Genomic DNA, 129,029 nt, shown 5'->3' on the forward strand with positions numbered 1-129,029 from the left:
AACCTAAGCATGTTTTCCTGAGGCATTGCCTAACTACATAGCAAACACCGCTATCATATGCAGTTCAGTGTAATACCATGTTTCTTGTGGTTTTGACATTTCAGCACTTGTTCATTAGGAAATTCAAACCCCACTGCCATTAGATGCTACAAGATAGAAGAATGCAGTTTAGTTACACTGTGAGTGACAGACAATTTTTGATGTCTTGATTCTCTGTTACTAATCTCTCAAATGAAGCATAACGTAGAACTCCACAGTACATCACGGTACTTCAGTGATTTCATTTATCATAAAAACCCCGTTCATTGTTTTAAAACACATTCTATACATAGCTTTTTAGCAAACCTGTGGTTTGAAACATGACATTATGAGAAAAGAAAAAGCTAATTAGACTTCATGTTAAAGTAAGCATCTTTAATGAAGCCAGTTTAAAAGTTTTCCCTTGTGTGGATGTTGTGATCTGGTTCTATCTCAGTCAGCTCATAAGGTAGAAGAGAGAAATCATAATTTATTATGCCAAATTACAGAAAAAGGCATAGCTTGGTCCTAAAAGTCCCACATATGAATAGTAAAGGTCACAAGTTTAATTCTTTTAATGAAAAAAATTAAAATTACGATAAAAGGAATAAAGATCATGCTAGACTGACAAGAAACTTTCAACCTCCAGAGATTTTTGAATGTTTTAAAATTTTCACTTCCACATAACCAAACAATGTGACCTCTTTGCCTCTCATCTCAGGAGCTACACAACCATCATTAAACACACCCTAACTCATTGCAGGGGACACTACTTCCACCTGAAGGGACAGAGTGCTTTTATACAAGTGGTTCTGTTAAGGAAACACAAATCAGCATTCTCAGAAACTCCAACTACCCTTGCAGTCTGCATCCTGTGAAAGTGCTACCTGGAGTGTCATGTACCTCCAACAGTGCTGTGCAGAAACAGCACTCCAGGAAACCTCAGTGTTGTACCAGCTGCCTCGTGGCTTCCTGCTAGCAGATATCCAACAGATTCTTTCTAGCATCAGCAGGCATAGGATTCATGGGAAGAAAAGCAGAGAAAGGTGTATTTCCATAAACCTGTTTCTCCTGCATACTCTTTTTATGCATTCATAAAGAAGTCAGATCATGCACAGAAACGACCACAGAATTCGGAGAAGAGGGTGGAATACATGAAAATAAAGATGCTTTACTATGTCTAATATTGCTTTCCTTTTCATTGAAGGCTTATAAATACTGTCCCATCTACTCCAATAATACTCAGACTATTAATATATTCAACATACATTTCATTATGCAGAGATGATATATTCTAAATTAGTATTTCTGAGAAGCCAAAACAATTGTGACTGTGCATAGTTGGACTTCGTAGCTTGGCTCCATGAGGACTGAATGGCTAAGTGGTTTTGTTCCATCCTTATCAGGGACAAGATTCATTACACCATCTCTGCTCCTACTGAGGTTTCAAGTAGGAAGTACAGAAGCCATCCATGACAACAGCTAACTGCTTTCCAGAGCAACGAGAAATTTTATTTGCAATGAAACACCGCAATTCACAAGAGATAGCCTGATATTTAGGGATCATAGCGAATACTATGCTGGATCAGGCAAGGTCCCACATGTGATCAAGTGGATTACTGCAAAAGCTTCCCCAAATGCTCCAGCATATTCAGTCTGGGCCTGCACTTTGGCCTCCCTCCATGACTCTTCTTTACACATACATCATCTTTTCTCTAGGCACGTACACTCGCATTTCATGCAGCTTTGCTGGACGTTTAGCTGTTTGACTACATTTTACATAGCACTTTAAAGGATTTCTCCATCATAATATAAAAAGATGACATCTGGAATAAAATATATAAGTCTCAAGTGGAAGTACTGACTGTAACGGAAACCGTCTAAATATTAGCAAGTTTCCTATTTATTTTATTAGCTTTCCCCATATTTAACAAATAGAAAGTTGACTTCCTTGAGCAAGAGAAACAGATGATACCATCTTTTATAATCAGGCAACCTTCTGATTTCTAGAGTTCTCTGTAAACACAAGAACATTAAATTATCTATGGATCAAATTAAACTAATGACATCCAAGAGGTCTCTGAAGTTTTTCTTGCCCAACAGACATGTATTCATTTACACTTCAACATTCAGTTTTAGAATTTCCTACACTATGACAAATTATCCTCATTGTTTACCTTCAGATATTACCCACTACAGAAGATGAAATCCATTAACCAAACACTGAAACTTCATGAAGACTACTGACTTCGTTGCATACTGTGTAGCTACAGAAATCCATCTGCTTGCAGACTTCCAAATGCAGCTCTGAAACTTGCATGACAACGTGTATTTATTTCTTCTATACTATCTAAACAATTCCAAACATGCACACATAAAAATTACGTGCAGAAAGAAACCAGTGAACACACAAAAGATTCCCCAATTAATTCAATGGGCCAAAGGTTTCATTGTACTTCTTCAATAGACTTGTCCACTAATTAAGAAGCACAATAAAAAGACAGAAGACAAGGAAAGGGAATGGAGGGGAGGAGAGGAGGAGGAGGAGGAGGAGGAAAAGAAAAAAGGAAGAAGAAAGAGAAAAAAAGCACGAAAACCCTCAACAACAAGGTACACAGCGCATGGGGTGAAAGGCTGGATGAACGGCTCAAGGAGTTAGTAGTGCACGGGGCAATACCTGACTGGTGACCAGTCCCCAGCGGTGTTTCTCGGGGCTCAGTTCTGGGGCCAGTTCTCTTCAATAGTTGTGTCAGTGACGTGGATGCAGGATTTGCAGAGCGCTCTGGATAGACGGGGGCAATGGGCAACCATCAGTGGCATGACATATAACAAGACCAAATGCCGGATCCTGCACCTGGGAGGGAGTAAAGCCGGCCACAAGTACAGCTTGGGAGAGGAGAGGTGGGAGAGCAGCCCTGCGGGAAGGGCTCTGGGGGTGCTGGCTGACAGGAGGCTCAGCAGCAGTCAGCAGTGTGCCCGGGCAGCCACGGGGGCAAACCCCACCTGGGGTGCACCAAGCACAGCGTCACCGGCCCGTCCAAAGGGTGATCATCCCGCTGCGTTTAGTGCTGGGGCGGCCTCACCTTGAGCATTGTGTGCAGGGCCCCCCCATTTAGGAAGGCTGTTAAGGTCCTTGGTTGTGCCCAAAGTAGGGCTCGAAGGCATGTCCCACATCCTTTGTGGAGTGGCTGAGGGCTCTGTGTTTGTCTAGTTTGGAGAGAAGGCAGCTGTGGGGTGACCTCGGTGATCTCTACGGCTGCCCGAGGAAGGGACGTGGAGAAGGAGGTGCTGAGCTGTTCCCCCCGGTGCCCAGTGCCAGGATGCCTGGGAATGGCTCAAAGCTACGTTGACAACACAAAGAGGGTGGTTAAACCCTTGAACAGGCTTCCTGGCCAAGTGGACATTACCCCATTCCTTTCAGTGATTAGGAGATATTTGGATAATGCCCATTAATATATAATACCATTATATAACACCGTGCTTTGCTTTTACTCATCCCTGAAGTCATCAGGCAGTTCAAGGAGATGGCTGTTGTAGGTACCCTGCAACACAACTAGTCTACTCCCATTCCATTCCATTCCTTGTTCTCACCGTGAGTTCAGTAACAACGAGACTGTTAGTTCCCTAAAATGCCAGGGGTTTCTTGGCTCCGTAAACACTTTCAAGGACAAAAATCAGAAAGGTTACAAGTAGAAGCAGGTCTTTTTTCTTTTGAAGCTGCTTTGAAGCACGTGTTCACAAGCATGAAGACAACGCACATGTGTAGCCAGGAGCAGGCTGGTGCATCGCTCGGTTCAGCTGGAAAAGCCATCCCTTGCAGCCTGGCACAGGAAAGGCACAGAGCCACGGAGAGGAGCAGCAGGGACACAGGCCAAGAGGGATGCCAAAGATGGAATTCGGTTTTAGAAGCTCTTTTAATATGCACCCAGTACTTCTTCTATGCTCTAATTGTGTATGATAGCATTTGATGGTATACAAATCCTTAATGGTACTGAACAAAGACTGGGTTATAAGTGGAAACACACAACACATTTTCATGGATGGGAAATGAGTTCATTGTGATAGGAGCAATTAAAATGCATTTCAGATGAAACTAATGGCTGGGTGCTTACAGTCTTGTATTTTAAACTGCTTTCCCTCATGGATTTATTTTGGTATATTTTCTTATGGTGCTATAGATAAGGATTCATTTGGCATGCATGTGCACCTTATCCCTATTTCCATAAGCATTCCGTTAGTTAATAGATACTGTAATGCTTGTTACGCCTCTCCCTCCTCCCTGCTGTTTGTGGGCTATTTCTAACGCATGGTTTGTCTCTGTTGCTATTATTTTGCTTAATTTAGCGTAGCACAGAGACTCTGCAAGTGGAAAATGATTTCTTCTTTCTTGGGCCTTAACATATAGGATCCTGAATCACGTTAATAAACTAGAAGTATTGTGATTAGATTCTGCGGATGGATACAAGCTCCCCTCCTGCATATGTTTCAAAAAAGTAGTATATGGATGTATCTTTGGCAGGTGTTTAGAAGTTGAATTCACCTGGGGACAGAGCTGGAGATGATTTTCACAGAAAGCTGGTCGTTTGCACGGAGTACAGGGTTAGATTCTAGATTCTCCTCTAAATGTATAAGACTATTATTTCAGGACCAAATTGTACTTGTTAGTATGTATTTATATTATAATAAAAGAAATATATACTGTAATTGCAGGTGTTTGTCCTAGCTTCTAGATTTAAAAGACCAATTAAGCAGCACACAAAATAATAACTTACTGAAGATTTCTTTAAGGAATAGTCAGTTCCAGATATTTGCATTTTTAAGCTTCTTAGAATTGGTTGGGTGTATTTTGCAGATACCTTTCCACATTTTCACCTTTTATATGGAAAGATAAATTGTCTTAGAAACTCCTTCTAAGCCAGCTTTTTGGGCTGGAAAGTAGGTTTCTGGAGACATTCTGAGATGGGTTGTTTGTGGGGGGTTTTTTTTGGTTTTTTTTTTTTTTTCTTTAAGTGAGAGAAAGAAACAACAAAGCATTTTAAGTTAGACAGTAACAAAAAATTGCACCGCAGTGTTTGCGTAACACCTGTAATAGTTTGTACATATAGTACAGCAATGACTTGTGTGTTCACAGGGAAGAGGCCAATACATTTTCTTTCTAAGCTACGTATTCTTGGTTTCAGTCTATAGCTTCTAAGCTAAGGAACTAATTTTTCATACCTGTTTCTTTTTTTTTTTTTTTTTTTTCCCCCACCCCGGAGGATTGCCTTATTTGCTAAATATGACACCTTATTCATCTCACAGCACCCTCCAAGTGCTCATATGGCTTCTTCCACCACAGAGCTTTCTATATAAATTTTTCCATTATGGTGCCCACACAAGCAAATGAAAAAAAAAAAAAATATCTACATTTTTGTATTCCTCAGGAAGCAGAATCCTGGTTGGATTGAAGCCAGTGGTAAAACCTCTATAGATTTCCTGGGGTCAGGATAGCATTTGTGGCCTTGACCACTGGTGCTTTTCTAGGTTGAACCATTTCTGTTACAACTTTCAGATGTTCAACCAACCACTTAGAATAGACTAGCCCTTTTGTATAAAATTGCATCAGAGAGAACAGAAAATTCAGAAAATAGTGCAGCAACTCAACTTTTTGCACCTTTTTGTCTCTTGGGGATCATAGCATTTTGCAAAATCATTCCTGCTCAGGGATAAATTGATCAATTAACATATTCAAACAAATCAGAATCAAAGCTGTTTATGGATCTATTCATAGCAAGTAATTAAGTAGCCATCTGAACTATAGCTTTTGCTGCTTTTAGTTATGCATTTCCTGATAAGGTAAAGTCATATACAATTGCACTAATATATGTTCTGCTGCTAATAATAGCTTAAATCACTTTTTTGTATACAGTGTAAACTGCATCAAAATGCAGTGTTTGAGGGAAGTCTGCATATTAATAAACCTGTTTTGTTGTGGGGGTTTTTTGGCTTCGGGCACAGTGGTTAAAGAATTCTCATTGCCATATCCTTTGAGAACCACACTTGAAGATTAGTCTGTACAGGCTAAGAATTCTCATTCTTCTATTATGAGTTTTAGACTTTGAGTCTTTATTCCTCCAGGTCCATGTCTTTTTTTTTTTTTTTTCCTAATCATGGGCTTTCATCCAAGAAAAAGAAGATGTACATCCCAGAGAACTGATTAAAATCATTTCCAACAATACATTGAGAGTGATTTTACAGGTCACAAAGCCATTGACTTTCCACTCAGTCTGAAGGAAGCCAGTAATAAGATATTCCATGTAAATTAAATCATAAGGGACTTCTGAAAACATACCCAAACCCAAGAATCTTGTAAGACTATAGGGTAATTCAGGTCTGAAGGAACTGCAGTAGGCCATCTACTCCACTATTCTGCTCAAAGCTGGATGAACAGTCCTTGTCTAGTAGTAAGTAAAGACTATCTGAAATTCAATTTTCCTTCCTTGCAGTTTTGGGGTTTTTTGGGGGGGTTTGGTTGCTTGGGGTTTTTTTTATTACGATTATTTTGAACTTGCAGCCCAATATATTTAAATTATGTTTGGAGCTAGGGATCTGTTTACAAGCCGTAACAAAGGATGATTAGAAAAACAAAATTAGTCGAAATAGTTTGGAGACTTTCTTAAGAAAGTGCAAAACCAGACACCTCTGTGAAAATACACTATGTTATCACAATAAACAATAAAGATCAGATCCCAGCCCCTATATGATACCTTTTTTTCATAGTGAGTTCATCAGATAAACCTCCAAAACACAGCAGAACGCATATGAACTTGAGAATGCATATGTAATTACTAACGTATGTGTGGCTGTTTGAGGTATGAAAGTCCAAAATGCATCTTCTTCCAGGAGTATGTTTGAGTGTGTTTTTTTAGTGTGCTTTTTATGTGTGTATGCTTGATGTTATTTATCAAAGCAGACTGTTAAAATATTTCTCTGAATTGTCTCTGAAACAGAGTGCCTGAAATAGCTTCCCCTTTTCACCCTGTGAATAATTCTGCATGTTTCCCCTACTTCTCCACATTTTCTGCATAGTATAGCCCATTCTTTCCTTGAATCCCCTTCAATAATTTCATACTCTGCCTGCATACGTTTGCTAATGTTAAACTATGTCACTTAGAGCAGCCAACATTGCCTAAGCGTGTACGAGGATGGAGTTTTACAAAAAGTTAGAGTATGCAGGAAGTATAACATATTGAGAATCAGGTTCGCTACCATCATTGCTATTATAATCTGGGGGAGTGCCTTGTCCCCTTGAACTTTTGTGCCTATATGTGCTTGTGATATAAGCCGTGTGTACCTGTAGATTTCTTTGCGGAAATATATATGTGTGTGTGTGTAATATATATGTATATATTCCACATATATATATATGTGGAAATCTATATAGGTATTTCTATAAAGGGGGTGGCCTCCAGGTAATGATCACTTCCTCCTGGAAGGGATTACTTCAACAAGATCCTTTTCCAATGTACCTCTTTAAATATTTCATGTGAGATTTGCTCAATGTGAGAAGATGAAAAAGATTCATTTCCTGTGTTCTGTAAGGTAGACATATTTTACTGCAAACGCATATGGACAGTAACTTCTGTTGTCAAGGAATGTGTGTTGCCAGCATAAATTATTCATGATCACTTCCTTAAATTGTTGGAATAAGGAGTGGGAAAAATATTTCACTTGATTGATAGGATTAGGAATAAAAAATCAAGAACCATATTTTCTGGAAAAATGGATCTGCAGATTTAAAAAAGAAAAAGAAAGGATGCTTCCCGTACCTGCTAGTGGAGATTTAACTTTGTATCTGGGCATTTGTTGGCCTGTACCACGATGAAGATGGAGCTGCTAACAAGGTGCAAAAGACTGAAATGCAGTTCAGCATTTCAGAAGCAGCAGCTAAAGATTTGGAATCAGTTACCAACGTAGCTGTTAAACTCTAATGAGTTTCAGAAAGTGGCGGCTGATTAGCACACGCCGCTCTCTCTGTTACCCTAGAAAATACCCATTAGGCTGGTTTCTGTTGGAAGCGTACCCCAACACTGCTTTGCAGAAATAGCTGGGATGTTTGGGTAGTCAGCATGGACTCTGTAAAGCAAACACAAACTCCACAACTCATCCCGGGGTTTCACCTGCAGCTCGTTAAGGTCCTGTGCATTGCCCCAACAGCAATGATGAGGCTTGGTTTAAACTACGGGTATGCAATTAGGTACACGTGACTTATAGGACAGATCCTACTAACTCATAGGTTCAAGATATATTTGATATCTATCAAGCTTTTTTTTAAAATTACGTGGCTCACAAAGCACTTACATAGATGAACAAATAGCTCTAATGAATCTATTTTACCGAGTTTAACTTGTAGCCACAAAAATATTTCTATTTTGGAACATGCTGTACTACTAAACAGAATCTTTTCTCCCACCACCTTAAGAACTACTAATCTGCTTTGTGCTAACATTAGTCTATCTCAAAAGTTCTTTTTACATGTATCAATTTCCCTTTTTCTCATTGCTCTTTGATGCTTTATTGTGTCTCTACCTCTGATATTTGTAGCATATTCTGATTTCATATACACTTTTGTAACATCTTAGTAGTATTTACAGTGGTATTACTCTTGAATGACACAGAAGTAACAGATCAAAGCTTCTTTTCTTTTTAATCATCTGCCCCCTATGGCATAGACTGTGTTTTCATCATTCTTTGCAAAGCACTGTGTCAAGTAGCAAGAATGTTTGGAAGAGATACTGAACCAATTTCCTTTCTGGAAAATCTGAAATTGCAAGCAGACCAAAAAAAAAATAAAAAATAAATCAGACATATAAGATAACTCATCTGTGATGACGCTCTGCGCCACTGTGCCAATTTTTCACCCACAGATCTAAAAATATCTTAACACAATCTCCAAACGTTAGGGAGTTGGAAGTGATGAAAGTTTTGTTTTGTTTGGATTGGAGGGTTTGGGTTTGTTTGTTTGAAGATTCCTGCACAAAGTCTGTTTGAATGTAGCGGTCCTGAGGAATTGAGAGGATTGCTGACCACAACTTGATGATCGATGCAGATCAACATTTACCATGCTAAGCAAAGAGCAAGCTTAATCTGACTGAACCAACATCAACTTGACTCTTGCTCTCATTAGTACTGCCTATTGATCTGTGGCCTGATGGCCAACTCTTGCTCACAATCGTGTTCAAGTGCCAAAAATCTGTAACATCAGCAAGGCTTTGGGAACACAGGAAAAAACAAAGGATGAGTGGTAACTAAAAGTCTGCCAAATTAGGTCCCTCCTCTGGTAAATTTAAGGTTTTATCTGGAGAAATTCTTCCTGACATCGACTTAGCTCATTATTGAAGTGGAACAATTGAATATGCAGCATCCCAACACCAATGTCTGCTGTTCTTTGGACTCACATGCAAATTTTGTATTGTACAGTAACACCTGGACAAAGACAGCTAAAGCAGTTACTCATTATGTCAAATCACTTGGCATCCTCTGTGGTCTGACTGTTAGTGTTTTGTATTATATATGGATTCCAGTGAGCACAAGAAAAATAATAAGCATTTCCAGTGTTTATAGTATTACTATTGTCAAGATTCATTTTTATTCAAAGTACTGCAACTATATGAACTAATGCTTAGAGAAAGAGAAAAGAGTTTGATTGTTTTTTGAATGTGATGCTAACTTTAGTAATCCTTTTATTATATGCCTTTTCATCAGGCCTTCACTGTATATCTATATTTTAAGAGAAAACATAAAAAAAAAATCCTGTCAATTCAGTCTATTAAAGGATTTTTTCTCTCCCGAACTTTGTAATCCTTGCTTGGAGTTCTGACGGAGGAATGGTAATAGGAGAGCTCCGCTTTGTCAAGGACTGAAAAACAGCAATGCTTGCTTGCTGACAAAATCTTGAATAAATAAGCTGAGCACAATCAAAACAAATTTTAAAATAATTTCTCTCCTACTGCAGGGTATTATTTGAGATTTCTCTCAAATTCTCTCAGATTAATTGCAGTGCAACACTGTTGGCAGTAGCATGGAACTTACTGAAGTCCTATCTCCTGTATTAAGAGAAATGTTGATACCGTGAAAACTTACTATGTGACACCCTTGCCCTCACGAAAGAGGAGGCAGAGACTCGCCGGGCCGACCCTGTCTGTGATGTGGTGGATGTCTCTGTCCTGCAGGGCAATGGGTGGGAGTGAGCCATCACCCCCCATCCCCCCTGGGCAGCAGGCAGGGAGCAGCAGGAGCAAAGGCATCTGGAGGGGCAGGAGAGGAGCAGCAGCGAACTGCTCTCCCTGCCTGAAATCCTGAGGCTGCAGAGCAGGCAGAGAGGCTCTGCAGGAGAGTTTTACTGCAGGTCGATGTTTGAGCGCATTCAGGTGAGAGAGTGGCTGGGGAAATGGTAGGTGAAGAACTAACTGCTTAGTGAAAAGGCTGCTTATTCCGTCTGACGTGCGGAATTAAACTGCGTAACTCGGGGTAAGTTATAAAGCGGGGTGTTTATTGAGGTGCCGGCTGCAAGGGGGGTCGCTCCTCCTGACTTGCACACGTAGTTTCACTCACAATACATGTTTACACAGTGAAGTTGGTTAGTTCCGCCCAAAGCCTACACCTACGAGCTAACTATTGGTTAGTTGCCTTCTCGCTGCAGTTTAAAGGTAGAGTTCATTTTAAATTTACTCCCCGTGCTCCCCGGGCGGGGGGATTCACCCTCTTCGGGGGGCCCATTTGAGTAGGAGGTCGGGATCTCCCCCACCACAGTGATTGTACCCCGGTGTCCTTGAGCCTTACCCCTTCAGCAGCCCGTTTCTTCCAGCGGCTCGCAGGCCCCTGCAGCAGGCTCCGTATTCCCACGCCGGTGGGCTCAGCTCCCCCTGCCCTGGCTGCCCCCCGAGGCGCTGAGCGGGCCGAGCCCCAGCCCTTCTCTGCAGGCAGGGAGGCTCCTGCCCGCCTGCCGACGGCTGCTGGCCCCGGGGCGGCTCCTGCCTGCAGCCCGGCTTTCGGGGGGCACCGCGCGGTCTGGGGTCGGGGGGGCACAGCCCTGAGCGCGACAGCTTGCCTGCCGGAAGGCAGAGCCGCTCGGCGTTAAGGCCAGCGTCGGTTTTGTGTGTGTTTGGTCGTGATTTGGCTTCCGGAGAATGATGCTTTTGAGGTGTGATGGCATGAAATCATGACTGAAACAGAGTAGGTGTTTGCAGGAGAAATACCAGCTTGGGTGTAAGTCGGTGAGCTGTTTTGCCTCTCCCCAGCATTACCTTTAATGTTCGTTGTTGGAGGGAAATCGGTCGTGCCAGAGGTGTTGTTAGAGTTCACCTGTCCAATGAAATGACAGAGACTGGCCAATTAGAAAATGTGATTTATTAAAGCAAGCGGCAAGTAAGCAAAACAGCGCTGGGCGGCCGGGGAGTCTCCTGCTCCACCAGCGGCGTGCAAATTCAAGCAAGCTGAGCAGCTCTTTTTCTCTTCCCCGAGGTCGCTTCTGACACCTTCAGTAGCCCCTCTGCTGCTTCTGTTATCCTGGTTTCTCGTCAGACAGGACGTTCCCATGCTTGGTGCAGCAAGATAACATGGTGGAAACGTCTCTTCTTGTTAAACAGGACGTTCTTAAGGCCACCACGATGGGCTCCTTCCTCTTGCTTACCTTGGTCGGTCAGCAAATTACCTTTAGTTACTTATTACAGTACCAGCCCAGGAGAGAGGGGAGGCTGCTGCAGCCCCCCCCGGCTGCGGCCAAGGAAGTGTGTTCCAGTGGGCACACGCGTGCCGAGCGGGCATGCCCGCCACACACACGTGTGCATGCAGGTAGGGTCAGCGCTGGGTTATGCGGTGTACACACCCGCACAGGCAGGCAGAGGCAGCCCCCAGCCCCTGGTGCCTGTAAGCCCGCCGCAGGGGGCTGCGCTTTTCCAGCGCCGGGTGGGCACCGGGGCCCGGGGGGCAGCGATCTCGCTCGGGCTCTCGGCAGCGGAGCTCGGCAGCAGCCCGGGCTGCGAGAGGGGGGCGGCTCGGGGGGCGCGGGGCCACCCGGGGCGGGGGGACACCCCTCCCGGCCGGCGGGCGCTCCGGCACCGGTGCCGCGGGCTGGAGCGACCCCGCCCGCCCCTCCGTCGGGGCCAGCCGGCGGCTGGAAGCCGGTGGCCGCCCCCCGCCCCCCCGCGCCGCGGTGCGCTCGCTGCGGGGTGCGCCGGCGGGGCCGCTGTGCCCGGGCCGCAGAGCCCGCACGGCAGCCGGGGAGGGCTCCGCCGTCCCCCCCCGCCCTGCCCGGGGGCGGCTGCGGGAGCGGCGCGGGCGAGCCGGGGGAGCTGCGGGTGACGGGCGCCCCCCGAGCGGCTGCGGAGGACGGGCACGACCGCGGCAGAGGCCGCGAGTGCGGCGTGAAGGTGCCGGTCAGCCGGAGCCGCCTCCCGCGGGGGGCCCGGGCTCGCTGCCGGGTCTCCGCGCGGTCGGGGCTGTCGCTGCCGAGGTTCGAGACGTTTCGCCGCCGCCCCTCGGCCCGACACGCTCCTGCGACGGCGGCGCTGGCCGTGCCCGGCTCGGGGCAGGCGTTGGCCAGCCGGAGAGCGGACCCCTTCTCCGGGAGAGGCCGGAGCGAGGCGGCGAGCGCCGGGGAGCGCGCAGGGAAGGGAGCGGGCAGCCCTGCGCAGGGGGCGAACCCGGGGGCTGCGCCGCGGCTCCGCACTCGCGGCTCCGCCTCAGCCGCCGGCAGCCCCCGCAGAGCCGCCCCCGGCCCCGCACCGCGCCGCGCCGCAGGCAGCCCCCGGCGCCCCGGGAAGCGTTGCGGACCGACGGCTTGCACGTAGGTGGTCAGCAGAAGGCAGCTCTGCGCCTTAAGTGGCAGCGTAGAGGAAAGATGTGTCTGCAGCGAAGCAGCGGAGCGGGTCCGGGGGACAGCGCGTGTCGCAGGCGCTTGGCAGCACACGGCCTCGGGAGGGGGAACAGACGCCATGGGGCAAGCTGGGGCACAAGGGAAGCTCAAGGAGAACCAGTTGGTTAATGGGACCAAACAGAAATCACTTGAACTGTGCATGAACACTTGAGTGAAAGTAAAGACCGCTGTGCCTTTAAATGGGGACGAGGCTCGTAAGACCCAGTGAGGATTAAGTGTGACTAAAGGTCATCGTAAACGGTTTTTCCGGGTGTATAAAGTATTTTCCTGTCGCGAAGAGCTGTGCTAGCTTTGTGGGTTTGCCCCCCAGCTCCCGTCCCCGCAGACACGCGTAGCTGGTCCCTCGGCCGTGCGGGTGCTCGATCCGTTGCGCGGCGGGCGATGGGATCCGGCCGTTGGACGGCAGCATCAGGTCCCGAGGAGACGGTCGCTGCCAGCCCCGGCCGGGCTCGGCGCTCGGAGGGGCTGCGCGACGTCCCGGTGCGGCAGCGGCCCTTCCCGGGGCTCGCCCCCCGTCTGGGTGCGAGGGGGGTGGCGGCGCGGCGGGTGGCGGGCCTGCCGGGGTGGGAGATGCGGCTCCAGGTGCTTTGCCCGCCGGCCCGGACGGTGCTTTCGCCTCTCGTTACGCGTTCGGGGGAGGCAGGAGGGTCGCCGTTACCGTCAGCGAGCCCGTGCTGCCGCCGCTGCCCGGCGCCGGGGCTGTGTGGCATCCCGGGGTGGCGGGGAGCGGAGCGATGCGCCTCGTCCTTGCAGGGTGCTGAGCTGCCCTTCCCCGGGGCCAGGGCTCGCTGCCGCTTCCAGCTGCACAGGGTTTGGTCCCGCAGCCTCAGGGTGAGGGCTGGATTTTCGCGAAACGAGGAGGAGCTGCTGGCACCTTCTGTACTGACGGGCGGCTTGATTTCTTGCTGTGCTTTTCATAGATTTTTAATAGCCCGGTGGAGTACAAATTGTAAAGGAAACTCGATACGCAGAGTTTTAGAGTTTGAAGAGAGATTATTCACCCTCCAGCTGTCGTGAGGTTTCACCTCTCCTTCCTGGCAGGACTGATCTTCCAGTTAGAAGTGAAACAAGGTCAAACGGTTAAGAAAAAAGGTTTCCTTCTGTCAGGGCGAATCTAAATCAATCAAATTCCCGGGCACCAAAGTGTGCTGTGTAACAAATGTGAGTGCAAAGGTAAGCACGTAGCTACAGGTAGCAGAAGAGCATGTGCGAGAGAAGTTGTGGGTCTTCTCTCTAACACCTTGCTCTTTGCGCTGTTCTGCAAATTTGCCTGGATTTTAAGTATGGACAGAAGAGGGAGAGACCGAACATATGCATTTGATTTACTTAATAGAAACTATCTTGGCAGAAACACATGCTTGTGCTGTGTATTCTGTTAGAGTTTGGCTTTTTAAAATACTCATATGTTCTGTCTAATGAAAAGCTGGTAGTATCTCCCATTCACCTAAGAATATATGTTCAAACATAGCTTGAGGTATGCTGCTAATCACGTTAAGAAAAATGTATAGCTTAATATCAAACTAGCTAAAGTGCAGTCTCTGGGGAATATCTCGGTGCTTGTAAACTTTAATTTAAAGAGTGCTATGAGGCTGGATTACCCGATAACCAGAACAGTCGAAACAGCAGTATAAACCCTCTTTTTTGAAGGAAGACTGCAGGTCACTTTGAACAGCATAGAATCATAGAATCATTTAGGTTGGAAAAGTCCTTTAAGATCATTGAGTCCAACCATTAACCCAACACTGCCAAGTCCATCACTAAACTGTGTCCCTGAGCACCACATCTACACCTCTTCGAAATGCCTCCAGGGGTGGTGAGGCCACCCTGAAACTTCCCTGGGCAGCTGGTTCCAGGCCTTGACAACCCTTTCAGTGAAGAATTTTTTCCTAATGTCCACTCTAAACCTCCCCTGGGGCAGCCTGAGGCCGTTTCCTCTTGTCCTATCCCTTGTATCCTTGTTGGATCTGGTAGAAATGATCCCCAAATGGCAGTGTGTAAAGGATTAATTTAAATTCCAGATTCTGGTTGCCTGGCATTAGCAAAAATAAAGCTTTTGTGTTATTTCTCTTAACAGTTAAAAATTAGATGCAGGAAAAATAAAGAGAAACACTAAGTACTGCATTTCCACCACCACCACCCCCCCCCCCCCCCCTTTACCTTTTGGTAAGACAGAACTAATTTGCTCTCCTATCTGCTGTGCATCCTGGTGCTGAGCTAATCTTTTCTATGCCCTAGATTGTTATTAGCCTTGCTTGCTTATTACTGAAAGATTTACTTTCTAGGACTCCTTTTAATTCCATTTGCTCCTACACTGCCTTTTGTCTTAAATGTTATTTTTTTGTAGTGTCCTTTGAAAGATTCTTGGCCTTTTCTAACCTGGGACAAATTTATAGTAGCCTGGTCGAGTTTTCTAATCGTTAATGATCTTCCCAGCAGGATATGTTCTTTGTCTTCTTCCTGACTTGATTCAGGACACATTCTGTTTTGAAGTGCCCTTACCCTTGTTATAAACTGAGACCACAATAGATCATAATCCAATTAAAATTTTTATTAATTATAGCAAGTAGAATATGAGCAAAAACAGCGCTGGACGACAGGGGAGTCTGCGCTCCGCCAACTGCCGTCCTGAGCAGTTCAAACAGTCCCTTTTTATACCTTTTTTTACTTTCGTGTTCATGAAGTAGTGGAGGTGTTGACCCTTCATTCATATGCACAAGCGGCATCCTGGACACCTGGTGGTGATCTTATCTTTCACAAGCGGCATCCTGGACACCTGGCGGTGATCTTATCTTTTGTTGCCTAATCTTTACATTGGGCTTAACATAAATCTTAATAAACAATACCCTAGTCCATAGTTTCTTACAATTCCCCCTTTTTCTTTTTATCCTATTATTGTTTATTAGACGCTGCTTTCATTCTTGGCACTGTGAACAAACCTTTTTCCACAATCCCAACATTTATCATAACACTCACAAGGTAATACCTCACAATTACAATAGGCATAGTTCTCACGTGGCATAACGCATTCACAACAATCTTCATCCTCATTAATAGATACCCTCTTATATTTTGCCCTAGACCTCGTAGTTAAAATAAGCAATTTAGCTATGTCAAACCGTTCTCTAATAAAGTGTAGCGTAATATACAAGGCCCAAATATAAGTCCCAGAATCGACATAATAAGTGGTCCTGCTAAAGCAGACAGCAAAGTGGTTAGCCAAGGTGAGATATTAAACCAGTTTTCGTACCATGACCTGCCCGCCTCACGATCTTTCTTACGTTGATCTAACCTTTTCCGGAGTTCAGACATGGTGTCCTGGACTACTCCAGTCCTGGGGAAGTTCGGCCATTGTTGCTTTAGTGTCCCATTGTTCTGGTTCTTTTCTCCACAGTTTGTTCCTCCTCTGCCTTGCCCGTCGACTCGGTTGCTTCGAGCCATGGGGTGTACCATCTTCTCGGCAGCAAGGGAATTCTTCAGGAGAACGGCTGCTTCGGGCTTTCTGCCTGTTTACATAGGCTTCCCACTTTGCAGCTTTAATTGCCACCCACATTGTTCCCATTTGTCCGAGTAAATTTGAGTTTCAGTTCTTTTTTATCTGGGGTTACTTTCCACGAAGTTGCAGGGGCTTTCTTAATCCGGGTATGGTGAATCCAAGAATTCTGTCCCTCAACCTTGATTGCAGTGTAGGTGGTGAGTAGGACTTGAAAAGGTCCGGTCCACTGTGGTTCCAGGGTTTTATCTGCAAAGCACTTAACGTATACATAGTCTCCTGGTTGTATATCGTGAACAGGTCCATCCAGACCCCTACTGCGTGTTCCCATCACATGCTTCTCAATTCTTATTAATTGTTTGTTTAGTGCCACCATATAGGAAGTCATTGTTTCTTCACCAATTTGTGAAGACATCCCCTTTTGTACCCCATAGGGTCGTCCATATAAAATTTCAAATGGGCTAAGCCCCTCTTTTGCTCTTGGTCTAGTTTGAATTCGTGTAAGAGCTAATGGCAAAGATTGGGGCCAAGTTAGATTTGTTTCTTGGCCTAACTTGACAATCTGTTGTTTGATTAGATGATTCATCTTTTCCACCTGGCCACTCGATTGTGGTCGGTATGGGGTATGTAATTGCCAATCTATTCCTAGATGGTGGCTGATCTGTTGCACTATTCTGGACACAAAATGTGGTCCTCTATCCAAGGGCATTACCGCTGGGACTCCAAACCTAGGTATTATCTCTTGGAGTAGTATTTTGGTCACTTCCCGGGCTTTAGCAGTTCTGCACGGGAAGGCTTCTGGCCAACCTGAAAAGGTATCTGCTAGTACCAACAAATATTGATACCCCCCTTTTCGAGGAAGTTCCGAGAAATCGATCTGCCAATGTTGCCCTAGAACATTCCCTCTGCTAATGTTCCCTAGTTTTATTTTATTTGCTGTATTGGGATTATTGCGTAAACACATTTCACATTGCTGAGTCACCTGTTTTATTACAGTATACAAGTTTCGCCCTTTCAATTTCTGATTTAGACTTTTATATAAAGTATCAGCTCCCCAATGCGTCTTATTAATAATAGGGCTGTGGTCCATATTAAATTGGATGGTACCACTATACAACCATCCCTTAAATAAGTCCATTTACTTTATTTTATTTTATAATTCATGTCCTGAATTACCTTTAAGTTTTCTTTAGAATAGTTTGGTTCCTGATCTGTACTTACAGTTTGGATTTTATCGTCTGGTATTAAGGATAATTCCTCCTTTCCTACCTCCTCTGTTACTCGTCTGGCCTCATGGTCAGCCAGGCGGTTTCCAATCTCCAAATCAGTGCCTCAATGGGCCACCTTATGTTCTTCCTTCCTGGATGACCCTCTTATAACAGAGGGGGCCATTCCTCACATCAGGGTCTGGCATGGCACGTGTTCCCACCGCTCAACGCCTACTGGGTTGCAGGCAACAGCGGAGCTCAAGATTCTTCTTGGTGGCAAACACAGAGGCCAACCCAGTCTTGCCCTTGACTATGGTAGGAGGCACCTGACCAACCTTATTCCTTGTACTTCGTTGTCAATGCAGAGTTTCATCTGCACATCCCATAACAAGTCACTGTCATGGCAAAACACACAGATTTACATTAGCAGAACTACTACAGAGTGTATTTTATTTCACTTCACTTTTTCTGCCAATATCCCCACAGCCTTGCTGACCAAGGGATATTGTTTTTATCTGAACTGGGCAAGCCTCCCCCTTATCATTTTTACTGTAACAGGTAAAGCATTTTTCACCTTTCCTGGAATTTATTTTCAGATACACCTGGTTAAAAATTTCTTTTACTTCAGGGAGGTCCTCTTTTCCTCTTTTCTGTTGAATTAAAGATAAGCTCAATATTTCAATTACTTGATCGTATTTAACTTTTAATTTCATTTCCCCTTCTTTAAACGTCTAGATGTTCTAATAAATCTCATGCCAACAAAGATTTTAGTGAATTTGGCATTCTTATTTGGTTTTTTTGTTTTGTTTTGTTTTGTTTTGTTTTGTTTTTTTGTTTTTTTTTACTTTGTACTTTAAAGGTTTCAGGATGTTTTCCTGGTGGCCAGCAGCTCCCACAACTGTAACAAATTTATTTATTTATTTATTTTTTACTGAAGTTTAACAAGTAAGTTGGTTTTGTATTCACTGAAATTCCACCTCATACCCATTCCCTGCCCTAGAGGGGCCGTTACCGGTCCTGTTGTGCTGCAAATGCTGCAGCAATCGGGGTGACATTGTCAGGTCCTTCTGCTCAATTGTCAGCAAGAGCAACCCCCTCCTCCCCACCATCAGAGGGGTTCGGGGCAGGAGATGCTCTTCCTGCTCTGCAGGTTACACAAGCCTGCCTCTGCTGCAGCACTTCTGTTTTAACTCTTTCTGACCCTGAATGCAAATCTGCTCCTTGTTGCTTTAAGTCTGCGTTCTTACATACCATGCCTTCGCAGGCAAACAGCAAACACCCTGCCATGCGTCCCGCAGGGCTCAGCCGCACCTTCGAGGGGCGACGGGGCTTTGTACAAACTCACCCCAACACTTACACACACACACACACACGCCTCAGGTTTTACATACATCAGTACAAGTTTTTATATCTTACAACGTGTTTCATTCTGGTTGCTCCACAGAAGGAACCGCAACCTGAACTTTTTAACACAAAAATTTCAACAAGAATATCTTTCTAGTTTAGGTCTCAGTTTTTTCCTATCCTTTTCTAGAGCCACAATCAAAGATCAGGTGATGTTAATCCCGCACTCTTTCTAGTGCTAGTACCATAGGATCCCGAGGGGGTACTAATCCACAGTCCTTTTGCCACTCAGGTTTGTCCTGGAGGACAAAGAACATGTCTGCATATGATACTTCATCCCATCTTCCCTCTGTCCTCAGAAACAACATTAATTGCAGGAGAGTGTTATAATCTAACGTTCCTCCCTCCTGAGGCCATTTCGCATCGCTCTCCAATTTATACAAAGGCCACCACTGATTACAATATGTAACCAATTTCCTTCTATTTTCGGTACCACCATGTCCTAAAATATCACTCCAATGTTTTAATATACAACCCAAGGGCGATTTTTCACAGGGCTTACTCCTTCCATTTCCCATTTTGCAATTTTAATTACTTTGGGTTTTTTTGGGTTTTTTTGGTTTTTTTTTTCCGGCCGCCTTAGCCACCCAAGGTCAGAAACGCAGATAGAGCTTCTTACTCGCTTTGCACTCAAACGCCTGTCTCAAGCACTCTTGCACTCACACTCAGTCAAAATAATTAAGCTATACACGGAAAATCAAAATGCGCATCTCAATCACACCATTCACACTCTCCGGGCAGCCCGCAGTCACACAAGCAGTATGTTATATGGTACCCTGCACTTATGTACAAACTCCTAGGAACACTAACAGTTCACAAAGTATGCATTTCAATGAACAATTGTCAAAAACCAAACAATAAACAAAAACCAATTTTTCCTGGTCTTAAGCAGAGTGTTAAGTTTTCCGCTATTTGCCACAAATTACCAGAATGTTAATATTTTTCAACATACATTTCATAACTCCGAGTTTTGAACATATAACAAGACAACACATAGAACAAACAAGACACAGAGCGCTATTTCAGTTGTTACATTCCAGGAACTCCCCAATTCTTAAAACAACCTAAAGGAAGTTTTTAGCTTCCTCTTTTTTTTTTTTTGTATGTTAATTAGCTTATCAGTCCTTTGCCTGGAATGTGGTGGTCTTGCAGGTTTGTAGGTGATTCATGTCCTTGTGACCATCCGATCTTCTCCAGCAAGGAGACTTAGCACTCCCTCCCTCTAGATAGCATTGGAATATCTCTCATCCTTTTCTCATTCTCTTTTAAATAGCCCCTTTGATAGAGGAAGAGGGGCAGGCGTCTCCTCAAAACTGTAGTTGTCTCCTCAGAGCTGTGTGCCTATGTGACCAGACATCGCACCCATGACCAGTCACCATACCCACATTCCTTGAGCAGACACATACAATCACCATCGATGTCCATTGTCGCCATTTCACACTATTTCTCCATATCACTGTTAGCTCTTGATTTTTTATTTTAATTTCTAATTGCAATTCAACAATTAAATCTCGTCCTAACAGATTAAATTCTACTTCAGGGACGAGCAAGAGTTCACCCATTCCAAATTTATTTTCAGTTTCGAATACCACATTTTTGATTTTGCTTACTTTAAAGGGTTCTCCTTTTGCCCCAATTACTTGTACTTTTTCAGGGGAAACTTTACATCCCTCAGGTATTTGCTTAATAGTTGATTTTTCAGCCCCAGTGTCTACTAAAAAGGTGAACTCTTGTTTATGGGGACCTATTTTTAATTTTATCAAGGGCTCATGATGACTCCGGTCCCCTAAGATATAGAGCCCCTGACTCTCCTATTCTGTTTTCAGTATTTCCTCATCCCTGATCCTTTCTCTGCAATTCTTCTTTATATGTCCCTTCTCTCCACAATAAAAACAACATCTCTGTTCCTTCTTTACTACTACGTTCCCTTGTTTCGTTCCAGCAGATCTGTGTTCACCAGTTTGCCCTTTGCGATCCTCTCTGACCGCTGCTACCATCATTTTTACTTGTCACTTGCTGCTCTCTTCTTCCCGCCTTACGTAGACTTTCTGAGCTTCCCTCAATAATTCATCCAACCCTCTATTCTGCCAGTCTTCTAACTTTTCAATCTTCTTTCTGATATCTTCCCATGATTTTGCCACAAACTGAGTTTTGAGGAGCGCTTGCCCTAAAGGGTCGTCTGGATTTACCCCAGAGTACAGCTGAAGGGCTTTCCTCAGTCGTTCCAGCCACTCAGTAGGGCTTTCATCTTTCTTTTGCATTTCATTAAATGCTTTATTGATATTCTGGCCACAGGGTACTGCTTCCCTAATCCCCTGGATTACTATAGTTCTCAGGTCCTGCATATGAGTTCTATGCACTGGATCCTGATTACCCCAATTAGGTCTTTGGAGTGGCCATTTAATATCTGCTTGGGGTCCCTGGGCATGCTGAGCATCCCACAGTCTCATTCCTGCTCGTCTAATCATATCTCTTTCCTCGGTAGTAAATAATTGACCAAGGATAGATTACATCTAATCCCAAGTATAAAGGTTTGGTCCAAAAAAATTGATTTAATCTTTCTGCCACTCCGAGTGGGTCCTCAATTAAGTTTCCCATCTCGGTTCTTTTAAAATCTCGTAGGTCAGCCGAGTTTAGGGGTACGGAAATATATCCGATCACAGGTTGAGGTCCCCCCATGGGTATTTCCCTTAGGGGGTACATCTGAGCTGCCCCTTTCTGACTTCTAGTTATGCGTCTAGGAAGAGGGGGAGACCCTTGTTCCGACTCTGGTGGGGGAGTGGGCGCTCTGGGGACCTCTGCGGGAGCAGGAGGAGGAATGTAAGGAGGGGGGGTTAGAAGGGTTTCGTCCAACTCTTCCTGCTTTTTCTTTTGTTTAGTTTTCATTTCATTCAGTGGGTAAAGTCTAGCTCCCGGTCTTTCTAGCCACACTTGCGCATATCGACTCTCCTCCGGGTTAAGGGGTTTTTTATTATTAACCCAGAGGTTTAATTGCTGTCTTACCCCATCTTCTTCTGACCCATAGACTGGCCAAAAGACATTTTTAGAAATCTTCTTCCCTCCCCATATCTTAGTACAATATTCTATCATCTTCTGCTTATCTTTCCCTAGGGTTCCAGGGAAATATCTCCAATTGTCTAAGATATATGCCAGAGGGGTATTCTTAGGTACAGTGGGTACCCTTCCCATGGGAGTCGAAGGCTTGCTGCCCTTCGCCCCCATCTTCTGGAATATCCACAAACATACACTCACTCGCTCCCCTTGTTCCTGGCCCAGTCCCTCACGGGAGATGGGAAACGCAGTACTTAAGAGTCCGCACTCGCTTGGTTCAGTATATCGAACCTCTCACTCGTTATATCCCAGGAAACCCAATCCCGCCCGAACGGCAAACCCGCGAACAAATTCGCAATATACTTACGCGTCCTGCGTCTTCGTCCGGACTCCCGTGCAGAGAATTTTTATGGGATTTTACCGGTTTCTCCTTTGCTCATTATTCTAGAATTTAGGTTCGTCGGTAAGGTTGGAGTAAGCTGTTGGTCGCGGGGCCGCGAAATGTCGCGGGGCGCCTCCCCGGAGGACCAAAGCCCACCGTTCCTTATCCGAGTCACGGCACCAGAAATTGTTATAAATTGAGACCACAATAGATCATAATCCAATTAAAATTTTTATTAATTATAGCAAGTAGAATATGAGCAAAAACAGCGCTGGACGACAGGGGAGTCTGCGCTCCGCCAACTGCCGTCCTGAGCAGTTCAAACAGTCCCTTTTTATACCTTTTTTTACTTTCGTGTTCATGAAGTAGTGGAGGTGTTGACCCTTCATTCATATGCACAAGCGGCATCCTGGACACCTGGTGGTGATCTTATCTTTCACAAGCGGCATCCTGGACACCTGGCAGTGATCTTATCTTTTGTTGCCTAATCTTTACATTGGGCTTAACATAAATCTTAATAAACAATACCCTAGTCCATAGTTTCTTACACCCTTGAGCCATTGTGCTGGGATTTAGTGTATTGACCCAAACTCTAGTAGGTTTTTCTTGAGGCTTTTCTGTGTCACTTTGCACAGCACTGGTAAGATACCTGCTGTCAAAGTGCCTGCATTTTAGTAATAACACCTTGGCATTGTTAAAGTAAGTATGTTTAAATTTTCCTTTGGCCGACTCATCTGTTTTAATTCCTTAAGTATTCAGATTTGTTCTGAGACAGGTCGAGGAAAGGAGCACTTGTTCTTTACAGAGGATGAAATAGCAGAAATAAATGTGTAAATAGGCATGACCATTAGGCCGTTAGGGGTGTTTCTATGGGTATGCCTGCTATGCCCAGAATGGTGTAAGAACAGTAATCCGCTTTGCAGATTTGGCTGTATGACCATATCACTATGTTTAGAGGTGCAGGCATCAATAGATGCAAGTGTTTTCACAGAATTAAGAAAATCATCTTGGCCATGCAGTCCAGCCATAAATGATGCAGAGAACAACAAATAATAGAAAAAAAAATGTCTTTTCAGAGGCATATGAGTAAATAGAGTAGTCTGTGCTGTCCTGTACACGCATGTGTGTACATGTATTCGTAGCCAGTGAGTTGTGGCTCCTAAGCCTGATTTAAAAACTGAATGAGTTCATTATAATCCCCTTCCCTGCCTTCCCACCCCCCAAAAAAAAAATCTCTGAGGAATCAATCTAATCTGCTTTGCTAAATGAACATGTGAAAGTGCTTACCAGGGATAAACCTGGGGACTCTACATATTTCTCTCTTTTTCCTCCAACAGAATGAAAACACCTTTGAGACAATAAAGGAGTTGGAAGAGGAGCCAGTGTGTCCCATTCAGTATTCTCTGTGTATCTGCGTGCACCGCTTCCCCTGTTTGGTTTCTGATCGAGACGGGAAGGACAGGGAGGGTGTGAGGACATTGCAACTCTCAGAGAGAAGATAGGCTTTTGTGCTGGCTTCAGCCAGTTCTGAGCTCTTTGGGGCTTAAATCTCCCCAGGATGGGTGTGATGTTGAGTTGTCTACTCCAGGGCAAATGGAGAGGAGGAGGGGCGCCTGGAGGGAGGACCCCTGGCGCAGGGGACACCCTGAGCATCAGAAGGTGTTGGAACCAGTGATGACTAGAGCTGTGACAAGGGGGGACCTCTCAGATTTCTCTGCATGTGGTACCCCAGTTGCTGGGACATACATGAAGCAGAGGTTGTGCGGTGTGGTGGGAGGGTGACTTGGTTTGCAAAGGGGGAGCTCAGGCCAAGCCCCTGCAAGGCAGGTAGAACTGCAGATCCTCCCTGTGCTTCGTGTTCACCTTGCCTGTGACAACGTGCCGCAGAGAAGCTGAGCACAGCCCTTTGCTGACGCCCAGCAGCTTGTGCTCCCTGCTGTGCCCCTCTGAAATATTTTGGTTGATCGTCATTTCATGGAGAGCTCTGTTGTCCCCACAGCCAGGGCTACTGCAGCAGTAGCAAACCAGGGCTTCTAGTTCCTCCCCGACGCCTGCCTTCCTGCCCCTCTGCATCTCCCCAGCTCTCACAGAGGAGGGGTTGCCAGTGGTGCCTTCTCCAGGCAGGGCACATCTGCAGCTTCCATTGAATACCCTCCTTCCCTTTGAAAGCCCTGCCTCTTTCTGGTGCGTGGGGTTTGCTCATTTCCGTGAGCACTTTTGCAGGTGGTGGTGACACGGGAAGGAAAGGGACATACAGTGCTGGAGGTAAAGAGCCGCTGTGCGTCTGTTTACACCGTGTTTGTACAGCTGAGGTGGGTACAAATCGGGGGTGGCTTTGCTGGAGAACTTTGCCAGGGCTATAACTGACCGCCTGTTTGGGAGTCCCAGAGCAGCACGTTCGGTAACAGGAGATCGCTGCGCTGCCTGCCCTTGCCGTTGCTGTTGCGCATGCGGCAGTAAACACCTCCTCTGCACAAAACTGAGTCCGGGTAGAGTCCACGGAGACAGTGTTGGTAAGAATCCCAGGTGCTGCAGAAAAGCAGTCTGAGGTCTCAGCTGAGCTGTACTGCTTCAGAAGGGAGATTAGCCATAGATAGGTACGTGCTTTCTTTCTCAGAGAGGGGAAAGATGGTGTGGGATAGTCCTTTGCTCGGTGGTCCTGTGGGCATGTGCACTGGAGAGGAGCCATCACAGGCCACCTCTTCCTGAGCAAGCCGCCACTGTGGGAGGCACCGAGATGCTCAGCAGAGGCAGTTTAGGAGCGACAGGGGTGATCTGTCCCGCTGCTTGGAGGTAATCCCCTCCATACAACCCTGAGATGCAACGTACCCAGCTAGAAGGAATCCCAGTAGAGGTGGACAAAAAGATGAACACGTGCAGGTATTGCTCCCCAGCAGCATGCGGAAAAATTCATCAGCCGTACATATCCTGGCATGTATCCGTTCATATGGAAGGTGAAGATTTATGGTTTTTAGTGTAAGTCACAAGTTGTTGGACAGTCTGTTTTGCCTTGGAACGAAACCATACAATTAAATTTCGCGAAGCAACCTGTGTTTCACATCCGTGGACAAGGTGAAATGCCATGTGCATGAGAGCGTTTCTCATCAGTGCGGATCTTTGCTGTCTCTAAAGCAGTGCAGGCTGGGGCTGTGGGTGCTACTGGAGATATGCAGCCCGCCTGCACTGCAGGAAGGTCATTCTGGTCTGACTGTCAGATGGAGCTGTATGTTGTACAATATTGTACGTGTTGTGCCAAGCTTTCTGCAGGTAAAGAAAGCAGCAGTCATGTATTTGACAACAGCAATCATAGGTGATGCCGTGAAGAAATTCAGGGAAAATCTGCGGCGCATGTGATTTTGACTACAACCGAGCTGTAGTTCTGACTTGTCTTGGTCACTTTAATTAGTAATGTGTCATTAATTTAAAAATAACCGGTGCGGTTAAAGAGCATGGGTGTTGGTCAGAAAGGCCTGGTTTCTCATGTGTAAATTCAGCAAGTCAGAGGCACTGATGGAAGTGCCTGGATGAATCGGTAAAACAGGGCTGGGCTAGCCAGGGCTGGCACGGGCAGCGTGCGCAGCATGTAGTGGTTTAGGCAATAGCTCTAACTCAGAGTTATGGTGGAGGTGCTGGATGTGCTTGGGTTTGAAAGCACACGGTCTTCGTTAGCTTCAACGGAAACTGCAGGATTCTGCTGTGCAAATCAACGAAACTGTGAGATACAATCCGCTGTTCAGGAAAGTCAGAACATGTTTTTAAGGAAGTCTCTGTTGGGAGGTAAAACCGCTGCTGAAGCGATAGCAGCGATGGAGCGTGTGTAAAAGAGCCTGGGGAGACCCGCAGCCTTCTGGAGCCAGGCAGAGTATTTCCTGTTCACTTGAGCTATTGGTCACGACGGGAAGATGCTTCCTACAAATTGGGGTTTGTTCTAATGGAAATAGGTGACTTGTGAATAAAGAGGGCAGTGGAGAGTTGTCTTTTTTCCCCATTTTTGGAAACCGGAATGCATTATTGTTCCAGTTTAACAATAGGTGGCACTTGGTTCCAGTGCAAGTAGTTATCTCTTCATTGCCATAAAAAGAAATCCATACAATTATATCAGTTCTGATTCTGAATCAAAGAATGAAAATAGCTTCTGGACAGGGTCCTGACTACTAATTCATGTGCTGTGCTATCTGCGTGGTGTGTCTTCATTGCCTTTCACTAAAATTCCTCTTTCCTGTGAAACCAGTTGTGTTTCTGGGTTTGGGATCTTTTTTTCTTTCCTCTCCTTGTTCGCAGATCCACTTGATTTTTTTCTGGTGGTGTTACAACTAACATTGTGCAGTCCTCCTAACGCTTTGTCCATCAGTAATGTTTTCACTTTTTTCTTGTTCCTGTTTTAAGAGACACTATTGTTTTCTTTCTAAGGGCTGTATTTTTGTTATCTCTTGCATGATGAGTGAATTCAAAGTACTTTCAATGGCATAATACACTTTGTAGTGTAATTTTGTGAAAATGCTTCTCTATGAATTAAAAAAAAGATCATTTTATATTAATTCAGGGGTAAACCCTGAATTAATCAATCTTGGATGTGGTGTTTCTGTCTTCTAGAAATACGTGAAGCTTAACTTTGTTTTTATAGGTTAAGAAGGAAAAAGCAAACAAAGATGTTCAAAAGTGCAGGCGGTGGCAAAACAGGAATGTGTGGATAAATTAATTAACATCACTAATCGGCAAATGAAACAAAAGATTACTGTAAGGAAGAATGAGTGAAAATGGAGAATGAAAACACGATAGAAGAAAAAGACAAAAAGAGTTTTTCATCTGGGGAGAGCTCAAAATTATTAAAATGCCAATGAAAGGGTAAGTTAAGGAAATAATCTCTAATTCTTAGTTGTAGTACTATGTAAGTGTCTTAGGTTTTCTGATACTGTGGTAGTTGAAGTAGTTTCCTCAGTGGTGAAAGCCATAGTGAGTAGTCCACTGCTTTTCAAAAAGTGAAGAAAAATTCTTCTTAGAAAACACTAAGCTCATGATGGAGGTTCAAATTTATTGCCTGCTCTAAAAAAAAGAAAAGGAAAAAAAAAAAAACCAAAAACCCCATCCAAATTCCTGTGATTTCCTTGTCAGTACTGAGGCAAAATGCATCTTCAAAACCAGAAAGAAAAGCAGACTGGGAAAAGCAGTTATTTTTGTAGGAAATGGCCACCTAGAAAAGTAGGAACTTGGGGTTTGCTGCTACTCCCTTTTCTAGGTGATTTTAGTGATCTCTGTGCAGTTGGTGTTTTCCTTTTCATTAAGTTAATATGCCCTTTGTCAGGAGAGGGTGATTTGAAGAATCAGTCAGCAATACGCAGGCGAGCGGAGGTTATCTTTATTCGGCAGCGCTGGGTGCATGGGGGATCGCGCCACCAAAGTCATGCACCCCGAGGTGACTTTTCAGTCCCCCCTTTATACAAGCTACTCAGACCTATTCATTAGTTTTCCAAGAAATGGTTTACATATTCATTACAATTCTGAGAATTCATTTACATATCTCATGCCTGCACAATGTCCTTGAGGAGTTGTCTCTGCGCAGACTCTATTCCTCAGGGGCCATGTTTAAAGTCTTTGTCTTCGCCACGTTGCATGTACAACAGGAATCTAAGACAGAATGTCCCTTCTGAAGATAACCAACCCAAGGCCTTAGCAGTCTGTGCATCCGTCATGTGGCAGTAAGGGTCCTCGGACATCTCCCGACTTTTAACTAAACGTAGGTGCGTCATCCTTTAGATAAGTGGTACAGCATTCGCTATTCAGAGTTCCCGTTGTTTGTCAGGCAGCACCAGTCCCGCTGTGTCACCACATTTCCTTCTCAACCTGGACTTGGGACAGAGACCAGTCCTGCAGACACCTCGGCAAGGAGGAGCCCTTGATGAGGACGACGACGAGCCGCTTTTGGGTGAGCTCAGCGCTGACTGAAACACAAGCGAAAAGCCCCAGCTCAAACCAGGCCGCTTTGCTTTTCTTGGAAGTCACAAAGCTTCGCTCTGGTGGGTCTCTTTGCATCAGAAACCCTTGTGCTCCCAACGCTGTGACCTGTGTGGGTGCCAAGTCAGAGCAGTCCGTCGCCGCCTGCCTTTGAATTCAAGGTTTGAACCGCGCAGTGTGGCCAGAGCGGGCACATGCTGCGAGAGGTCACGGACCACCATTTCCCTGGCCCTGCGGCTGAGCCAGCGCAGCCCGCTGCTGTGCCGGGAGCGGTGGGGACAGTGCCGCTCTGTCCCCACACAGCTGCCCAGAGCTCAGGGGAGGGGGCGGCCTGGAAGCGCCTGGGCTCCAGCGGCCGGCCAGAGAAAGCCCCCCCAGTTCTCACGGGGGAAGTGACTGACATGTGCAGGGTTTCTCCTGCTCGGACTGCAACAAGTTTCCCAGGAAGCTCCCCAAGGCGTGGGCGTTTGGGTCTGAAGCCCCCCGGGCCGAGAGCAGGCGCTGCCAGGGAGCTAGAGCCCGCGGCAGGCTGGCCGTCACTCAGCAGGCAGGTGAACCTGCTTCCCCGCGCCCCACTCCATCCACCTCCGCCAGCTCTTACTTCCAGCCTGCTCCCCCCGCCCCGTACCCCCATCCTTTCCCCCCGTGCGGCAGCTGCAGCAGGCGCGTACCAGCCTCCCGAGCCCCCGGCTGACGCGGGGCACTGGCACGCTCAGCCGGCAGCGCTGGCCCCGCTGCAGGAGGGCTAGTCCGCAGGCTGCAGAGGAGTCACTCGCTGACCCAGGGGAGGGAAAGCCCATTTATTTAGGCTGTTTGAATTTGGCACGCACAGAACATATCCCAGTAACGCACGGGAGGCTAAGGGGTTTGTTTTGTTTTTTTCTTTCTTCTTCTTCTCTACAGACATACAGGAAAACTATGCAACTCCCATGTACACACTGCACAAAGGAAACAGCTTTAAGCAACCACCGGTGAAACGTGGAAGCCTTTTAAGATCTCTGGAGCTGGCACAGGAATGCTCTCCACCCCCCATACAAAAGGCATTTCAGTTTCAGGTCAGACTGTCTAGGTGGTATTTCCATGCATTTCTACAGAATTAAAGAAGCTAACAGACAAAAAGCCCAGATCAAGCCATATTAGTCAGGCCGATTGGTTCTACCAAGTTAGATCAATAGTGATTATGAACAAACGGACCAAGTGACCAAAGACTGGGGCTGAGAATACCACTTTTTGAGATGTGGTTTCTTTTCACTGTACTACCCATAGAACTGGAGCGCTCTGATAGAAGTATCGGCATTAGTAGAAGCCTCAGAAGCATCTGACCCGCTAGTAAGTGTGTATTAGAGAAACGAAGGTAGTTCTAAATTAAACTATGTCAACAGAAAAGTAGTTGATAGAATCCCTCAGGCCGAAGGAGAACTCAAGGCACTTCATAACAAGAACATTGAACCTCTAGAACAAGTGAACCTTTAAATATTATTACTGCACCGTGAGTTTACAAGAGTGGATTAGGACTATTTCTCCAGAAAAATGTGTCTGTTTTATGTCTGTTTCACTTCAGGATTGGCCTTTATTAGTACTGCTCTGCAACTGCTAGCACTAAGAATGTAACCCAGTTTTTGTGCCAACAGGTTGTTTTAGCCTAACTTTCACTACAGGTTTTCAGTTCTGTATAAAGTGGTTACAGGGGAAACTGTTTCTGAGTTTGGCCATTTGACCAGCAGCCTCAAAAAGACTGACTGAATTTTGCTTTTTACAACTCGGAAAATTAAGAACAGGAACCAGTTTGTTCTCACACCCCCACCCCCCTTTCATCCCATGATACATTGACACTTTGCAGCGTTGGACCAACATTTTTGGAGACCTTTAGCGTTAATCCATTGGGGACAGTATTGGGCTGCTGGACAACCAATGCAGATATTAATAAACCAAGAGAAATCCTTAGATTTGATTTGTTGAGGGTCATTTGTACGTACGAGCTACATCTCCAAAATGTGCTTTATCCTACCAGACAGCTTCCCTGCAGTTAGTGAAACCCTTGCCTAGAGTGGTTGCTTTACATAACTGATCTGTTAAAACATGGGATGCCTGTAGAGTTGCGGCACTGCATGACATCTACACGGGACTTGCTTCAAAAGCTACGACCAGGGAGCCTCCTGGCTTCTCAGCAATGCAAGCTCGGGGCAGGTCCTCTGGCCCATTTGCTTGGCATTCATGCTTGATGCCTAAAAAAAGAGGCAAAACACTCAATGCGGTATTCCAGCATGCTAGTAATCGATCAAATGTACTTGGTAGTAACATTAGAAGAGGCAATCGGGTCACCAAGCAGGTAAGCCCTGCCTTAGCTTAGGCATTTGGATGGTTTTCTCTGACGTGTGTCAGAGCAGACATCTGGCTACACGCCAAATAGCAATGCAGAAATACCGGGGAGAACGTTTTCACTCCATCCGTGCTCAGACTGTTCCCCTTTTCGCTGCAGGCTCTCTCAGGAGCGCATCTCTCCTTTCTAGGGCTACCCTGGGTATGGCGGGTGAGGAAGCTACACGCAGGCAGGCTCCAATGGCTGACTCGGCTCCCGCTGGCTCTGGAGAGGTGGGTGAAAGAATCAGAGTGAGCATCTGGGCTGTAGAGACCAGAAAGGCTTTGCTGCTCCAAGGAATCAACAATGGATTCTTTTTTTGGAGATCAGGGAGCCCAACCCAAGCCGTCTGATGTGGAGGAAAGCTGAATTTCTTCAGGATTTCTTTTTTTTTTTTTTTTTTTTTAACTTCCACCTGTGCAGCACAGCCTCCCTGGCTAGTTCCAGTCCACTGGCCAGCTGTCGTGTGAAGGCTGGCACTGCTGCACAACGACCCTGTCTGTCTTGCAGGCTGCAAGATTTTGGCCCAGTGCAGCAGGAGGAACTGAAGGAGGTCGGCGCTCTCTGGCTACAAGCCAGGCCGACTGAGCATGAAATCTCTGAATGCTGCAGCAAGATGTTTACTCCTTGGTTAACGGTGTCTGACAGGCTGAACAGAACTTTGCTTCTCCACGTGGAGATGCAATGCCTTTTGAAATGAGTAATCACAACCACATCTCTAGATCAAGCGCATTGTTAATTCCTGCTGTTGCACAGGGTGTTTGAGATCGTGTCTTTCAACAGACACAGGCTTGAACGTCCTCTGCCACAGCAGCAGCTCTAGAAGGAATCTAATGGTTTCTAGCCTGTACGGTGCAGATGTGCTGCTCTGCATGGCACAGCTGTGGTGTCACAGACACTGCCAAACCTGCTCTTGTCCTGCGCACAGTTCTAGTGCCTCTAAAATTCAGTCAGACAGTGTAAGTTTTAGCCAGAGCTCATCTGAGCTGCATCACAGGGCATTTCACTTGTGAAGTTCTCATCTCTCACTAGTATCTCAAAAACCCCAGCCATCCACAACCAAAAACCAAAGGCCAATCCAGCATCCAGCTGCTTTGGGAGGTGGCGGGAGCAGCTGACGGGGCTGGAGAGCATTTGCCAGCAGTCAGTGATGCCCTTGCCCTAAGCTGGAGTGGCGAATTTTGATCTAAGTCTGACGCGGTGGCAGTGTGAGGTCAGCAGCTCTGTTGGTACCAGCGCATTGTTGGGGTTGCCAGGTGAGGAATGCAGGGCGCTCAGCTCCGCCCCGGTCAGCTCCGGGGCACATTGGTCTGGCCCTAAAGCCAGCAGAAGGACGTGGGTACATGTTCTCTGGACCCTCGTTTCTGTTTGCTGCCAGGAAGAGGAAATCCATCCCTTTTCACCCTGCAGGTTAGGAATAATCCCTCTGTCCCGATGGGGACCATCCCAAAGTGATGCTGCGTTGTCAGGAGGGAGGGGGCTGGCACCAGCTGTGCTGGGATGGAGCCGGCTGAGGCCGCTGAAATCCCAAATGACTGGGACGGACCGGGATAGCGATGCCTGTAGTATCAGCTGGGATCTCGCGCGGTGCCCTGGTGTAGAAAGTTGGTCCTGCCGGGGGGAGGCTGGTTCCAGCTGGCGTTGGCAGCCTGCCCGCCTGCGGGCTCTCTGCTGCTTTGTCTGGGATGCTTGGCGAGGCGGGCAGGGAGAGCTGGGCTGCTGGTTGAAACAGCCCTCAACAACCCCCCTGGGGGTTGGAGGCGACGTTTTCATTGCCCTGTCACCCCCTCGCTGCACCAGTGCGGATTCGGCTGGGGGTGAGTTCGCCGCTGTCGGCTGTGAGAAAGGGAAAGGCTCTGAGGTCTCTCCCTGTGAGCACTGAGGTTTTGAAAAGATGCTGATCTCCTTAGTTTTATTCTTATTTTTGCCTCCTCCCTTTCCAGCCACTCCCTCCGTCCCCAGCCCACAACCTCTTAAAGAGGAAATTCAATGATGTTGACAGTTCAGCGCGGGGATGGGAACTCCTGATAGCCGAGGGCTTGATGCATTGATCACGAGAAAGCGAGAAAGCGCAGCCTGGCACCTCCTGGGGAGTGCCCCTGCGCAGATGAACTGCCTGACTGCAGCATCGGGGGGGTTGTGAGCCACGTGGAGGTGATGCCCATGGGGGAAACGCACGAGTGGGACAGCGGGGAAGAGCCTGGCTTCCAGACTCGGGACGAGGTTCAGTTAGCGATTAAGAAGAGTGGAGGCAGCAGCATCTTCCTCCGCGCGGGGCTGCACCCTGCCTGCCAGGTCTCAGACCAGGCAGTACAGTCTCCCTGCGGCTCCGTGTGTTATGGGTGGAGAACCTGAGCGTGGAGAGGAGGGTGGGAACGGATGCCCGCCAGTTAACAGCAGAGGTGGAAAGAGAAGCACCACATCCAGTGCTCCCTTTGCAAGTCTCCTTTCTTCCTGTGGGCATCTGCTGGGGAGATGAGATGGTTAATGACCATGCTTTTGCGCTTTGTTGGCTTGAACTTAGGCCTTTTCCTGGTGTTTGCGTTGCAAGGAGATGGTAGCGTCTTGGTTCTCTGTGTGGCGTCTGTAGCATCATTGCTGGGGTGGTTCTCGTCACTGGAGGCTGGGAGCAGCGACCCAGTGGGATGTGGTCACTGCGTGTCCTCCCTGCCAGGCTGGGCAGAGGCCAGCAGTGCCGCAGGGTGCGGCTGGCAAAGGGAGGCGGCCAGGGCTGCTGCAAAGCTGGGGAAAGCTCTCCCGTGCATGCTTTCCCCTTCCAGGGGGGTGTTCTGTTCCAGAGCTGAGACCCTGGATGCACTTCCACCTGCGCCTGGGTGCAGAGATAAGGCCAGGTGGCCCAGGGAGAGCCCAGGTCTTGGCCAAACTGCACCAGGCAGTCTGGAAACGGGCCCTCTTACTGCCGCAGGGCTGCAGGGATTGCCCAGGGTCGTGCAAAAGCGTCCCATTGGACATGGCATGGGCACTTTGCTCGTGGCTGTCTCTGATTGCATCCCTGGTTTTTTCTTCCCCCTCTTTGGTTCTTCTGGAGCTTGCTGCAGCCAGCGCAAGCAGCCCCTGCGGTGTGGCTGGAGCACCGTGCGCAGGCAGCGCAGCGGAGGAGCGCAAACCTGGGAGGGGGCGGGGGGTGTCATCAGGTTGCCCACACAACACAGATGGACATGGGAAACTCGCTGCTCACAGAGAGGCCGTTGCGCCTCTTTGTTTTCCCCACTAACTGTTGTTGTGGTGTCTTGCAGGCACAGAAGAATAAGGCAGGATGGATGTCTATGACCCTCAGATGCTGAATGTTGCGCTCTTTGGAGGTTTGATGGTGGTATCGGCCATCGGGATCTTCCTGGTGTTCACCTTCACGGAGAAGGTCCTCCGTCCTTCTGAGGAAGCCTTGGCCAAGCAAGGCAAAGGGCTTAAGAAGACTCAGCAGAAGGAAAAAGAGAAAAAGAAGAAAGAGGAAGCTGTTGAGAAAAAAGGAAAAGGAAAGAAAAATCAAGAGAAACCTAATGGACAGGTCCCAGAGGCGCACCAAAGTGCTCCAGTGGTCAGCTCTGTCACCCTAAAGAAAAGCAATGTTCTTCCAGCCCATGAGGAGCAGAAGCATAATGGACCTGTCAAGAAGGTGGCTGCATCCAAGAAGAAGAGCGAGCCAGGTAAGGCCAAGTTCCTCTGCATATATCCCCGTCGGGTAAGCCGGCAGAGGGATCGGAGAAGGGCTGGAGTCATCTCGTTCCCTTAGCAAAGAGCTGGAACGAACCTGCCTGGTGAAAGGCAGGAGATGACCTTGCTGCTCTGCATCACTGGCACCGCTGCGTGGAGCGACAGTCCCCCAGCGAGGCTGTGTCACAATGGAGTCCAGCTTCTGATGCCCACCACGTCTCTGCTCCCTGGCTTTAGCAAAGCGTGCCCAGCTCCGTCTGGAATCGATCAGTGTGATGGAGGGCGGTGGCAGGGCGGCGGGAGCAGTAGCAGAGCCAGGCAGAGGTGGCAGCTGGCTCAGGGAACGCTTGTCTGTGGTGAGCGCCGTCCCCAGCGCTCGTCACGTTGCTTTCAGTTAGAGAGGTATCAAACTTGGCTGTGGACATCTGGGCGGTTGCTGGCGTGAAATGGCAGTTATGGGGTTGAAGTCAACTGAGGCGATGCTACTCAGCCCTGCCGTTGGCTCGAGCGCTCCCAACCCCTCCTCTCTCCTCCCCAGCACCTGTGGACTCGGATGGGCCCCTCCACCTGCCCTACAAGATGCTCGTGTCCACGGTCAGCAGCACGGTGTTCGGCGAGGGGGAGGCCCAGCGTCTCATCGAGATCCTGACGGAGAAAGCGGGCATCGTCCAGGACACCTGGCACGCGGTAGGGCTGCCAGCAGCGCCGTGTCCACCAGGGCTGGGCCAAGCCTCCGGGGGTGCGGAGGGGTGAAGGCAGCCCGTTTTCGGGCAGGCTGTCCCCCGAGGGGCAGCCTTAGAGACAGGAGCTGAATTTTCCCTGGGGCAGAGGGCAGGACCCTGTGCGTGTGGGGTGGAGGGGTTGGATGCGGAGGTGGTGGTCCCCGCTGATGTGCCACCCTGCGCCGGCAGGCCAAGCAGAAGGGTGACCCTGTCACTGTCCTGAAACGCCAGCTGGAGGAGAAGGAGAAGCAGCTCGCCACCAAGCAGGAGGCTGCAGCCGCTGCCAGAAACAAGGTGGAGGAGCTGAGTCAGGTAAGTGCCGCGCAGCCCTCCCGGCACCCCTGGCACGGGCTCTGCGCCTCACGGCTCGCCGTGTGCCTCCCTCTCCCCGCGTCTTACCCGCCCTTGGAGGTGAAGCCCAGGGGTTCTCTGGGCCCTTCATCCATTTGCTGTTTTCTCCCCAAAAAGGGGAGGAGATGCCCACCTGAGCTCCTCTCCTGGGCCTGATCCAGCCCGGGGAGGCACGTGCCCTGTTGGCAGCCGCAGCTGGAGAGGGCTAAAGCCGTGCCCGTAAGAGACTGCAGCTTTCTGCTGCTTTACGGAGGACAGTAAAGCGCCCTTCTCATCTCTTGGCAGAGCCCCTGAGCTGAGAAGGTGTTGATCAGTCCCTTTTTAAGGAGCCTGGTGCTATTTACAGCCCCCTTGCCTGACTCAGCCCCTTGCCTCCACCTCTCGTTGGGTGTTGAAGTCAGAAGGGACCCCCGGCGCGTCGTGCTCAGCACCTCCTGCCCCACAGCCGCCAGGACCCTGCTGCAGCAGGTCCATCTGCCTGCAGGCAGGAGAGGAGAGGGCGAAGCCACCCTGTGCACTGAGTGCTGTGCTAAGCCCCGGCCTGTGCAGGCAGCCCCGGGCAGCGGCACGGCATCACCCAGCCGGCCAAGAGAGCACCCCTGCCTTGGCAGGGGGTGGAGGGGGGGTGTGTTTGGTTTGTGGGGGTGTTTTCATTTTTTTGTTTTCCTGCTTTGCCCCAGACTTGATGTGATGATATTGATCCTGGGGCCGGGGAGGGCAATAAAATTCCAGGCTGTCACGCCTGTCTCTTAGCTGGCCCAGTGTGGAACAACAGTGGCATCCAGTGGCCACTGAGCCCAAAGCTTAATGCAGGAGGAAATGTAAGTGCGGAAGGGTGTAGCTGGGCCTGGGGGCAGCGCCGAAAGGGTTACACTTCTTAGAGTCTTCTGAGCCAGGAGGCCACTTGTTTCGAGTCCCCTTAAAGCAGGGAGGTTCCTGCGCTGAAACTGACCGGGTGGCTTCTCTCCTCGAAGGAGCTGGCGGCCGAGCGGGCCAAGGCGACGGCCGTGGAGGGCAAGCTGAAGGAGCAGCTGCTGGCCCGCGAGCAGGAGATGGCAGCGGTGCAGGCACGCGTGCAGGCCAGCTACCAGGACCATGTCAGCGAAACGCAGCAGCTGCAGGGCAAGGTGAGCCCCACGCGGTGCTCTGCAGCTTCCTCCGCTGGCTGCCGGCTGGCCCTCGGTGGCAGCTGCCTGGTCTTTTGGAGAAGACCGAGGTGGACGAGGGGGCCAGAGCCTCGGGGAGGGGCGAGAGCCCCGCAGTGCTCCTGAGCCGTGGTGCTCACGCTAGAAGAGGGATGTGGGAGCATCCTCACGGGATGCAGCAGCCACAGGGGCTGTCAGCATCAGCAGACACCTCGCTGTGGCTTCCTTGCCCGTCCCTCTTGCCCATGGAGTGGGCTCCTCAGGGGAGAGCCGAGGGGCTGGCAGCAGCGGCATCAACCCCTGTTGGTCTCTCCCTAGATCCGCACCCTGCAGGAGCAGCTGGAGAATGGCCCCGACACGCAGCTGGCTCGCCTGCAGCAGGAGAACTCCATCCTGAGCGATGCCTTCTGCCAGATCAGAAGTCAGATGGAGAGCAAGTAAGACTAGGGGTGGGGGTGGGGGGCAGAGCCTGGGGCCGCCCTCTGGCAAGCTCTGGGGGGGGCTGTCCATCAGGCTTGGCCACCCCCTTTCTGGAGGGTGCTTCTACAGACGCCCCAGCTAGCTGGAGGTAGAGGAGGGAGTGAGGAAGAGATTGCCAAATGGCTTCTGTGGGCCTGGCAGGGGAAACAAGGATGCTTTTCCCAAGTGGAAGGGCAGGGGAAGCCCTCTCTGCTTTGGAGTCACCTGTGCTGATGCTAGCGGAGGGGGCAGAGGGGACCAGAAGGCGCTGCAGCATTTCTCCACACTTCGGAGAGCTTGCGCTCACCAACTTCAGAAGAAATGTCGCTGGCTCTTTGATGGGAGCGGTGCTGCAGAGAAGCGAGACCTGCCTGGTGCATACAGAACAACCAGGAGCTAGGGAGAAGAATTTGGCGCTCCTTTTTTTAGAAAGTCTGAAATGGCTGGTGATTAACAGTGGTCAATTAATTACAGAGCAGACTCCAGCTGCTTAGAGTGCTTTCTCCTGTGTCTGGGAACACAGATCCTTGCGTCTTCTACTTCATGAGAAAGAAATGTCTCCTGTGATGGAAAAGGAGCTTTTGAAATTGATGTATCGGCTCCTTCCACCCCATCCCTGAAGGACCAGGCGTGTCCGAGGAGCAGGCCAACACAACCGTTGAGATGTTTCAAGCCCTGTTATCAGACCCACAGGAGGTTGTGTTCCCCCTGGGTAACGCCAGGGATGCTTGACTGGCCTGCGGGCTGGAATAACGCTGCTTCTGTTGGTGCAGGCAAAACGCTGAGGTGGCCAGGTTACAGGAGTGGTGCGGCAAGCTGATGAACGAGCTGTCTGAGAAGTCAGAGGTGCTGCGGCAAGAGGAGCAGCTGAGGAAGAGCCGGAAGATGAAAGTGGCGGCCTTGGAGAGGCAGATGGAGCAGCTGCAGGTCAGGCAAGCGCCTGCAAACCTGCTCCCGCCGGGTGTGAGGGTGGGGGGGGAAGCCTAGGTGGTGCACCGTGCTGGGTGGTAGCCTCAGGTGAGAGAGGAAACCCAGTGGCCCCTGCCAGCGGGTGCTCACGAGGACGTGGGTGCTCCCTCTCGACTCTGAAGCCCTTGGTGCAGGAGGTAGAGCTTGTGGCTTTGTTATTGTCACCGGGGTGTGGCTGGATTTGGGGGGTTTAGGGGTGTTTAAAGGACACCTCCCAGGTAGAGCCTCTGAGCACGCTGCTGGAGCAGTGGCGCATCGCTGGCTTGTGGCCACCGAGGCAGCTCAGTGGAGACCTGAGGTGACCCCAGATGTTTTGGAGGGGGGAGTCGCCAGATGGCCAAGGGAGACTCAGGCAGACGCCTTCTTTTGACTCCCATGTAGGAAAAACTAGGAAAAAAAAAAAAGAAAGAACCGGGGCCAGGCAGCAAGCAAACTACAGGAGCGACTGAAGGTTACCCAGGACCAACTGGCCAAAGGGAGACTGAAGAAGTGTAAAGAACAGCTTCAGGAAACGGTACTTGTGGTGGCTGCAGCCATCCCTCCCCTTGGTGCTGGTGGAGGGCAGGGGGAAGCGCGTGTCAGGCGGTGGTTGAAAACCGGAGACAAGGTGGCACTTGCTGCCAGAAACCATCTGGGTGGCTTTTGGGAAGCTCTGGGAGCACAGGAGATGGTGGCCATGGTTCTCCCTTCTCAAAAGGCAGGACCTGGCCCATCTGTGAAACGCTTTGATGCTTGAGCTGCCACGAGAATAAGGTTGAGACCCAGTTGAGTAACCCACCTCTCTTTTCCTTCTCCAGAGGGAAGAGGACAGCGTGAAGGAAGGGACTTCAGTCTGACCAGTCTGTGACCTAGACCTTACCGTCACCTTACCAAAATGCCTTACACATTCCTAAAACGAAAACTAAAAATATATGCCTGATTTACTGTAGAAAAAAGTTGCAAGCCATTCGTGACCTAAAACCTAGTTTTGAAACTTAAAAAAACCCCCAGACACAAAAACCCAACCAGTAAACACTGCAGGCATATGTTTGTAAGGAAATCGTCATACTGTTTTGTACAACTACCGTTTGTTCCCAAGGGCACCGCACCGACCACATCGGGGCAGGCAGAACCCACAAATCTGTGAAAAGGGAAGACTCTGTTTGTACATCAACTGGTGAAATTTTTTTTTCTTTCTTTTTTTACTTTTTTTGGTTTGTTTTGGGTTTTTTTGTTTGTTGGAGTGCAAGAAGTGTGAAAGTGAGACCCAGCATGGAAGGAAGCCTCTCTTTGATGGGTGGCTCTTGGCGCGTATCCTTTTGTGTATTTCTGGGTGTCGACGCACTTACAATGATGTAGTGAAAAGAGCTTATTCTTGCTTCATTTTCCGGGTTATTATTTACTAATTTTTTATTAAGTTTGCAAGCCAGCCAGGTGTTTGGAGTCACTGAAGAAGGACCCTGCTGTGGCCGGGAGCAGATCCTTTACTCCCCGCCTTGCTTGCTGTGCTGCAAACAGCCACCCCCTCTGTTTTTTCTCCAAGATACGCAAAGGAGAGAAGCCTTCCCTTCCAGCCACGAGTGTTCTCACACTGGCGGTGCACCCCGAGGTCCCCTGCCACGGGGTCAGGCTGAGCGTGGGGACAGGGCAGAGCAGCACAGCCTCGCCAGCCCAGCGCAGGCTGCTCCTGCTCTCTTAAGCCTCAGCGCACCCCTGAAATTCTGTCCCTGCGGGTGCTGCGTGGTGGTGGTCCTTGGGCACTGCCAGGCTCTTCAGCCTTCTCTCTCCCCTTCTTGTGGCTTTCCTGTTGAAACTCCACACAAACCCACCCTTTTTCCCCCGAGTTTTCTTCTTTTTAAATAATTTTTCTTTTTTTATTTCAAGTTGGTTTATTGGGAAATGGCAGAGACCACGTCACAGCTTGGTGCCTGCCTCCTCACAATAAAGCTGCTGAGCCCGGCGCTGACATCAGTGGGATCTGAGGAGCTGGTGGGGGGAAAAGGCCCCCAGAGTACTTGGTACCTCTGGGGTGTGTGAAGAACCAAGGCCAGGAAGGGGGATGAAGGCCAGACCCGCCTCCATTTTGTTCCCAGAGAAGTCTGCGTGTGCTCAGCCTCTATATTAGACACACCAGAGATTCCACGCAGGCAGGACTGGGTAGACACGTGTCCTGTCCCCCCAGCACTGCAGCTTTGGGGGTCACGATGGAGAAGGGATGTGCAAATCACACTTGGGCTCTGGGGTATGTGCGTGACCTGTCTCTGATCAGGCAAGAAAAAGGGGTCCTGCTGAATTCTGGCTGAGGGAATGGCAAGCTGAGAGCCCACCACCCACACCCACCCCCACTGCCTGGTGATTAACAGTGGTCAATTAATTACAGAGCAGACTCCAGCTGCTTAGAGTGCTTTCTGCTGTGTCTGGGAACACAGATCCTTGCGTCTTCTACTTCATGAGAAAGGAATGCCTCCTGTGTCTTTGGCTGTACCCTGTTTCATAATAATGCCAATGAAAGTGCCTGAGGGCCACTTTAGACTGGTTTCTTGACAAATTTTGCTTATTTGTCGTTTCAAAGTTTGATTCATCCTCTCCACTTTTCCACTAAATTGTGGTCTCCAAGACGCATGCAAATCCCAATTAATACCCAATACTTTGCTAACACTTTGGACTACTTCAGCAACAAAGTGTGGACCTCTGTCAGAGAAAATTCCAATAGGAACTCCAGATCTCGGAATTATTTCTTGTAATAACCACTTTACAACCTCTTTTTGCTTGTGTGGTGCGACAGGGAAGGGCTTCTGGCCATCCTGTAAAAGTATCAACCCTTACCAGGATGTACTGGTACCCATTTTGTCTAGGTAACTCTGAAAAATCTACTTGCCAATAATCTCCAGGTTCTACACCAGATTTCAGTCTACCCATTTGAACCTCAATCACTGGATTATTTTTCAAACATACTTCACACTTTGCAGTTACCATATTAGCTATTCCCAACATCTTAACTGATATTACTTGCTTTCATAAAGATGTTACTAAGGCTTCTGCTCCCCAGTGACACTCTTGATGTCTCGTTTGAATTATCTCTCTCATCACAGGAGGTGGAATTACTACCTGTCCATTAGGAGTTATCCACCATCCAGCTAAGTTTTTCTTAGCATTTAATAACTGACCCAATTTGTCATCTTCCTCTGAATATCTCGGTTTCTCCCTGGGAAGGGTTACTGTTTTAGAAGGAATTATTGCCATTTGCAATGCTTGTTTCTTTGCTACCCTTTTTGCTGTTCTATCAGCTAAATTATTCCCAGCTATTATTTTTGCATTCCCAATCTGGTGTGCCTTACAGTGCATGATTGCTACTTGATCTGGCTTTTGAACTGCTTGCAATCATCGTAAAATCTCTGTTTGATGCTTAATGTTTGATCCTTGAGAGGACAATAACCCCCTCTCTTTCCACAAAGCTCCATGGACATGCACTACCCCAAAGGCATATTTTGAATCAGTCCAGATATTTACTCTCTTGTCTTTGCTTAGTTCTAAGGCTCGAATTAAAGCGATGAGTTCCACCTTATGGGCTGATGTGGTACTCGCCAATGCTCCTGCTTCTATGACTGTAGTCTCTGTTGTTACCGCATATCCGGCGTATCGGACTCCTTGTTCCATAAAGCTGCTTCCATCAGTATACAGTTCCCAGTCTGGTCTCTCCAGTGGCACATCCTTCAGATCTTCACGACCGGAATAAACATACTCGATGGTAGCCAAGCAATCATGTTCCAGTCGTCCTTCTTCCTGTATGGAACTTAAAAACACTGCAGGATTTACCAGGTTAGTTGTCTTTAGAATCACATCATCCTGTTCAGTCAATACCACCTGGTACTTCATCATTCGGCTGGGGGACAGCCAATGTCCCCCCTTCTGTTCTAGGACAGTTATCACCATGTGTGGGACATAGACTGTTACTGTTCTTCCCAAAGTCAATTTCCGAGCTTCTTGCATGAGCATCACTGTTGCAGCCACTGCTCGAAGGCAGTCTGGCCACCCTTTACTCACTGTGTCCAGTTGTTTAGAGAAATATCCGACTGGTCGTTTCCAGCTTCCTATCCTCTGGGTTAACACGCCCGGTGCAAGGTGTTGTCTTTCATGTACAAACAGCTGGAAATCTTTGGTTAGATCCGGCAGTCCCAAGGCAGGTGCAGACGTTAGGGCACGTTTCAACTCTGCAAAAGACTTTTGCTGTTGTGGGCCCCATACAAAGGGAGAGTTCTTTTGGGCCTCGTACAGCGGTTTAGCTATTAGCCCATAGTTCATGATCCAAAGGCGACACATTCCCAAAAATGCTCTGAGTTCATGAATATTTCTCGGCTCAGGTATACTACAAATAGCTTCTTTGCGATTTTTTCCTAATTGTCGTTGTCCTTTTGAAATCTCAAAGCCCAGATATATCCCAGTCTGGCAGGCTACCTGGGCTTTCTTCCTGGATACCTTATACCCATTTAGTCCCAGGAAATTCAAAAGGTCAATAGTCACAGGTAGGTCTTTCTTCTGTAGCTATCAATATGTCATCCACATATTGTAGGAGTAAATGCCCAGGCTTGATTTATCCTGTTTCCAGATTTCAACTTCCTTTGCTAAATGATTTCCAAAAATATTTGGACTGTTTTTAAATCCTTGGGGTAATCTAGTCCATGTCAGCTGCATCTTTTGCCCGGTTTGAGGATTTTCCCATTCAAAAGCAAACAGTTTTCTGCTTTCCTTTTCCAAAGGTATACAAAAGAAAGCATCTTTTAAATCAAGCACTGTAAACCACTGATAATTCTCCCTCAATGCTGTTAACAGTGTATAAGGGTTGGCTACCACAGGATAAATATCCTTAACTATTTGATTTACTGCTCTCAAGTCTCGTACCAGTCTATATTCACCCGAACGTTTTCTGACTGGTAAAATAGGAGTGTTATACTCAGATTCACATTCTTCCAAAATTTTATACTCCAAAAATGTATCAATTTCTTCAATTCCTGTCTCACTTCCGGTTTGATTGGATACTGTTTAATTCTCACTGTTCCTGCGCCTTCCTTCAAATCTATTTTAACCGGTTCTGCTAGTTTCGATTTGCCAGGAATATCTGTCTCCCATACAGTAGGGATCACTGCCAAATCCACCTCCGGTGGAATTTCTGGTTCCTTTACCTTTTCTTGTATCATCAAAACTTCTCCCGTTTTTGACTCGGGTATCTTCAAAAAGAGTTCTCCTTCATCAAAAACAATTTGTGCATTTAATTTAGATAACAAATCTCTTCCTAACAAGGGTACCGGACATACTGGTACATACAAGAATTCATGTGTAATTATCTTATTTCCAAATTTCAAATCCAGGCGTTGCAGGAATGGCCTGGTTTTGTTCCAATTTTTCCTTTACAGGTATTTAATAAAAAAATGACGCTTCTGTATCCACTCCCAACCTCACAATTTAAACAACATTTTTTTCCACTTTCTTATTATCAGAAGTTATAGCCATTACCAAATTATCTCTAATAGTTAGCTTACATTCGTCCTGCCAATCCTTTCTTTGTCTTAAGTAAAAAAACCAAATCCACATCTGGCATTTTATTCCATTTCCCTTCTCTTTTACAATACAGCATTCACTGCAGAATAGTGTTATAATTCAGTGTCCCATTCGTGGGCCACTTTTCCTGATCATCCAATATATATAAAGGCCACCAATTATTACAATACTCAAATTATTACAAACTCAATCATCTGGCTCTTTTGCAGATCATCCTGTAAATTTCCCCAATGTGCCAATAAACATCCCAACAAAGAATTTTTCGGGATTTTGTCATCTACAGCAAGATTACCCATGCTTTTACTTTTAAACAACCGAGTTAACTTAGTTGCCATGGTGTAATTACTCACAGTACAATACACAATTATTCAACTCTGTCACTCCGATCCGCGGATCCACACTCCCACTCGCTTTTGTTCTCAATTATACGTCTCACCCTTACAACCACACTCACACTTTCCCACAGTTACTTTAAACAAACATATAACACAATATTATACCTCTTAATTTTCTTCTTAATACACAAACTCACAAAACAACAAAGAAAACAAACATATAACACAATATTATACCTCTTAATTTTCTTCTTAATACACAAACTCACAAAACAACAAAGAAAACAAACATATAGCACAATATTATACCTCTTAATTTTCTTCTTAATACACAAACTCACAAAACAACAAAGAACACCAAAAACTTCTAACTTCTTGTTAGAGGCACTACCTTAGAGAACACTATAGCATATAGTTTCTCTTGTTTCCACTTTTGTCCAACCCTGCAATAGCTTTCGCTTATGTCTTACGGGCAGACGCCTAGGCTTCCACTTCCACAAGGATCCTTTTAGTCCAACCCTGCAAGAGCTTTCACTTATGTCTTACGGGCAGACTCCTAGTCCTACCCTGCGCAGCTCTTTCTCCGCGTCTGACAGGCAGACTTACTCAGTGGGACTCCAACCCACTGGTGGGACTCCATCCCACTCTTTCCCATACAATTATTATAGTGGGACTCCTACCCACTTCCTCTAGTGCACTTACTACAATTAAAAAAAGAAGTGTCTTACCCAAAAATCCAGGGAACGTCGCGAAGAGCCTTACGGATCGGGGATCGATGGGTGTCCCCGAGAAATCCTCGGTGCCGGCCGGAACCGATCAGGTCCCCGACTCCTCCGGTCTCCTTCAGCAAGGTCCCATCTGGGTCGCCAAAACTGTTACCGAAATCTCGGAATGAAGAACTTATCGACACCAATGTGATGTAGATAAGCAGACACTTCTTTATTGACGGCCGGGTGCGTGAGCGAGTCCTCTCACGATCAACGCACGCCAGGTCCCAAAATCAGATTCCATATATAGAACTTATTCATACATATTCATTAAATATTCATGCATAATCATAACATTTCCTGTAAATCATTAACATATTCTCCTCCCATATCCGATTCTGCGCAGTAGAGCTTAGAAAGGTCTAGAAATGGGTCTGGGGTACGATTTGGGTAGGTGGTGTATGAGTCGGTGGTCGCGATCTCCCCCTGCCGGAATTACCTTTTACTGAAGTTCACGGTTTCTTGGCAGGTAACTACAAGCTGTTCCAGTCGACTCTCCCCAGTTCCCATTCATCTCATATTCTGACATTTCAGTACACCTCTGCATACAGAAGACTGGTTAAATACAAAGAAACCTTTCAAACCCTAAAGTCATTACCTAAGTTTTAACAATGGTTCCAGCCCCTTCTTCTAGCCTTGGTACAGGACGTACGGAAGATCTCATAACAACTTTTACTGTGCAGCTATAAGTTTCTTACAAGATTTTTTTTCTTATCCTTCTATATTTTAATTTTATTAAATGATTTTATAAAATCAATTAATCAATCAAATCAATCAATCTTATTAACAAATCGATAACAATCTTGTCTGGGCTGACGAGCAGGGCTGAGGAATGGATTTGGCCCTCTCCATCTCCCTGGGAGGGCGGAAAGGTTTGGGCTGGAAAACCAGAGGAGTTCAATGGCAGGGACGCAGCTGAGTGTGGGAGCAGGGTGCTTGGGTTTGAGAGCAGGCTGAGATGCCAGCATTGGATGCTGCGGTGCTTGCAGGCTTTGCACAGGTTCCATGTGGCTTCTGCCATGCAGCTCCATGAAGGCACTTTGCAGCTAGTGGTTTCCCTTGCTAAGCACCTGTGGCTGCTTTGTCAAGTCCTCTGAGTGTGAAGCCTGGCTCCAGCTGTGCTGCTTGCCTGCAGCAGGCAGGAGTCACTTCTGTGCCGAGCCGGGGAGGCTCTGGCATTGCTTCTGAGGTGGGGGAGCGGTGGGCAGGAGCACGTGGTGGCAGCCCGGTGAGTGCATCTGAGGCCAAGCATGAGAGCCCTGATGGGTCTCACCTTGACGTCTGTCTTGGAGTTCTGCCTTCTGAGGCAGGAAGCATCACCCAGCGTCCGGTTCCCTTTCTTTAGAGCGCTTCTGTCTTGGAGCCTGGAGCACACCGGGGTGTCATATCTGAGCTCTGCAGTTCCTGCTCAGATTTGTGGCTGGACACCATGTGGGAGACGTGTTGGAGTGAGTTGCCACAAGCTAGCTGGCTGGAGAGCCAGCTTTTATCTTCCCTGACCGGACTGTAAAGCCCCAGATAATGTATGCTGGTTTTCCAGCGGAGGGTTCCTGGTTCCCTGCCGAGCAGATGTGCTGATTTGGTTTGCTTGTGGCCGCGAGTCTCATGGGAAGCGTTTGTTTATGCCGTATGCTGCGCTGAAAATGCGTGAAGCTCCCTGGCAGCCGAGATGGCCTTGTAAGTTGGATGTCCTCAGCTGGCGTGTGTGTAGATGTGTGCACGGTTAATTGGAACAAGCTCATTAGGTGGCTACTCACCAGGTGCAACAACAGAGGACACCCCAAAGGCATTGTTGGAGCTGTGGCAACACAGTGATTTGCCTGTTCTCTTTTGCGTTGATGTGCTTGGGGTCCTCCCCAGGCAAGCAAAATAGGAATTAAGTTCTTGCTTTGTAAGTCAGCGTGGAGGTTTTTCTGTACTCCTTAAAGAAATGAGTAGCTTGTCTGCAGTGTCTGGATGAATTTACCTGAAGCTGGGATCTGTGAGTTTTTGCTTAATTTCGGGATGTCAAAAAGTGTTAGGGTAGAGCTGGGTCTTTCAAGTCCCATAAAATAAGAAGTGGGCAAATCCATCCATCCCTTGGTCCAGTTAGCCAGAAAGGGAGGGGAAATGATTTCTAGTCCAAAGTAGTGCTTAGTAAGTGCTGTACATACCTCTCTTTGATTTTTGTCGGTGCTTGAGACCTGCTTTCTGGGGGTGTTTTCTCCTCTTTCCCTTTCTTGCACTTTTTGAGATGCAGATGGAGAGGTTGTCAGCAGGCTGGTGGTAGAAGAACAGCCCATGGACCTGTTGACCCATGCGGCCGGCAGGATGAGGATGCTGGAGAAGAGCTGCCATGAGGATAGCCTTAAGTGGCCCTGCTTTCACATACGTTGCGTTTATATTTGAGCTAATTGCTCATGCAGCTTGAATGGTTTCATGCTTTTCTTTCTGCTGTTACAGCTTCGAACGCCTGTAGGGAGCCTTGAGTTTGGGTGTTAATAAGTGAAAAAAGGGGCCCTCGTTCTCCATGGAGAAAGGCTCTTGGTCACTGTGGCAATTTCATGCCTGGAAGGAGTCCTGTTTGCTGGATCATTTTTGCAACCTAACCAAATTAGCTTTGAGAAACCATAGTTGATAATCAGAGTACGGAGCTCTGTGCTCCATTAGTTAAAACCATCACCAACCTCCTTGCACAAAGGGTGGGCATTCGGTTTGCAAAGTAGGAGAGCGGTCTGATTTTGATGCTCGGGGCAGCAGCGATCCCCGGCTTTAAGGTTGTTCCTAATACTCTGAGCACTTAGTAGGGTCAGGCGCAGAGTCGCATCGGGTCAGCTGCTTTTGCAAAATGAAGCAGTGAAGTGACATTTCCCTTTTGTTCCCACCGAAAAACTTTTGAAGAGTAATAAAGGACAGTTTGGGTATTAATCGAGATTTGGATAAAAATTCCAGTAAATAGTTCCAAAATAGATGGAAGTTGGAGGGAGAAGGTGAGAAATGCCAGCAGGCTCTGATGTGTGCGTGTGGCTTGTGAAAGGCTGTTTTGGCTGAGGGAATGTTTATTGTGGGGTTTTACTTCTATCAATCTTCACTCTTCTGCTTCAACATGGTCTAATTATGAGACAGGGTGGGGAGGCGGCCTGCTGTCCAGTTATGAAGGATGCCACAGCCTGGAGACACAGCTGTCTCCTTTGGGTCTGCCATGAAGGGGATTCTGGATTTTCAAAGTCCTGTTGCTGTTCCTTGCAGGCCAACTGAGGCATCGCCACTGGAAAGCCCTGCTCGTTCACAGGGTCCTCCAGGATGGCTGGTGGATTCCCGAGGCAAGTGGTAGTGCCTCGTAATCCGAAGCTAGTCAGAGAGACAGAGAAGCCTGCAACTGTAAGTACCTGCTGCGGCCAGGTAGGAGCTGTGTAAGGCTGGAAACTGCCCCCGCGTCCTTCCTCTACCTGCCCCTCCTGTTGTCTGGCCGCACTGTGAAGCTGGACACCACCTCCGCGTCTCTCTGCTGCCATGCTTCTGTCGGAGGTGGTGACCATGGTGCAGTAGGGGATGAACTGTGTGCTGCTTCAGGGCAAGCCCAGAGTCTGTCTGGGTGTGCCACCGGAGCCAATTTTGATGGACATACCAGACATTGCACCGGAATAGCTGAAGCATGAGCATGTGCTTCGTTCTGTCCCCTTTGTGTGGGCAGCAATGTTTTGTCATGTCGGGATGCTTGCCAGCGCTGCTCTGACCATACCTGCCCTCCAGGCAGCTGGGCACGTGGTGGGCTGCTCAAACTCTGCCTGAAGGTTTCGAGAGGTATGGCTGGTCCCAGATGGAACAGGTTCCAAAACAGTTGTTCTGTCCCGTATCCCCTGTGGAGCACAGACCCAGCGCTGCAGACAGCAGCAGAGTCAGGGCAGTTCCTCCTCCCCATCCTCAGATGTCCTTTGCTGACCAGAGCTCACCTGACTGAAGGCGACCTGGCGCTGAGGCTCTGTCGAGGAGATCTCTCTGCATACTTCTGTGCAGGGGTCTCGGAGGCCAGAACAGAGAAAACAAGTGCTAATTCAAAAGAGATAACTAAAACTTGGAGCCATTCCTCTCCACCTCAGTTTTGGCACAACACTGCTTCTCTGCTTTCCTCTGACTCACCCAGCAGTGACGTCTCCACACGTGTGGTGGTTGTAAGCGTTGTGCAAGGATGGAGTTAGGGGGTTGCTGGTAACTCCTCCCGACCTTCTTCAAAGGTCACTGGCTCAATCCAGCAAATCTGAAGAGGAAACAAATGCCCGAAGAGCCAAATCCCCCCAACATGTCACATCAAATCACAAAGGAGAAGCTACTGGGACAGAGCCACTTGGTTGGAGCGTGTGTATTCCGCTCTCTATCATTAATTTACTGATGTTAAATATTTCAGCGGGTAATTATGGGACTTCCAGGACTATCCTAGTGGCTGTGATCACAAATTATTCATCAGTGGCTCTTGCACAAGAAGAGCCTTTCTGAATGAAGGCATTTCTGTAGCTCCTGCTGGTGTTTTGCATTTCAGCTGACTCCCTCTGCCTTCCTGAAGGAGATGACTCTTAGCACCAAGCAGGGGCTGGCCAGCACTCGGGAGATGCGGCGGCCCCAGATTACCCAGCTTCTCGACGTGAGCGAAGCCTCCCGTCATAAGGTAGCCTTTTCTTGCCCTTTTCCTTGCTGTTTGACGTGACATTTGAAGTGGGCCTATGCTTGTGACAGGCTTGCCTCCAGCTTATCTAAATACTTTGGTGGTTAAGTCCTGTTGTCGTTTCAAACTGCTGCTGGTGGTGGTGGAGTTCCTTCTGCTGGGGGAAAGGTGAAATGTTTTCCCCCAGTGAGCTGTTGAAGTCCTGGCCTGCGCTAAGCCCATATAAATCACCTCTGCTGAAGTTGGTGGCTTTTGCTGGAGACGAGCTACTGTGGCTAAAACATGATACTGGAGAAAGGCTGGGGGGGGACACAAGAATGCAAGCTTGCAATTTCGCACCCTCCTGCTGAAATAGGCAGCCCTTGGTCTGGTGTAGTCTCTGTCAAACGCTTGGGGTCATCGGATGGCCTCAATGGTGGCAGCGTTGGCCTTTGAGGGCTGAGGGCTTATGGTAACTACTCAAGGTGTAGCTCAAGCAATTGCATGAATGCTTTGGGTTGGAAAAACGAGTGGGACCCTTACAGGGTGTTAGATTTTGCAGGCTGCCAGGTACACAGGGGAGTGGCCCTGGGCAGAGGGGAGCGGGTGTGCTTTATCTGGATCAGTGTTTGCTTACATGTATGTTGAAAGCTGCTCTTCTTACACATCTGCTTAGTATAACGCACGTTCCAAATGGGTAGGTGACTGAGGTAGGCTGTTGAGTGGAAAAGTGCCAGCAAGAGACCTGTAACAAATTGGTTGGGGATTGCCCTAGACAGCACGTGAGGTTGGGAACGCCTCGGACGAGCGCACACAGAACTGGCCGTGTGCTGTGGCCGCTGGCTTCAGCACGACCCTGACTCCTGTGGAGAAGCAGGAGACGTGCCTGTGTCTTGTGAGTGCGAAGAGTTCAGCTGGAAGGGGGGAGGCAGAGCAGGGAGGGATTTTCTCCAAGTAATGCCTCTGTGCTGTAAGCGTTTGCTGTTTCTGTGTGTCGTCAGGCACGCTTCTGTAGTGGTATTAACTGACGTGGCAATAATGGACTGTAATGAAGCATCCGTTGAAAGCTCATGGGAAAAGGAGATGCCAAGTCCAGCCTTACTCAAGTTGTGCAGTAGTGCTGGGGAAGGAGCTGAACCTTACCACCTCATCTGTTGCTTTCTTAACGGCGGTGTTCCTTTTTGGCCTGTCTTCTCTTCCTCATGGTTTCTAGGCTGTGTATCAAAAAAGAGATTTGAGGATGGGTTGGACTTGGTCACTGTCTCAGGGTAAAGATAATCCCCAAACTGTTTCCCATGGAGTCTCCTGTAAATGCTTGGCTTTCACTTGCTGCACGAGTGCTTACGGCTCTCGCAGTAAGTGCTCTGGAGCGGTGTGACCGTGTTAGCCCAGGGCTCTGCCGGAGGTAAGCGCTGCCTTGCCTGTTGGAGCAGGAAACCTGGAGAAACGGCCAGCAAAAGAGCTGCTCGCTTGAGCCTGCTCAGTGTGGCCCAGAAACATTTGATCTGCTCAGAGCACAGGTGGGTGAGCTGCCGTTCCCCTGGCGTGAGCTGGGCAGGCGTACTCACCGGGAGACTGTACTTCACTGGGGACCGATGTAGTATTCTCTGATTGATGAATCTTTCTCCCAGCGGCTGAAACTCTGTTTTGCATCTGCCGTTCTCAGCACCTTCCCCGAAACAGCGCTCGTTCCAGCCTTTCCCCTCAGAGGTGGTATTCCAGAGCTACGTCCCTGATGAGGTCTATGAAGTGCCACTGATTCTGAGGAACGAGGACAAGGTAAGTGCTGGGATGTGGAAGTTTAACCCTGTGCTGGAACTGGAGAGCAGTGTTGTCCGCGCGGTGCACAGCACAGCCAGTCACCTGCTGCAGCACAGCGCATCCGGAGTAAAAGGTCTCGCCACCTTTATTTTGCAAGATGGTGGAAATCTTGCCATGCTGAGGTTTCTCGCCCTGGTTTTGGCTGTGTGTTGGTAGTCCCTAACCGAAAGGAGCTTTTCTAGTCAGCATCCTTCCCCCTGAAAGCCCTGGATGGCTGGGAATGTTGAGGGCTGTACAGTTCTTCCCTGCCCTCGTGCTTTCCCTCGAGTGTGCACCGCGTCCTGGTGGCTCCGTGGTTAATCTTGGTTTCCACAGGGCAGCTCTGCCTCTGGGTGAGCTGCACAGAGAGCTGAACGGGCTGTCAGAGTGCAGGGGTTGAGTCTTCTCCGCTTTATGCTGGAGTAAGTTATAATTAGTGGTAACAGCGCTTCAGGAAAGGTGGTTTGAAACAGCAATGGAAACAGACTGATGTAGCAGAAGCAGTGGGAGGCCTTTAGGTGCTGCTTCAGGCTGCTGCTAAACTTAATTGGGTTCTGCTCAGGCTTTTCTGAGGCAACATGACGCTCTGCTTCCTCTTTGGAGAGCCACAGCACGTTCAGAGTCAAGTGCCCTTGGAGGTCTCCACCTTTGCTTGAAAAACCTGATCATTTTGAGATTTCCCAAGAAAGTTGCAAATGGAAAAGTTGGAAAATGTCAGCAGTTTTGTTCCACTGTAAAGAGGGAATTTGAGACCTTTTGAATTTCAGTTGGGGAAACATTTGCTGGAATGAGGCATGTGCCAAGAGCAAGCTGGTGGGAAAAGGCAGAGGGAGGAAAGGAGCTGAGCTCGGTGTTCTCTCCCTGCGCACTTTCCTACACGCAAGGGTTTCTCTTGATCTGTAGCAGTAAGTGCACTGGCAGCAGAGAAAGGTCAGGAAGAGAGGTGTAATTAAGGACACTCTTCTGTAATGAGGAATAAGAGGTATGTGTGAGGGGAGGGTGGGATGGGAAGATGGAAGTGTGCGCAAGAGCCGGTGAATTCCCCCCAGATTTCCAGATTTACCTGCTGGGGGGGACAAACAGGTGGACAACAAAAAAAAGCTGCCAAGGCAGCGAGTGGAAGGACAGCGGGAGAAGTCCAAGTATTTCCTGAGAGAACAGGTTTTGACAGGGATGTGGGTGAAAAGGGAAGACCCTTTGGCTAGGAAGGATGCGTGTGTGGTCCCTCAGTTATTCCTGGAGAGTACTGCACCATTCCTGGTCTGGCATTTAACTTGGGAACGTGGATAAGATGTGGCATGGGTGCCTGCAGCCAGGGAATGACACTGGTGTGGTCTACACTGGGTTTTGGGCACCCCTTGCTGTAGGTATCTTCTTCCCAATTAAAATGTGCCTCAGTTTCTCTCTTCCTACTCTCTGCTTCGTTCCCACTGAGTCTTTTGGCTTCAGCTGCTCCATTATCCATGCAGCACCTCAAAATGGTTATCTTTGCCAAGTACCAGCCAACAGGCAAACAGTTGATTTGCTCTGTTCATGCTTCCTCAGGTGGAAAAGAACATCTGCATAACATTTCTGCCCTTCCCAGTAAGGAATAATAAACTTGTCCAGCTGCGCCTTGGGATTTACGTGCCCTGTAAAGGGGGAGGCAGTGTGTGAATGTGGGTTTTTTCCAAACCGAACTAGTTTTGAAGCTGGTAAGACCTCAGCCATTGGAGAGCGTGGGTGTAAAAGTAAGATTAGCTCTAAGGAAAATCCTTGGTATGTTCTAAATACAGAAAGGTAGAGATGATAATCCTGAGAGGGTGTTCTATTCTAATTTTGTTGGCTTTTGGCAATGTCCTGGAGAAGAGCAGTGTTGTGCTCTGTCTCAGAGTTTTCGCGCTGGTTTCCCAGATTCTTCTGAATCTTATACTGCACGGCAGCCTGAAGTTGTTTGCCCCCTAAAAATCCAGCTGACAGCAAAATGTATTCCAAATAGAGGCTCTGTAATCGTGCAACTACAGAAGTGCTTCGCTATATACTTACTGCTCTTACCTGTTGCTAGGTAGGTTTTGTACCTGTGTTGTACAATTGCTTTTCTGTCTTCAGGCTGTTCCTCAGCACCCTCAGGTGTTCTGGGTGGCTTTTGCTGAAGGTCTTAGCCACACGTGCTCCTCTCCTAAGGGACTTGGTGACCAAACTGCTTGTGTGCACTGTGAAACTGGCTCCTGGAACCCGCTGCCCCAGGACACTGCTGGGTTCCAAGGGCGTTTGGAGAGTTCAGGACTGCCTTGGCCACGGGTTACCAGGCTCGGGTGGGTGGTGCAGAACGAGCCTCCATTTTTTCCAAGCCTCCTGTGGGGTTGTTGTTTGTCAGTGAAGCTGCCCGTGAGTCCAAATCACCTGCTTCAGACTTTGAGATTTGGTGCTCAGGCGTCGCTCTCGATGTGCTTGAGAAATGCCTGCGTGCTGTCTGTGTGCTGGTGGTGTCCCAGAGGGCAGAACCGTGCAGCAGGGTGCCTGCAGGGACTGCTGGGGGTGGGCAGGGATCCCCAGGGATCTGGCTTGCCTGCGCTGGCAGCTGCCTGGCTACGGTCACAGGCAGCAGGAGCCTCCGGAGAGCAGAGGTTGGCTTTTAAAACTGAGACTCCAGCGCCAGTCAGTGCCAGTCATGTATCTCGAGGCAGAAGATGCCTTTGGAGCCCATAGTTGATAGCCACAGCCTGGGGGGGGTCGCCTGGCTTTCCATCACTTTGCCAAGTTGCTGGCTCTCATCCTCTGCATCAGCCTTTCCTTGTAGCGTATTGTGCTTCTCCCTTGCTTCTTTACAGCTCCCTGTGAATTTTCCTAGCCATCCTCTGTTTGTGGGGTTGTCTCTTTGTCTTCCCATGTTCCTCCTTTTGCTCTTCAGGCCTGCTTTTATTCCCAGTGAGGCCACAGTATGTGTGGTCTCCTCCTCTTGCTGGTCTGCATGCATGACTGTAGCACTGCAGCTTGAGTGCCCCGCTCAAACCCAGCATGTTAAAGTGCATTTCTTCCTTCCCCCAGGATTAACACGTACTGTTTGGCCTTCAGATAACACAGTTCCCTTCTAGGGGCATGACTGCCTGGGTGTGTACGGGCAGAAGCCGGCAGGTTCTTTGGGCCTGTTGAATACACGGGTGGCTTGATTCGGATATTATATCTCGGTGCTGCTGGTGTCTTCCCTGCTTGGCCCTTCCTTCATTGCCCTGCTGCCTCTGGCCGTGAGCTGTTTTGCCCAGGCAGAAGGGATGAATGTTGACTCTTGTGTATTATGTGCACGTACCTCCAGAGCTAAAAGTGCTTTGGAAAGGTGGTTAAGGAAGGCTATCGGCAGGTCTCTTCTCCTCCTGTTTCCACAAGCTGCAAAATCATACTTTCTTACCTTTTCTGCAGGTTCCTCAGCTGCTGAAGGTCACCTTGGAGAGGTCACCTTATTTCAAGTTGATCACCCACCATGCCGTGTGCCGCAAAGTACCGCCTGGCATGCTTGCGACTTTCCACATCGTTTTCACCCCCAATGAGAACAAGGTGAGACTGGAGGTCCCAAGAGACAGGTGCCTTCAGCGGGAGGCGAACCTGCGGGGCTGGGTTCAGAACAGGGCGTCTGCTGTGGGGTTTGCGGCACTGCTAATATCTGTCCGTTGCTGTATGGTTATGGGTTTGCTCTGATAATTATAAATACAAAAGCCTATTTAAAATTGACCTGTTGTTTGGAGGACGCGAAGTTGAGCCTGATCAGAGTGAGGACCACCACTTTTGAAAACTGGAGTCACTGGGATGTGTATCACGTTGGACACAGCAGTGAGACAGCGGAACATTCTGTCTGAAGCCGGCACTTTCCTTGCGCACTGGTTATAGCCCGTGCCGTGCTGCAAGGTTTGCTCTAGGCTGTGGTCAGGCAGCCTGTGGCTGGTCACATCCTGGCTGGCAGCACCATGCGATGCCACCGCAGCAGGGACTGACAGGCTGTGCATTCCCTCCCCGTGCTTTCCTGGGCATTTTCAGGGGAAGGTGCACGTGGGACAGTAGGAAGATGGCCGGGAGGAGTGTTGATGTTTAGCCATCCCACCTCTCTACTCAGTGTTAGGGGCTTAATTATGATAGAAAATACTAGAGGAGTGAATAGATGCAGAGAGCTTTCCTCTTTCCCATCTGGCAACCAGTTCCCTGCCTCACCCTGGGCTGGAGCGAAGGTGATGCTTTTTCATACCCTCTGTGTTCCAGCCTTGCCGCTGTGCTGCCCCTGAGGATACTTGCCTGCCTGTGCTCCAGCTGTGATTCTAGGGGAGAAGATGTGCTCGCGGCGGGGAGCCAGCCTGGCACAGCCGCACTGAGCTCTAGATGTCTTTAATCAGCAGGGGGCCGGTGTGCTGCAGATGACAGAGACATCTGGAGCACACCCAGGCATTGAAGGGGCAGGTAGAATCTGCAGGCAGACACTTACCCCGGAGCCTTTGGGCAGTCACGCTGGTGTGGCTGTGGCTGTGTGCATGTGGCTGTGGCTGCTGTGTCAGCTGGCACCTATTCCCTGCCGCGTGTGCCATGCTTTTGCTTGGAGGTTGGAACATCGGTGCTGTGGCTCTGGCAAGCCTGGCACGGTGCCGTGATGTGAAGGGGTGACAGTGTTGTCTGGAGGCTTGTTAATGCAGAAGGGTTTAGCACATGGCATGGAAGGGAGGAGGCATCGCAGGGGCATACAGCCAGGCTGACTCTTTCCAGCAGCACTCTGCTGCCTCTTGGCAGGGTTCTTTGTGTGGCTGTGTGGGCGAGGCGAGGTTAGGGGATAGCTCTGAGCCAGCTGATGCTTCTGCGCCAGGCCAGAGGCGCAGGATCCCTTTGGGCACAGCTGTTCTCTCATCTTGCGTTCGCTGCTTAGATTTAGTTTAATGCCCTGTCCTATCCTCAAACAGCGTGGCTGTAGCAAACCAAAGAGGAAATGCCCTGCGGTCCCTGGCTCCCTGAGCTTGTGAAATGATCTGTTGCTTTGGGGAGGGACTGAGAAATGGTTTTACATCATTCGTATGGAAGGTTAAAATGACCTTGGCCTAGGGCAGTTCTCCATACTGCCCAAGTGACATAAGAGCTTAACCTCACCGAGGTAGGCTTTGCAGGGGACGCTGCTTCCTTTAAAATGTGATTTATTAGTATTCATGAGCATTCATTTTTGGGGTGGAAGTAAATCGGTTCCCATGAAGGGCAAATTGCTGCTCTTCAACTAGAGAGAAGCAGCAGAGCAACAGATGAACATCACCCCAAATAGAAGTAGGGTGAGAGAACCCCCAGGAGCACTCATGTCCAGTACTTTGTCCCTTGTCTTGCCCTTGAACTGGTGAGTGTGTGGCACTAGGGAGCTGTGCCAGCGAGGTCCTCTGCACAGCTTCAGCGACACCCTGGCGGTTTTTGCCGAACTGTGTTTTATGCTCCTTGCAGGGCATTGGGGGAGGGATGCGGGCTGCTCAGTGAGGAGCACATGGGGATTGTACAGCAGAACCAGAATTTTGTACAAACGGAATGTTTTGGCTCATACTTGATGGAGCGTGAGTCAGCGAAGTGCCAGAGTGCTGTAGCTGAGCTAGAAATGCATCCACAGCGTGGTCAGGAGGCGCAGAGCACCTTGCAAAGCCCTTGGCCAAGAGGCAGGCTTTGGGAAATGGTTCCGTAAAGCCACCTGCGCTGGGCTTGCAGTTGCTTGCCTGCAGAGTATCTGTGTGTTAGTTGTGGAAGGCTCAGGAGTGCTGCCTTTGAATAACCCCTACATCTCTGATACTGCATGATCCACAGGGACTGTGGGTAACCCAGTGAACTGGGATGCGGGTCTTCCTGATGGGAAGTTGGTTTGTATAATTCTCTTGCTTTGAATCTGTTCTTCCCTGGGGTAAGTCTGACTTCAGTGAAGTCACTCCTGATTCAAAGGAGTACAGTTGTGGCCAAGCCGTAAGTACTAGGGCCATGTGAGCTGTTGGTGGCTGAAATGCCGTGTGCCGCGTAGCCCTTTCTTGGAAAATGAGCAGTTTCCTGCTGTCTGGCAGTCATTTGGGAATGTGCCACGTGATTGGACTGTCAGAAAATAAATAAACAGCTGATGTGTCTGTTGGTTTACTGGCACTTGTGTTATAAATGAACTGCTAATTTTTCTGCTGGGCAACATTTCCAATTTGTTACTCTTGCTGCTTCTGATTTGCACGTTTCTGTTTTATGGCTCCAGTTGTACAGCGTGGGTGTTCTTGTGCCAGCCCCTGTTCCCACGTGTTCTTGCGTTGTGGTCTGACGGCCTCTGCTGAATTGGAAACCATTGTGGCACTGACTGGCAGATAAACAACAGACAGAAATACTTCCATTTGTGCATCCTACAGGCTTATTAATAGTTTATTGTAAAGGAAGAAGGAAGTAAAAAGCACATAAAAACATAGCACAGCTTATTCTGTGTTGTCCTCTTGCTCTTTTCACTGTAGCAGTGCACTGTTTTCAGGCAGTGCAAGTTCAGTCTGTGAGGTTTGTGAAATTCATTACTGATGCTCGGTGGAGACTGAATTAATGCACATTGATTACTCTGAAATACGACAGGACAGCGAGTTACTGCGTTAGTGAAATGAAGTCCTTTACAATTCAGCGCAGCCCTGTTAGATGCTTTGTAGTGCCCAGAAGCTATTCCAAGTATACTTTCAAGATGGCTCGTGTGGGGAGGAAAGGGGCAGAAGACCAAGGCAAATGGCCCGGTGATAAATGAACCTGGAGCTAAGCGACTCATTTCAGAGTGCTGCGAACCGGCAGCTGAGGGGGGCAGGCGCAGGGGCACCCCCTTCTCCTGCGACTGTATCCTCATCCTCCGGTCCCTCCTCTCTGGTCATGGCCCTTATTTTCCAGCCTTTGATATCAGGGTTTCAGCGGGAGCTTTCCCTGCTTGGCTTGCCGTGTGACCTCATGCTACAAGGATCTTTTCTGTGCAAGTCGTCTGCTGCAAGGAATTCAGTGAAGGATTTGGGATGGGTTATGCAGGAAATCTGACATCCGAGTGTGGTGTTGTGGGCAGCTAAGGTTGATATCGCTGTGGCAGTATTACCGTTAGCCCCTGAGTTTGCAGAGAGCCTGAAACAGCATCAGAGACGAGCAGCTGCTTCAGTTCCAGCGGGTGCCAGTTCAGATGCCAGTGGCGATACCTGGAAGGCCAGAGCTTGCAACTTACTGCTTGTCAAAGGGGTGTGAGAGAAGGGGAACCATCGTACAACTGTCTGCCATCCTTGCAATGGAGAGGGGAGTTGTATGAAGGATGTAGTCATGTTTTCATGAAAATCTGTAGCCTGAAGCTGTGTCTAAACACAACAAACTTTAGACCATAGATGGGATGCAACCCCTCTGTCATCCAGGCACGTTTATTTAGAAACCTGGTCTTAAACAGTCTGCTAAGGGTTTGTAGTTGCGAAGCAGAGCAAGATTTTGAACTGGTCTCGACAGTTGCCCAGGCTGTAGGCAAGTGTGTAGCAGAGTTGGTGTCCAGGTAGCACGAGGCAGTGCTGCAGTGGAGACTGCAACCCATTCCCCACCCAGGGGGGCAATTCAGCTTTCAAAAGCTTAAGGGACCATGGGTCCACAGCGACACAAACAGCCAGTTTCTGCCTAGCACCCCTCCTGCCTTGGGTTTCCCCCTGTTTGGGCTGACGCTGCATTCAGCCTGGTGCAAGGTCCCACTTTGGTGGGGTGGTAGAGCGTGGCTGAAGGGTCAGCCCGCTCTGAAGTGCTGAGTCAAGCCTTGCACGGGATGCCATGTCCCACGGTGTCCCTGGAGAGGGGGCTTGGGACATGATGTGCATCTGCATGAATGGGGAGAGGCATCTTTCTCTCCCAAGGTCGTGGTTGTCTCTGTGAAACCAAATCCTTGCTGCTTTAGCCTTGCCCTCAGGTCCCTGGAGAAAGAATTCCCTTTCCTTGTGCGATGCTGTGCAGGTGGTCCCGGTGCCCCTCACCAGCAAGGGAGCTGGGAAGGCTGCCAGTGCTTGCTTTTGGGGGAGGGGGGGGATTTATTTCTTGGGCTCTTAATTACCTTGCTGTCATCCATTTGCTCCTTAGCAATGACAACGACTTGACAATTACTTCCTTTTGCTTCCCTCAAATACCTCCAGTTGTTGAAGTTCCTTTTTTTTTTTTTTTTTTATCTCCCTGCTGATCTGAACTTGCATCCTCCTCTGTCTACCTGGCATCTGGAAGAGAGAGATAAGTAAATATGGCATGCCAAGACTAAGGCAGGTAGCTTTCAATTGGATTTGCCTTTGTTACAGTAGTGTGGCCGAAATAACAACAACAGCAAAAGCAAAAGGCACTCTCCATTTGCTAATGCAGTTTCTGAGCATCTGAACAGTCTGGGAGGTGAAGTACCCAGGAGATAATGGGTGCTTTAAAGTCATATGGGCTGCCCGTAGCTTTTATTTTAGAGGGCTTGGGCTGCAAGATTGAGTACAAACTTGCTAATTCAGAAAGACTTGCTGAAGATGAAACCCTTGCCTGGAATATGATGTTAAATCCTGCAGGTTGCTTGCTGCAGTTCCCTTGCTAGTATTTTACCTTCCAAATAGGAAAAGCAAAAGCCCTTGTGCAGTTTGTAGGGTGACTGTTTGAGATGTCTAGAGGAAGAGATCCTTCTTTATCCTTTGTGCCTTGGATGGGGCAGCGTCTGTTTTGGCAACCTTAGCGGTGGGCGAGGCGCTGGGTGGTGGGTGAGGCGCTGGGTGTCAGCTGTTGTGTTGGAGCACTGGGTACGTGTCTGTGCCACGGCTGCCTGCCTTAGGGCCCTTCCAGGCTTGGAGGGGATGGGGATGGGAGCAGGAAATCCCAACCGCGGAGGAATCCAGATCAGTTCTGCTGAAGGGAGTTTGCTGCTGTGTGCGGTTCCTAAATCAAAGCGCTTGCTGCTTCAACAATTACAAGAATATCAAATGAGTTAAAAACACCGGGGCAAAAATCAGGGCAGCGAGTGACTGATGAGAAGCAGAGCTTTGATCAGCTCATCGATAAGAGCCTGCTGGGGGCAATGGCTCCTGGCCCTGGGGCAACAGTTTCCCCACTGATTTCAGTGGGGGCAAGGTGGTACTTGCAGCGCAGCCAGCGGTGCCCGCCATCCATCTGGAGTCTGATCTGCTCATCCCTACAGTAAAATGCTTTTGGTAATTTGATTTGCCTTCCTGCTGCTAAACGCCAGGCAGCCGGGGCGCGGGGGGGATTGCCTGGCTCTGTTCTGAACGAGCCAGTGGCTGGGACTGCACAGCCGGCTTTGCTCTGGTGGGGTGTCTGAGTGTCCCCCGTGTGCAGCTCCCGATGCCGCCTGCCTGGGGTGGGTGTGCTAACCAGGCACGCCGTCACTTACTCCTCTAGAACAGACCTTACAGAGGGGTTCGATTACGGCATCAGCCAGAGCTGTCTCTGTGTCCCCTGGGGCTGGGGTGAGATGTAAAGGGAAACTGAGATGAGGCAGAGGAAGAACTCTCTTGAATTGCAGTGCAGAGCTGGCGTAGGCTGCTGAGGGCAGGGGTGGAGTAGTTAGCGCTTTGAAGTACCTGTGAAACATCTCGAGGGACACTTTGGGTGCAGAGCTGAGCCAGCTCTGGTGTGGGGAGATGGGTCAGATGGCTTTTGAAGGGTGCGTGTCCCCAGCCTTGGCCCTGTAAGGCTGTGGGAGCGGGTGAGAAATACAGCTGTACCCTACACTCAGCTGGCATCGCAGCAATTACCGTGTCCAGCTTGTGAAGCATTTCCCCAGCAACTGACCGTTGATCACGTATGTGCTGAAGTCCTTTTGAAAACGTACCTGAGCATCCCCTGCCAAGCTTCAACAAGGTCTCCGCGTTGCTGGCATTGGAGTTAGTGCTGTGGCACAGCTGGGTTCTCAGTGGTGCTTCCAACAGTCTGCGGTGGCGATTGAAGCAGGTTCCATTAGTGCTGTGATCCCTTGCGTGAAGCGACTCTGTTTTGGTGCCTCGGAATCAAAGCATCAGATAATTGTGGTGCTGCCAGCTTGCTGCGAAAGCGGGTGAATCAGTGGGCTTGTTTCTTCTTTGCAAGTTAACAACTGTGTGCAAGTCATGCTACTGGAATGAAAGGTCATGAAGGTAAAAGGTACTATTATTCTGTTATTGAACGCTACTGCAACAGTCCTAGAAAACAGCAGTTTTTCTTCTGCCGTGGGAATGGTGCTAAATGCGTTGTGCTGAGATCGTTTCTTTCCCTGCAGGATTATTTCCACGAGCTCATCTGCATCACAGAAAGGGAGAAGTTTGTTGTGCCAATCCGAGCTATAGGTGCCCGAGCTATCCTGGACTTCCCCGACCAGGTGAACTTCTCAGCCTGTCCAGTCAAGTACAGCACCCAGAAAACGCTGCTGGTTCGCAATGTTGGTAACCGGGAGGCCCGCTACTGCATCAGCATGCAGAGGTAGGGAGCTCATCTTTTTTTGTGCAAAACACTGTGGCGTGATAATATAGTTGGAAAACAGCAACAAAAAGGAACCGGAGCACCTGAGCTGCCGTGCTGCTGCCATGCCTGGAAATGGGCAGAGCACGTGGGTTTTGCCGTTGATTATAGTGTTTGAAGCATGGCGCAACCTCTGCTAAAACTCTGCAAGCTGCAGAGTGGGGTTTTATAGTGCGACGGTGTCTTCAGAGCACAGTCGTGCAAGACTGATTCTGTTAGACTGAAAGAGCAGTTGTAAGAAGGCAGCTGGACTGCCCTTGGGCTGTGGAAGATCCTGCGGGGCAGACGACAGCTCTAGGAGCTCAGTTCCTGCAGACCAAGGGCAGTGTTAAGAAATGGGCAAGCTCTGAGCTGGTGGAAGAGACATTTAAGAATTTATCAGCAGCTTTGTCTAGAGTAGCAAGTGCAATCGGAGATTGTAGATCAAAGCAATTGGTATCGAGACCCTGAGAAAAACAGGCTGTGATCCAGAACCTGGTTTTCCAGTAGGTTTGATCTGGTCCCTGGGATCCAATATTCTTCAGCAGAATGAGCTTGTAAGTGGAGATGAGCTGGCAGTGGCTTCAAAGCTGCACTACAGCCCCAAAGAGGAATGCCTTACAGCAGGGGCACAAGCCAAAGATGCAGCAAATACCTGGTGCGTGGGTTGGGAGCCTTTTCTAGAGCTTTGTCTCTCTCGGATCTCCTGGAAAGTGCTCTAGCATGCTGTAGTAGCCACCAGCAACCTCCTTGATCCTCAGTACCTTCTGAAATGGTTATGTGGCCCTGTTGGACAAATATACGCGTTCCTTGGGAGGCCACAAGCACGTGGTATTTGGGCAGTCTCCTGGTCAAGTGCCTGATGTGTGCAGCGTTGTGGACAGCCTGTACTGTTCCTGTTGGTCTGAGAAGACAGTCACTGGTTTTCCAGTTTGCTGAACTGCACCTGCAAGGAAACCAGTTCAGCTGGCTGGTAGTTAGCTCCAAATTGCTTGGTCCCAGAGGTCTTGGTGCAGGAGCTGAGGTCCAGAATGCAGCAAAGACGTGCCGTCTGCCTTAGTGCCCCTGAGTTGCTTCAGTTTCTTCCCCAGGAAAACAGGGGTCAAGAGAAGGCTCTTTGCTCTTTCTCCTGGGAAACATGAGGGTCCGAGAGGCTCCTACCAAAGCCTGGCAAGGCTATGGAAGCTTCCAGGATGCTATTCAAGCAGGCTGCTGCTTTTCACTGTGGAAATACGTAGGCAGGACCTTGTAAATCCCTGTACAGCTTCCCTCTGGGATTTCCAGATCTAGTCGTCACCACCAAAACAGATACCCAGTCGTGTCTGGCATCTCTTGGCAATGTCCTTGCCAACTGCTCTGTTGAGTGATCCAGCGTGTGTTGAATCCTGCTTGATACGGATTTTATGGTGAACTTCAGCAATTAAATTTTTCAGTCCTGATTTGCAACAGAGAGATGGGAAGTGTTACAAAAGCTTTATTTCATACGACACACAAAAAAGTACAATTCTGAATAACTGGATTGTGTGTGTGCAGAGATCAAAAGCTGGTAAGATTTCCCATGTCAGCTGAAGGCATCAGTCATCTCTTCCATTTCATTACGAATTTTTGAAAGCCAGTTTGAAATTTCAAACTGATGATTTAAATCTTTGAGTATAAGCAGCGTTTTATTCTAATGAAGTCGCCTCCACTTTCATTCAGATTTCTTTTTAAATACTCTGAATTTCCTCTGTTTCTGCTCTTTTTATTTTTTTTGCTTTAAGTGTTCAGCAAAATGTCATAATGAATTCTTCGTTGGGAACTTTCTTAGAGTTGAGTTCCTCCAATGCCTGTCTGTCTACCATCTGCTTGGATATATGCACAAATGTATAGGAAATATGAGAGATTTGGGGGCTATATGTGAAATGGAATTGGGCTGATGGAGAAGAGAAACTCAGAATAACTTTGGAAGGGACCTCTGGAGATCATCTGAGCAAACACGGCGCTGAAAGCAAGACCAGTGTCAAAGTTCAGTCGGGTGTGCACACAACATGAGAAGTAAGATCGGGTAATACCAGCCTTGCTCTGTCCTCCTCCAGGCTGTGCAAAGCCCTTTATCCCAGCATCTCCCTGTATGTCCTGTGCTGCAGCCTCTAAGCTCCCTTTCCGTAGAAAGGCTTTTGTGCCCTCCAGCCTGTACTGCCAGGGATTCTTCCACCCCAAATACAGGTGGCTGCATTTCCCATCCCTCGGCTGCATGCAGTTCTGCTGTGTCCCAGTGAACGGCAGCCCAGCCCTCCAGTATCTGGACCGTAGTGCCCCAAGCTTGTATCCCCCACTCAGAATCCAAGTGTTCCCCCCTCTTGACCAGGTCAGCACGTTCCCTTGCAGCCTGAGAGCAGAACCCCCACGTCCTTTCTCGCTGTGCGATGAGGCCATGGTGTGCCAGGAGCGGTTCTTCCAGCCAGTGCTGGGGACTGCACTGTGTGACAGTGGGTTCCCTGCTGCTTGTGCTGTGAGAAGTTGCCCAGGTACCTGCCCCGAGGTCCCAGGTGAGCTCAGTGGCTCCAGCAACCCCAGCAGGAAAGAAGTGGCCTCCCAGCTGGCTGGGAGTAGGCTGGAGAGTCAGAGCAGTACTAGCGTAAATATAGAAAGTCTCTTCCTGTCGTTCTCATTGTTAAGGCTGGATAACGAGTTTCTTCTCCATGGCATTCAGGGAGATAAATGTCATTCCAGTACGTTTCAGTTGAAAATGGCGTCTGGAAGCAGATCTCAGCACAGCACTGCCTTTTCCTGATGTTACAGACCTTGTGCTACGCTGTGCTATGGCGTCAGAGAGGATCCGTCTGAGAAGATACATTAAGGAATGTCCCATCAGGCTCTGAAAGCTCAGGAAATGATGCTACAAGGTGCAGTGCTAGGAGCCCCCTGTAGTACCCCTATACGACATCGAGGTGTGGGATTGGAGAGTTACCACAGGATGTACAAGGACAGGACAACAGATGCCAGAACAGATCCCTATGAAATTGCTTACTAGTCTGGTGTTGCTCCCTTTCTGCAGGGCGGTAACGGCCAAGATCTCAGCAGGTTCTGGCGGGAAGGTCTCCCTCAGGCTGGTGTGGCTAGAGGAGTTTATACAAGCTGGGGATTGCAAGGCACCGCTGGGAGATCTGGACCTGTGACAGTTTAGATGTTGTACAACAAAGCAAACGTACAAATGGACATAGTTAAAAAGGATGTCAGAAAAGAAGCTGTTAAAAAACCTCCAAACCTTATCTTTCCTGTTTTTTCAGGAGCAGTAGTGATTCACTAACAGGGTAGATCTAACAGGACAAGAATTATCCTAAAGAACAGCTCACAATTAATGGAGAGAAGGCCAGAGTTTAGCCTGCCAGCTTCATCTCTTGGCAGTGGCTTTCATGTGGCTATTAGTGTGTCAGAGACGTTTCCTTAGCATCTCTTATCTGTAGGCTGCAGCGAACAGTTTAGTGATGTGGACTGAAATTCAGAGTTCAGGTTAAGCATGGACCTTGCATCCCTCTGGGTCTTGGAGAACCAGGTCTACGTGAGGGATACCAAGCTCCCGCGACAGCAGTAACAAAGTTGTCCCGTGGGTACAGCGTGGGGTGGGAGGCAGGAGGTGCGGTGTCTGACTTGTGCTCTGTTTCTCAGTCCTGAGAATGAGTCCTGACCTCGGTGGGATCCTCTTCTTCTGATAATTTGAAGATGGGAAGATACCTTCTTTCTCAGGCATCCCCTGAAGTCATCCTCAGGAGTGTTATTCCATCCCAGCTATCTGAGGGCAGGGGTATGCAGACAAGGGGATGGGATGGGAGGTGGTGCTGAAGTGTGGCCCTTAACCAGCAGCTTTTCTGTTCTGGCCATGTTTCGGCGGGGGGGGGGGGGGGTGGGGTGGGGAGAGAAAAAAAAAAAAAGGTGGGGGGAATTTTTCTGTGCCTTTCCCCCAGCAGGCAGTGATGCCAGCCAAGCACCAGCAGAGCCCTGCCCAGTATAACCAGGCACAACCCCCAGTGCAGGTGCAGGGCCATGTAGAACAATCCAGTTCTGAGGCTGGCAGGGCCTTGGCTTTCCTCCTCCCTCCCAGGTGTCTCAGGTCCAGCACGTGAACATTGCAGGCCCAGTGCTTCCCCATTAGTCACTGCCAATGTTCTTGCTGTTGTCAGGGGAGCAGGTCAGGCCCCTAATTGCAGCAATATCTCCTTAATGAGCAGGAACTCCAGCAATTTCATCAGCTGTCACTACTTCCATGAATGAAGCTCAGCTCGTGCGTGGCTCCAGATTTTCTCATTATTTTTGTGTGCTGCATTCCCTAATCACTGGGAAACTCCCTGGAAGGTGTTTTTGAGGTGACAAATTGACCACCAGCAAAGCACTAAAGCCAGTAACTTTTGCTTTCTAAGTGAGGCTGTACAGGAGCCACAAAGCCCAGCTGCTGTTGTGCAGGAGCATGTTGCATCTGACTTTTCCCTGAGCGTTAAAGAACTGAATTATGTGTCTGTCAGCTGAGAGCTGTTTACCTGGCCACAAATCATAATTGCTCGTGTTAAATCCAAAGTACACCAACACGTTTTCATAATTATTTCCAACACATTGCACAGAATTCCTCCAGCGGGCCAAGCAAACAGTTACCAAGCTTGGATTACAACCCGGAGCCCCAGATTGCATTGCTTGTGAATACACCGAAAACCTCCTGTTAAACTTGCCTCGATATGCTCCTGCTAATGGTGCTTCATTTAGCCAGAGATTTAATTGTTCAGGCTGTAAATGGGTACTCCTTTTGTGTCTTGTTCCCTTGTTATTGTATCACTCTAATGTGCCTTTGCACTCGTACAGATTTTTCTTTGCTTAGAGCAGCTTTCACTGAAACACTGATAAAATGTGCCCTTTCTTAGGCAAAACCAGGATGCTTTCAAGGTAAAAAAAAAAAAAGAGTTGAATTCTGCAAATTAAATTCCAGTTATTCTCTGGTCTTCAAGAAGAAATTCTCTTCTCCCTGTCTGATTTCCAGGCTGAAATCTCACTGGGACAGGCATTGCCTTGACATTTGCATCTCTTGAGGTGTATAGGTGGCAGGAAAAGACGGATTCCTGAGGAAGTCTGTGTCAAGCTGTGCATGCAAATAACCCTCACCATCTCCGTGCTCTTCAAAAACCCTCCTCCGATCGTATCGCTAGCAGTCAGACTCTTGAGCCTTGCTGCAGAGAACTGGATGCAGGGTATGGGGGAGACGAGGTCATTTTATAGCATAGGATGTTCTGGGGGCTGGAGCTCTTCAGGAGTCGAGTTGGTGGCTCAGTTTCTGATACTCTGTTCTCTTTTTCTTCTGCTGACTGTGGTTTGTTTGCTTCTTGCTTGCGCAGGTGAGCTGGAGTGAACAAGACAGCCACATAGTCCCCAAATGTCCCACAGTAATCCTGATGTGCCTCTCTGTGTTGCAGCCCTTTCTCTGTCGATCCCTCTGCTGGGACTCTTGGGATTGGTGATGCCGTGCAAGTAACAGTGGACTTCCACCCACAGAAGACTGGTGATTATTCCGGGTCCCTGACAGTACGCTACGACACAGGTAAGTGCTGGACACTGCATGGTGCCCACGCTCTGCGTCCTTCAAAGCAGAAGACTGTTAAACTTGCTTTGCAGACTCTTTCTAAACCCTTTTCTTTCTAAACCCTTTTCTTTCAAAACCTCTGCATGTTTTGGTGCTTCAAGTGAGCAGGTAAGGGGCAAAGGCTGAGTGTGCCCTTGTTCTGTGTGGCTGCGTGCTGGTCTCTCCCTGGGGGACGCTGGTGTCAGCCAGGAGCGTGTGTCTGTGTCCCCGGCTCCTCTCCAGGAGAGCAGCAGTAGGGGATGCTCAGCAAAGCGTGTAGAAGCAGGCAGTGCATGTGCTTTCTGCCTCGTGGGCCCTGGAGTTAGCATTTTTCTGTGCTAGAGGCTTTATTCTCATCTTTGTTTAATCACTTCTGATGGTTTTACCTTCCAAGCCTTTGTCCAGTTGCTTTGTGGGTTTGTAGCTATGAGCGTCTGTAGGCTCCCATGGCAGTATGTTCCAAAGGAAGGAATATTCCTTGGGAAAGTGCTGGTACTACACTTCTGTAATTTCTGACTAATACTATTTCAGGCCCTTGGGTTCCTGTTTTACGACAAATGGTGACAAATTTTTCCTCCTTCGGATTTTCCCAGGCCGTTTGTGCTCTTACAAACCTACCTATCTCTTGTGTGATTTCTAGGTTAAGGAATCCTGTTCAGTCTTCATATAGAAGCTGCTCTGTACTTTGGAGAAGGGCAGAAAGAACGATTACATTTCAAAGGCTTCAGCTTGGCTTTGAAGATCAAAACTATACCCATTATTTCAAGACCCACGTGGCCATGGGTTTAGACAGTGAGACCATGATAGTTTTCGTGGAGTTTATTTTGCAGTAGTTAGTTGTCTCGTAGAGCATGAGGTCATGTTTCCATGAACCAGAGTTGTGCATGCTCGAAGCACTGTGCATGTCTCCCAGTTCTTGGGTCCTGCTTCCTCTGCTTGCCAACGTATGCCGAGGATTCAGCGGAGGGGGAAGGCAAGCTTATAAAGCACACCTGCCTCTGTAACGCTTCTGAACCTCAGTTATTTTTGTACGCTGAGTTGTCTGTTACAGAAAGCAGGCTGTCCAGTCACTGGAGACGTTGCTGTTTCTCGCAACATAACTCGTGTCTGGCCACGAATCCCTCCCACTCCTCCTGGGCTCCCTTAAGAGCAGAGAAGTCGAGGTTATACAGGCACGAAGGCTGAACTCTCCATGTGTGGAGATGAAGGAATGGCTGCAGAGATCTGTTTGAAGGGTGAGTCGTTCTCCAACCTCCCTCCAAGAGAGGGGGGGCTCTTTTTGCCGGCACGACTGTGATACTGCCGCATTGTGTCTGGCTTAGGGTTTAAGGAGTCCATCCAGTAGGCAGCCAGCTCTCCCCCGTGCTGTTGCGTGGCAGCCTTGGAAAGGCAGGTCCATCCCCTGGCTGCCTTGCTGTAACCCGTGCAGCGAGGGGAAGGCTCTGCCTCGGCAGAGGGATGCTCTCCAGGGATGGCTGGGTCGCTGCCCTTCTCAGCTGGGGCTGGCTCTGAGGCTTTAAACACGCTCCACAGAAGTGCCATTTCGATGGAGAATGTCTCGTGTTTGGGGTTTGCTTCTCACCTGGGAGGCCCTCACCTGCAACAGGCAGAGTAGGCTCGGTGCTCAAGTTTGAGCTTAGTTGACTCCTGGGTGTTGCTTGGTTGGGAAGAATGAAGGTTTGGAAGCTCTGGCAGTGAGGGACGCTTTGGTGGGGGTCTCTTCTGGAGGGTGAAGGGCTGGCAGGTGCTCCAGCAAGACTCCAGGCGTTAATCGGCTGCCGTGCGCAGCCAGGGGCTCTTCTCCTCTTCAGCTCGGTCTGAGGCAGAAAGCAAAGGTGTGCTCGCTCGGGTTGTGGGACAGCTTGGGAATACTCGGTGCAGACTTGCACGCTCAGGCATAGGCACCGACAGGCTCCAGGCAGAAGAAATGGGCTTGCAGGGCTGTGATGGGCAGGTTGGTGTGGGCCGTGCCCCACCGGTCTCATTCTGACATATCTTCACAGACCCACAGCAAGTGAGGGCACTGCTGCTCCAACACAGGGAAGTTCTCATCCGCGTCCCATCCTGCCGTGGGCTGTCACTTTGCCTGTTTCTCTTCACCTCCCTCTTCTGCCTGCATGCCCCAGGCATCTTGTCATGTTGGCAACAAGGGATCAGGAGAGACACAACCCTGGTGGCGTGCTTGCAGGAGACTCTTGGCGAGCCGTGACTGAGGTGGGGCCTCCTCAGAGTCACCTGAATGACTTGGATGCAGAATTCCCTGTGACCCGGGTGGGATGGCAACCCAAAGGCCACCTGGGCACACTGAAAACGTCTCCCTGTAGACAGTGTTGCCTTGGGGATAAATGTCTACAAGCCCACCCAGAAATAAGGTGCTTAAGGTGGTGCCCAGGAGATCCTCATGCTGTACACCTGCAGCTCTTGGGGTGCAATAAATATATTGATCTGTGGAACTGCTCACACAGCTAAAAGCTGTGACACTTCTGTTCCCTGTGGTTTCCTCCGTTCCTTGTACTCCCATCAGCAAGGGCGATGAGCAATGTCTGCCTTTTGCTTTGTTCTAGGTGAAGATACGCACACAAGCCTTCATGGAGCCGCTGAAGATGTCAACATCAGGCTGGACAGAAACTCCTTGGCAGTTGGGAAGACCTACATCACGCTGTCAAATCACAGATGTGTGGTCATCCACAACCGGAGTAAAATCATAGCCCACTTCCAGTGGAAGGCTTTTCTTACTCAAGAGGAGGAGGATCAGGAGAAGCTGAGGTTCGTTGGAAAGATTCCTTTCAGTAAGACACACTGCCCAGGGGTGAAACTACCATACGGCCTCAGAGGGATGTTGGTCCTTTTTTGGATGGTGTAGGAGCAATAAAGCATCCACCGCATCCGGGTCTGTGTCCATGGGCTTCAGGGTAATGGAGCTGGGTGCTTCCCATTCTGGTTCCATCCATGTTCCAGCTGATGTTTTGGGGAGGAAAGGTTGATTGCAATGACTGCATTTCCTCGGAGAGCAAATTCCCGTCTGTGGGAGCCCTAAATCAGTGAGGCCAGGTCCCTGGGCTCGCAGGGGGTCTGTGAGGCTGAGGAAAGTGTCGGCACTCCTTACCTGGGACGGCGTTGAGCGGTAGCACCTAACAGCTGCAGGCAGCGTACCTGCTGTGATATTCACTGCAGTTTCTTCCCCTCCAGCTCTGGTAGGATGGCAACCTTCTTCAGCCTGCTTTTGCAGTAGTGCGCAGGGCAGGGTGCTTTGCTGGCCCCGAACGTTGAGGCCATCCGGCTGTAGGATGCTGAATTGCCTCGCGCTGTCCCGGCTTCCAGCACAGCGAGGTATCCCTGCCCCTTCTCCGGGGCTGGGGAGAGTTCGGAGGTGGAGGGTTCTGCGGGGAAGGCAGGGACAGGACTTGGAAGTGCCTTTGGGCATCAGCACCTGTGTCTTCATGGTGCTGAGAGGTGGGGCAGGCTCTCCACAGGGTGTCTCTGAAGCTTTGAAATTCCATTTGGGGCAGCAAGGAAATGCTTCTAGCCCAGGGGGAGGCACTGGAAGTGACACTTCAAAGCTGGGGTGATGTAGGGGGTCCTTGTGTGACTTTTCAGAGTTGGACGGCTGTAGGTGTATAGGAGTTAGTCTGAACCCAGAGCTGATCAGGAAACTGCCTTCAACTGGAGCACTTTTTAAGGGCTACTGAGCAAGTAAAGTTCAATGTAATTAGGTCAGAAAAGCCTTGAAGGCCAAAACTAGTTTTCCAGTGTTCTCTGTTTTTAATTACACAGTGTGTGACTTTGGTGCAAGCGCAGTTGCTAAAGGAAAAAATCTCATGACCTTCTCTTGCTACTTCCCTGCACCATTCTTTTCGCATCTCTCCCCAGCTGCCCGTCTCAGATGGGACCCTGAGTGATCCTCTCTCCCCTCAGAAGCGACCAGCTTTCGCCACGGTTAACGTGTTTCCCCAATTTTTTTGCAGTGACGCTTGATCTCGTGCCAGCCTGTGTTCTTTACTGTGACCAGGGCGCTTTGTTCTTCCTTACTTGCAGTCTTAGGGGTGGTCATGGCTCCGAGGCCACTGTGCTGGGGTCGGAGCAGCTTTTGAGATCTTTTGAGAGCAGAGAGGACTTTGACAATGGGAGGAGGCAGTGCAGCAGCCTGTGCTTGGCTGTCACCCAGAAAGACCTGGCTCATTGCAAGGTCTACCCAGGGGTTTGCTCTGTCTCCCTCCTGCAGGACTTTCTGGGATGTAGCGGTGGGATTCTTGTCCGTTGCTGAAAGGCTGAGTTGAGGGTTGCTCATGTCGGTGGCTGGAAGCCCTCCTCATGCACAGCGCTGTAGGTCAGCCATGGAGAAACATTTCCCACGACACTCCACTGGGAGCGAGCCAAAGAAAGTATTTTTGGCACCGGTGACAGCATCTGCCCGAGGCTCTGTCTGTGTGCCGCTAGTAACGTCCGTGACTGTGTTTCCTTGCTGATTGTATTGGAATTCAGCTGGGTGGTGACTGCTGTCCTGTTTATAGCGTGTTGCCTCGATTTTCTGTGTCCGGAGCCTTCCCCTCATCCCCCTCAAGTAGTCACCTGCTGGTCCTTGGTGGCCGGGGGACTGGAGCGTGAAGGGGGCACAGCAACGTGCCAGCTGGGAAGCAAGTGCTCTGCAGCAGTGCTCCCTTCTCTCCTCTCGGTTGTGAGCTTTCAATGCTGCAATGATCGCTGCTACAACTACCAAGTAAGGGAGAGGTGACCTGTGTCAAAGCTCTGTGGAGAAGGCCCAAAAGAGGAAAAAGGTGAAGTGGTTCAAGGCTGGATGTAAGGGTTTGGATTCAGAGGTGCTGCTGCTGACTTCTTTATTGGCTAATGCTGATGCCAAAACGGCACAGAGTAACAGCTCAGAGACTAATTTTGTCTTTAAGCAGCAAAGGTATTTATTTCGTGCAACACTGGGGAGCTACCGATTTGCACCGGACAAACTAGCTCCGAAGTTTTCGGTGAAAAGTCGGGTAATTTATACAGTTTGTGTGAGAGGTTACAACATCTTTACATACATATTCATTTGATTTCGCCATCTAATCATTCTATTCATAATAGGTGGGATCTAGGTGGAGTAAACCTTTCAACTTTCTTTGTTCAATGATCTTCTGACTCATGGTTTTCCTTTAACATCCTCAGTGGAACCTTTCCTAATTATTCAGAGTACACGCCTTTACCTTTTCTAATCATTCAGAGCACATTCCTCTACTTTAACGTGGTCAGTGGGAGGGAATAGGCCCTGCCATCTCTCTCTTACCTCAACACAAAGAGAGCATCACCCAGAGCACAGTACCAAACACATCCTGACTAATCTTTTTAAGACCTTGCTCTGTTTCAATGCCAGGCAAAGCTCTCAGGGCCTCTGTCTTCATGCACCTAAACCCATTAATTTCACTGAAGTGATGCGATGCCCGAATGCATTAGCTTGCTTTGCAAGTGCTCTGGGATCCTCTGCTGGATGGCAGTGTAGGCAACGGAGCAGCCAGTTTGCTTATCCCTGCCGGTGCAAAGGGGAAGATAAACAAGTGATGCTGGTAACCTGCAGCTGAAGCCCGGCTGCTTCTCCGCTTCCCAGCGAAGCACTGCAGTGGGTGCTCCTTCATCTCCATCCGTCTCCCCCGAGCACCTCTACGGGCAACAAAGCCATCTGAGGGTGTTGGTGGGGTTGTCCATTAGTCGTGGCTGTAGCCTTGAGCCAGGAGGCTCTCCTGAGGGCTGCTAGCTTTCAAACCCCTCTTCTTAGCTTGTGAGTGTGGCGTAAAAGTACCTGCCGTGCCAGTGCAGGAGTGATAACCTGATCTGCTTGGGACCCCGTGGCTTGGGGTCAGCCCCTTGCTGAGCTGCTGCTGCTCTTCCTCCCCCAGTGCGTTGCTGCTCCTGCACTTACATGACAGTCTCTGCAAATATGTTGTTTATTAAGTGATCTGCTTGGTTTGTGTCTCCCCATGGCTGCAGGCGCTGTCGCAGGCTGCAGAAGCAGGAGGAGAATGAGAGGAATTCTTTTCTCAAGCAGCGCGCGGTGGACCCCCCGCTCCAAGAACGCCTTGCCCTTCTCTCCCGTGCCTTCCAGAACCAGAGGGCAAAGGTGCAGGAAGACTCTATGCTTTTCTCTGATGATATTTTTGCCATTGAGCCAGTGGTAAGTGATAGCTGAGAACCTCCCTTCCTCCTCCTCCTCCTCCTCCTCCTCTTCCTCCTCCCTGAATGAGGTCGCTTGGCAGATCCCCACATCAGTGCCTTGATGTGCCGAGAAGGAAGACATGAGGTTTCTAGTGAGGCTGGGAGAGATTGTTGCAAAAAGCATTTCTAAACTGCGAGCTCCGGGCAGGCGCTGAGAGCCTGCCTAAAGCTGAGCTCTGCTGCAAGGGCTGTAAATTAAGGGCACTTCCTAAGTGTCCTGACAGTGTTCCGAGGTATCGATGATTATATATAAGGGCACTCCTTACACGTAGCGTATGGGGATTAACCATGAGTATTAGTTCACATACTGAAGAATGAAAAGGTCCTCTATGGAAAGGAGGGCAAGTTCAGCCCAGGTTTAATTGCGGCAAGACCAATCCCTTCATATAATCTGGACTTAGACCGTGCCTGAATCTCCCTCCCAGCATCGTCTGTGACCTGCACGCAAGGCTGGCGGGTTTAAACGGACTTTTTTGAGTTCTATTGCACGCTTAGAGAAAACTTTTTGCTTTTGTATTTATGCAAACAAAACCTCATGTCCTTCAATTAACTAGAGCCCTGATTCTGAGTATTTGTGTGGTCTGAGATGACGAGTGCCTGCTGTCTGAGCAGTGTAAAATCCCTTCTCATCTTGGAGCAAACCCTAGAATAATCTTAGCCTCTTCTTTCTTGTAAAATAGGTGAAACTATTGTTTTATTATTTATTTTTAAGGAAGGGGATCATGTTCTCTTCTTGGTTGCTCCTATAGCCCGTACAAGGCTGAGAGCCCCCCATGTCAGCACAGCTGCAGTTTGACACCGCCGCAGCTGAGAGCAGCATGATGTGACCAAGAGCCTGTGTCGGAGCAGCAGGGCTGTAGCAGGGAGTGGGAGCTGATCAGCTGAACATGAAGAGCATCCTGCAGTGTGTCAGCTGGTTTTGGAGCGTGTCCCAGGGCTCCTGCTCCAGTACAGCCAACTATACCTCCGTAACGAGCTTAACCTGCTCTTGGGCTCCTGAAGTGCATTAGGGTGAGGTCCAGCAGCCTGGCTGCCCACTGAGTCCTGGTGCTCCCTGTAGCGCTGTACGGACCCAGAGTGTAGCCTGGCCTCACGCCTTGAGTGGAAACCTTTCCTAAATGGCTGTGTTGATGTTATAGTTTGCTCTAGGACTGAGCGTAAGTGGGCTGCTGCAGGAGCCTCTCCCCTTCTGTCCTGTCCAGCATTATCAATCTTGTGATTCCCATTAATTCCATGATCTATGGAACAATGAGTTTCACATTCAGAGTTTTGCTCGTGTCTGTCTTCCCCCCCGGCATATGGGTGTCTTCACATCAAATGTTAGTATTTTTTCCTCTTTATCAAGTGTAAAATCTAAGAATGCACTGCCACTGACTTCCACAACTTTCTCCCCGGTGACAGCCCCGTAACTTTTAGCTTGGGCAGGCCCCTTCTGGCAGCGCCGTGTAAATCTGCTGGAGGGACCCCGCCAGAGCCTGGACCTTGCTGCCTCGGACCTTCTGGCCAAAAGCGGCTGCTGCTCTTCCCACCTATCACCCTGGGAGCACCCTATAGAAAGAATCAAACCCTTGGAACAAGTGGCTGGAGGTTCCCAGAGGTTAGGAGGCCGCTGGAGGGACGATAGCCTTGGAAAGGCTCTCTGGGCAGGGTGGCTTTGCAGGGTTTGTGCAGCAGCTTTGCTGTGTAAGAGGGCCGGTAGCTGCCAGGTGTTGCTCTCTGTGGAAGCTGCAGCGGGTTATTTCAGCCTGTATGGGGTTAACTTGTGGATGAAAATAATAACAAAAAAGGAGGCAGTGATTTTGGAATTAGCATGTGACCATGAACATTCCGAGCAGCCATCCAAGCCTGTGGGAGACAAGCTGTTGTGTAAGTCTGGCTTTCTGAGCGTGTCTCCGATTTGATTTATCGGAGATGTCGGCTGTATTTCTGTCACAGATGTGCTGGCCTTGGAGTTCATCGAATCCCAAAGTCAGCTAAACTCACTCAGCTGGAAAAGCGCACTGTTGTTAGCAGATACATATTCACCAGGCCAACGGTTCTTTTTAATTTTCTTCCTTTCCCGCTTAGCTTCGTTTTTGCTTATGAATTGTGTTACACTTGCTTCCATTAACGGGAGATGTATTGCCTCTGTCAGCCTCTGAGTAATAACCAAACTGCCCCGAAGCGTCCACAGGGCCAATATATCTGATGGCGGCACATAAAATAGACCAGTGAGTACCACTGGCTTGTGATCCAGCAGAGATGAGCAGCAAAAGAGTACTTTGTTAGATAGTTGACCTGAAAGACTGATACTGCTGCCTTAGGCTGCCAGGAGCTTGTTTTCTGGCCTCAGTGGAAGGAGAGATTTGGTTTGAAGGCTCAGGATGCACTCTCCTTCCCCACTTGGTGCCCCTCTAAGATGAAGACCTCAAGCATCGTCACTACTCTCAGCATTTCATTAACGTCCTTCCTCAGCACAGCAGCAGCGATGGTTTGTGTGGCGGGTGGTGCTGGTAAGCCTGGCAAGGCACAGTTTGTCGCGCAGGAGCCGAGCGAGGGCTGTCAGCAGCTCTCTGGGCAGAGGGCCCCAGCAGCTGGAGGATCTAAGGGCACCACTGGGCAGCTCAGCCCACGCAGCGCCCTTTAAGGAGGAGCGCAGAACGCCGGTGAGCCGGGGTGTGTGTTCAGCCACAGCTGTCAGGCTGGAAGCAAATGCAAGCAGCTGCCTAATGCACCCCCCCCGCCCCCCCAGGGACTGCCTGCCCAGGGTGAGACCACTGAATTCAGTCTGCTAAACATACAGCGAGCAGCTGGGTGAGGAGCGCTGGTGAGTTATTAGACTCTAATTAGCCAAGCCGGGGAAATCCGTCATCTGAGTGTTTCTTCTCAGTGGCTCGGCTTAGGCAAGCTCCAGGTGTCGTAGCAGAGCTTATGTTGTTCGGAGCAGCACCCCAAAGGCTTTTATTCCTGTAAATTCAAGATTACTCTCCGGACGCTTTTGAGTCTGTGCAGCATCCCAGCAGGACCCGAGGGATCTGGTATCTCGTACGCTGGCTGTGGGTGCAGGCTGGTGTCCCCAGTTTGCTTCCTCAAGCAAGTGTGTTATCATCTAGTAATGCTTCATCTTCCTCCAGTTGCTTGCTGGGTAGAAACACAAAGTCCGTTTGATCTGGCAAAGTGTTTTCTCTAGGTTTTGAGAAAAATCCAGGTGACTTTATTGTTTCTTCTGTGTTCTTACGCTTGGTTTGTTGGAGTTGGAAACAGTTCTCTCTATCTGTTCTTCCCTCTGAGCAGGCTGTGCATTAGGGAATCATTGTAGCTGCAGCCCAGTAACTCAGCATGTCATAGCTCTTTAATTTTTGTGGGGGCTCGCCTCTGAGCTCTATGTGCTAAGTTGATGGGAAGTATTATATTTGTTTAATATTTATGCTGCAGCAGTGCTGGAGGCTCCAGTCAGTTCAAGATTCCTCTGGACAAAGTACGGAGAATACCCAGCAGCAAGCAGAATCAAGCTTTGTGCATAGAAAAATAACTGTTCTTTTTGTGGTCTTCCTAATTTTTTTCATTGCTTTAAAATATTATTACGGTTGTCAGAGATGCATATATTTATGCCAACAAATGGATGAAGAAGCATTTGTAGTGCTGGGGTCTGAGGGGAATATCAGTGGTGCCTTTGTTGAAACCGGTCGCAAGAAGCAAGAGCCTTTAGAAGCCAGGGATGTCTCTGAAAACACATGACGAGGCTCCCTGGGACTGAGCACCAGTGCCAGGACTCTGAGAGAGGGGGAGAGAATGAAGACCCTGAGGAAGCAGCGGTTGCGCACACACTGGTACCATGGGCCGGAGTTAAATCCCGGAGCAAGAGCCTGGCAAGGAAAAGAGCTTGCTGGTTGCAGTAGGTGAGGAGCTGTAAGCAAATGCCATCTCTTCTTGTTTGAGCCTGTGTTCAGGGAAACAGGGATGTACGCACCTTGCAGAGAGAACCGGGCTGCATGTGACTCTCAGCTCCCTTCTCAGGTCATCCATCAGCTGGAAGAGCCTGCGAGCTGGCTCAGTGCTGGCGGCACAGGGCAGGAGGAGCCTGGTCTTCACTGCTCCCCAGGCAGGAGGGCTTGTTCTGCTTGGTGCCGAGTGCCCTGACTCACCAGAATCCATTAAAGAGTTACATGCACGTACAGGTTGAGGGTATAAGAGGCAGCACGTTTGTAACGAAGAGTGGAAAAATCCCTTTGACTTGCTGACTCTCTTCTGATCTGGGTAAAACATTCCCATGGCCATAGGGAGACAGGGATGCAAGGGAAGGGTTGGAGGAAAAGGTGCCTTGTGCTTAGATCAGCTGGTACTTCTGAAGAAATGCTTGATTTGCTGAAGCCAGCCAGTTGGGTTCCTTTATTAGAACCCTAATTAAGAAAAAAAAAAAGCCTTTACCAGGTGCTAGTAAAGGTAAGGGACTGACATTTTTTGCAGCTGCTTCCAAAGTCTTACAAACGTGGATAAGTGCTGTTTGCTTCTTGCTCTTCATTGGTGCTCTAAATAAAGGCTTACAGGGCTGTGGTTGAAAACAAGAAATGTAGTGTTTGAGGATAAATGGTTTGTTGTCTGCTTCTGTTTTAGGAGGGAGATGTCTGGCCAAATTCTTCAATTGAAATTAAGGTGATCTTCAAACCCCGAGAAGCCCGAGTCTATCAACAAACAGCCTACTGCGACATCTCAGGTACGGCTCCTTTCTCCTCCTCCTGCCACCCACCGCAAAGGCAGGGCACAAATACTCTTCCAGCCCCCTTGGTCCCCGTGGACTTGCTAGGAAGGGCCGGTGGTCAGCAGGGCAGCGCCAGCACCTTCCTGCTGTCCCTGTGGCTTCCAGCTGGTCTGTGCAGAGCCAGGGCTTAGGATGCCTGGCTCTGACCACTGATGGCTCTAGAGCAGCCAAAGCAGCGAGGGGATAAGCCTTCCTACCAGGCATTTGCTCTGCTGCAAGGTGTTTGTAAAGGCCAGAGAGCTACACCGCAGAAGAGCTTTGGTGGACGAGCACTGAGCCCCTGTAGACCTGCAAGATGAGCCTTGGATCCATGGATGCACTGTCAGGCTCCTGAGGCGGTAGGAGCTGAGTGAAACGTGCCCCCTGCCCCTGGGTCACCTCCCGCTCTCCAAGCGCTGCCAGACCGTAGGTGGCTGAGCCCCGCTGAGCGCAGGGTGTCTGTGAAAGTACCAGGCGTGTGCCGCTCTCCCTGCGTGGGACCAGTCACCTCGTGGCTCGAAGTCCGTGCTGCATCTGCGTAGTGTTGTACAGGGCTCGCTGCCCTCAGCAGGGTGAGCTCCCTGCCCAGGAAGCACAGTGCGAGCAGCCTGCTAGACAAGCTTTATGCTCCTCCTGGCTGACAGAAGTGCTGTCACGGCTTTTGCTGGGAGCGGTTATCACTGACCCACCGCGTTACGCTGCCTTTGCCCTTACAGAGGTGTGACGGCTTTGCTGTGCTGGCACGGGGCAGGGAATGCTTGCAGCAAGCTCCGTGGTTCAGGTTACCTTGTCCTTCCTCTCCGTCCGTGTGGTGCTGCTTGAGGTGGTTTTCAAGAGCGGGAGGTCCCTGTCAGATTTCCATCCAGGGAAATGATTTTCCCCATCTAAGAGGAAGGAGGTGCGAGGCCAGTGGTCCCCAGCAGCCAGGCTCCCGTTCTGGAGGGTGCTGAGATCACTAACCCAGCTGCTTTGATCCCTTCCTTACTGCTCCAGGCTGATGGACGCAAAGGCCATGAAACAGCTTTTTATTGATACGGTAACTGCGCAGGGTTCAGCAGGCTGCTGGGGTGCGGCTGTCAGCCGGCTGCTGGGCCTTGCTTGGGCTCTTCCTTCTCAGCTCCTGTGCGGTCGTCTCTGATGGCAGCGATACAGACAGCAGGTTTTTATCTTGGGTTCTGTTTTTGTCTGTTAGCTGTTTTGTGAATGCGATGTGCAGTTGATTCAGCATTTTTCACCAAACCGGCAGGTTCTGCTGGGGCTGTAGGTCCAGCTGCAGGTGTCGGTGGGAGCGCTTGTCTGAGCATCCCTGGGAGGCAGGGCATCCAGCCCCGGTCAGTGGTTTCCAAGCCCAAGAGCACTCTTGCAGTGGTGCTGCAGCACATGTATAAACACATTTCTAGCAGTTCCTCCCGCTGTGGCCTCTCTGCGTAGTACAGAAGTCTAGTCTGGGCGGTTTTAATGACAGTAGCAACTGGTTTTTCCATAATGCCCTGGGAAACCAAGCAAAGTTAACCACTGCGCATTGAAGTGCTGCTGTTGCAAATAACAGAGATCATAAATAAACAGTTTTGTTTAGGGAGTTGGAATTTGGCTTAGAGGAGACCGGGCACTGGCATTAGCTATGGCGGTGAGGAGGGCTTGGGGGAGAAGCTGTGGACACTGGGGTAGCCCGTTCACAGCGGGGTCTTACCAGGTAACGGCCAGTCTGGTGTGGCCCTTCATGTGCGGCGCCTTCAAGAACAGACCCTAAAATGCAGGGGAAAGTCTGCAAAAGCAGGTGCAAGGAGGTGGACAGGGAAAGAGTAACAGGGCTGTAAGCTTTGCTCGGAAGCCCCTGTCATCTCCTGGTAAATTAGATTAGGGTTTAATTACAGGCTAAGGGAAAAATCTAATGTTGATGATAAAATATATGCATTGTTCTACGATAACAGAGAAACACGCACATTGGAGCAAAGCCTGTGTGGAATTAATTTCCTCTGGGGCCACTTATTGGCCAGTTGCCTGTTTGTTTTTGGTTTGGTTTTTTTTTTAGGGTTTTGGAAATGTGACTGCTGAATCAGTTTTCAGCTTCTAATTCCCCCATCTCCACTTAAACTAGCTTTGCTGGACCTGAGCCTGCAGGTTCTTCCGGCAGACGCTGAGTCACCCAGCTCTGAGTTGGTAGCAGCTGAGGGTCCTGAGCATCTGGCAGGATAGCAGCCCCTGCTCCAGAGGGTTTGGCATAGCCCCTTTGCTGGCTCGTTAGTGCTGTGGACGTTAGGACAGCTCCCTTTTCTGCTCTGCATGTTAATTCAGCAGTAATGTGCTCGCTCTGGGTCCCTCAGCAGACACCATGTGATTCTCCATGTCAGGGCTGGAAATGAAGATGGTCTCCAGGCTATTAACACCTCAGGTGGCTCATTAAGAGCCCAGCAGAAGGGCAGCATGTCAGATATTATTTCTGGTCTCCATTAAGCACTGTTGCTATTCTAAATTATCAGATCAAACTAACTTGGTCTGACATTGAGGGAATCAAACATCGGGTCTCATGAAGGCGAGATCGATAGAATTGAAGCGTCCACACTTCTAACCTTGCTGGAGCTGATCGCCAGAGACTCCCAGCATCAATCAGACACACACATTTATTTTGGCCAGGAGAGAAAAATGTTGTTTCTCTGCCTGGACAAGACTACTTGTGCTTTAAGTGGGTTTGGTTTTTTTATTTCTAATTGTTCAACCCATTTTTTCCTCCTTACTCTTTAGTCACTGCTGCTACTTTGAGCAATCGTATCAGCAACACAGCCCAGCCATTGCTGTGCGGTTAGTCATTTCCAGGGCGCGCACAGTGACAGTTGGAGCTGTCGGATCTCACTGCAATGATGTTGCTTCTCTGTCTCTGCGCTGCCTGGTCTGAATGTCGACGGGTGGCTCAGTAAATGCACAAATCTTAGCTCAGCAGAGGAATTTATCCTAGCAAAGAAATAGTCATCAGGGCATTGGGACAAAACGCAGTTTCTAGTTTTTGCTCTTGGCGAGGGCAGACCATCACCACCACCTTCCCCAGCTGCTGGCCATGTGGCCCAGCTCAAGCCGCGTGTTCCCACAGGGTGCACTGGGCAGGTTTTGAGTTTACTTCTGTATCACATTGTTTTGTTTTCAGTTGCAAACACCCTTGAGCTGTCTTGCTTGTTCCAAAGTCCCTTTTAAATCTGCGTCTGTTGGCCTGCAGGACAAATCAAAGTGCATCGTTGGGGTCCATAAGCCTGTTTAGATGCCTCAGGGGCGCGTGGTCTCTGGTGCTTTGCCCTGTGACAGAGCTCGGGCTTTGTTGGGGGGCTTGTTTTCCCCCGGTGCTTTGGCTGTGCCGAAGGGATGCACCAGCGTGTGGTCCCTGGGGGCCTGGGCAAGGATGCTGGGCGTGTGGGTGCCACGCACCAGGGCAGCAGCCTCAGCGCTGTTAAAACTCCTGCATTTAATGCAAAGGGGTGGTGGCTCCTGGCACGTGTCCTTGGTGCTGGCAGGACCTGCAGGGACCTCGGGTCTTCAGATCACCGTTCTGGGGTGTCTGTCCTGCTGGTGGTGGCTCTCACACAGCCTGAGCTGGCAAGGTCATGTCATCCTGCCTGAATCTTCACGCGCGGTTTGCAGAAGCGGTGTGATTTCTAGCTCCTCTATTTTGGGAGGTGGGTGTGGGAAGTGGTGTGAAGCTGTGTCCTTAGGAGGTTCAGAAACCAAGAGACAGGCTGAGATGATTTTTTTCCTAATGTCTCAGCGGTTTGGATGGTGGGTGGCGCAAGGCTGTCCTGGCCCTAGCAGGAAGGACTCTTCTCTCCCTGCTGTCAGTGTGCCTGTGCTGCCATTGAATCCCCCCTGTTAATACCTGGATCCATTTTGTCTCATCTGACGGGTGGTCAGGTTGGGTGAGATGGACACAGGGGGGTTAACACCTTGCTGTCAGCCCCTCCAGCCCCAGGCTGACCTGCTTATGTCAGGAGGCTCCTCATCTCCGCTCCAGCGTGCCGGTGGAGGCACTTCTGCAGCCCTTTGGCCCCTCTGCTTTGGGGCTGGTCCCTTCTGCAGGTGGAGGAGCCGCTCTCTGCTCCTTGCCTTCATCCCTGCGTTCACAGCCTTGCTCTGAAAGTGCTGGAGGCTGCCCAGAAGGTCCCGATTCTGAGAAAGGGTTACCTCAAGCCTGGGCTGATGCCGAACATCTCATCATCTTGCCCTTCTTTCCCAGGACCAACCCCCTTTCCTTCAGTGCCAGGAAGATGTCGTGTCCTTGGGGTCAGCTTTCTGTTGACACCTCGGGTTCCTCACTCCCTTCCTTTTCATGTGATGCTCATTGTTGTTCGTTTTGACTTTCCCCCACTGGAAAGAGTCCCTGGCTGTGCTGCTTCACGCTTCGCCGCAGCAGGACTTGCTAATCGCATCATCTCCCAGCGCTGGGTCCCAGAGGGCTTCTACTTTAGAGGGAAAAATACTGTTGTTGTCTAGGCACCACGGTCTGGTGAAGTTGCCTCAAACCGTTCTGTAGAACTAGAGGTACCTTAATAAATGATTATGGATTTTCCATCTCGGGGGTTTCCCTCTCCTCGGGAGCTGTTACTAAGCCGCAGTATTTATCACGAGCCACTCTAAGAGCTGCGGTTTCATTTCCTTGCCATGCGCATCGTAGCGAGCGGTTCTGGGACAGCTGCCGTGTTGACGGCCGGACCCAGGCGCCCAACGGGTGCGTGGGCTGGTGCATGGCTGGAGGGTGTTGAGGTGCTCCTCTTGGTGGCCCGACACTGCGGGCATCTCCCCTGCCGCCAGGGAAAGGTAGCGTGCAGCTGCAGGCTGCCCAAAAGCACCACTGTCCCAGCTGAGCTGGATTTATCTCATCCTTACGGAGCTGCCCAAGTCAGCAGCCGCTGGAGGTGTCGGGCAGTTTGGTCGCCCATCAGGGCCCCCCAACATGCACCCGGGTGCCTGGGCTGAGAGGAGCAGAGGTTGTGTGGGTGGGACCGTAGGTGGGCGATGCGCTGCAGGGCTGAGCGAGCACCTTCATCCCCTCCAGCCCTGGTTTGTTCTTCCCCACGGATGGTGCCGAGCTGTTGCTCGGGGTCCCCGTGGCGTCCCAGCAGCAGGCGGAGGGAGGGCTGTCAGGGGCTCATCTGGGCGAAGCCGGGTTCTTGCATGTCGCTGTAGGGAGGGCAAGTCAGGTGGGATCTCTTCCGGGTTATGAAGAGCAGAGCCTGTAATCCAGAAATGAAAACCAGCCTTAGATACTAAAGACAAATCTTTGTTTGGAGCCCGTGGTTCAAGGCACTGAATTCCCAGCTGTAAAAAATGTGCCGTGTTTGACTGCGGGGGGAACGCTTACAAATAGGCACAGCGGCAGGTAGGCATGGCCTGAGCGCGTCCCTCCACGTGGCGTTGGAAATCCAAGCAGAGCTACTGTGAGCACCTGCTGCAATTTCATACAGGGACCATAGTCAGAGTCACTTGGGAATTCTGAAAACGTTAACTCATATGCTTTTTACTGGCTGCTGTTGCTCAAAGGATAAACTCGGCTCTGTTTGCAAAACGAGCGGTTGAACTGCTTTGCTGAACCATTTGCCAAATTTGTCCTCCAACAGTTTGTGTTTAGAAACTGCTGGGGAGGTAATGATGGCATCAGGACGTGCCACACCGGTTATAAGCTCGTTTCAGCAGAGCTGCAGCCTTTGTGGCGTGAGGTGCGGTTCGAGCTGCTGTTTTGCAGCCAAGGAGTACCTGTGGCACGGCAGGGAGCTGAATCTCGGTGTCGCGATTGGAATAGATTGATTAAAAATGACCAGCGTTTCCTTCCCCAAAGTACTAATCGCGGCTGCTTTGGTGCTCATCGGGGATCAATGGTCTCTGTTTAATTGTGAGTCTCTGCCTGGAGCCGCTTGACGTGTCTTCCCGTGTTCCTTGCGTGTGCGAAGGTGTCCCGTGCTGGGCTCGTGCCGGCTCTGTCGGGGTTCGGGCACAGCAGGCGGCGGGCTCCGTCCCTGCTCCTGCCATCGCCGCTGCTGGTCCTGACCCGCAGCTGTGCGTAACCGCCCAGGGGAGAATTCAGGGTAAATACCTAGAAGAGCTGAAAACCTCCTTGCGGCACTGGGTCTGTGCTGGCGCATCGCCATCCAGATCTGCCCCTTTGTGTCTCAGTCCCACCTTTTTGTGCAGTTTGTCCTTTTGTCTCCCTGCAAGGTGTTCACCTCTGATGTCTGCAGTTCCTCATGGCAAGCAGTTGCCACTGCTGGACCAGCGTTGTCCCTGGGCAGCCCCCAGCATTGACCTGCTGCATCCTGGTTCTGGAGCTGCCAGGTCGGATCCATTCCTGGGCTGGCGGCACCAGTGCCCACCCAGGGGCCACGTCCTGCCAAGGAGCTGCTTGTCCAGGTCTTCCTCCCTCCTACTGCAGCTTCATGATGGAAGTTACGGTTTCTTCCAGGTTCAGCCCTCCAGCACCTAAACTTTTCATCAAACCCCAGCCACTGAAGGAGGAGGGAGCCTGCTCGGAGCACTCAGCATCTGCAGAGAGCGGTGTCAGTGATGGATGCGTAGAGGAGCCAGCTGAAGCCCTGGGAGCAGTGGGGGATCCTGCCCAAGAGCCAGCAGATGCAGAGGACTCCCTGGAAGCAAAGGTAGATTTTCTTGTACACTCTCTGTTTTGCGTTGCCTCCCCCAGCTTGCCACCAAAAAGCCGTGCTGGTGCCAGCGTAGCGTCCCTTTTTTGCTGCCCTGCTGCCATGTGCCCTGAGAGTGGGCTGGGCAGCAGGGCCAGCAGCTGGACACGGGGCTTATGGGGAGGGACAAGTAGGGTAGTGTTGTTTGGAGAAGCCCATTCAGGTCCTCCTGACCTATGGTGAGGTTGGGGTTTTTTTGGTTGGGTTTTTTTTTGCACTGTGAAAGGAGGGGTTTTACCTGCACCGTGATGTGGAGGCTTCCAGTTCCCTTCCTCTGTCAAGCCCTGCCCAGTACTGGTCTCCATGTACCACCTTCTCAGCCCCAGCTAGAGCCACCCATTGTCACGTCTCTGCCTTCGCCCGAGCCCCGGTATTGCAGCGATGGCCACAGAGCTGCCTTTTTATAAATGGAGACTTGACAAAGTCGCTGTCTTTTCCTCTTAGTATGGAAAACAGCCTTTGGTCTGCTGACCTTCCTGGTGAGCCTCGGTGCTTTGGAGCTTGGCCTCGGTGCTAGTGGGAGCTGATGGCGCCTTTTGCTTCGCGTGGGACAGAGGCTGCTCCTGGGGCAATAAAAAAGGATATAGGAGAGCACAGGAGGTTCTGAAAGTGCCGGAGTTGGTGTCAAGTTCAAGGAGGGGGGTCGCACCTGCTGACATCTAAATATCAGTGGTTTTAATGTTGTAGCTCTGCACGTGTTTTCTGAATCAGGAAAAAGGATACCTGGTAGGCATAAAGAATAGCGCGGCTGAATGTTTTCAGATAGAAGCATGAAATCATTTTTGTGCCCTGCTTTGTTGCCATGTATGCACAGATAAAGCAGGGAAATTCAAGGGGATATGGCTAGGTAGGATCCAAAATTGCTTCAAAGGATACATCTGGGTTGCAGCGTTGTCTTCTGCTTGTGTCACTGTATCAAGGCAATGTCCATGTAGCCTTCCTGGGGAGGTGGGAGACCATAAGCCTGGGAAAGATGTGGGTTAGCGTCTTTGGGAATATGCCCTTGGCAAAGCTTTGCAGGCTGGAAGATGTGGAGACAACAGAAAGAGCACTGAGATGTGAGAAGGCTCAGCCCTCCCCAGTGCTTTATCTCCTTGGGGAGATGTAGCCTCTGGTTAGGCCTGAGGATGTGCTGTACATACCCTGCCCATGTCAGAGCCCCAGCGCAAAGCCCTCCTTCATGTTACCGAAGCAGCAGGTATTCTTAAACTTCAAGAGCAATCACAAAGCCCTTGCTTATAAATAGGGGTCAGAAGCCCAGGGACGAGGTTCCATTTAAAGGATGGCACCTCTGAGGTTAAACACCAGCCCTCAGCTGCTGCAAGGCAGAAAAACATCTCAGCTGCCTTTTTCAGGATGGTGTTATTCAAGAGAAATGGCGATCCTCAGCCCTCCAGCACTGACGAGTGCACAAGGGGAAAGCTAAGCACCACCTGAAATGGGACAGCTGTGCCAAGGACTTCTGAAGTCCTTATTTCCCATTTTTGACACTTCTCGCTTGCAGCTGCATTCCTATTGTTGTCATGGAGAACCTGAGCTGTCCAGGGGTGGGGTGTTTGGTGCGTTTCTTGGGCAGGAGTGAGCAAAGCTGGGGTGGCATGAGGGTGCAAAGTGCCCTCGAGGTCCCTGCCAGGACAGGGTGCTGGGAGCACCCCGCTTCCTCATGCAAGCCGGTGGGTCCGAGCCCGCCTGCCGGTGTGACACGGGCTCCACCTGCACCTCGTGTCTCATCCGCACGGGTCTTGGACCCACACTCGGCTAATGGCACAGGCGTCCCCGTACTTGGTGTGTGCCTGTGTCCCATCTTAGCTGCTCTTGGCTCGATGAGGCGGTGGAGCCTGCAGCACAGTGATCCCCCTCAGCCCAGCCAGCTGCCTCCTGTAGCCCATGGTGCTTGTTTTCCAGCTGCTGCCGTCCGCTGCTGTGGATCTGGAAAGTTGGAGGCCGGTGAGGACCCAGGAAAGGATGCGGTTTGTGGAGGTGGAGCCCCTCCCCTCGGGAGCGGAGGAGGTAAGTGGGCATCTGTCTCACTTCCCCGTTCCCAGCGTGGCAAGCAGTTACGTAGCCCCCGCTGCCACTGGTGGCCCTCGGTGCTGCTCACGGAGTGGCCTCGCATCCCTCCCAGCACGTTGCGCAGCGCTGCTGAAGCAACCGGCCATGTAGGGCTGACCGAGGGTCCTGCCTGTGCAGCGCCTGTGGAGGGTGTTGTTTGTCTTGTTGCTCATCAGGTGCTCGGTAGGAAATTTTTGCAGTAGCTTTTGCAGTAGCTTTTGCGAGAGCAGTGTGTGGGTCGGAGAGAGAGTGAAAAGTGTCAGGAATCAGACAAGCTGGGCTGGAGTCCACCCCCAGCTCCAAGGGCTCTCATCTCCAAGTCTCGTGTGTTTCTGAAGGCAGTAAAAAGTGTTTTTAAAGGCAAGTTCTTCAGCTGAGAGAATGTCTTGCTGCCAGGAGACATCCCAAATTAATTTAGTGTATTAATACATTAATTAGTATGGGAGAAGATTTTTCCCAGGGTCTCTCCCACCGGTAAGTGGAATGGATGCAGAATGAGATTAGGGTGATCTCGCCTGTGATGAAGAGGCCCCTCCAGCCACATCTGTACTTTGCTCCAAGCCACGGCTGCTCTTCTGCATCAATTTCCACGCTCGACATCTCTATCTCTCCTCCCCTGCCTCCAGGTTTTTGATGTCCTGCCACTGTACGGCGTGCTGCCGCCGGGCAAGAGCCAGCGCGTCACATTCACCTTCGTTGGCCGCACAAACATTGCTGCCCGTGTCACGGCGCTGTGCAGTGTGGAGGGAGGCCCGACCTACGAGATTGCGCTGAGTGGGGAGGCTTCGCTCAACAACTACTTCCTTGACGTGACGGAGATCGACTGCGGGCTGCAGGTACCGCACGCTTCTCTTGGCAGAGGTCCTTGTCTTGGAACTGTCGCCGGCGCGTTGCTGCCCACCGAGGTCTAGGGCGCTCTTCCCTTCCCAGCTACTCTGTTGGCTCTGTCGCTTGGAAGTACTGCCTTTGGGTGATACGTTCTGCATCAGAGTTGTTTTTTAACAGCCATCTCTACCCCCCAATAGTTGGGATTTCCTCCTCTTCAAGGTAACGAGCGCTGCCTCCCGGGACAGGCAGGGACCCCGTGGTGATCTCCAAAGGGACATGTCCCCAGGACCCTCATCCGCCCATCCGTTCCTAAAGCCTGAGGTCCAAGGAGATGCTTTCTTTTAATGCTCTTGATTAATCAACAAAATAAACCGGGGAGGAAGTTAACTTGGGCTTCCAGTCACTGCAGCTGGAGAGAATGTCCCAGAACAATTGGCACTTCTTTTCAGTTAAAATCCCCACAGACCCTTCCAGCTGTTGGCCCTGTTTGGCTGTTGCCCTGTCTGTCTCTACTTTTGCTTCTGTTTTGCCTGCAAATACTTGTATGCAGGTGCCTCTTGTTCTGAAATGCCTCGATGCCTCCTTTTTTGTTTCAGCTGGCTGTTAGGCGACACCTTAAAGAGCAGGGGGCTTGTATCCCCTGGTTTATTTATTACTGCATCTCTACGTGCTGCTGTCGATAGTGTTCCTGCGTAGGGCTAAGAGGTACCCTGTGGCTGGGGGTTGCCCAGGTTAACCCAGGACACCGCAGTGCCTGTACCTCCTCTGCGCTCCCTGCTTCTGCGCTGTGTTCATGTGCTTTCAAGCCAGGGAAAAGGGAAGGAGACTCCCAGCAGCAGACCTGCGTCTGTAACTTCCCGCTCCTCTGTCTTCTCTCCAGCCGTTTAACAAAGTCAGGGAAGCGGAGGTCACCCTGCAGAACAGAGGGAAGATGGGATTCACCTACGTGGTGCTCGGCTCCAGCGCAGCCGCTGCGGACAGCCCTCCGCTCGGCGTGCCCCTGGCCGTGCCCAGCACGGTGAGTAGCACGAGTGATTCACCCTGGCCAGGCTGCCCAGGAGAGGGTTATAGGGAAAAAAGTTGGTGGGGCGGGTGGAAAAAAAGAAAAGGAAGACAGAGCCACAAAACCAGCACGGAGAGCCAGGGCTGTAAGCAGCTGCTGCTGGGTGGCAGAGAAGGTCGAGCAAGCGCGGTCCTACTAGAGCCCCTTCATGGCCTTTGCTGGCGGGTGGCTCTGGCATCCTGCAGCAGCCGCCGGCGGGAGGCACGAGGGCTTCGGTAGCTCTTTGGACCCCGAGTGCTGAGCTCTGTGGTTGTGCCGACACTGGAGCCAGATGGTGCAGGCTCTTGTGAGGGTCACCTTCCCCAGGTTGTGTGGTCAAGCAGGGCGTACTCCCTGTCCCTGCCTGTAAGAAACCCCACCTGCCCCCTGCCAGCACTAAGCAGGACTGAAATACTGTCTTGCCTGGGCATGAAGCTGCTTTGCCAGAAATGTTAGCAGCCCCTGTATTGGTCCCTCCTCCAGCTTTGCTGCTTTGCAGCAGTTTTGTGGGGCAGCGAGGGGGTCAGGGAGGATCGGGGCTGGAACAGCCAGGAGAGGAGTTTGCAGCATCCCGGCGCCCCAGCTTCTTAGTCCCGCGTGGATGTCTTTGAGCTGAAGCAGCGTTCTTACCTTTGTCTCTTTTTGCAAGGGGAAGAGGAAGCCAAATGGCTTTCACATTGTTTTCGTGCCCGTCTCCTACAAGGGATGACACACTGATGCCCTCTTCCCGCGGTCTGCCGAAGACGCAGCTCTGCTTGGACCCGTGCAGCCAGCTGCTGCAGCAGCAGCGTGGGTGCTGGCAGCTTGGCAGGGCTCACCTTTGCTGCAGCTGCGCTGTGCGCTGGAGTACGGGCTCAGGGGACCAAGTGGCAGGAGCTGTCCCACTCAGCGGCTTCCCCTGCAGCGTGCAGGGGAGCGGGGAGCCGAGGGTCCAGCCCAGCGTGCAGAGGGTGAGCCAAAGGCGTCTGCGTCTGTGCCCGGTCACCCAGAGCCATGCTGCTGTCTGCTTCCATTTGCTCTCAATGTGGCTGGCGTGAGCCCAGCCTGAGGCTTGGAGAGCCTTTCTGGAAGCCCCGAGAGGAGATGTCCTTCCCAGCAACACCTTCTTCCCTAGAATTTGTCCCAGTCTGCTCCTGCATTTCCAGAGATGTATGTTTGCAGGTCGCTGTGAGTCTGGATGGGCTCACGCACCCCTGGTGTAACCACGCAGGCAGGAGATGTTTGGTTGGGATGATGAATGAGTCAGGCCCTTCAGCAGCAGCCTGGGAACCACTGACGTGCAGTGTGAGGAGCTGCTGGCCCTGCTGAGGGCATGGGCTTTAGCTCGTCTTCCACAGCAGCTGGTAAAAGAGCTTTTCTTTATTCAGTCTGGCTCTTGCTAGCAGAGGGTAAGCGCTGTGAGCAGCAGAGCTGCGCTCCTGCTGAGCAAAGGGCGGTCTGTGCTGTGGGAATGCAGCCTTGCGAGCCTTCTGAAGGACGTACTGCACCCTGGTGTAGCAGACTCGAGCTTTTAGGATACGAGAAAGCTAGAAGGCCATGTTGTCTGACGTTTTCTTCCATAGGAGAAGCTGTTTTCTCTTCTCAGTGTGTCTGTCGCCTGAGCCGTCCCCCCACCAAACGCTCTTTGGTGCATTCCCTCTCTTGTCTCCCGTGCCCTGCAGGGTTACATTGGACCTGGCAAGGAGCAAGTGCTCAAAGTCTGTTACCTGCCAGGAGTGCCTGGAGTCTTCTGCAGGGCTTTGCAGATTCAAGTGGGTCACCTGGAACCAGCAAGCATCACCCTGAGAGGAGAAGGGACCCTTCCCAGGATCTGCTTGGACCTGCCCAGGAACATCAGCGGTGAGCACTGCCTCTCTGCTCCGCAGGAAGGTCCCCTGGCTTTTTCCCCATGTCATATGCCCACAGGGCAGCTCACCCCCACCCCCACTGAGCCTGGAGGTTTCAGGGCTGTCAGAGCAACACTCAACCCTCGGGTTGCTTCCTGAGTCTCTAGTAGGTGAGTCCATGTGGGCTTTGCCCCAGGAACCACCCTGCAGAGCTTGCCAGCATATCTGTCGGAGGCCTGGGAAGGTGGCGGCTGGGCAGAAAAGCTTGGGGAAGCTGTAACGCGGGCTGGCAGGGATGTTGGCAGGGTTGGATTTGCCATCGCATTGCAGGGGATGGGATGCTCCTCTGTAGAGGGGAAGGTGGGTGGTAGTGAACGTCAGGATTCAGAGAGGAGCAGCAGCATCCACTTCCCATAGATTGCTCAAGGAGTTTGTTTCTGGGAGAGGCCAGCATCAGGGGAGTGGGGCTTCCCAGCTTAAGTGGGATTGGCACGGCGTCCACGCTTCTATTTGTGGATCTCTTCTTCCTCCAGGAAATGCAAAATATAAGAAGGTCCTCAAAGAGGCCAAAGAAAAGATGGCAAAGGACAGCCAGCGAGCTGAAGCAGTTGCTTTGGGGGAGGCTGCAGCCGCGGAGCCACCCAGGGACGATGCGGACACCGCGGTGAGAAGCCCCATTTGGCATGTGCCACCCTGCCCCTGTGTCACTCGAGCCCTGGGCACCCCGCAGCAGGCTTCCTGGGGCCCTGCTGGCACTTGGGACCTCCCTGCCCGCACCTGGCCACGACCATGTGTCAGCTCAGCGTTGCCCCAGGGGCTGCCCAGCTCTGGCTGTTGTCCCTCCAGCAGATGCACCAGCTCCCCGACTGCCTCAGGGAGAGCTCCTGAAGGCCGTGCTCAAGTGACTGAGTTCCTGGCACTTTGAAGGAGCTGCAGGTCGTGGCTGAGGGGTTTGTTGCTCACGACCCAGCTTACCAGCAGCAGCCTGACTGCGCCCTGGGGCTGTGCTGTCAGCGGTCATCTCCAAGAGGCGTCAGCTTTCTCGTGGTTCCCTTTCCAAGAGAGCTGCTGTCCAAGCTGCTCTGGCACTGGTTGGGGGGCAGGCAAATACTCGGAGCTCTGGAAGGTTCCTGGCTTGGCTGGCTGGCTGTCTGGCCAGATCAGCTTTTGTGACAGTGACTGGGCAGGCGAAGGTGCTGGAGTTTGTTTCCCTTGAGATCAGGTCTTGACTAAGGGAGCAGGAGGTGTCACAGATGCTGAGCAGCGAGGCAGAGGGACTCCATCGCCCCTCTCAACAAGATCAGGGCGGGATCCTCTCTCAGAGACAAGCCTGTGCCTTGGGCAGGACCTTTGCTAACCAGCCGCTCTCTTTCCTTTCCTCAGTGGGACACGCAGCTGCAGCTGCAGCTGGAGCAGTTGCTGATAGAGGAACATGCCCTGGAGCAGCAGAAAGCTCTCAGCTCCGGTCCCCCAGAGGAAGCGGCCTTTGACCAGCTCGTCGGAGGCTTCTCAAGTTAGTAGAGACTCCAGGTGCCCCGAGGGTGACACCCAGCAGTGCACCCCTGCTCCCGAGAGCTCCTGGTGTCTGCAGAGCTGGCGGTAGCTGGGCACTGCAGAAAGGGTCTGACCCTGGTAGCTCTGACGTGCTCCCTGTGAGCAGCCGAGTGTCCTCACTTCATAGTGCCACCCTGGGGTGCTCAGCTCCCCACAGATGCTGGGTTCTGCTCTTAGTGCTGAGGGGGTGCAGTGCAGACCATCCAGCCCCTCCAGACAGCACAGACACCGTCCCTGCTGACCAGCTCTGAAAGAGGCAACTCAAAGCTGGCATCTTTGTTCCAACTAACAGGCCACGCTAAGCAAAGCCAGCAGGGAATCGCACGGGCTGAGAAACCCTAAAGCAGGGGGTGCAGATGCTGGTGGGACCGTAGGGCTTGCCTGGGTGCCTTGGTCCTTCCCTCTGCTCCTTCCTGGTGAGGCAGGGGCACGGTAGGCTCCAGTTCAGGAAGAAAACGCTCTGCAAAACAGACCACTTATGCGCTTTCCCGAGTGGGATTGCTCTGGAGAAGGAGCTGCCCTTGAACGCTGTAGGTGTCGATTCCTGCCTTTCCCGGGGCTGCTCTGGGGACAGACCTGGCTGCAGAGCAGGGAAGATTGCCTGTGCAGGCAAATCTCATTGCAAGGTCCTGAAGCGATTTCAGGCTTGGGCTGTACACCAGGTTAGCAGTTCCACTGAGGCCAGTGGAGGTCTGGTGGACTTAGCCACAGTGGCTCTTTGTAGCCGAGGAGCTGCGACCAGTTAAACACAATTTTATGTTGAGGTCCCGTTGGTAGCTGATAAAACCTAGGACCTGCACCCTCCGTGACTTACCAAAGTGTTACTACCAGGTGGTCAGGCCTTGGCTTTCACAGGCTTGAGCTGGGTTTTTACAGCAGCAAATACCCACTTGATTTGTGTCTTCTGTCCACCTGGAAATGTAGCCGGGCTGTGGTTTAAGGAATGTCTCTATTCCTTTCAGAGTTCAGCTGCCTGAGTACATCCTGGACTTTGGCTGTGTCATTCCTGGTACCGTCCGCACACACCTTGTGAAGATCACCAACCCCGGGCGGTTGCCTGTGTCCTTCCTCGCCGATAGACGTGTCTTGTGTGGCACAGGTAACCAGTGCTGGAGGGACTTCCCGTGGGCTTGACAGATGAGTTAAGTCACTGGGTGTGTGGGGGTGTTGAGTGCCTGTTTGTACAGCTTTTTTCTTCCTGACTGCCCCCTGCCCAGTGCTTTAGAGCCTGAATTCTCCTGGCCAGCAGTGCCCAGAGACCTGGTCTGCCTGGGACTGCCCTGACACCTCATTTCAGGGACTAGGTGGGCTGATCACCTTGGTCACCTCTCATCATCTTCTGCTCTTGGCTACCATGAGTGACAGCCGAGGTTTTGTGCTCTCTGTGGGCTCGTGTTGCAAACGGACGGGACCCTTTGTGGTTTGGAAGTGCTTTGTTTAGACTTCATGATGTCATAGCCCTTCAGTTGAGCCTTTATTGAGAAAAGAGCCTGTGAGATCCTCTGGTGTATCAAAACAGGCTTCCACAACAGGCCCTGAGGCAAGGCTGTGTCCCATCAAACGGTGACTTGCTGTGTCTGAGGGGTGGTCAGGTGTCTTCTCGAAGTTGTTGTCCAGGGAACACCGCAGCATGGGGGAACCTTCGTTGGAAATTCTCCTTTGGGGAGGTCTGTGCCTCCTTCCCTGAGATGCCCAAGGAAGGAATTGCTGAAGCTCAGCTGATGGGTTTCATTTTTACCATGTGGACCTTGGATTCTGGCTGCGAAAACGCTTTCTCCTTGGGCGGTGACAAGGGAGAAAGAGCAGCAGGCTTCTCCAGGGATACAAGGGAGTCTTTCGCAGAGCTGCCAGCCAGGACACCCGTGTGGCCTTAACGTGCTTGTGACACACAAGCGGCATGAGATGTATCTCAGCTGCTTTATTTTCATCTGTTCAAGGTTTCAGCGTGGATCTGGACCATGTGAAGTGCCTGCCCTGCTGCAGGACTAAGACATTCAGAGTGCGCTTTGACCCACAAAGCGCCAACCTGCCACTGGGAGAGGTGGACGTGCTCCTGCCCATCGAGGTACCACCTTTTGGGGCAGGCAGCAGGCTGGACACAGCAGATGTCACCTGGTCTCTCAGCTGATGTTCTGTCCTTCATTAGGTAGCAGGTGGCCCCACGTTCCATGTCCGCCTCCGTGCCGACGTGACTGTGCTGTCCCTCTGCCTCTCCAGGGACAGGCTGGAGTTCTCCGCTGTCCAGTGTGGGCAGTGCCGGGAAGAAACTGTCCAGCTCCACAATCAGCTCCAGGTCCCCTGTCAATGGTTCGTCACCGTGCACGAGCCTGTTAAGGTAAAGCACAGACAACGTGTGACACGTAACTTCTTGGTTGGGTTTTCTTTGCCTCTTGCCCTTTCTGCCCCCGTGGCTGCCTGGGCGCTTGGGCTACAGCTGGGCTGAGGAAGCTTCTGAGGGTACGGAGCAAGGCTGCTTCGCCTGGACCTGTTCGTTAGCTGATGCTTCACTTCTCTGCCATCTTCACCCATGCCTCCTCCTCTGAGGACAGTGCCTCCCCATCTGCCTGCCCTGCCTACACATCTTTGCTCCCATTTATGGTGCCACCAGGTTATGGTGGCCACGTCTGGTTTGGACGTGGGTGCTCTCCGCACCGTGACAGTATCTCAGAGCACGGCGGGAACCAAGAGTCTGTCCCCACAAAGGCCACCTCACACGCCTGGTTTCTGTGCCCAGGTGGACAAATGCTTGTCAGCGAGCATGCGTCGGAAGCTGCTGCAGGAGTTGGAAGCCAAGCCCTGTGTCTTTGAGGCACTGCCCTCGGCCGGAACCCTCGCTCCCGGACAGCGATGCAACATGCGAGTCAGGTTTTCACCCGTGGAAGAGGTGAGATTGGCAGGTGTCACCCCGCGGAGGTCTGGCAGGGCAGTGTGGAAATGAGAGCCCAGCGCAGGGGATGAGGTCTGGCCTCCACATGGAGCTTTCTGCCAGCCCCGTACCCACTGTGCCCCAGTTTCCCCTGTAGCGCGCGCTTCTGAGAAGCGCTTTGGAATCCCCACGGGGAGTTGCACAGGGAGCATCCAGGCTCGGCGGTGTGGCTCCCTCTCGGCACGTGGAGGGATCCACCTGTTTCCCCTCATCTTCCACCTGGTGTGGGCATATCTGCAGGCTGCAACGCCCCGGCGCAGAGCAGCTGGCATGCTCGCCGGGGACAACCCTGGAAGGGCCAACCTGGGCTAATCCTGCTGCCGGTACCAGCAGACAAAACAGCCGCCAGACACCTTCCTGGGCACGGCGGGACTGTCACCTGTAGCGGTACGCTGCCAGCAGTCCCTGTGGCTCTGGCCCAACCTGCCTGCGTGTTCCCACGGTCTGGGAGTCAGCTTAAGCGATGGAGCATTCCCAAAGGCAGTTTGCATGTGGCCACAGTGACTTGGAAGCTGGCAGTGTGTGACAGCATGGACACAAGTGCTTCCATGCCTGGGAACAGTCCCAGGGACGGTAGAATTGCTAGTAGGGATGCAACCAGCTTGTGTCGGGCTTTGGCCAGAGCCAAACGCTGAGCAGAGATGACCCTTATTTCTAGCCAGCGGGAGCTCATCTGCCTCTTGCGCGGCTGGTGTTTGCCTGATGCAGCAGTGCCACGGCTGTGTCTGGGCAGCGTAACCCCGAGGACCTTTCTCATGAGCGCTGCACTCCCTTGTGACTGGGTGAAAACGTGTGACAGACTGTTTCAGATCTGACACCAAACAGCCAGTTACACCTCACCCAGGATCCATCCCAGTTACCCGGAGCCAGCATGCAGGTGCTGCAGCCTCTGCTATAATTAAATACCTGTTTTCCATTCACCTTAGAGGTACCGATGACACCGCTGACCTTGGGGCAAGGGTTGAATTCCAGGCCCTTGTCACCTGGGACTTAGTGCAGGACCTTTCTGTGCTTCTCTCTTTTCAGAAGTCCTACAGAAGGAGGCTGAAGATTAACATTTGCCAGAGCAGCCAGCACCTCCAGCTGCAGGTGTCAGGACAAAGTCTGGAGCCGCAGCTGGAGTTCAGCCCCCCAGTGCTTGAGCTGGGACCGGTGCTGCCATACAGCCGTGGGGCGGAGGGGACAGTGGTGGTGAAGAACCCGTGCGAGTTTCCCATCGAGTTTTACTCGCTGGAGTTTGACCAGCAGTACCTTGAGGAGGAGCAGGTGAGCAGGAAGGTCTGGTCCCCGTGTGCGTGCTGCCGTAGCTTCACAGCGCTGTGGTGGCATTCCCGGGCTTGCGCCAGGGAGATGGAGGCAGTCCCCAGGGCACAGCCTGGCGGCACTTGAGGGGCAGCCAGCTCTGCTGGCAGGCGGAGGGGGGTGCTTGGGTAGTCCGTGTTGGGAGGAAGGCATGAGGGAGAAGACTGGTTGGCTGGGCAGTGTGTTCGTGTGGTCAAGAAACCCCTCCTGTACGTGGTTTCTGTTCCCTCCGCGCACAGGTCCTGCACATGCTGAAGGACTACGACAGCCGCAACACCTTGTTGCTGCCTCTGCGTGGCCCGGGTGAGAAGCTGCCCCCAGAGGTGCTGGAGTACTCTCAGGACCAGAAGAGGCTGCAGGATGATCAAGCAAAGCCCAAGACTGGGGACCCAGCGGACCAGGACAAGGGTGAGGGTTTGGCATGGTCTGTCCTGAGTGTGGACACAGCAGGGAGTCCAGGCTGCGTACCCTGAGTTCTCCATGACCTCATTCTCCACGGAAAGCCCGTGCTTTTAGCAGCCGCCTGTTCCCCAGCTTGGTGGAGGAATTGCCAGGTGAAAACCTGTGGCTTGTGAGACGCATCCTCTCGCAGCCCTGAGTGCAGCTAAAGCAAGCTCATATCTTACTGCCACACACTGGGGAAATCATCAGGGTGTCCCCTTGTGTCCCTCAGCCACAAAGAGCAGGCTCGGATGAGTTCTTCAGCCTGTAGGACCAAGTCTAATATAACGAGCTGGTTTAGATTTGTTCCTTCGCAGCAACACAAGCACAAGCTCAGAATACCCCTGGACAGGCTCCTCGGTGCCTTGGGAGTCTCCCTCCTTAGGAGATTTTTGCTTTTGCTTGTGGCCCTGCAAAGTGGGAATGGCCAAGAGCAGGTTGCCATTCCTTCCCCACGTCCTTCCTCCTCGGCCAGCTCTGAAGGTGCCTGGCACCTGTCAGATGGGGGCAGAAAGCACTCCGCTGGGGTTGTTTGCAGCACCTCACCCCGTAGCTCAGTCGTTCCCCCCTCCCTTTTCGATGAAAGCCAGTCCAACAGGGTGAATTCAGAATCCGAATGTGGGGAAGAGGAGGAGGAAGGTGTTAAGGAAAGACATGGGATGGCTGGTAACCCGAAGCTCTTCACCTATTTTGTCCATTGTAGCAAAAGAGCCCCGGCGGTGGACTTCAGTGCCACCTCCATTGCTTCACTGCAGCCTGGTGCCATCTCCCTCGGGACTGTTCCCAATGCCCAGTTGCACCTGTCACCCCCCTTAGGCACCAGGACCCGGGACCAAACTCCCATGAGGACCGTGGGGAGGGTTCATGGAAGATGTGGCCCGGGCCTCTTGGGTGTTGCCAGATGCTCTTTCCTCCTCCTGCCACCCCACTTACTGTGCTCTGAACAGGCCCCTTCGCCAGCAGCTGGATCTGCGTGAGCCTCGAGGACAGGCACGATGAGATCTGGGCTGTGACATTGGTTTCAGCAGTCTCCTCTCGCAGGATCTGAGGGGATGGGGAGGGCGATCAGGGTCACAGGGAGGCAGGAGGCTGACTTTCTACCTGGTTCTACACAGCAGAGCACCAGCAGAGCACCAGCAGCAGCAAGGAGGCTGCGGGAGAGCTGGCCGACAGCCCTGTCCATAGGGCCATCGCCCGCCACCTGGGCATCGATATCCCTGCAGAAGGGCGCACAGGCGGAAACCGCAGAGGGATCGTCATCATCGTCCATGGGGCACCTCGGACAGGTACGTGAGCTGTTGGCTGCAAGGAGAGCGGGAAGCAGGAGAGACTTATCCTGGTGGGCCGTGGTGCTTGGTCGGCCAGTTGAAGCGAAGCGAGGCAAGCCACAGCTCTGCTGGTCCATGAAACAGTCCCAGGCCTCTGCCTAGCTGGTGCCAGTGGTGTGGCTCATCTTGTGTCCGTATAGCTAGGCTCTTGTCCCCCCAGACGGGGTGGCCACGTCCCTCTTGCTGCATGGGACCACATTGCCTAGTGCCCGTGTTTCCTCATGGGAGCAGCCCCTAGCCCGTGCTGACCCCCAGACTGTGCCCAGCTGGCACCCACCAGCACAGGGTAGCGAACGGTGGTGGTGGGACAGGGCTCGAAACAATGTCCTGGCCCAGGGCTGAGGTCACACCACAAGGGACAGAGTCCTGGGCTGAACCGGAGGTGGAGGCGATCCACCTGCCTCTGGAGTTCAGCGCTTCTGACCGTGCTGAAGCTGCCTCCCTCGTGGTGTCCCCTAAAGGGACATGTGCTTTCTGACTGTCCTTGAAACCTGCAAAGCCTCTGGGGGGGCTTTCCAGAGCCTGTCCCTGAGAATGCTTCACCTGCAAATGTCACCAAGCCGCCTTCCTCTCTCTCTCAAGGAAAGACAGCGGCAGCGGTCGCCCTGTCCAAATATTACGGCGCTGCCTGCTTGTCCATCGACGCCGTGGTGACAGAAGCCATCTCTGACGGGAGCAGCGCAGCAGGGCTCTGTGCCCGGGAGCTGTGCGTCAGGGCTGCCGCTGAGCAGAGCCACAAGGAGACAGAGGATGAGGGTAAGGAGGAACACTGGGCGCGGAGCGGCGCTTTGGAAACCCACCACGGCCACCTGCTTCTGCTTGCTCCAGAGGAGTTTGGCAGCCCTTGGGTCTCTGGGGGAGCACGGGTGCAAGCGTGTAGAAATGCAGAGCCATTTCATAACACAGCTCGGGTGATTAAGAAGCTCTGTTTTGAGGGGTCAGACAAAGGCATTTTTACTGCCTCTGGGCTTCTTGACACACGTTCCTTTTTCTGAGAGTGGTGAAGCACACCCGTACCTTTCTCAGAGCTTTATAAAAACATTTTCTCAGAGCTGAATCCAGCTTGCTCCCTGTGGCCATCAGGCAGAACTGCTGCCCACTTGAACAAGGAATAACCCTCTGAAGTGGCTCATTAAGCTCTAGGTGACTGACTGTGAGTGTGGCTTCACAGACATGAGAGGAAGGGAAGAATAACCTCCTGGAGGAATTTTGGATGAGACTCACTGCAGATGAGTTTTTTTTCTCTGGAAATGTATTCCTTTTCCCCCCTATACTGACACTGCCAGGTTGCGGAGCTGGTGCGTGCTGTGCTGTGCTCCATGTGAGACTGGAGACTTTGGGGAAACTTTCTTGGGCAGTTGTTGCCCTGAGCTCTGCAGGGTGAGGCCAGACGCTGGCCTTGGCGGGGGACGTTTTACATTGCTCAGCTTTGAACCTGGGTGGTTGGGAGCTGGTGGAAGGGAAAAGGCTCTGGGTGCCGGGTGGGGTTATCCCAGGCAGAGGGTTTAGCTTCCGTGGAGATGGGTGATGCCGCTGGGGCAGGGCTGCCCGTTACAGTCTCCACGGGAGAAGGCAGGATGGGTGCAAGGTAGGAAAATGATGGTGCTGGGGGACGAATCTTTGGCTTGATCCGTAGGGGAGCTGCTGTGCAAAGTGTCACCTGTGTGCATGTTTATTAAGGAGGGACACGGGGCTGTGCACGACAAACTCTCTGGCTTTTCCGTCCTCTCTCAGCTTTATCGTGCTAGTAAGGGAAGCAGGGCAGGAGCTGCTTCTGGAGAGCAGCGCTGCTAGTGCCCAGCAGGCTGGGGGACAAGTGCTGTGTCACTGCCAGGGGTGGAAGGTGCCCGCTTGCTCCCCGCAGCACCCATCGCCAGCCCCGCTGAGCCATCTGTCCCCTCTGCAGGTCACAATGCAGATGTCTCTCTCAGCGTGCAGTGCCACGCCAAGGCCGGGCACAGCTCAGTGCTGCGCCAGTCCAGCTCTGGGGAGGACGGCAGCCTGCAGTCCCCGAGTTCCCAAAGGCCGGTGAGCACTGCAGCAAGCAAGAGGAAGGCGGATGGCCGTGCATCCCAATCCCGGGAACGGCATCGAAGGGATTCGACAAGCTGCCAGGTGAAGCGTGATCTGCGCTGGTTAATGCCTGGGTCCTTTCTGTTGCCTCTGAGAAGCGAAGGGGCTGCTTAGAGTGGGGGCTGGTGTGTGGGTGTGTGGTGCAGAGCGCCAGCTGGGCATGCTTGGGGTGGGAACAAACCCCTGTGCTCTGGCAGAAATCTCGACTGGGCCTCAACAGTTTGTTGGCAAAGTGCAGTCCTGGCTAATGTGGCCGCAGGCAGTGGGCAAAGCTGCGGGATGCTGCGCTGGGGGCTTGCAAGCCACGGGATGTGTCCTCCAGGGTTGTCCCCTGGAGCTGCTGGCCTGCAGGGTTGGTTCGAGCCTCCCGCTAGTGGAAAACCCTGGCTGCAAGCCCAGCAGTTGGAACTGTTCAGGGGTTACCCAAGTGGTTTACTTTTCTTGTGGCGTTCAACATTGCAGGGCTCCTCCATTTCTCATCTCCACCCTCCCCTTCCCTGCGTCCCTGCGCAGCGACGGCTGAGCGTCGGTGGCAGCACAGAGGGAGGGCTGGGCTGTCTGAGCTGCGTGCTGCCCGAGGACTTGCTGGTGGCCATCCTCTCCGAAAGGCTCCAGGTACGTGGGTGGGGTGGGGGCAGATGCTGCGTTCCTGCTCCAGAGAGACAGGCAGCGGGGCAGTTTGGAGAGGAGGTCTGTATCTGCTCTCAGAGGAGCCCCGAGCTGCACGCAGGGATCCTTGGGGGAAGCTGCAGATGCCCCAAGGTGGCAGAACGTGGGGAAAGATCAGAGCTCGTCTGGGCTGATGCGCTGGACACAACGATGGCTGGTGTCCTTTGACATCTGCTGACAGTGGACATTTACTGACTGGCTGAGAGCCCCGTGTGTGCCACAGCTGGCTAGAAAAGCTGTTCCTTTTCAACTTTATTCACAGCTGAGTGACTGCTACCAGGGCGTGGTGTTTGATGGCCTGGAAACCCTCTTTGCACACAACATGGCATCTGCTCTCCTCTGCCTGCTCAAAGCTGTTGGAAATCGGCCTCACATCTACGTCGTGAACCTGTTCCAGGATTATGTGTCCTTTAAAGCCAGGGAGACAGCTGCAAAAGAGCAGGAAGGTGAGACTTTTCATCTCCGCACCTCTCAAATCTTCCCTGTCAAGCACTCAGCCTTATCTGGGTGTACCTGGGTTACCAGCAGAGCTTGTAAGAAGTGGTCTTATTAATCCTTCCACCTTCTGCCTGGGTGTAGCCAGTGCTCAGCTCACAGTTGCTTAAAATGCAGCAGAGCAGAGCTGAGGCTGTGAAGACTTCCCTTGGTCTCTACCGTGAAAGCCTGGGCACAAGTGCCAGCTGTTGTGGCTCAGTACCGAAGCAGCAGCAGCAGCTGCCTGCCACGCTGGTGCGCAGGAGCCAGGCAAGGCGCGGGAACTCGCCGTGAACTGTTGACAGTTCAGCGGCTGATCTGAATTTTGGAGCAGGGCTGTGAGCTCCCCAGCATCTCCTGGCAGGATGATCGGCTGGCTCGGGACACAGCTGTGAATCCTGGCAGCTCACCCCCAACAGCAAGCTCTGCTAATGGTTTCTCCTCTGGCCTTGGCTGAAGGGCGGGAGCAGGAAGAAGCTGCCCGCAGGGAGAGAGAACGTTTCTGGGAGATGGACGAGGATGAGTATGATGCCCTCAGTGCGGAGCAGAAAATTCATAACAAGATACGCCAAGTCCAGCGCGAGAGGAGGCAGAGGTCTGTGCGCCTGTAACTCCCCAGGAGGGTGCCCCTGCAGGGTTTTCCTGCTCCGGAGACCTCGGTTGAGCTCAGAGGGGTCACGGGGCGAAGGCCTGAAAGTGTCTGTTCCAAGCGGGCAGTTCCACCCTCCAGGTTCCCAGCAGAGGAAGGCCCTTCCTCCCGGGAGAGAACATCTTCTCTCCAGCTGAGCGGAGAGCCCGCGGGTTTAGACGGTGGCTGCCGGGACCTGGGCTCTGGGCTTGCCTGGCCGCTGCTCTTAGAAGTGTCTCTAAGTTAATTACGTTGATTCTCATCTTCACCCCCTTCTTCCCCACACCAGAGGGGTTGTGGTGTGGCTTGGTGTGAGGCGCAGCTGTGCTGGCTTGGTTTAGATGCCAGTCCTGCCGTAGGGGAAGTCCTTGCTGATCTCCTAGGTTTTTCCTTCCTGAGCGACACCGGCCATAGAAGCCGGTGGCTCTTGGGCTCACCCTCAGCTGCAGCAGCAGGTCAGCCTGGGAGAAGCTCTGATCCAGCAAAGCAGCCCAGGAGGGGAGGCCGCAGGGGTTGAGGAGGATGTACAGCCTAAGTCTGAAACTGGGAGGGGGACCCGCTTAAAGCGAGCGTGTGTTTCCGCACTTCGTTCAGCCCAGGCTGACCTTACGAAGCAAGGCTGAGGTTTGGCTGGCCCTGGAGGTCCCCTCCCACCTCTCCTCACATGGGATATTCCCAGCCTCCCCAGGCTGAGGGAGGTCCACAGAGATGGCCTGACGGTTCTGCCTGGCCTCAGGGTCAGGGAACGAAGTGCAGGACCAGCTGGGATGGCGGCAAGCCCAGGCTTCTGGTGGTGACTCTCGGGCGTGTTTTCTGTTTGGCTTGCTGAAGGGAGATGGAGCAGCTAGCTCGAGAGCTGGAGGAAAAGCGTCGGCAGGAGCTGGAACGCTTGAAGGAAGAAGAGCTGAAGAATTCTGAGCAGGGGAAGAGAAAGACTGGAAAAGACCAAGAGAATGCTTTGAGGAGGAAAAGCCGGCCTGGTGGCAAGCAGGTGCGTGGTTGTTTACAGAGATGACTGAAAGCCCTGGGGACCTTCCTACGGAGCTGCGCCGTGCCCCAGGGAGCCCCACGCAGTGCTGGGGACGAGCACCTGTCAGGAGCAACATGTGGGGCTGCGCTGGGAAACAACCACCGGGGTCTGATCATGCTGCTGCTGCACCGGGGTGTCTTCCCATGGGTTTGCTGCTAGAGCTGCTCTACTAAGATCATGCCGCCTTTGAGTCCTGGCTTCATGTAACTCCACATACTGACTACTGAAGCCCTAGGTAGTTTTAGTCCAGCGTTTCTTCCCACTCTGCCTGTGACTTACACCTGTGAGCCATGATCTGTCTGGGATGTGGGGTCTTTTCCTACATGTCTGGCAGGAGATGCCCCCAGGCCTTAGGTATTCATTAGCAGGCAGACTTTGCAAAGAATCAGCCAGCCACAGGGATGCTCAGCGCACCAGAAATGAACCCAGAGGACTGCACGGGAGTAAGGAGGTGTCTTAAGTTCTCTGCTTGGGTTGGGAACCTGTTCTGTTCCTCTGCTGGTTTGCAGGACTCCTCATCAGTCTGACACTGAAGAGTTTGGTTTGTTGAGCTAAACTAGGTACCAGCTATGTTCTGAACTGGGATTTGTAGGGTGCCTAGCACAGGTCTCGAGCGAGGCTTGGGGTGCTATTGTAAAGATCATTGCTGCCCTACAGCACCTGAGTCAGTGCTTTGAAATGCTCACTGCTTTTTTTGCTCTTCCTGCCCAGGGCATGAACAGTCCCACCAGCAACACCAACACATCCAACAGCCGGAGGTCGGAGGTTGCCAAGGGGGTGGTCAAGACACGATCTGTAAGGAAGCACCCGGGCTCTGTTGCACGTTGCACAAAGGAAGATGAGCAAAAGCAGAGCAAGGTCACCCTGATGGATGCCCACCTGGCAGCGGCTGCACACCCCACAGACCTGGAAGAGGGGGAAACCAAAAATGAGGCCCAGAGTGACAGCAAGAACTTGGCCCTGAGGTTTAATATCTACGAGACACCGCAGAAGGAAGTTGCGCATATTTTGTCATCCTGGGACAGGTTCCCCCTGAACCACGAGGATGCACGGCACCCAGCAGAAGAGCAGCCCCAGCACGCATCCAGCCCCAGGAGCCGGAGGGACAGAGAGAAGGAGCATCAGGAGAGGCTGGAGAAAGAGCATCTGGCAGAACTGAAGGCTCTTGAGGATGCCAGAATACCTCTGCTGGAAGGGGAAGGTGCAAAAGGGTCAGCCAGAGGCCAGGGTGTCGGGGTGCCCTGCTTGGACATCCAGGTGCTGGGCTCAGAAGATGTGACTAGGAAGATCCTGGAGAGCAGCGAGCTGCCAGCGGCAGAGCAGGTAAAGCCCTGTGAGGCTCAGAGGCTGAGCCTGCCATGCTCCTGGGCCCCGGTGCATCGTGTCCCACCAGGTGACAATGGCACAGAGCCTTGTCCGGGCCACCGATGATGTTCCACAATGGCTCCACAGCAGCCCCATGGCTGCGGGAGGTTCTCACCATCCCTCAGCTGGGTGGGAAGCAGGAGTGCTCTCTGTACAAGCATCCCGTCTGTTGAGAGAATTTCCCAGCCTGGAAATCATTGCAAATGGTCCCAGGGCAGGGCAGCTCAGGTTTCCTTCAGCTGAGTCACTGCAGGGAGAGGTTTCTCTCTAGGTCCCACTTGTAGGTCCTGGCACTGCTCTGGAGCCTGCCCACTCCACTGGGCATGAAGCAGCACTGTGCCCCATATAAATAAACCCCCACCACATTGCCGAAAGCTCCGTGCCTTTAAGGAGTGAGTGTGAGGATGAAGGTGACAGGAGTACAAACAGGGTTTTCTCTTACGCTTTAGGTCCTGGATAGCCTTGGACTGGGTCCCTCCGGGCTTACCATCCCCCCTACTGCTTTCTACTCCGTGATCCACTACCCGGCAGAGCGGATGGCCCCTGCAGCAGAAGCCCTCAAGCACTTTGTCTTTGTTGTGCCAGAAGGCGCCACTGCAGAAGAAGACAAGAATGCTGCCGTAAGTCTCGTGGATGCCCCCGTTGTGCCCGAAGTGAAGGTGCCAGGGCAGGGGGGTGGGTGGGGAAGGATCACTGTGATGTCTGTAAGATGAGAATAACGGTTTAAAAAAACACCTCAAACCCTCGCCTTGCCTTGAGGTCCTGGCCAAGGAGAGTGTTGTAGGCAAAACTAGACCTGATGAGGAAGACCAAGTCCCTGGGCAGATGCGGTTGTTTATTTAGTGCTTCCCCTAATTGTTAACAAACCCACAGCTTGCTTTCCAGGAGGGGGATGTCTCGGGGCAGGTCTCACCTCTCTGTTTTCTCCCTCCCCTTGTGGCTCAGACCCCAGAGGAGCAGGTCGCCCCTGTGAGGAGCCAGTCGAGTGAGGAGAAAGCTGCGGGCAGCTGGGAGGCTGCGAGGGAGAAGCAGAGCTCCGGTCAGGGCAGGAGATGTCTCCAGGGGCTGGACAGGGAAGCACCCGTATCTTCTCCTGGGGCGCACCAAAGCGGCGAGGACATGGTCCCATCCCCGCCGAGACATGTCAGGTGAGCTGAGGGCTGAGGAGATCGCTCTGCTTCATGGCCACCCTGTCAAGTGAGGTCTGTCATCCCCAGCTCCTCAGGGCCCCTCTGTTGGTGCCTCCGTGGGATGGCGAGTCCACAGCCCTCCTCCTCGTCTTGTTTGCTCATTAGCCGTGTCTGAAGCCCTCTCTTTAACTGCCAGGCTGAGCAGCTGCCGGTGGATAGTGCCTGCCCGCGGCGAGGTGGAACTGAAGGTCCACTTCAGCTCCACGGTGCTGGGCCAGTTTGAGCAGACGCTGCGTTTCGAGATCCTGGGGACAAAGCGACTGTACCAGCTGCCCTGCAGGGGCACCTGCCTGTACCCCACCATCAGCCAAGACCCACGGTAAGGCTTGCCCCTGGGAGCCTCCCACGCTGCTCCCCCCTGGGCTCAGAGCCAGGGCTGCCCCTTGTACCCCGGTGACCTTCTGGCTCGGGCAGAGCGTGCTGCCTGAGCCGCCCAGCATCTTGTCCCATGCCTGGAGCTGGGAGTACTGGTACCGCAGCCACCAGTAAGGGTTACGGCTTTCTGACCAGGTTTTCTACTTGGAGCATCTCACAGGTCTTCATTCCCTGTTTTCTCTGCCCAGGCTGGTGTTTCCCCACCGAAGGAAGAGCAAGGCAGACAACGACATTGTCTTCAAGCAGTATGTCACGGAGACGGGTGTCTTCCACTTTGGACCGCTGCTGTGTGGGAAGTCAAGAGACTGGTACGTGCTCCCCGCCCTGAGCGAGCATCCTGATGCGCTGCCTGCGCAGCATGGGACGTTGGGATGGCACCTCCAGGGCCTCGTGCTGTCACGGACACGTCTGGGGACGAGCGGTCCCAGAGGCACAATTCAGGGCAGGCCCAGGTGGAGACCTGCCTGGGAGATGCAGGGGGCTGAAGGGCCACAGATGTGTGAACTTGAGCAGATGATGGGCAAGTGGGTCCTGGAGGAGCAGGGGAGAGACGGAGCTGATCTTCCTCCCTGGTGGGTGCCTTGGTGGCCAGAGCCGTGTGCTGCTTCCAGCCTGAAGGTCACTTGGAGCAGCTTGTGTCTCCCCGCCACATCTCAGCTTCGCCACCTACGAAATGAACTTTATGGTGTTTTTTAAAAGTGCTTTGAGCTCTACAGGTGGACTGAACAAGTAATTATTCTGCTGATGGTTTTGTAAAACATTCATCCGTTTGCAATATTAGTAAGGCCTTATGATTCGACCTGCCGATATGGGGGCGTGGGGGATCTGCAGAGGAATGAAAATGGAAATTCTGTTTCCCCGTCCTCAATGCTGGACAAAGTCTGCCTGAAAAAGTTGCCATTGTAGCTGCTGGCGCATTTCTATTTTTTACATAGCTTTTTTTTTCAATATTAGAAATTAAGTTCTCCTCTTCATGGGAGCTCTGGAGAGCTAGTGGTATTTTGACAACCCAAGCAAATGAAATCAAAACAGTTCAAAAACCAAAAGAGGATCTTTAGCCAGGCTGCTGCATGGCCTTGGGTTTCTGTTTGTGCTTTTTAACCCTTTAACTCCCAAATCTGCTCCATACCCGAGGGAAGGGACGTTTTTTAAATTCAGCATTCCTCTTGGGAATGAATCCTCTCTATTTCCTTCCCTCAGACTTTGAGCTAACCTGTGAAATACAAGGCAATCTCGTGACTGTTTTGGAAGACAAAAGCTAAACTATTTTTAAAAGCTCTTTCCAAGAGCATTTCTTTGTACCCTGCAGGGAAGGAAGCCCAGCAAAGAAAGGGGGAGAAGCCACGTGCCTGCAGTACCTCTGTTTTTCCAGGCATCTTTGAATTTCTAATTTGTAAAATGCTCTTTAAGTGGCCTGTGCATCATCACGCGTCTGGGCTGGAGGCACCAAGTACAGGGGTGGACATCAAAGTAACGCAAGGATGGACACACATAGCATCCAGTGTGCCCCTGAAAATGATGCTTTTTCTTGGCCTGCTTGTTGGTACATGGTCTTGCAGTGCAGCCTCCCGCTGCCAGGACATGGCGCTTTCCTTGGTGTGGGATGAAGGCGACGGTCTCCTCTGCAGCCTTTTCCCCTTTTGTGGACAGGTACAAGGCACTGGACTGTCCCAGCAACTGTGAGACGATAACCATCCTCAACGTCACCCCCTTGGAAGTAGAGGCGCGTTTCTCCTTTGAGCGCGATCTCAAGGCGGACACGTTCCTTGTAGAACCTCCCAGCCTGAGGCTGAAACCGAATGAGAAGCAGGTAGGGGACAGCAGGTAGGGCAGGCACTGGTGTAAGTGCCCAGGAGCCATTCCTCCTGCTCACTGAGTGCTCTTCTGTATTTCTTGTTTCGGGGACGGGGCTAGAAGCTGAGCATTTGGGCGTACCCCACTTCAGCTGGTCTGGTGGAAGACAAGCTCGTCTGCCGCATTAAGGAGAACCCAGAGCCGGTGGTCTTCCCCCTGTGCTGCCAGGGGGTGAAGGTGGAGCTGAGGGTCAGCCCCAAGCACGTGCATTTCAACAGGCTGCTTCTGCACAGGTCAGTCATCCCACGGCCCCTCTGCTGGGGACGGGTGCTGTCGGTGAGCTCCCCTTCAGCCTCTCTGGCTGGCTGCATGGCCCTTCAGGCTGGATGTTGGGCTGGCGTCCCTCTTTCTGCCAGCAGTTCCCGGTCTCTTGCTCACCGTTCCTTGCTGGCTTGGTTCTCCCAGGACAGCCGCAAGCTCTGTAGCCCCCAGCAACGTGGTGCAATGGGCATCTTGATTCATTTGTATCTCGTCTGCTGGTTCGGAGAGCAGGGCAGTTGCTCCTCCTTATGTCCCTTCTGTTGGATACACCGTTAGCACCCAGCCCTTCCCCAGGACCTCACCTCTGAGACTTGTGACACAGAGAAAACATTTAACTAATGTTATGGATACTATAAATACTGGATGTGTATAGATAAAGATATATATATAAACTAATGCATAGGGCTGCTCCAAGATGCATTCAGTTGCAAGGCCTATCCTGACCATCGAGCAGCTGGTGCAGGGTGTCTTTCTGCCTCTGCAGGGAGGACAGCAAGACCCTGGTCCTGCAAAACAGCACCCTGCTGCCTGTGGCCTGGCAGCTCTGTGGGCTGGAAAACCTGGGCGAGGACTTCTCCGTGTCACAACGCGAGGGCATCGTGGCTCCGCGCATGGAGTTTGACGTGCATCTGTATTTCAAGCCCACAAAGGCTCTCAACATTGAGAAGAAGATCCGACTGGAGGTGAGGGGGGGACTGTGCCCTCCCTGGCAGGGCAACGAGATCTTTGGGGTGGAGGCTGTGCTTGAAGGGTTCCCTGCCAAGAGGGGGACAAAGGATGAGGCTTCCTGAGGTTCCTTTCTACCCGCATCGCCGGGGGGGCAGGCCCTTAGCAGCAAGGAACTTGCTCTTATAGCTGAGCTTCAGGGGGCATGTGTGCTGCCGGGCCAGGAAGAGCTGCACCTGAGGGACACAAGGCTGCCGTGACCCCAACTTCTGCTGCCTCAGCCTGGGTTCACCAGAGCACATGGTGCATCCCTGAGCATCTGCGTCAGCCCAGACAACCAGGCGCTGTGTCCTGAGCGCACGATACAGCCACCTTGCCGCTGTGCGTGGTTGAATGCTGTTGTTTGGTTGTCCAGACCTCGGCGTGCTCCCTGCGCCCATGCTGGAGCCTGTCCGGGGCTCTTAATGGAGAGCAACAAGCTGTCACCCTGGGGTTTTGTTCCCCGTGGTTTGGGGGCTGCACTTCAGTGAGGATGCTGGGCGATTGAAGAGGAGAGGGTTGACGGTCAATGCCACCTGCTCTGGGACACCTCATAATTCTTGAGGTTGTTTTTCCATCGCTGTGTCTCCCCGGGTGCTTCCGCGGCAGCACTCCCTGCTGAAGGAGTGCCGAGCTGGGCTGGTAGGGCTTCTTACTGCAGCAGCATCCCGCTGGGTCAGCCCGTGAGATGAGCAGGTTGGGAGAGTTTGGGAATCCACAAGTGCTTGTCAAGCAGGGGAGGCCATGGTGGAAGCAGCCAGCAGAGACAAGGACTCGTACGTTGTCTACCAAAAGAATTTAAGAGAACGGTCTAAGCAGTGTTCGTTTCTCACTGCCTCAGGTTTCAGATGCAGAAAACATCCTGGGGATTGTCCAGACTGAAAATATCCTCATTTCTGCAGAGGGCTATGATGTTGCTCCAATCATCGACATTCCTAAAGGTCAGTGGATGCCCCAAAACAAAGCAGTCTGGGTGTGTTGCCTTGCCTTGGCAGGTGAGCAACCAAAGCGCTTGGGGTGGGGTAGCATGCCAGCGTGGCCCGGTCACATAAAGCGCGTATCCTGCAAGTTGAGTGGAGTGAAGGGCTGTCAGGGCACAGCCAGCCTCGAGTCTCTCGCCCCTGAGCTTTGCAGTGTGCAGGTTGGTCTGGGGGCTTAGAAACAACAGCGATGTGAGCGAGCAATTGGCAGCTCCTGAGGGCTCAGCAGGGCGCATAAAGTTGTCGGATCAGTGCTTGGAAGCAAGAAGACAGAAACCCAGCTCCTCACCTGCTAAACCCTGCAGATACTCTCCGAGTAGGAAGAGCAAGGGCAGCAAAGTAGCTAAAGAAAATTTCCAGGAACGGAAACTTGCTGAGAAGGGTTTTGGGCTGCCTGAGAACTCCAAGTGTCATAGAACAGTTTGGGTTGGAAAGGACCTCAAAGATTGTCTTGTCCCAACCCCCCTGCCATGGGCAGGAACACCTTCCGCTAGTCCAGGTTGCCCCAAGCCCCGTCCAACCTGGCCTTGAATGGGGCAGCCACAGCTGCTCGGGCAGCCTCTGCCAGTGCCTCGCCGCCCTCACAGTGAAGAATTTCTTCCCAACAGCTAATGTAATTCTCCCCTCCTCCAGTTCAAAGCCATTGCCCCCTGTCCTGTCACTACAGCCCCCCAGGGAACACCTGTCCCCACCTTTCTTATAAGCCCCATTTCAGTATTGAGAGGCCAATTGAAATTGGCCTGGAAGTGTTGAAATATCTGTCTTGTCACTTGGTGTGGTCTGTAGCAGCTCGCTAATACTCCCCATTTCTTGCCTGGCTCTGCGGGTTTTCTGCAGGTGCAGGTGGCACCATGGATTTTGGAGTCCTGAAAGTCCTGGATGATGCAAAGCAAGTGCTGACTCTGAGGAACAAGGGGAAGTACGAGATTGCGTACAGGTGGGTCCAGCTGCCTGGTCTGTGAACGTGTGGTGCCACCATCTGCCCAGGCCTGCCTTCTCCTCCTGCCCATGGCTAGAACCGCTTCCCGTGCTGGCTGCCTCGTGGTCTGGTTAAATAAAAAGCCCGGGCTCCCTAATCTCAAAGACTTTAAGGGAGGATGCAGCCCCACACCAGCAGTCCTTCACAGCTGAGCAGGAACCAGAAGGAGAGACCCTGAAATTGAAGCCACTCACTGCTGAGATCCATTGCCTTCCTCTGAGGGGCAGCTCCTTTCTCTTTATGACTCTTTAAAGGAGGGGATGAGAAAATTGGGTGTCGAGGTTAGTTTGCAACACTCATGATGGTCTGCACTCTGTCAAGATCTGAGATTCCCCAAGCAGAGCTGGACTCTTTCCCTTTTAATTTTTTTATGGTCTTATGTCAAGTCCTGGCTGTGCTGGCGGCACTTGTACTTTTAACTGCAGAGGTCTTTGTTCCTTCCCTTTCTCCCCAGTTTCCAGCTGAAAGCTGCAGGCACCACCATACCAGACCTGGCAAGCCACTTCACTATCCAGCCGCAGAAGGGCCTGCTGGCTGCCTCCGGGCGCCCTGTGCAGGTCCAGGTGTTCTTCCACCCCAAGACAGAAGTGAATATCGAGGACAAACCCATCCTGCACTACCAGGTGAGCTGCCCCAGCCAGGCAGTGGTGGCACAGCACGTCTTGGGAGCGTGAGCAGGACAGGTGCCTTCTGGAAGGAGGGCTTTAGCTGGGTAATTCTCGTAGGTGACAGCAATGTCTCAGAAAACATTTGTGATGCTTCCTAAGCGGAGCTGAAAGTCTGGCTCCGGAGGAGGCGTTGAAACAGGGAGGATGAGCTGGTGGGGACCTGGGGTGGGATCAGGGAACAGAGTCAGAGGCTGGCCTCTTTGCTGGTTTTACCAAGCCCTCCTCTGGTTGCAGGTGATGGAGCCCAGCATCTGCGGAGGAGGCGAGACCGTCGCCGTCATCCCAGTGAGGGTGTCGGCGAAAGCTGTGTTCAGCAAGTACAGCATTCACCCCGCCTCGCTCATCAACTTCGGTGCCATGGTGAAGGGCAGCAGGAAAACCTGCACCTTCATGCTGGAGAACAAAGGCAGCCTTGACTTTAAATTCCTCATCTACCAAGCAGACCAGGACGCATCCCGATTGCAAGAGAAAAGGTGAGAGAAGACCTGCATCACCTGCCCTGCCTGAGGAGGCACGACAGCATGGCTGGTGTGTGACAGGCAGCCCAGACACCTGGGTTATTGTCCAGTTCACGTCACCTGCTTGTGAACAGGGAGTGGAAAAATGCCTCAGTGTCCCCGTGTGTCGGGCAAAGCTGGTGATACAGCTGAGCTGTCCGTAAGCTGCAGGAGGTGCCGCCGGGGGCTGCGAGGGGCAGGGAGGCTTTCCTCGGTGGGGAGGGGAAGGTCAGCTTTGGCTTCAGAGGAAGACGGGGTGCGGGCTCAGCATGATGGATGTTTCTGCTTTCTCCTCTTAGTGGATGTCAAATGAAATCTGCCCACTCTGGCAAGAGTGAGAACTTACACCAAAGGACTTCCTCAGCCAAGAAAAGCAAGCGCTCGCTGCAGAAGGTTGCCAACCCCTTCATGCAGGTGGGTGGCTCCCACTCCCCAAGACACACTGCTGTGGGTGCTGTGGGAGGACGCTGATGGGGACTCATCACCGTGGGATGGGACATGGTCTGCACGATGGAGGTCCGTCATCTCCCAGCCACAAGCAGAGGCAGGAGCTGCTCAGTTGCACTGACAGTCCCATGCTCTGGCTCAGACTTGGAGTTGTGGGGTCAAGAGAGAGGAGCAGGTCCCGTGTTTGGTGGCTGCTAGCCAAAATAGGTCTGTGAATACCACAGATGTGGGCACGTTCCTGTTTGAAGTCCCACTCCATAGATACCAGATGACCTTGTGTTTTCATCTTCCCAGTCCCCTCTCTTCCCTCCCGTCACTTCTCACAGTTATTTCTGCTCTCCTGTTTTACCCCTGAGGCTGGAGGATCCCAGCTAGCACCTTCACCTTTTACACCCAAACTCCTTCCTCTGTGCCAGCCAGGACAGGCCTGCAGCTCCTCCTGGCTTGTCCCTCTCCTCCTGGCTTGTCCCTCTCCTCCTGGGGCTGCCTCTGGGCCGTGGAGTCATCCCTCCCTGCCCTGGGACGGGGGGCTCGGCCTGGCTGGAGGTTGAGGAGTCGCGTACTCCTTGCTGGGGATGCTCAAGGCTGGGCTGCTGGACATCAGCCTCTCCTGGGACTCTTTCTGCAGGCTCGCATCACTCTAGGCACGTTCACGGTGTACCCTGGCTTTGGTTCCATCCCTCCTGGGGGCCAGCAGATGATCACGGTGGATTGCTCTGCGGAATCACTGGGGATGTGCGAGGAGCACCTGCGCATCGATATCAGTGACAGAGACCCCCAGGACAATCCCCTCGGCATCCCCTATACCCTGCTGGCTGAGTCCTGCCTCCCAGGTACGCCCCGTCCACAGGTTCCCGCAGCCAGACCTGCTGCTGGTCAGCACCTAAACTTACTGCTTGGTTAGAGAGGCGCCCTGACCTTGAAGCTAAACCCTAAAATCCTCAGAGGTTCCAGTTCTTTTCAAGTCAGCCAGCGGGGAGAGGCTGGGAGGGATGCATGGAAGGATAAAAGGAAAGCAATACTCCTTGACTGGGACTGAGCTCCATCCTCGCAGCCGACTCCCTGCCCAAGGCTGGGTTTTGCAGTGACCTGGGCAAAAAGGGTTTATCAAGCCTTCCGAGAGGCCAGCAGGGTCCCGAGAAATTCATCAGGAATTCAGCATTCAGCCCTCCCTCTGCTCTGCTCGCAGCATTTGTGGTTGATGACATCGAGTCCATCTTTGAGGAGCATCGAATCTGCAGCAACGTCAACCTCTGCCAGACCCCGCAGACGGTGCGAGACAAGGGTGTGTATGTCAGAGATGAGAACAAGTTTATCTTCACCGACGTTCGGGTTGGGCACCGGGCCACAGCTCGCTTCAAGATCCACAATGTCAACAAAGTCCCCTGCAGTGTGGTCCTTTCCATCAAACCCATCGCCGGTGAGGTAAGAACAAGAGGCCAGGGTGACCGTTGCTCTTTACAGGCTGCGCTGCCTTGTTCTCCAGACTCGCTGCTTCCTCTTGCCCGCACTAGTCCAGCTCCGTGCAGGTCAGGCTGCAGGGGGGAGCAGCAGTGCCAGGGTGGCAGTTCTGAATTTGGCACGTCTGGAGCAAGGCTTTGGCTCGCCGCTCTGGGTCTTTGGTGGGAGACCCAAACCCTTCTGCACATCTCTTGGAAGCCCGCTCGGAGGGGGCCTTTACTGGCCTGACGTGCCTGGGCTCAAAGCAGACCATTCCCTCAGGCTCCCTGGCCTTTTCCTTCTCTTTAAAGGCCAGTTTGAGGTTAGTCGCGGGGTTTCCGTGCAGTGCCCCCCTCCCTTGTGTGCTGGGGTGGCTGCCCAGTGCTCAAAGCCAGCTTTTGCGCTCCTGGGCTCCCTGTGCAAGGTCAGCACCGCTTTGGAGTCACCCCCTGCGATGGAAGGAGCCTGCCCAGGGCAAGCAGGAAGGGAGACACGCTGTCTGGGGCTGTTCCCGGTGACGCATATAAGAATAAGACTGCGTAAGAAACACCGAAGGGTGTTTCCTCCTAACAGGGCTCTGTGGGTTCCCCCAAGTTTCACAGCCCCATCAGGGACATTTTCAAGGTGGATCCCGTTCGGATGTGCGTGCCCAGCTGCTCCCACGCCTTTGCTACGGTGACCTTCACTCCACAGATGATGCGGAGCTACCAGTGCACTTTTGAGGCTTCCCTCGATGTCCTGGCGAGGTAACTCCCCCTGTGAAATCTGGGCGGGGGGACCTGCCTGATGGCTGCCCCTCCTCTGGGAGGACCCCGACCTCTTGTTAACCCTGATGCTCTCGGTAGCCTTAGGCAGAGTGCTTGGCATTAGAGAATAGAGGAGGCGGTAACTACTAGACAGAGTAGAAGGAGAAGGGGTTATAGCTTAGCCTCGAGTGACTGTGAAGACAGTGCAGCATTTGGCAGCCAACTGGGAGTTAGTGAATCCGAAAGAAATGGAGATGTGCAACAGTTGAGCTGGGGCTTTCCAAGGACAAAGGTTTAGATGAAGCCGTTTCTGTGCCAGCCAGCCAGCGTGCGTTATTTCCTCCTTGTTTCTGTTAAAATGAGATGATTGTATGTGATTACCTGGGGTACGTTAAGCTATTCTCTGTCAAAGGAGCGACTGGAGCCCTTCTAAAAGAGGAGCCCAGTTCCCCTGTCCTGGGACGTGTGTACCAGGGCCCTGACCGGCTCTTCCCCAGCCGTTTAGTGGCTGAGTCAGGACAAGTCAGCTTTCTGCTCTAGTACGCAATTCCTTTTTTAGCGTCCTTGGAAATAATCATTACTGATGGTGCTATTTATTTTTCCCTTCTTGCTTTTATACGATTTCCATGCTGCGCTCGTGCTTTTTGCATGTGTCTCATATCATCGCAGCCAGTGAATTTGCCATGTCTCACCTGTCGCCTCATTATTTACCTGCTGTGCTGCATGATTCGATTCAGTGACATGTTCTTTAACTGCTACTCTGGAAGGCTCTGGCTCTTCAGAGCTCTTGTGAATGGCCCTGATCGGACTGGGAGGAGGGGGGTGGAGGAGACCTGTGTCGTGGGGTACAGGAGCACCAGCCAGGGGAAATGCAGTGGGTGGCCCCTGCTTTGTTGCTTGCCAGGTGGGAAATTGGTTAGTGCCGGCCGTCATGATTTCTCCTCTGCCTTTCCTGCAGCCCTGCAGCAATTAAAGCGCAAAGCCTGACCTTCCGTGTCAGTGGAGATGGGACTCTGCCTCGGGTGACAGTCCTGCGCCCGGTACTTCACAGTAAGAGAGGGAACCCTCTGCTGGTCTTTAAGAAGCTGTTGCTGGGTGATTCACAAAAACTCCCTCTGGTCCTTCGTAATGGTGGCACCCTACCTGTCCAGGTGAGGACCTGCTGAGGGAATGCTCTGGTCTGGGAACAAGTGCTTGGCTCGTGGAGAAAAGGTCCCAGGAAGCATGGCAGACCTGGAAACAGCTCTCAGAAATTCTTTTTAAGCAAATGACTGACTTGTAATTTCCAGGAAGAGAGTTCCTCTTGGAAATGCGATTTTTCTGACCAGCCTATCCTTTTCAGTTAAATACAACGCAAGAAAGTTGGTGGGGTGTTTTCCCCCCATCTCTCTTCTCACGCTTTGATTCTCGGGTGGGCACGTGTGATGTCCTAGTTGCATTAGATTGTATTTGATCCCATTTTACTACACTTTAATGAAAAATTCTGTTCATTACTTTTGTATCCCAACGCCTCTGAACACTTCTTTTTTCTGTCTAGTTTTATTTGAACTTTGTAAGTTTAGCTACGAGCTGTGTTTGAAGCGGGGAAGCATGCTGGATGCCCCGTGCTGGACCAGCACCAGTACGGTGCCAACCCACGTGTCACCCTGTACCCACACCAGTGTGGTTGTGCTCTGTGTTCCTTTTTCTCAGTTGATGATAGACCTGTTGGATGAAGCGGGAGTTTTCTTCTTGAAAGCCAGGCCCACCACACAGTGCGTCTACCAAGCTGGGGGCGTGAAGGAGGACTCTCCTGCAGCAGGTAAATCCAGTAAGCGTGAAGCGTGGTCATCCACACAGGGGAGAAATGTGTGCCCTGCTCTTGGCTTGGCCAAGCAGCCGCCAAATGTTAGATGTTGTTTCTTTGCTGGGGCTCTCTGTACCCCCAGCTTTTCATGTGGACTCTGCGCAGGGCTTCCTCCTAGAAAGTGGTTGGAAGTTTTTTCTGTTCCTCTGGACATGGTGGGTTGAGTTGCGGGGGGCTATCACCACTTCAGCGGACCATCTGAGGTCTTTGCTGCGTGTGAGAGTAGCAGCCTGAATGGAGGCAGCCCCTGAGCCCACAGCCAGCCAACAGAAGCCAAACCCATTCTTTGGCTCAGCTTTACGTGTGGCAGGAGCTGACTGACTGCAGTTTGAGTGAGCGCTGGGTGTTAACCTGTGTTTAAGTCACTTCAGCAGTGATACGCGTGGTGCTGTCGTAGCCTTGTGAACATAGGAGGAGGGTCTGGCACCATTGGTGGGAGAACCTGTGCTTGGAGGCAGCTGGGTTTCAGCCCCTTACGCCCCACGGAAATATTTCAGCGGTACAGCTGTATCACTTGTCGCTGATTCCATTGCTGTGCAGAGAGAAAGCCTCACACCGCTCTCCTGGTCCTGCTCCGTGGGGAATTAGCAGAGTTTGACGTGCTTTTCAAACCCACCCTGGCCCAACGTGTGGAAGGCAGGATCCACCTGTCAGTGGTGAACAACCCGTATGAGGAGACCGACATTCAGCTGGTGGGCGAAGGCTACGAGGATGACTTCACGCTAGATAACATCCACGGACTGGTGGCAGACAGTGAGGAGGAGGAGAATGCTGAGGGCAATCTAGAGGAAGACGTAATTGAGGGTAAGAGAGGAAAGGCTGCCCAGGTGGATCAAGGAACAGGAAAACAGACGTTTCTGCTCACCCTGTGCCGCGCACCTGTGGTCCAGCTTCAGCAGCCAGATCCTGCTGCCTTTTGTAGCCTGCAGAGGCTTAAGAGGCAGCTTGAGAGCAGAAGAGAAGATCTTCTGTCAAGGGAGAAGCTTGCAGGCTAGCAGGGAAGGGTCAGAGATACCCGCGTTCAGCTGAGTATCCCCAAAAGGAGGGCTGCCAGCCCATGGTATGCTGTGGAGATGAAGCCTGTGCCTAATGATTTGTGCCCTCGATATACGCAGCCTGTGCTGTCACCCCCTGACCTGGCGGTCTGGGAGCGTGCTGGCTCTGTGCAGAGGGGCAGTGCATGCTGTGCTGCGTGGCTCTGCACAGCCACAGCCACGGGTTTAGGGATGTGGCAGGGCGCTTCCATGGAAGCGGGAGGATGGGGAACTGCGTCTCCCCAGGGAGGAAGGCTTGGAGCAAGGAAGAGTTGGCCACGCCTGTCTCTGTGGATGTGAGGGGGGTGGATGGACCTCAGGCACACTGAGACCTCCTGCTCTCATTCCTAGCAGCTGCCAGAGTGAACCACATCCCGTTCGGGGACTGTCACATCGGGAAACCCTACAGCGTGACCTTCACCATCACCAACCGCAGCAGGACGGAGGCGATGCGGTTTGAGTGGCTGGCAGACACCCCATTTCACTTCTCCCCCAAGGTGAGTTTGGATGGCTCTGCCTTTTCCCATTGCTCCAGCCCTGCCCGGCGGGTTCCCAGGAGCTGGCAGGGAGTCACCACGTACCGGTGAGAGCCTGTTTCAGTGCTACAAAGGAGCTGCAATCCCTGGCTTAGCTGGCACGGGGCTGTCAACCCCACAGAAAAGGCTCAGTGTTACGGGAGGTGGCATCTTTTGTATTTTCCTCTGTCAAACCTCAGATGAATACACGGTAAGAGGCAGATTCCTGGCACAGCTGCTCACCACATTGATCTCTTTGCTGTCAGTCCTGCCCTTGCTAGTGATTCCAGTTAGGTCTTGGCTCTCTGGTTCTCCCTAGGTGGGACACCTCCATGCTGGCTGTGCTAAGGCCATCACAGTGACCTTGAAATCGGATGTCGCAGTCACCTTCAAAATGCACCCTGTGAAGTGCAAGGTGGCTAGGATCACCTTCCCGCTGCCACCGGAGCAGATTAAAGACTGGGATGACTGCCTGCGCACCATCAAGTGGGTGGATACCACCATGAGGGGCCCAGGAGCCACGTGGCCTGTGAAGGAGAAGGTAAGAAATGCAAACAGGAAAAGCTAACGGAGCTGCTACAAAAAAACCCTGGCAGGCCACCATCTCTGCTGGCTGAGCAGCTCCTGCATCCTCCTGACGTTTAATCCATCCGTGAGGTTCACCCGCAGTGCGTTTTGGGGGAGAGGCAGATGCAGTGACCTGTGACACGAGCACAAAATGGGGAGGTCTTTTGACAAGACACGTTTAGCCACATGCAAACTACCGGTCTCTGCCAAAAGCTGAAGTGTTGCAACCTGTTTGAACGGGAGGGCACATTTTACGATTTTATCACGTTTTGTGGTGTTAAAATTTCTTCATCGAATTCAGTGCCTTTTCACTAACAAGGAGTTTAAGGCGCTGCACTCTGACTCTTGTTTTGGAGTGGAGAGCCACACTAGTGCTCTTGTGTGTGCGCTGGCCAGCCCACCGGCACATGGTGGGTGAGCTGTCAGCTCTGCCTACACCGATAGCAGAGATTTTGGTGGTGGTGCCCATGTTGTGTGGGATGTCTCATTGTGGAGCAGCCCGGGCGCTGCGTGGCAGTCGTGCAGCAGTCTGGAGAAGCATCGCTCCAGAAACTGCCACACACACGTACCTGGAGTGACGGTTCCTCCCTAGTTTCTGAGCCTTTTTAAGACCTGTAAACCACACTTCTTCCCCGTCAGCAGCAGCACTCGGAGGCTTTCCTAGTGAGTTCGTCCCCATTCCAAAATGCCCGTCCCCAGCCCTCACCAGCGTGGCTGTTGCCCCACACATGGTGTCTGGAAAGCACCTCCCGCTAAGACAAGAGGGAAAAGGTGCTTTCTGGTTTTGTTCAGTCTTGGGGTTCTCCATCCACAGACCTCCCACAGGGGAACTTAATCGTAATTTAGAGGCCTGCTGGATCTGTAGCGGGCCATGAAAAAGGTCTGACACTCTACAGGGTTGAAACACAGGGAGAGGTACCTATGACCCAGTCATTGTCCCCATGGGTGTACTCTCAGTCATGGTGGTGATTATGGTGTTCAGTCGGTAGAAACAAACACTGTAATGGAAGGGTTAAATGTTGTCACCTTCCCGGGGAAATAAATGGGAATGGTCCTTTCTAGCCCCTGTACGTGGCTGATCTTGGAGGCCAAAAGCCTCCTCTTGCTCAGCCGGGCTTTCTAGGCTCTGCTCAGTGATTCTTCCCTTTCCTGTTTGGAGGTGATCGAGACAGACCCAGAACCAGCTCACACTGTCCTGGAGGAGAGCAGCCGTGAGGTGGAGCTTTGCCTCAGTGCTGTTGTCGACTACGCTGAGCTCAAGCTGGATATGGACACGATTCAGTTCAAGGAGACCTTGCTCTTCCAGATGAGGACATTCACGTGAGAGCCAGAGGCCAGGCAGGGACCCGTGCGTGGGAGCTGCCTTTGCCCAGGGCTGACCTGGTGCCTGCTTCGCCGGAGCCGCGCCGTGCTCTCTGGTGGCCTCTGCTTCTCCTTCCACTCGTGGTCTGGCGAAAATAAAGGCAATAAAGTGCCAATAAAGGCAAAAAATAAAACACTGACGTGTTTATTGCTTGGCCACTTAATAAACCTCTTCTAATTTCTAACTGGGTGATTAGCCCTGGCGGGGGTGGGGAGCAGGGGTGTGTGTGCTGCTGCCTGCTGGTTCTGAGGTTTCAGCTTCCACACATCCTGGGCGCCTGGAGGTGCCTCACATGTGGACTCGAGTCCCTTCTAGGGGTTTGCGTTCAGTCTCACCTGCTGTTCTTCTCTTTAAACAAGTCATGTATTGTTTCATCCTGTCCAAGTCCTGGCAGGGTGCTGGGGCCTGCGTATCTGCACGTAAAGCCAAGCAGGAGATGGTGGCCACCATCCTGCCAAGGCGTGCCAGGAAAGGTTCGATTCTGCCATGCCTTTCTGCTGACAACAGCCATGGGTTTGCTTCCATTGCGTGTTGCCTGTCCTCATCTGCTCGAGGACAAGTTTGCAGTCAAAATAATGTCAAACTGAGATGTAAAGACCAGAATAAGACCCTTGGATTAAGTCTCCTGGGCACCATGCCTGCCCTTTCCTCTTTAACCTCCAAACTTTGAAACACTTTGTCTCGGGGCAGCCCAGGGCAGTGGTCTAGACGTGGCAGAGTTGCCTGGGGACAAAGATACTCCTGAGCATCAAGGAAGGGGTGCCAGAAGCTCACCATACAGTGTTACTTTTCTACTTGCTTTGTATTTGTTGGTCATTGTCTTTTCACTCCTCCTTCTTGCTTTTCAGTTCCATGCTGTCCAACACAGGGAATGTGGCCCTGGAATACAACCGGATGGCGGCTGTGGAGGACGAAAGGGCACTGAGCCACACTGGGGAGCTGCTTCCACCCAGTCTGGATGGTAAGGTGCTGCAGCGACTGAAGAGACGGGACACAGCTTGATGCAAGCAAGTTGTCCATTTATTAGTGATTTTCTTACAATTACATATGTTTCTACCTTCTACATATTACACACTGATTGGTTAAATCTTAAGCGTAAAAAACACTGATTGGTTGACATTTAAGGCACACCGTTAGAACAATAGGTACTTACTAGTTTATCTTGACCCAGCAATAATTTTTATTCCCAAATTAGGGGGTTTCTTTCTACGGGGCTTTCTTGATTAACAAAGTTACATATCGGCGCCATCCGTTCCCTTATCTGGCTACTTGTTTCTCTGTCCCTCTGGTTGCCTCCTCAACTGTGACGGCTCAGGGGTCTGCAGTTAGCTTGTTCCTCGGTTCCCAGGGCTTGTGCCCTGCAAGTTCTAACAAGTCTCTATTCATCAGGCTATCAGTACTTGGACTCTTGTCCTTGAGGCCTTGTCCTACAGATGCTGTGCCTTTCTTGGCTTTTGGTGAGGTCATCTTCCACCTTCTGGTAGCTACTGCATCAGCAATTCAAACAACAACAAAAAAAGACAAGACTTTCTAAAAAATAACCAACAGATCAGATGCAGTGTAAGAACTACCAGCAGAACTCCTTTCTGGCACCTTCCCCGGTGGAGTTGTGCATGGGGTGTGTTTGGAACATTTCGTCTCCAGCCGAGTCCGAAAGTCAGCGATTCCCCATCTCAGCCCAGATAGTGGGTAGCCCAGCTTTTGTGGTGCATCCCGCCACTTCCTCTTTTGCAGATCTTTGTTTAAGGCTTTTAAGTTTTTTATACTTCTGTGAATTAATTCTGAGTGTTCCCTCAGATTCACATTAACACATCCTATCACAGTCTGCACACTTGTGTCCCTAAAACCTAAAGTGCCCTAATAACCACAACACTAACCCCAAACTCACCTGAGTTGGGGGCTTCTTTTGCCATTTCACAGCGACTATATAAATTACACAGACACAAAAGTGGAAAATAGCTTTTTTCACTTGGTTTTGCATTCATACAAATATTAATACAACACACATGTACAAAAGAGTCAGCCTACAAGACCCTCACTCAGGCAGAAGGACAGATAAGCGAGGCGACGCACCTCATCGGTCCTCCCGCAGGTTAGCTACAGCGATGAAGAATGATACCTATTCCAGTTGCCCCAATACGTGACCATCCTCCAGAGGCGCAGGCGCTGGGGAGCCCCTCTTGCGGCGAGGATTTGGAGAGCCTCTCCCGGCAATGGGGAAGTGCTGCGCAGGGCATCCCCTCGTAGCTGAGGTCTCCAGCGTCGCTGCAAGAGGGTCCAGCTTTTGAACTATAAAATAAATAAGCTCACCTCATTGCAAATGCGGAAACACCCAGCTTCACTTTCAGATCCCACCAAAGCCTGGCCAGGGCTCACAGAAGACCTGAGGGAGCTTCCTTTATCTACTGCATTTTCACCACCCGGTTCCAAATGGGGCCAAACAGCTGGATCCACGGCCTTGGTCACCCGCCACTAAACAAGGAAGGATGTGCTACCTCTTCCCTCATGATTCTAGTTTAGCTAAGCTACACTTTGCGCTAAGGATCATTCATAGGACACCAAGGACCATGCACATTTTGCTACATAAATATATATACACACACACCTCTGTGTTTTAGGGCCTTACCTTACCACAATTAGGGCCCGCGCCAAGTTTCAGTACTTCAACTTCCCTCAGATAGGGCCTACACTGAGTTGTCGGGCCTCTGCATTGTTTTTGCCCAGAAAAACTTACCTTATTTATGGCCTTTGCTGCATTTAGGATTTAAACATACCTTATTTAAGGCCCTTGTCAAGATTTAGGGCCAAACCACGTTTTGGGACTTGAACTTCCCTGCATTAGGGCCTGCGCCAAGTTTTCTGGCCTATGCTGAGTCTTCGGCCAGAAACTTGAAGTATTTATGGATTTTGCTGCATTTTAGGGCCTAAACATACCTCATTTAAGACTTTCATTGAGTTTCAGGGCCTAAACTTACCACAATAAGGGCCCACGTGGGGTTTCAGGACTTCAACTTCCCTCCATTAGGGCCCGCACTGAGTTTTCAGGGCCTCCGCTGAGTTTTTGGTCAGAAAAAACTTACCTTACTTATGGCCTTTGCTGCGTTTTAGGATTTAAAATTACCTCATTTAAGGCCCTTGTCGAGATAGACGGCCTAAACTAACCTCAGTTTGGGCCTGCACATTGTTTCAGGACTTCCGATTCCCTCCATTAGGGCCTGCACTGAATTTTCAGCCTTCACTGAGGTTTTGGCCACAAAAAACGTAACTCCAGCTCCCACAGACACCTCACTGCCCCCCCCCCCCCCCCAACATCTCCGTGCCCAGCCCAAGACCTCTTCCCAGCACCCACTCTTCCAGAACTCCCCTCATCTTACAAGAGTCCCCCAGACATCTACCTGCCCATCCACCATCTCCCAGGGCCTACCCAGATGTAATGCTCGCTGCCCCACTCCCCAGAACATCTTCTGCCTGCCCACCTTTCCCCCCTGCCAGACACTTCACCCAGACCCACCCCTGCTACCCCCTCCAACACCCAAAAATGTCTTAGAAGAGACCCCCTGGACATCTCACCCCACCAAGGCCCTCCCAAGTCTCTCTCCAACATCTCCACAGCTTCCCCCCCCGCCCCCAGTGCTTCCCTAGCACCCACCCCCTGCTTTCCCTGCTGCCTGGACTCCGACCCAGCCCCACGAGGAGAATTCACGTTTCCCAGCCCTACACCCCTCCCCAAATACCCCTTGCAGCCCACCCAGATGTTTCCACGACCCCCACTCCTGTATACCTTCACAGCCCCCACACCACATCCACACACACACAAAGGGCTTCCCAACGCATCTCCCGACCAGGCCCACACGAGGCAGGCTCACCCTCGCTGCCACGTCCACCGCACCACTGGAACGAGCCTTTAGTCACCGACCGCCCCAGGGCTGCAAAAGACATCTGGTGCCCTGGCAGTGCCACGTGGCGGCAGCGGCGGCAGCGGCACCCACCTCCACAGCTGCAACCAGGGCTGCCACACCGCTCGCCTACTCACCAGCCGAGGTCTGCAGCACCGACTTTTATTTGCCAGGTGGCTGCAGGGGCGGGGCTGCCAGGGCGGGGCCACTCAGGCCATGGGGTGTGGCAGGGCCAGGCCACTTCGGGCCACAGGCAAAGCTATACACAATACCGGATAGAATACCAGAGGCGCCGCTTTTGATATCAAAATCCTTTTCATTTTCTATCAATGGATACTATTTTTCAGTATGCATAAAAGGAGAGGCTTTTCCTTTATTTCAACCCTTCACACCCATACCTACAGTTCTTAAAAAATGCATTAAAGCCACCCAAAAAGTGTGGGCACTGCTATTTTTTTGAGTGCGGCGTGGGCTGTGCCATTTTGAGGGCGGCGGCACGGGCGGCACCATTTGTGGCACGGCAAGGACGCGGTTTCAACTCGCGATCAGCTGTACTGGTCCCGCATTGACAAGCATGGTTCGAGCCCCGTAAGAGCGGAACCGTGGCATTGCCCTGTGAGGGGCAATTGCTAAACCGGGAAGGCGCGCAGCCGCCCCGCACCCACGCGGTCTCCAGGTGGGGGGGCTTTTCGCCAGGGGCGGGGCCGTTGCAGCACCGAGCACCCACAGGCTGCGTTTGTCCCGGGCTGCAGCAGCACTGCAGTTCCGTAATCCCGTGCCGAGCGCGCCCTGCCAACATGCACGGGGGACGGCAGCGGCAGCTCCTTACCGGGAGGCAGCAGCGGGCACCGCGGGATCGCGACGCCGTTAACGGCCGGCAGCGCCGAGTGGGGAGCCGGGGCTGCAGTACCGACCCCTGGCCACCAGGTGACAGCAACAGCACGCAACCAGCTGGGCGGCTGCAGTATCCAACCTCGGTCGCTAGATGGCAGCAGTGCTCCACCAACCCTGTGCTGAGCAGGGGCCAGCCGAGCACTCCCCCCCCCCCAGAAGCAATGCTGCCAATAATTGACCACCCGGGGCTTGATCTCTTACTGTTTTGGAGCCTGTCCTCCCACGAGGGGATGCTGCCTCTCACGGGAGACCTGGTCCATCACGCTCTCCTGGAGTCGTCCCACACTTTCCCGAGGAGATGCTGTCTCCAACTGGATGCCTGGCCCATCACCCTGTCCTGAAAAGGTGACAGGCACCCTCCCCAGAAGCAATGCTGCTGCTAAATGGCTCTCTGGGGCTTGATCTCTTACCTGTCCTTCCACGAGAGGATGCTACCCACCTCCCACAGGAGACCTGGTCCGCCACTCTGTCCTGGAGTAGTCTCACATTCTCCCAAGGAAATGCTGTCTCTCGTTAAACACCTGGCCAATCATTTTGTCCTGAAAAGGTGACCACCCAACCCAGAAGCAATATGCCACTAACTGGCTACCTGGGGCTTTAACTCTTTGCCGCATTTTAGGGCCCAAACTGTTCTCAGTTAGGGCCTTTGCTATGTTTTAGGGCTTAAACGTAGCTCATTTAATGCCTTCACCAAGATTTAGGGCCTAAAATTACCTCTCTTAGGGCCGGCACCGAGTTTAAGGACCTAGATTTCCCTCAGTTAGGGCCTGTGTCAAATTTCCAAGCCTTCGCTGAGGTTTTGGCCAGGAACTTACCTTTTCATGGCCTTTGTTGCTTTTTAGGGCCTAAACGTAGGTCATTGGAGCCCCTCGTCGAGTTTCAGGGCCTAAACATACCTCAGTTAGGATCTTGTTTTGTCAGTTGGTGGGTTCAAGAGATAGCACACAGACACCAGCAGAGAAAATAACGGTTATGTACTCTTTGTCTCAAAGGAATACAGAAAATAAGACACACCTACAAAAGGAGTCAGCCTACAAGACCCTCACTCAGGCAGAAGGACAGCTAAGCGAGGCGACGCACCTCATCGGTCCTCCCGCAGGTTAGCTACAGCGATGAAGAATGATACCTATTCCAGTTGCCCCAATACGTGACCATCCTCCAGAGGCGCAGGCGCTGGGGAGCCCCTCTTGCGGCGAGGATTTGGAGAGCCTCTCCCGGCAACGGGGAAGTGCTGCGCAGGGCGTCCCCTCGTAGCTGAGGTCTCCAGCGTCGCTGCAAGAGTGAATGGTTTTAGTGTTCAGCAATAGGTTCTTCACATATGTCTTTTGCATAAATGTCAGCTCCTGTTAAAATCAATTTCTAAAATACTACACCAACTAACTTAGGATGCTCCACCAAAGTCAAGCACCCCAAGGGAACCCTTCAGCCCCCTCTTTATACAAGTCACTCACGTCTATTCATTAACTTCCCGGGTACACATTAACATACCTACCGGAGGCCTCGAAGCCCAGCAGCCAGCACCCCGCACCTCCCCCCGTGTCCCCACTCGCCCCTGCCCACCAATGCCCCCCCCCCCCCCAGCACACTGCACCACACCCCACCCCCCCACTTGCCCCTATACCTGCCTGCCTACCAAGCCCCCCCCTCACCCACCACACACTACACTACACTACACCCCCCTCCCATACCTGCCGGCCCACCAAGGCCCCCCCCCCCCATCACACCGCCCCCCCACTCGCCCCTATACCTGCCTTTTTTAACCCTAAAATCCCTTAACTCTAAAAACCCTAAAAACCGTATGAAACTTCAAGGCTAAAAATACTATGAACGCTTAACCCTAAAAAAACATTAAAACGCTTAAAGCTAAAAAGCCTTAACCCTAAAAACCCTAAAAAAGATAAAAGCTTTTAACCCTAAAAACCCTTAAGCCCAAAAACCTTAAAAACCTTGAGCCCTATAGATCCATTAACCCTAAACCCCCTAAAAACCCTGAAGGTTAAATCCACTAAAAACTCTTAACCCTTAAAAACGCTAAAAAAGCTCAACCATAAAACCTGTAACCCTAAAACCTCTTAAACCTAAAAATACTTGCACCTAAAAACCCTTAACCCTAAAAGCACTGAGAACCCTTCAACCGAAAAACCCTTCACCCTACAAACCCTAAAAACTCTTAGCTCTAAAAAAAAACTTAACCCAAAGAACCCTAAAATCTCTAAAACCCTGAAACACTAAACTTAACAGGAAAAAAACATTAAGCCCAAGAAAGCTGAACCCTAAAAACCTTAAAATCCCTTAACCCTAAACCCTTTAATGCTCAAAACCTTAAAAACCCTAAAAACCAATAACATGTAAACCCTAAAACCCCTAAAAACATTTAACCCTAAAATCCCTAAAACCCCTAAACATTAAAAGCCCTTAATCTTAAAAACCCTAAAACCTTTTAACCCTAAAAACTATAAAAATGCTTAACCCTAAAAACCCTTAAAAAATTTTAAATTATTCCTAAAAACCTCAAAAACAGTGAAACCTAAAACCACTAAAAACTCTTACCCCTTAAAAACGCTAAAAAAGCTTAACCCCAAACACCCTTTAATCATTAAAACCCTTAACCCAAAACCCACTTAACCCTAAAAACACTGAATACCCTTAACCCCAAAACCCATTAACAGTAAATATCCTTAACCCAAAAAAGCTTAACTCTAAAAACCTTACTCTTTTAACCGTAAAACCACATAACACGAAAAACTTTAAAAACCCTACAAAACATTAACGTAAAAAACAGAAAAAAACTATCAACCCTTAACCCTAAAAACCTTTAACCCTAAACCCCCTTAATCCTAAAAACTCTAAAACCACCTAACCCTAAAAACCCATAAACCTAAAAAAAAATAAAATCTCTTAATCCTAAAACCCTTTAACTCTAAAAACCCTAAAAACCCTTAAACCTAAAACCCCTTAAATCATAAAACTCTTTAACCCAAAAATCCTAAAAACCTTTGACCCTAAAACCCCTTAAGAGTTTAACCCCAAAAACTCATGCCTAAAATCCCAAAAATCCCCATTGGAACTGGAGGGGTCCTGGTTTGGAACTGGCAAGATTCCAGTTTGGAACTGAGTGTCTCCCAGTTTGGAACTGGGGGGCTTTATTGAAACAGTGTGGGGCCCAGGTAGAGCTCGGTGGCCCTGGGTTTAAAGCTGGGTCTCCCAGTTTGGAACTGCAGGTCTCTGTTGAAACTTGGGGTCTCCCAGTTTGGAACTGGGGGTGCCCTGCTGCAACTGGGAGGCTCTGTTGAAAGTGAAGGGTCTCCCACCTTGGAAATGGCGGTCTCCCAGGTTGGAACTACAGAGGCCATAGGTTTGAACCGGGGAGTTCTTTGGAACTGGATGTCTCCCAGTTTGTAACTGGGGTGACCCTGTTGGGACCGGGGAGCTCTTAGAAGTGAAGCACCTCCCAGGTTAGAACTGGGGGGAACTGAGTGTCTCCCAGTTTGCAGCTGGGGGGCCCTGTTGGAACTGGGGGTCTCCCACCTTGAACGGGGGGGCGGGGCATAGGTTGGAACTGGGGGTCTCCCAGTTTGTAAGTGTGCCGACCCTGCTGGAACTGGGGAGCTCTGTTGGAAGTGGAAGTTTAGGTTGTTGTTTCAACAAGTATCAACAGCTCGTGAGATAAGCCAGAAGGCGGGAAGGAAGATGAGGAAGATCGACGGCCAGGCCGCGTGCGTATGTCGCGACAGGGGTGGGGAAGCTATTTTCTCACTGAGCACGCAGACTCCGTTTCCAGAACACGCGACCATCACAAGCGGGAACCATCGCCACGCCACGCACCGCAGGGCAAGATGGTGGTTGATGCCTTTGAAGTCACCGCGGTGGCGCTCCTCATCCTGATGGTCACCGCGGCCAATAATGCTGTTATTTACAATTGACGATTGGAACTATTTTAAGGGAAAAAATACTGATTCTGGTGTCCCGGCTTGCGCTCGTGTTTGGGAATCCTCTCCCCCTCCCCAAGTTATTCCCATGATTTCGGTTACTAGTTAATTGTTGTTAAAGCGCTAATTGCGATTGTTAAGATGGCTGATTGTCGCAGCGCTCTCCAAACCAGCCAGCTGCAACAAAGTCTTTGACCACCAGATACCAACACGCTCTTCATGCCCGTCGCTCTGCTGCCTTCTCCTGGCCTCTCCTCATCCTCCTCCTCCTCCTCTTTCTTTTTTTTCTTTTCTTTTTTCCTTTTTTTCTTTTTTTAGTTTTTTTCTTTTTCTTTTCTTTTCTCCCCTTTTCTTTTCTTTTTTCCTTTCCTTTTTAACATTTCATACCTCATGTTTTTACCAATCATCACAAAGTTTTTACAAATAAACTTTTCATAGTCCTCTATAATTCCTCTACAATTCCCCCTTTTTTTCTTTTTTCTTTTTTCTTTTTTTTTTTCTTCTCTTTTTTCTTTTCTTTTTTCCTTTCCTTTTTAACATTTCAT

At 51.3% G+C, this 129,029-nt stretch overlaps 1 protein-coding gene and 1 pseudogene across 1 annotated transcript; both read left to right on the top strand.

Annotated features, from left to right (window-relative positions):
• The first annotated feature begins 27,098 nt into the window (after positions 1–27,098).
• LOC114012407 (ribosome-binding protein 1-like) lies at positions 27,099–39,059 on the top strand. Its single transcript, XM_055793558.1, has 12 exons — positions 27,099–27,314; positions 28,270–28,392; positions 29,325–29,750; positions 30,901–31,013; positions 34,038–34,445; positions 34,991–35,139; positions 35,364–35,486; positions 36,500–36,652; positions 36,989–37,107; positions 37,903–38,056; positions 38,480–38,612; positions 38,896–39,059. The coding sequence occupies exons 5-11, from the start codon at positions 34,058–34,060 to the stop codon at positions 38,591–38,593; spliced, it is 1,200 nt and encodes a 399-aa protein (XP_055649533.1). The 5' UTR covers positions 27,099–27,314; positions 28,270–28,392; positions 29,325–29,750; positions 30,901–31,013; positions 34,038–34,057; the 3' UTR covers positions 38,594–38,612; positions 38,896–39,059.
• A 10,219-nt stretch (positions 39,060–49,278) lies between these two features.
• LOC129783627 (hydrocephalus-inducing protein homolog) lies at positions 49,279–119,898 on the top strand (annotated as a pseudogene).
• Positions 119,899–129,029: the final 9,131 nt, after the last annotated feature.

Source organism: Falco peregrinus, unplaced genomic scaffold (assembly GCF_023634155.1).
Source record: "Falco peregrinus isolate bFalPer1 unplaced genomic scaffold, bFalPer1.pri scaffold_76, whole genome shotgun sequence".
Classification (NCBI taxonomy): domain Eukaryota; kingdom Metazoa; phylum Chordata; class Aves; order Falconiformes; family Falconidae; genus Falco; species Falco peregrinus.

Bases quoted from the DNA above. Each gene is read 5' to 3' on its own strand.
- LOC114012407 (XM_055793558.1), top strand. From the start codon at position 34,058: ATGGATGTCTATGACCCTCAGATGCTGAATGTTGCGCTCTTTGGAGGT. The intron at 35,140-35,363 runs GTAGGGCTGCCA...CTGCGCCGGCAG, and splicing joins TCCAGGACACCTGGCACGCG to GCCAAGCAGAAGGGTGACCC. The intron at 35,487-36,499 runs GTAAGTGCCGCG...CTCTCCTCGAAG, and splicing joins AGGTGGAGGAGCTGAGTCAG to GAGCTGGCGGCCGAGCGGGC.